General features: G+C 38.8%; 1 protein-coding gene across 4 annotated transcripts; it reads right to left on the bottom strand.

Annotated features, from left to right (window-relative positions):
- Nucleotides 1-36,311: 36,311 nt before the first annotated feature.
- Nucleotides 36,312-118,175, bottom strand: BICD2 (BICD cargo adaptor 2). 4 transcript variants are annotated; one of them, XM_087709056.1, is made up of 8 exons: nucleotides 117,660-118,175; nucleotides 62,070-62,282; nucleotides 50,669-50,821; nucleotides 48,038-48,490; nucleotides 45,069-46,091; nucleotides 43,708-43,859; nucleotides 41,933-42,143; nucleotides 36,312-41,606 (listed from the first exon to the last, which is right to left on the bottom strand). In XM_087709056.1, exons 1-8 carry the CDS (start codon nucleotides 117,897-117,899, stop codon nucleotides 41,604-41,606), a joined length of 2,448 nt encoding a protein of 815 aa, XP_087565182.1. In that variant the 5' UTR covers nucleotides 117,900-118,175; the 3' UTR covers nucleotides 36,312-41,603. The 4 variants fall into 4 exon arrangements, with proteins under 4 accessions (XP_087565182.1, XP_087565181.1, XP_087565183.1 ...); XM_087709055.1 differs by having other exon boundaries at nucleotides 36,312-38,528; nucleotides 117,660-118,174; XM_087709057.1 differs by adding an exon at nucleotides 111,410-111,649 and having other exon boundaries at nucleotides 36,312-42,143; nucleotides 117,660-117,765.
- Between the last annotated feature and the right edge of the window lie 26,004 nt (nucleotides 118,176-144,179).

Genomic DNA, 144,179 nt, shown 5'->3' with positions numbered 1-144,179 from the left:
ATGTACAGGGAATTCAGCAACTCGCCCTGCTTGACAGCTATTTATACGAGAGCTGTCAAGCAGGGCGACCAATAGGAATGCTTCGGGCAGCCCGCGTTCAGCCAGCCACGTCTTAGCCAATCATGCACGGCTGGGCTGTTGCCAGCTGTCAATCGTAAGTCGAGGACTTGTGGCCGGTCGCAAGTCGAGGACTTAGCACAGTGTATAATACACACCCAGATTTTCACCCTCTTTTTTGAGGGAAAAAGATGCATCTTATAATCCGAAAAATACAGTAACATGTCACATCTCTCCACCAACAAAAGAGAACCAGTCTTTGTATATTCATTTATTTTTAAAAAATATAATCCAATGATATGTGTGATCCTCAGATTCTGTCATATGCCACTCACGTTCCCACAGTATTTTCTTTCTTTTGGCAGGCCCCTGCAGCCTCCTCGAGACAGCTCTGGTGACACATGGCCTTCATTCTTGAACCGGTTTCAGAGAATGCTCTTTCGTGGCCTCAGCATGTCGTCACAGGGCATGAAGGCTTGAAGAAATGTTATGAATTAAATCTTGAGTTAAGACTCGAGGGTCCGTGGCCATGATCCGTGGCCACAAAAGGTATTTAAAGGGGCTCCGTGGTGAAATAAGGTTGAGAACCACTGACCTAGAAAGTATTCTGGTTTCCATTAAAAAATGGAAAAAAAGACTGATAATATGAAAAATAATATATCCTAAACATAGTCCATTATAAAAACAGCCATTTTAATTGCAGAACTAGCATAAATGCATGAAAATTATGGAAGTATTACTTGACTAAACTGACCTATTTATAAGTTTACAATTCTCTTTATTCTCTATTGGTCACATCCTGTTGTGCCAGCTCAGCCTAAAAGTTACGGCTGCAATCTTAGATATTACTATCCTAGAAACAGAATTCTACTATTACATGGAAATGAGAATTTACCATCTATTTCTCCATTGATTGCTGATAGTTTCTTTAAAAAAAGAAAGATAGTTGATAGTTTCTGAGTTCAACTTAATTGGGGCTTTTTACATTAAAGCCTTTAATGATAAATCAAAACTACCATTATGCTTTCATATATTTGGAGGTTTCCACTCTGGTAATATTAGCATCTGCGTTTCTGCTAATAATCATATCTTCATATGAAGACTAAGTAAGTGGGATTATCTCGTCTCTCGGTCTGCCACCAGAGAGGACTTCTCTTCTTCTGACTTTTTTGTTTTCATATTTTGATCTTTAATGAAATTTGCTAATTTCAATAGTGTGTTTCAATAAACCTTGTTCTGAGACTGCATTATCTTGTGTGCAAGAGTTAACACAGCAAGTAAGCAGCTTGAAAGCTCCTGATTTTAATGTTCAAAGTACAAAAGGCCATTTAGTGAAGAATTTGGCACAATACAACCAATACAATAAGATATTTCTCAATTGTTGACTACAGAGAAGATGGCATGACCTGATTCTTTTTTCAGAATGAGTACATTCTGTCTCGGAGGTCTCCATCTTCTATTGAACATTGAACAAAGAAAGAAACCTGCATGCTTTCATTTAAACTAAATAGAAGCTATTGTTGTATGAGAAACTTCAGAAATAATGCTAAAGATTTATATACACATAACAGCCGTATAAACCTTTAGACATTTGTCAATGCACCTTTTCCGCCACAGACATGTATAATCATCTAGATTTTTTTTATAAAAAAAAGATTAATATAAAATGAAATCTTTGTGGAATCTTTTAAAGTGAAACTGGCTTTTGTCCAGTATGTTTGGTTTTTTTATTGCTTGTTTGCTTATATGCAGCGATGTCCTTTGTTATAGGATTTCTTGGGTGTTACAGTGTTTTAAGGCAATGCTTGCTTGCCCTAAGTCAAATTGTCAGTGTGAGGAAGGGGAAAAAAACCTAACAAAATTAGCCATTGGGAATTTCCTGCAGAGTACCAGCTGGCAAAAGATTATTAATTATCAAAAATGATATAGCGGGTTTTAATCTCACATACTGATCTATCCATTGCATGAGCCAAACCAAATTTCACAACCACCTCAACTTCCCGAAAGACTGCAGCAAGCAGGGCATGCAAATGCAGGAGTTTCTTCGGTTTCAAAATGAAACTGATTAATAGCAGCATTAGTAAATAAAATAAATGACAGAAATAACAATGAAACAGGAACATGCTTATTCCCTTGGCCAGAATCACTTTGCTCCCATTCTTTTTTTACATACTCTTACCAGTTCAAGATCAGCTGTCACAAGAGGAAACATGTTATCTGCAGCCCAGACTAAGAAAATACATGTTAGAATTGTAGTTCTCCATCCACAGACTCTTAGGAGCCAACGCTGATTTTTATTTCCATGGTGCTGAACTCAACATTGTTATTCATTAGCAAAACTACTTTCTCTTATTAACTTAGCTCTTAGAAATAACAAACTAATGATCTCCCCCTCAAATGTGGATTAAAGTTTAGTTTAATTTGAAGCTAATATCATTACCTTCAAATTAATAGCTGGCTGCAGAAAACTTTTGGAAGCTATATTTCTGCCAAAAGAGGTATTTCAAAGTACTGAATGAAAGAGAACTCAACTTTCACAATAGTCAAATTGATGGTAGTTTTAGTCTGAACCTGTAAATAACTGCACATAAGTACAGATTCAAATCTGTAGAATGATGTTATGTTTGTATTTATGCCATGCAGAAGTTTCTTCTATTTACTCAAGATTTCATTGAAACACAGAGTGGATTAGGCATGCCTAAACTTTTGCATACCACTGTAAATTGATCCCGAACCTGCTACCTGGGAAATATTCAGGCCCAATTTATGTAGCCATCATTTAGGTTTTGGTTCCAAAAGCGAACTGCACAATCATCTTTCCAAACAGAAAAAGAATTCTCTTGAATAGGAAAAGACTACAAAAAATTATGTAGGCCAAATTCTGATCCAAGTCACAAAAGGGTAGTGATGCTTCTTCTTCCCAATTCTGATATAGAATAGAATAGAATACAATAGAATAGCAGAGTTGGAAGGGACCTTGGAGGTCTTCTAGTCCAACCCCTTGCCCAGGCAGGAAACCCTATACCTTTTCAGACAAATGGCTATCCAATATCTTCTTAAAGACTTCCAGTGTTGGATCATTCACAACCCCTGGAGGCAAGTCATTCCACTGATTAATTGTTCTAACTGTCAGGAAATTTCTCCTCAGTTCTAAGTTGCTTCTCTCCTTGATTAGTTTCCACCCATTGCTTCTTGTTCTACCCTCAAGTGCTTTGGAGAATAGTTTGACTCGCTCTTCTTTGTGGCAACCACTGAGATATTGGAATACTGCTATCATGTCTCCCCTAGTCCTTCTTTTCATTAAACTAGATATACCCAGTTCCTACAACCGTTCTTCATATGTTTTAGCCTCCAGTCCCCTAATCATCTTTGTTGCTCTTCTCTGCACTCTTTCTAGAGTCTCATCTTTCTTACACTGTGGCGACAAAAATTGAATGCAGTATTTCAAGTGTGACCTTACCAAGATATTATAAATTACATGATCTTGATTCTATCCCTCTGTTTATGCAGCCTAGAATTGCGTTGGCTTTTTTGGCAGCTGCTGCTGGCTCATATTTAAATGGTTGCCCACTAGGATTCCAAGATCCCTCTCATAGTTACTACTATTGAGCAAGGTACAACCTATACCAGTGATGGCGAACCTATGGCAAGCGTGCCACAGGTGGCACGTGGAGCCATTTGTCAGGCCACGCGAGGCCCTGCTCTGTTAGCTGGCCAGCTGAGTTCACCCTTTTTTAAAGCCATTTTTTGCCCTCTCCAGGCTCCAGAGGTTTTATAGGAGCCTGGGGAGGGTGAAAATAGCCTCCCCCACCCCCCAGAGGCCCTCCGGAAGCTTCATGAGCTTCCCTGAAGCCTCCGGAGCACAAAAAAACTGGCCCTATGGGCAAACCGGAAGTTCAGGAACGGACTTCCGGTTTGCTCAGAGGGTCGTTCTGACTGCTCCGGAGGCTTCAGGGAAGCTTCCTGAAGGTCCCTGAAGCCTCCAGAGAGCTTCCGGGGGGTGGGGGAGGCTCTTTTCGCCCTTCCCAGGCTCCTATAAAGCCTCTGAAGCCTGGGGAGGGCAAAAAAAGCATGCAAAAAATGGGGGGAGCACCTGTAGTGGGTTGCGCATTGCATTATGAGTGTGGTACGCCTGCACATGACCCCCCCTGCGCTCCCCCCACTTATGGCACATTAGCCAAAAAAGGTTCGCCATCGCTGACCTATAGTGTACCTGTGCATTTTGTTTTCCTTGCCTAAATGTAGAACCTTACTTGTAAGATTAGTTTCAAGTAAAGTGTAGTTTCTCTTTCACTTCTGCTTATCCTGTCTTGCCATGGCATGCCCGTGTTTTGCTCTCATTAACGAATAACATTCTTTTCTTTTCACAAAGTTATCAATGATGTTGAATTTTAACTTTAAGTTTTATTTGTTGCTGTAACTGATAAGAGTGGCTTGACGAGGGCAGCTCAGTTAATCTCCAAACCAGACCAGGTGGCTTCCTTCCACAGACTAGACTGGTCGCCATCAGCATCTTTCCAGCTTTCTTCTGCAATCTGTATGCCAGGTATAGAAAAAGCTATATTTCACTATGGCTATACTGATGATATCAGGAAAAATGTCTTTTTTTGCTTTTATAAACTATTTATTAACTGATATTCTACCAATTTGAAGATAATAATATAGTAACATTCTTAAAAAGTCAGCAAAACAACATTCCCAGAGACTACATTTAAGATTCCTTCAAACAACAAAAACCTGAAAATTAACAAATTGCCAATCTTCTTGAATCAAAGCTTCAATTTGGCCTTTTAGCAATGGGCCAGGTGAAACATTCTGAAAGTTGGCAGGTTCAGAACAAAGAAATGGGTAGGACAAAAACTAAATTTAATGAAATGAACGTAAGTGCAATAATTTTCCCATGATGCAATTTGCAAAACGCTTTGAAGAGGTTCTAAGGGTCACATGTGAGTCTGAATATTTAATACTAAAATGTTAGTTCCTTTACACAGCTAGTTCAGAAGTGATATTCAGCGGATTCTGATCAGTTCTGGAGAACTGATAGTGGAAATTTTGAGTAGTTCGGAGAACCAGTAAATACCACCTCTGACTGCCCCCGCCCCCATTTATTTTCTGCCTCCCGAGTCCCAGCTGATCGGGAGGAAATGGGGATTTTGCAGTATCCTTTCCCTGCCATGCCCACCAAGCCATGCCACATCCACCAAGCCACACCCACAGAATCGGTAGTAAAAAAAATTAAATCCCACCTTTGAGCTAGTTTAATGTACTGGTTAAGATGCTGTACAAGCGCAGGAAGATTTGTGTTCTATTCCTCCTTTTGGCACAGGAGTGGCTGGGTGACTTGGGGTCAGTTACTTAGCCCTGGAGTGGGAAATTTAAAAATATATGTCCATTAATCTGCACTGGACCAATGTGGTAGGCATCGAACTGATCTACGACCTTCAGTCATCCTGCACCAGGTGGCTTCTCACTGATATATTTATATTCAGATTTATAATAAAGATACCTTACGGATCTTACCTGGGAAAGAGTTATTCTTACAACAGTCTTTTTCCACAACTGCTAGATGCCCTCCCTTGTCATACAGGATTCCCCCAAATGGGCCTCTTAAAAAGATGCTAATCAATTGGCAGGTTAACAGAAAGCACAGTCCAAAACCATGTATGGCTTTACTGTTTAAGAAAGCCTGCCAACATTCAACTTCGTATTCCTTTTATAAAGTACAGTATGCTTTTTTCCTAGTTGGCTAAAAATTGGATAAACTTACTAAAATCAGGAATATTTCTTCAACAAGTACAATTTATATTCTAGCTAATCTGCTTTAACAACTAGTGTTGAATTACTATAATAGAAAGATTTTAAAAAAGGATTTATGCTACCATATTGTGCATCCTTCAACAATATCTCAATACTTTTAACAGCTTCTGAGCAAGCCGCTTCATGGAAACTACTGTTTATCCCAATAGTTCAAAATAGGATTTATCTCTCTCTGTTCTCTGCTTATCTAGTTAAGTGCAACCTCTCCTCCCTGTCTGGCACCATCAGATCAGGCTGAGCTAGATTTTGAATGGCTGGGAGGAAGGGAGGATTGAATGCATCATAGTAATACTCCAGGAAACAGTAATACACCAGGAAAGCTGCTTTGACATCGTGTAATAGGACTAAGGAGAAACAGAACCCATTTAACATTTTCCCTCATCTATCAGTGAAAGAAATGGGAGTGCAAATTGCTTTCCTGAAAATGATTAGTAAAATATAAACCACACTGGAAATATCAAGCTTTACACGTCAACGTGGAAGAAAAATATCTTCAGTATGAACGCCTGCGCATGTGCGGGTTTGGAATGGCGACCGGGCTTTTTCGCTCCACATTAACCTAGCGAAAAAGCACCGGGGAGCCTCCAAACGGACCGCAAAAACTATTGGAAACAGCTCCTGGGAGAGCCCAAGAGCTGCGGAACCTACAGGACCTGCTGAAATCCAGAGGCTCGCATTTTCGTTATACCGGCAGCCCGGGTTATCTAGCTGTGCGAGGACGGCGGCGACGGCGGCGCGCGGCGGTGAGAGCGGCGCGCGGGCGTTCGGAGCCTCCCCTACCACTTTACCATCTGTGGTTTTCTGGAAGCCCCTGGTGCTGCTAGTGAGCCCCCTGGCCAATTACCTGCTGGCCCCTGGTCCTATTAGTCGTCCCAGAGTCGTCCCAGAGCAGCGGAACAGCAGCTGCTGAAGTTGGAAGGGAAGCGTGGAGGAAAGCATGGAGGAAATGGCGGCGCCAAACAGCTGACTCACAGCGTTACATTTTTACATCCTCCTTTCCGGACTTTGCTGGAGCTGAGTGATTGTGCCTGTGTCTGTGAGTCTTGGTGGCTAGTGAGCTGAGAGGGGCTAAATTTCTAACTCAGTTTACTTTAAAGTAGGGGGCTGTCGGAGGCTATATTGATTAGCTGTGCTTGCTGCTGTCCTAGACGCCCCCCCCCCTCGGATCTATCTCTGCTCACTTTATTATCAGTTACCTGCCTTATTATCTATCATCTGCTGTTTTACTATTTACCATCATTGTAGCCCCTCCGGACCTTGCTCCCTGCTCACTTAATCATTAGGAGGAGTAAGACTGTGGCCAACTGGCAGGGAGCGATAGAGGATGGCGGCTGCAGGGACAAGGACTGAGCCCCGAAAATATCAGCATTTTTCCTTCCATTTGCAAGAGCGGTGCAAGTCAGTCTTGATCTCTGGTCTCCTACATTGGGGCCTTTATACATCGTTGGGAAAGAGACTTTGGAATATACAGCCCGCTAACCTCCACCAGTGGGGTAGGACTACATGGTTACCGTTCACGAACTTTGGAACTTTACATTTAATCTTGTTCATATATAGCCACCTTATACACTACGTACTTCTAACTTGGTGGCTAAGGACATTTTCCCAGGACATAAGAAGAAGGGAGAGGAGCAGACCATCGCTTCCTCCACTGTTTCCATATTATTATATATTATAGCTGCGCAATTTTAAATAGTATGCTGAGTGTATGGGAGTTGGCTGGATTTGAATGAATGGCCCACTTTTAGTAATTGTTACCCTTGTATTTTATATGTTTTAAATTTCTACGTGGGAATTGTTAGTGTGGATAAATGAGAATGTTTGACTCGGAGGACCTGCTGGGGAAGGCGGGGGGTACTGGGGTGGTTGGGGGGACCATGGACATGGGAGTGGGTCGGAGCATAGCGGTCGTGACAGGGAGAGGCAGATATGGCGGGGACCTTAGGGCTGGCCATTACCGGGGAAGGAGGGTTCGCTACATTACAGAGATCCCTCCTTCCGGCCCTAGGAGTCCCACTCCAAGACCAGATGGCGCGAGTAGTCAGGACCCTGGTCTCAGGCTGTTGTCGCTAAATGCCAGGTCTGTTGTTCATAAAGCTCCCCTCGTCCGGGACTTAATTACTGACGAGAGGGCAGACCTGGCATGTATTACTGAAACCTGGCTGGGCACAGAAGGAGGAGTCCCCCTTGTAGAGATGTGCCCAGAGGGATTTCAGGTGCTTCATCAGCCGAGAGCCCAGGGAAGGGGTGGCGGTGTGGCTATTGTAATCCGGGAGTCTCTGTTACCTCGTAGGGTCCCTGCTCCGGAGCTTGTCGGGTGTGAGTCTCTGCTGATAAAGTTGGACCTCAAGGGTCAAGTGGGTTTGCTGCTAACGTACCTGCCTCCCAACTGCGTTGCAGCATCCCTCCCCTCGCTCCTCGAGTCAGTAGCCGAGCTGGCGGTTGAGTTCCCCAGGCTTATAGTTCTGGGGGATTTCAACTTGCCATCGCTCGGTGAACGCTCTGACGGGGCGCAGGAGTTCATGGCTTCCATGACAGCCATGGGCTTGACCCAAGTAATTCGGGGCCCAACCCACGCAGCGGGTCACATGCTCGACCTCGTATTCCTCTCGGAGCAGTGGATGTGTGATCTTGGTCTGAAGGGTAATGAGATCATACCCCTGTCGTGGTCGGACCATTGCCTACTGAGGCTTGACTTCCGGAGGCCATACCCCCACCGTAGGGAGGAGGAACCGACCAGGTGGTTCCGCCCCAGGCGACTTATGGACCCTTTGAGGTTCCAGACGGAGCTTGGGGTTATTCCTGATACTCTCGCCCACAGTTCGGCGGAGACTCTGGCTGCCGCCTGGTACTCGGCGGCGTCGGAGTCTCTCGACCGGATTGCGCCGCTACGGCCCCTCCGGGTCAGTGGATCCCGGAGAGTTCCCTGGTTCACCGAGGAACTCCGGGAGAAGAAACGCCGGAGGAGATGCCTAGAGCACCAGTGGAGGTCCGATAGGTCCGAGGCGAACCGAGCACTTTTAACTACCTGCACCAAGGACTATGTCCGAGCATTAAGAACCGCAAAAAGATCTTATATTTCTGCCTTGGTTGCGTCCGCCGAGTCGCGCCCAGCCGCCCTGTTTAGGATAACCCGCTCCCTCCTTAATAGGAGGGATGCGGGAGACCCCTTGCAGGGTAGGGCTGAGGATTATGCTCAATTCTTGGCGGACAAAGTAGCTCGGTTTCGATCGGACTTGGACTCCACCGCAGTAGGTCCAGCTGAGTCACAGGAGGATTACTTGTTACATCAGCTCTGGGTTGAGTTCCAGGAAGTTGCCTCTGGGGATGTGGACAAGGCCATTCGAGCTGTAAGTGCCTCCACTTGTATTTTGGACCCGTGTCCCTCCTGGCTGGTGGCTAACAGCAGGGAGGTGACACATGGCTGGATCCAGGCGGTTGTCACCGCCTCCCTTCGGGAGGGGCACTTCCCCGCCGTACTTAAAACGGCGGTGGTGAGACCCCTCCTGAAGAAACCATCGTTAGATCCAGCCATCTTAAACAACTTTCGTCCTGTCTCCAACCTTCCCTTTATCGGGAAGGTTGTTGAGAAGGTGGTGGCCTTTCAGCTTCAACGGGCCTTGGAGGAAGCTAGCTATCTTGACCCCTTCCAGTCCGGCTTCAGACCTGGTTACAGCACAGAAACCGCTTTGGTCGCATTGACCGATGATCTCTGGAGGGCCAGAGATGGAGGCTATGCGTCCATCCTGGTTCTCCTTGACCTCTCAGCGGCTTTCGATACCATCGACCATGGTATCCTTCTGCGACGACTGCGGGAGGTGGGAGTGGGAGGCACTGTTCTGCGGTGGTTCTCCTCCTACCTCTCGGACAGGTCGCAGTCGGTGTTGGTCGGGGGGCAGAGATCGTCCCTGAGGCCCCTAACATGTGGGGTACCTCAGGGTTCGGTCCTATCCCCCCTACTATTTAACATATACATGAAACCGCTGGGCGAGATCATTCGGAGGCACGGGATAAAATACCATCAATATGCGGACGATACGCAATTGTATCTGTCCGCCCCGTGCCAACTCAATGAAGCGGTGGACGTGATGAACCGGGGTTTGGAGGCCGTTAGGAACTGGATGAGTGCTAACAAACTGGTACTCAACCCGGATAAGACCGAGTGGCTGTTGTGTTTCCCCCCCAATAATTTGGCTAATATACCAACGCTTAGGCTGGGGGGTCAAATTTTATACCCCTCAGATAGGGTCCGCAACTTAGGAGTCCTCCTGGACCCACAGCTGACTTTCGATCACCAGCTGTCAGCTGTGACCAGGGGGGCATTTGCCCAGGTTCGCCTGGTCCGCCAGTTGCGGCCCTACCTAGACCGGGGGGCTCTCACAACAGTCACTCGAGCCCTTGTGATCTCTAGACTGGAATACTGCAATGGGCTCTACATGGGGTTGCCCCTGAAGTGCATCCGGCGACTGCAGCTAGTCCAAAATGCAGCCGCGCGAGTGATAGTGGGCGCACCGCGGTTCGCCCACGTTACACCTGTCCTCCGCGAGCTGCATTGGCTGCCTGTTGGTCTCCGGGTGCGCTTCAGGATACTGATGACCATCTTTAAAGCACTCCATGGTAGCGGGTCTGGGTACTTGAGAGACCGCCTTCTGCCGATTACCTCCCTAAATCGACCAATTAGATCGCACAGACTGGGCCTCCTCCGAATTCCATCTGCCAGTCAATGTCGACTGGCGACCACACGGAGGAGAGCCTTTTCTGTTGCCGCCCCGACCCTGTGGAACGAGCTCCCCATGGAGATCCGTACCCTCACCACTATCCAGACCTTCCGCGCAGCCCTCAAGATCTGGCTCTCCCAGCAGGCCTGGGGATAGGTTTCCAATTACCCGCCCGAGTGTTTGATCGCTGAATGAAAGTTGTGTTTTATTATTTTTTCTTTGTGCACATATTGTTTTGTTTTTGACCTTGCACCCCCCTCCCCTGTGGTTGTAAGCCGCCCTGAGTCCCCTCAGGGAAAAGGGCGGCATATAAATCCCAATAAAACCTTAAACCTTAAACCTTAAACCTTATGTTTAAGAGGAAATGCTAGACTTCTATAGATTTGTGACAGAAGAAATTTGTTACTTTTGTAAGACGCTACGAGGCTCTGTTATATTGCAATAGCAACTAGTACTACGGAATATTTAATCTGGAAATGATTTAATTTCAGATATCTCTTAAACTGTAAAGGCTATTTTTAGACTGGGCTCTAAACTTTTGTTAGTCCTCGTAAATGGTGGTTAATCTATAAAAGAAGAAATCTAAGAACAAAACTGTGATCTCTTGAAAAAAAAATATAATAAAAGTATATGACTCTGTAAAATCTTTGTTAGCTTAATGATAGAGTGTTACATAATTACCTGGAATCATAACACTTACTGAGCTATAAAGCAAGGTTTACAAAACCGATGGATAGCTTGCTTCACTATACTACCCTTCAAATTCTTATATTCCTTTTTGTTCCTTAAAATGCTTGCCTTGCTCTTTTTGAGCATCTTATTACCTCTTCCCAAACATGATTTTCTCAGCTTTCATCTTCCTCTTGATCCACTCACCATTCTGTCTGTTAAATGGACTCCTAGGAATTAGGCAAGGACTCCTATTGGCTTTTGTGTGGAGCGGTGTGTGTGTTAAAATAAATCTTTTTACCAGAATGGCCAAATAGTTTTGTTCAAGATGCCCAATTGCAGCCATCTGATAGATATTGATCAAAACAAATGGAAGGGCCTTAGGTACTTACTCAGAGAGAAAGTCAGAAAGGGGAGTGATTGTAAGTAAGAGGAACTTATAAAACACAGGCCAGTTAGATTTTGGAAGAAAACTTTGTTAACAGTCACTGTCATCTCAGGTGTTGGCATCTATGACGTTCTAGAGGAGGGGAGCCCCAACGAAGAATGTCTACCTCTTCAAATATTACCTCTGGATGGTGGCAACCTTCAGCACACATTATTTGTTCAAGTGGATTGGGCAGAGAAAATTAACCTGGGAAGCTTTTATAGTTCATAACCAGCTCCTTGAATTACATTCAGAAATAAATCAATAACCAATGTAGCTCCCACAGCAGTAATGTTACATGCAATATCAAGACTGTGTAATAAGCACACAGGTAGCCATATTTTATACCAGTTGGCATTCCCAAGTAGTTTCAAGAAAAATCTCCAGTAAATCAAATTACAGGATTCTAACTGAATAGAGTCTGATCAGGGCATCTTTGACTATCCCTTCTGTATCCTATCTTAGTTAAGGCCACAACTGTTATGTTAGGTGAAGTTGGGCTTAAGGCCTCCTGGCTGTGGATTTTGGTCTTGCAGAGGAGTTATGAGTCCAGGAGGCTACTTAAATTAGCCCTGGGATTTCAGGGGAATATTAACTGCATCAAGAGCCAAAGTTAGTACTATACCAGAACTAGGTTTCTGGATGAATAGACCTTGATTGGATTAAGTACTTTCCATTCATGCCCTGACAGGTCCAATGTGCTAGGTCATAACTGCTACCACATCCCACAGCTTAGGGGAAAATGTGGAACCAGATATCACTATATTGAAGATTCCTCACTCCAGTGCAAAATGTTCATTTAAATGTCATGATGTAAAAAAGATGTTGAGACTCCAGAAAGAGTGCAGAGAAGACCAACAAAGATGATTAGGGGACTCGAGGATAAAACATATGAAGAACGGTTGCTGGAACTGAATATGTCTAGTCTTATGAAAAGAAGGACTAGGGGTAACATGATAGCACTGTTCCAATATCTCAGGGGTTGCCACAGAGAAGAGGGAGTCAAATTATTCTCCAAAACACCTGAGGGTAGAACAAGAAGCAATGGGTGGAAACTAATCAAGGAGAGAAGCAACTTAGAACTAAGGAGAAATTTCCTCACAGTTAGAACAATTAATCAGCGGAACAACTTGCCTCCAGAATTTGTAAATGCTCCAACACTGGAAGTTTTTAAGAAGAGGTTAGATAATCATTTGTCTGAAGTGATGTAGGATTTCTTGCTAAGGCAGGACGTTGGACTAGAAGACCTCCAAGGTCCCTTCCAACTCTGTTGTTCTATTCTAAATGATGTGCCACATGTTTATTAAGAAGAATTAGGCCACTTATCCAGCATAAATCCCTTATAAGTTAAATAATTTAACTAGTCACATTGCATAAAGCTGAGTCCTTCCTACTCACATATTCTGGATAACAGATGAAACAGGTGGCTTGGTCCATCATAATCAAACTGCATTATCATCATCATCAAAGCCTTATTGGTATACCAGTTAGGTATTTTTTTGGTTTTAGTTTGGTTTTGTTGTTTCCTATTATACTTGTTTTTATCATTTCTAATTTATGATGAGCCACCTAGAGTCATTTGGAATCAGAAGCATAAAATCAAATAAACAATAAATATTAGTTAGACACTGTGACTGATTCAAGAAACCCCAAATAAGGGGATTAGGGTACGAGACATCTGTGTTCTGTTGATGCTGCTTATATATGATGAATTTCATCATTCATTTTTCATGGTATATGGCCACCACATGTAGAAATCCAGTATTCTCAACTGTGAACATGGCTAAGCACAAATAGTAAAGGCTTGATTTCCAAAGCAGCACCGTTGTCTTAAAATACAAATGCTTCTTCACTGAATTGTGCTAACATAATTCAAATCTTTTAGATTGTAGTACATGGCCGGGTAAAGGTTAAACTGTAGAACAGGAAAGGATTATTTAGCTATCTGAACACATCACTTATTTCATTCAGTTCATTCATTCAATTTAATCAGTCTCTCCCAGCCTGAATGAGGCAAAGGCCACTTCTGAAAAATCTTGTGAAGAAAACTGCAGGGATGAATAAAATTTCATAATAAAATGCTTATTTGCAATGTTCCATGCACAACTTAATTTAGTCCATCAGGTCCATCAGAGAAATCTGGCACAAGTCAATCTTCAGACTCTATTTTTCCCGGATCCCTTAAGAAACACATGCATTTCTAATAGTCTGTAGAATTAGATTTTTCTAAAATTTGAATAAAAAATGCTAGCATCAATTCCTCTGACAACTGAACAAACAAAAAAAAAAGCCCAGAAAGATAAAAATATACAAATCTTCAAGGAGAAAGGACACAATGTCAAGGCCCACTCTATACATTAATACCATCAAGTGTAGTTAAGTGCCTCCATTTCTAGGACCTTCCACTTTGCTTTGGCATCTGATAGAATTGCTGACTTTTTCCAGTAAATATATGAATGATAAATAAACAATTAACAAAACATTGCACAAGTGTAACTGTTTTTCCTGCATCAGACACCACCAATTTACCAAATGAGATTCAAAAGGAGGTCATGAAACCTCAATTGCATCGTGTCCAAGGGGTCACTGAAACACAGGGATGATTTAGCTCTGCCCTATTTAACAAACCCTCTGAGATACCAACATTACAAGGGATTTATTCAGTCAGTCAGATATACTTTTCTGTAACTGAATGGGAATTGGTATAAGAGACAGCTATCAAAGCAGTATTCAGTACTGTGCAATGAAGTCTTTTAAACATGTAGTCTGAAAGTTTCTCATTTTTTACATTACATACCCAATAATTAGCTTGCCCAAATCCACTTTTTCCTGGATATCTTTAGTTCTAGCTTTCTAGAATCTTGAAGATTATGCCTTTATTATTTTTTTATACATCTAACTAAATGCAAGTTAGACAAAGTGGTTTTTCCCCATCTACCTCTTCATCTATAGATACAAATCCATAGCAAGAGACGGGAAAAACTAGGCTCTCCAAACATAGCAGAAAACCTCATAAAAATTGAACGGACTTTCTTCTAAGTAAATTTGCAGAGATTGTAATGTTATACTCCAAAATATTAAACAGTACCTCCAAATACACAAATAATATTGTAGGTTCTGTTGTTTTTCCCCATGCATATCCTCCAGTCTAATATTTACAATAAATCAATTCCTGTTTATCTTTTGTCCCCAAATCAGTAGTCTGTATTCCACAGAATCACAAAATACTCTTTGTTATTAATAGTAGTTCACTAGAATTATTTAAAGATTCTGCAATAATTTATGAATTAACTCCCTTTCAATGCTAGCTGACATGTGGAAAACATGCAATTTGTATCGGGTGGCAAGGATGAAAAGAGAATGAAGCTGATTTGGGGGGGGGAGTTGGGGAGAGGGGTTGTTGTGCTTTGGTTTTACATTATATTAAATCCCTTATAGAGCTTACATTATAGTTTCCATGCATTCCTAACTTAAAATGATTAGAAATTATGCCATAAAATATTTCAGGGAAGGAGTTGGCGACATTGTCGGTCTAGGGGCAGCATGTTGTCAATCTCTGCTTTAGAAAATAACACATTCACTGGGACTTCCAGGGAAGAAATGGTGAACTGAAGATAGTTCAGCTGAAAGAAGAGCTGACAACCATGGCAGAATGAAAAGATAGCAAGTAAACCAGCTCTTTGAAATTCCCCTCCGGACAAGGAGAGGAGTTGAAATTGCCCATAAGTGCTCCAGACAGTTGTTCCTTGTGAGAAGATTGCAAGACAGCAGTCTCAAGTGAGGTTATTGCTCCGGCAGATGAAGAAATCATGGTTGGTGCTTTTAAAAGGACACTGATTCAAATACTTCCTTTTCTAATCACTGTCAGATAGTGCTTAACTGCGTTCAACTATTAGAACAGGGGTGGGATTCTACCGATTCAGGAGAACTGGTAGCTCCGACTATTAGCTGAGAGCGAACCGGTTCACTCCAACTTTGAAATGGGCCTGGCCACCTACCCCTGTGCTATACTCACCTATATTTCCTTTTCTGAAGCCCAGCTGATTTGCCCGGCAGAGTGGATTGCCATGCCTCAGCTATTTTCCTTGCCAGCAGTAATGCTGAAGGTGAGATTTTGGTAAACTGCGTACACACACACGCAGAGCATGTCAGGCATGTCAAGTCTACTTGCAAAGCACACGCTCAGCGAACCAGTTGTTAAACCAGGTAGGATCCCACCCCTGTATTAGAACCCTTGGGATCAATACATTTTATGTCACTCATCACTTAAGTTTAAGCAACATGCCATAATTGGAATTTAGTTACCAAATAAGTACTTCCAACTGAAATTCACCCCAAATGAGTTTGTTTGTGGGGATGACTTTTTTTGACATAACTCCTGTTCATTGCTAGGCCAAAATATCTTAAGGTAATGAACTGAGAGAGCTGATTTGTATGATCAAGAATGAACTGTATGACTTGTGACAGCAACCAACAAGCTGCACATAAGAAAATGTGATGAATTGATTTAAAATAATTGAGGAATCACTCAAAGGAAAATTGCTGCAAGGCTTGGCATTACACAGGAATATGGGATAACATTATTGATGTTCTCTCATATTAGAAGATGGGTTCCTGGCATGCTGACAGCAGAGATGAAAACATCAGGAATTGAAGAGGTGTTATCCACATAGCTTTCCTTGAACTTGGTACCAAGATCAGTTCTGCACATTATAATTCAACTCTCAAAACTTTGAAACAGAAGCACAAGAAGGAAACATCATGCTGAGTTTTATATTTCACAAGCTCTCCAGGAGGCAATTTCAAAGTTAGATCTCATGGTTTTAATCCATTTTCCTATAGCCTTGATTTGGTACTAGGAAATTTGCACCTTTTCCCAAAACTGAAGGATTACCTCTGTGGGCATCTGTTTGATTCATATGAAGAGGAAAGGAATCTCTTGATCCATCAGAAAACACAAAGTGTAGGTTCTTTTGTGATGGCTTTAAACACTGTCCATTATTGAAATGTGCAGTGAATGGGGATAACCATGTAAAAAAAGGTAAGTACATATAACAAAAGGCCTCAATTCAAGAATGATTTTGTTTCAAGTACTAAAACATCCATATTTAAACTAAAGTTACAGAGGCAAAGACACTACTTTTCATTCAACCGTAAATATATATACACACTGTATATAGTTATAAATACATATATGTACAATTTCTGTGGAAAGAAGTGTTCAGATTATGAATGGTAATGGTGCAGAAATAAAACATTTTGGAATTAGTGTTTTTTTTAAAAAAAAAATCATCTAAAATAATATCCAACGGTGTATTTTTATGCATATCTTCAACCATTATCCTAAAAATGAACAATGCTTATTTCATCTTTATTTATTCATGAAGTGTAGAAAGGAGGATTTCAAATTTCCCTTCTGTGTGACATTTTCTTAAAAATATTTAAGTACTTTCATAATGGAAATACTTTGAGCAGAGCATAGTTTAATAATAAGGTTAAAAAAATACAATTCCCTCAAAATAAACATTGATTAATATGGTTTTTCTGTGGAAAGTAATCAAAACACAAGTTCAATAAATAAGAAGAGGTTTATTAAAAGTTTAGTTAATGTAACATTATGGAAATCATGTTACAAACTTTTATAAGATTGTTAATTCTACTTTTATTTTGCAGCACTATTCATTGTATTGCAATTTGGGTGTAGCACATTATAGATATTGTATGTGTATTTAAGACATAACATGCACACTCAAACATACACTTCTTATGTTTGTATTTAAAAACTCAAGAGACTTTAAGCATCTTCCAACTTGCCTACATTTTTCACTGGGGAACCTTAAAACAATTCCAATCTAGTCATGTGAACCCTAAAGGTAAGTGTTCAAAAGATGATGATGTGATCTCATCAGTACTACAAGATGGATGGACTAGATGTCAGGTAAGAATGCGGATCATATTAAAGGATGTACATCAACCTGTAAACTGTACATGCAGTTTCCAATTTATCATGAAAAAGCATTTGAAGAAACCAGTTTCTGCATGTTGTATCCCACCACGGAATTAGTGCCATTAGATACACAAGCAGAAATTACCTGCCCATTTCCATCCTTCAGCAGTTATAAAAATAATTTGAAACCTGACTCAAATCAATTTAGTTTGACCCACCAAATTTCACTTCTATATAAGTGTTATTACTTATCAAGGATTTACAAAATTGTGTTCCAGTTTCATACCATAGGGCCAGATTGATCTGCTTAATCAATCTCCATTGATTAAAGATGGGATTCAACATTCTTGGTGCTTCTCTCGGAAACTCTATGAGAGGTTCTTTCTGAGATTAAAAAAAAAACACATCAGAAAACTCCCAAAGAGATGTGCCAGCAGCTGAGTGGCATAAGGAAGGTGTTGAGGATACAGAACGTTCTAAAAATTCTTAACCCTCGTTAATACACCCCAATATTTACTGTAGCTCAATGGGGAAAATATCTAGCCTGTCTTAATAGGACATTAAAAACAGCTGAAGTTCCTTTCCATCCTCTTATTCTGCAGCTAAGACAGCTTGCTGGAATTATTTTGCCCAAATGGATTTATTGTCCCTTTTTTCTTAAAGCCTATCAATGGAAAAGAAGTACAATTTGTGACCTGTAGTCAAACTATCAGGTCAGGAATGGATCATAAGTCAGTTAAGCTTATTTTAACATTTAACTCATTTGCACAAATAGGACCAGTCAGGTTAATGAAAATTTATATTCGGTATTTTATTAATATATCACAAGGATGCATTTCCAAGCATATTTAGTATTTTTTAGAAATGGTACATGAGAAGTAATAATAGTTATTCCAACCAGCTGTACAAAACATATAAACCACAAATATACCGCTATATCTGGAGTCAGCATAAGTATACAATTGTGGTTTAAAATGTAAGCTCCATGCTCATGGTCTTTCAAAACCATAGTTTCATCAGTTTCAAAAGAAAGCTTTTCATATTTTTGGTGAGGAACTTGTCAGATACAAAGATGTATCAAAGCATCCAGAAAAAAACAGGACATTGTAGATCATATAATGGGCTTATAATTGTTTCTCAGAATATTGTTCTTCAGTTCCTGATATAACACAAATTGTACAATTACTGCTTTAATGGGAAGATCATCGAAGTGACAGCCTTCAATACTGACCACTATCGCTCTGAAAATATTACTAATACTTTATTGTCCAGAAAACACAGATATGAGGCAAAAGGGCTCCTGCTCTCTAGAACATCTTATCTCTGAGATGAGACTGGCTCTTATCTTCCTGACGTTTCATAACACCCTGAAGACCTCGCTCTGCCAGATGGCTTGGGGATCCAATGGGGAGATTCATACTGGAGGTGGTTGACTAACTAAAATTTAATTCCACCTCCCCACCCCCCACTCACCCCCCATCATGTGTCTGGCTCCTTCCTTTCCCATCTGGTGTTAATAGTTTGTATTTGTTCATGATTCTATCCAGTGTTCAGATTGTTGATTTTAAAGATTTTTTAAATAAAGTTTTAATGCTATAAGACACCCAGAGTCATTGGATACAAGATGGGCAATGAACAAACAAACAAACAAATAAACACAACATTATAAAAAGGCTGAACAACCCAAGAACTCTGAGTATCCAGCTTAAAGCCTCTCAATTTCATACTGCCAAAATCCAGGATTGTGATTTTCCAGTATATCGCAAATAAAAAATAAGAAGCAAAATCAATATATTAAGTTTCTGCTTCAGATAATAATCTATTTTACATATTCTACAATATTCATATTGTTTTCTTTATTTTTTGTTAACAGTTATTTTGAAGATAATACAGTGGTGCTTAAAAGCTTATGAACCCTTCTGAATTTTCAATATTTCTACATAAATATGACCTAAAATATGATCTGTTCTCCATATAAACCTGAAAAGTAGATAGAGACTCATTAAACGACCTAAAAACATTATATTTTCCTGTATACAGCACAGAAGTAGCTTAAGTATGGGTTTTTCCCCCCAGATGTATTACTACATACACTGGGAGTACAAATAGTTTCACCTTGTATCTTTTGCTTTTATTGGTTTTGCTTGTTTACACTAGTATTAAGTATTGCAGAAAGTGCAGGAGGATGATATAGGTGACAAATGAGGAATGGACAATGGAACAGGAAACTTTCCAGATAACCACTGAACATCTTCCAAGTCACAAAAGTGTCAGCAAAAGCCTTTTCACATACCATCTAGGAGGTGAAGGTAAATTTTCTACTGAGTGTGTATGTGTATATACCCATATCTATCTCCCAGTCTAGACTATAATTCTGGAATTTCCTGGCCACAGCAGAAATACCCTGGAGGATCTCAAAAAAGCTAGGCAAAGTTGTATCTAAGATATACTCAGATGGAAGACTACAAAAATCTCAGAGCTGTAGTTAGGAAATTCTGGAAGAAAACAATGGCAAATTACTACTACCAATAAAATTATAAGTGATGTGTAAGAATCTGTGTTCAACTTGAGGGAGCCATTACCTGATCTTTAAGGCAGAAAGCATTGCCAACTAGAATAAAATATTGGAATTCACGTCTTCAACTTTCTTTTCCAAATAATGTTAACTGTAGAACTTCAATAAAACTACTGACTGTATTTTGAAGTTAGAACTCCCAAGTACAAAGTCACTCTCTTCCTCTCACATCCTAGAAGTTTCTTTATAGGAACAGCTTTGGAAGAAATGCACCCAATGTTGTAGGTATGCTGCATATAGTAAGTCTCTTGCACATGATCATTTCAAAATTACAGAAAACCTGATTGGATGCCGAGACCTAACAAGGTATTTAAATGAGCATAAGACAGATGTTGTGCACATGTTTATATCAGCCATATCTCTGAGAATGCCTTCCTACTTCTTGACTCATGTTCACCTGCATACAATTACAACTCTCCACTGAGATCAAGCAGAGTCCTCCAGATCACACAGAGAGTTCTGCTAATATTCAACAAAATATCAACAGAATCCTCCTTGGGACCTTAGCATTCAACAAAGACATGTTGAAAATCAAGAGGATAAGATCAACATCTGTTAGCCCATCCATTTCATGAGTTACTAAACAGTCCATTCAGAGTGCACATCTAACAATTAAATTCTGGTTCAGCATGTGTTAAGCATATTAAAGTATTTTCCACCATTTTGATTTAAATGGAAAAACTGCCAAAAAAAGCAACACTGAGGTAGAGTGTCCTATTCTTAGCAATATTATGTGCTTTTTTTCTGCACAGAACAAAAAAAAAACATGTATAGCTTCATCATCTATTTTTATGTGGATAGTTATTTGGGTCACATGAAGACAATTTTCTCTTACGTACATGGAAACTGTAAAACTGTAAGTCCAGTATGAACTTGAATATCTACCTTGGATAATTAAAAGCAGCCTTTAAAGTTCAAGTTTAAGTTCATTGGCTGATGTGATCTTTAGAATCTGGTTCTAGTTTCAAAGATGGAAATTAGTATATACTGAATATATTTGGTATACATTCCCAATGTCCAATAATTGAATAACTGCTCCAGTTAGCCAAATCCACCACTTAATGAATCTATTAGGCTATCAGCAATGTTTAGAACTCTATGATCTGCTCAGATTTGCAAGATTGATATTGGCCTCACTAGGTAAACCAGATAGGAATCAGGACCCAATGAACTCATCCCATTTTATTATAAACCCATATTATATAAAACCTGAAATATAGGCCTCCCTTACAGCCCAAGACAGGTGGTGTCTTCTGAACCTCATGCCCTCTCCATCTCTGGACCATGCTGTCTCTTATCTGACCATTCCCTTGGCAGTGGCTCTTCATCCATTCTCTTAAGGTTTTTTTTTATTAGAGTCTGTGCTATACGGTTCCACCACAAATGCGCGTATGACAAAAGCGCGCCTGACAAAACCGCAGTGACAAAACCGTGGTGACAAAACCGCGCCGACGAATGAGCGCTGAAGTGCGCCGACAACAGCGCGCCGACAGAAACGCGCTGTAACCCTAACCCTAAACCTAACCCTAAACCTAACCCTAAACCTAACCCTAAACCTAACCCTAAACCTTACCTTAACTTAAATCGCGCTTCTGTCGGCACGGTTTTGTCGGCGCGCAGTTGTCGGCGCGCTTTTGACATCGCGGTTTTAGCACCGCGGTTTTGTCGGCGCGCTTTTGACGTTCACGCATTTTTCGGGTAACGGTGTTATACTTCTTTCTCTTCTTATATTACTGTGAATCAGGGAGGTATTGTATCTGCCTAAGCGTCTTCCAAATGTTATTTCTTTGCTCTGGATCTTAAAAACATCTCAGCCTAACCCCAACACTTTTGTCTAGTTCCTGCATATTCTCAATAAGGTCATCTTCCTTACTTTCCACAACTACCACATTAAGATTGGAGTTTCAGTGATACTGCATTACCAGAGGCTACCAGAGTCTTGAATGCAGACCCAACAGATTCACAACTTCCAGAGGGTTCCACCACAAAACCGCGATGTCCTTATCCGCGCCGACATAAGTGCGGAGGCAAATCAGCGGCGTCCGAAGCGCTAAGAAAAAAACGACCCTACCGCCGCGACAACAGCGCGGTGACAGAAGGGCGTTCTACATGCTTCGTTCTTTGCCTCCAAAGGTAGCCCTCCTCCTCCAGCTGACAGCAGCAGCGGGCACGGGGCAAAGCGGGCTGCCCAGCAGCAGCAGCCCGTGGGAAGGGTCCAGCTCAGCCACGGGGGGGGGCAGCAGGAAGCGGAGGAGGACGCAGCGGCGGCGGCTGAGGCTCTCCCGGGCCGGCGAAGCAGGCTTGCCCGGCGAAGGCAGGCTGCCCTCTTCTTCCTCAACAACATCTTCTTGGACGGGCGGCCTCCACCGCCGGCGCCTCCCCCGGAGGAAGAGGCAGGGCGGGCGGGCGGCGGCGGCTGAGGCTCTCCCGGGGCCGGCGAAGCGGGTTGCCTGGTGGCAGCGGCCGCCCATCGCCTCAGCCGCCGCCGCTGCTGTGTCCTCCTCCGCCGCCAGCATCGGCGGCCCTGCTCGGGCCCCCCCGCGGGCTTCCTGCTGTCCCCCGTGGCTGTGCTGGACCCTTCCCGCAGGCTGCTGCCGCCGCTGTCAGCTGGAAGAGGAGGGCTACCTTTGGAGGCAAAGAACGAAGCATGTAGAACGCTCTTCTGTCACCGCGCTGTTGTCCCCGCGGTGATGACGCGCGGTGATGACGTCGCGACTTTAGTGACGCGATTTAATCTCCGCTATTTTGCGTAGCGCGGTTTTGTCGTGCCACGCTTCCAGAGATAGTTGTATCAATTTATGAGAGGGCTTCAGTAGCAGCCCTCAGATTAATGAACAATTATGGACTACTTGGACGTTTTAAGTTTGAGATCCCCACCTTACTGTAGTAAATGCTGAAAATCACTGAAGAATGGACAGCAGATTTGGGTCAGAGAATAGGAAACTGTCAATCATACAGTGCCTACATATGAATATACAAGTTAACAAGCTAATTGAAAACTCCTCTTAATGGAGCCTTCACGCTTGAAGAATCAATACAAAACAAATGGTACAAAACCATCAAACACAACCATGAGAATCCCTAACCTTAATATATACACTACGTGACTGTTAGAAACTGAAATACAAGCTAGGATATTTTTGCTCAGGTTAAGAAAGTCAGTTCTTAACTATAGAAGTCAGAATTTTTAGTTCCACTAACATTCTTCTCTGGCAAATACTTTACACTCTAACCGCTACTAAATTCATGGTAGGCATTTAAGCCTTATTCACACCAAGAATTCAGCATCGGGAAGTAACAAGATTCCGAATATATTCCTTTTCTTGGAAACTTCAGCATTTGTATGCAAGGTATTTCCTTCAAGGCAGAGCCAGAATCAATCCTTTCGCATCACTAAGCAGGAATCACAACTGAATTTATTAACCGCCACACCAGGTTGCTTTCAAGGCTTAGAATGAGAAAACTGGATTAGAGGTTTACTTTTACATCTCCCGTCAACTTTGTACGCCGCAGTTTTAAAAGGAAACCAATCACATTGGCACTTTCCTTCCCGGAGCGATTCCAACAATTCCAGCAATTGCTAGCGAAAAGGTAGACCGCCTTTCCCACTGATACGTTGCGGCGGCTCCAAGTTCATTGGGGGCAGAAGGAAATGCGAAACTCACGCGAAGGAGCATCGAAACAGATAAGCGAAGCTCATTCTGCCGTCGGGAGGGAGGTTTTGCTACGCTGGGCACTTCCCCCTCGCCTCTCTCCGCAGAGCAGCAAGCGATGGTGTCCCCGCCCCCGTCCCCGCCACTCACCCGCCGAATCCATCGCTGGCCGCCGGAGTCTCGCTGCCCTTGAATTGGATGTTATGGCGCCGAGCCTTGCTAAGGCAAAAGCGTCCCTCCTAGGAGATGGAGGAGACGGAGCCTCTCCTCCGCGCTCTTGCTTTCCAGCAGTGCATCTCGCGTCTGGAGGCGCCGGCCGTGAGGCGGCCAGCGCCGCGCCTCCGCAAAGCGCTGCTAGCGGGAGCTGAGGCAGTGAGCACCCCACTTCCCCCCTGCCACACACACACCCAATGCCCTCGACCCCCCACCACCTCGCAGCAAGCGACGGGGACGCGCTTTTCAGCCTAGAACCTGTCGAAGAGTGCGCGCGCGCGACGCCGCGAGGGGAAACGTGCCAGGCCTGCCCAAGGGACCAGATGCAGCCCCGGCGGCAGACCTGGGGCCGGGAGGGAGGCAGGCAGCCTTAGGGTTTGCTCAGTTTCGTAATGCACGGTCAGGAACCAGCAACTTTCCCGGCCTCGCTAATAACCGAGCGTTGTGGGTTCAAAAAAAAAAGGGGGGGTGAACTCCGAAGGAAGGAGAAATGAGCCCCCACCCGCCTGAAAGCTCTCTAAAAACAGAGCCTTTCCCAACCAAGAAACTACGTAGTTATATATTTATGTCTTCACTAGACTGGGAAAACAATTTTGTTGTGGTAAATGTTTAGTCTTTAAGTTACCACAAAGCCCTGGGTTATCTTTCTGAAGAACAAAGGGAAGAAATGTCTAGCCTGCCCAATTTCATATATTTGACTTCAGGAAAAGAAACAAAATCAGGAACTTCCCCACGTTTCTTGATAGGGCAATTAACTGAATCATGCAATTGGGGTTTAGCTAGTATTTTCATTGAGTTTTAATCAGCCAGGTGTGATGGATTAGCTGGCTTGAATGTCAGCTTTATTGGGGAGGATATAATAAATACATTGTCTTAATGTTTCTACTTGTGTCTTAGCCAGACACAGAATATGTCCCTAGGAGCTGTGCTGATGGAAGAAAATGTTTCTAAACTGATGTGCAACCTTTCAGACTAATAACCCTTGCTTAACGAGGGTAATTGGAACTGGAATTTTCATCACTAAGCCATGCAATCATACAGCAGTTGCTTAGCAACAGCAGTTCCGTTGCCATCATTAAGGGAACTACAACTTCATTAAGCACAGTGTCACATCAGTGCCATTTGTGATCTCTTGCTGGCTTTCCTACTGATTGTCCGAAGCCAGCAATGAAGGTTGCAAACGTGCAGCATGTCGGATGCTGCAATGATTACCCGAATCGTGTTTGTGCGAGAAAGGGGGGATCTGTGACAGCTGCAAGTACAAGAACCGATCATAAGTACCACTTGTTCAGCACCTTCGTAAATTTGAAAGATTGCTGAACAACTGGTTGTTAAGCCAAGTTCTTAACTTGTGTGGATCTACTTTTGTAAGAGAGACTTACCTTCATTGATAGAATCTGCTAGTATTGTAATTTCATGGAGGGATTACCGCCATACGCACTTTATATGCAGCCCTCAAAAAACTACATGGAGTTGGTCTGGAATACAATGGCATGTGCAACAAATAACGTTTTATTTCCGATTGAAATTCAGTTGGATGCCAATGGCTTTCCAAACCCAAACCAGTTATATAACACTTGTGGTAATCATTGGTGGGATGAAAGAAATTCAGGAACATGTATTGCAACATTTTGCAAGGTGATTGTAACTACACAAAATGATAGGATTTTAACTGTCAGAATTCTGATTCAGCAACTAGAAGATACTATGTTAAGAAAATACAATTGTAGTTTCTTTGGCTGACCTCAAGAAAGAACCTTTAGTTCAGATAAAAAAGTTAATTCGTAGGAGGAATTAATAAATAGTAAACTATGTCAGCATATTCTATTTTTATATCCCATTTTTGCTACTAGTGAATATATATTTGTATTATGAATCTTCCCTCACTTAATCACCCAGGTAGTGATAACCAAAACAATGACTTCAACCAATAGTTTTTTCCCCCAAACTTTCCTTTATTACTTAAAGCTGTTTATCAGAAAGTTGTTTTCACCCAATTCACACTTGAAGTCAATTTAAATGTTCCTTTTGTGATTGCATAATGGATTCATTCACCCAATTTTAGATAATTTACCCAGATTTCAAAAGCACGGATTTAGTCCTTTGCTATGCAATTCTTGGTGGGATTGAGAACTTGTTTTTATTCATCTCATCATTTTATCGATTGCGCGTATAGGATTCTCCTAATAACCTTTTACAGCTAGTTGTCAACTTACGACCATAATTGATCCCAAAATTTCTGCTGCTAAGTAAGAGTTAAGAGTGCTTTGTCCCATTGTAGGCCCTCCTTGCCCAATTGTTAAATGAATCACTGTAGTTAAGTTAGCAACACAGCTGTAAAAGTGAATCTGGCTTCCTTCGCTTCAGATGGCAAAATGTGATCACATGATCCTGGGAACCTGCAATCATTATAAATATGAGCCAGTTGTCAAGCATCCAAATTTTTATGATGTGACTACGGGGATGCTGCAATGAACTTAAGTGTGAAAAATGGCCATGTTACTTTTTTTGAGTGCTGCTGTAACTTCAAACAGTCCCTAAGCAAATGGTTGCAAGTCAAAGCTTACCTATATTGTTCTTTGGATTCACTAAACTGAGGAAGACTTTCTTCTGAATGAACATATTTTGGACTATTTTTATTTTTAAAAAACATTTATATAACTGCCTATTTTACAACCAACTTCAGGCATTCTCCAATCAAAAGTTAAAATAACTGTAAAAGGTATATTAAAGAAACTAAATACATTTTTTTAAAAAACCAGAAACCTGGTACCCACCATCAAACTTATGATTTGCAGTCAAATATATTTAAGATCAAAGCAAGCCACAAGTCAAACTCAACATATGTTGAGTTTGTGGATATGTTCATTAGTTTTTTTTGCAAGAGTATAAAGATTATCTTGCCACTCTAAAATATATTTTATTTCTAAGTCTACCCTATAGCTTAGAATTTCCTATCAGTCCTAAATTTTTCCTAGTTTTTATACTGCTTAGTTTTTTAAAGATCAACTAGGATGGGTTTGGCACTGCCATCCCGCTGAGTTATAGGAACTAATTACATACTGTTCCTTAAACATACAGGTAGTATGTTTAAAAATTTAAAAATTCTAAATTCTAAATTCTAGTCCTTAATGTATGGCCACAATTGAGCCCAAAACTTCCATTGCCAACAACACAGTTATTAAGTTTGTTATGCACCATTTTATGACCTTTCTTTCATGGCTCCCCTCAATTCTGTAATCTAGAAGGTTCCAAACAAGGGTCTGTGTATTTGAATAAATTTGTACATTCATTATGACCATTTAAACAATCGTAGTTACATGTAAATAACTCTTTCCTGCCTAAGCAGGGGGTTGGACTAGAAGACCTTCAACTCTGTTATTCTGTTTTCTGTTTACTTTGTGTGTTCTACAAATTTATTTATTTATAAAATTGAATGGCTATCCATCTTATCACAAGGTAACTCTGGGCTCTTTACAATCATAAAAAATTCTTTTATGTGGCTTAGTATTAATAAAAGTGAGATGTTTTATTTTAAATGGATTTAAAATAAACAATTTAGCTTTTAATTCAGTACAACAGCCTCTGTAAATTATTTGTTAAAACTGCTACACACTTCTCAGTGATAACAGAAGAGGCTTAGGATATAAATATGCAACTCAAAGCCTGAGCTGCTGCGGTGGAAAGTGCTAAAGATAATGAGACCCCATCTGGATTTCTTTCCTCTTGATCTCACTAGTTCAGCTGGAAAGCACCACCAGCTATTACTCATCTTGGCCATCTCTCTGCACCAAATTATATTTGTTAGACCACCTGCCTTTGACCCTGGGAAACACGTTGGAACACCAGGAGCAACAGAGGGAGCTGTAGCAGATGGCCAAATATTTGCTTTGTTGGGGGAGGGAAGCAGAGAAGATAAGAAAAGTTCCACGTGCACAACATGATTAGTTTTTCCTCTCCACACATACACATAGAGCAGTGTAAAAAATGGACAGGCTAATTCCATAAATAAATGAAATACAATGAACAATAGAACAAATGCAAAGCCCAACAGAGACAAATGGGAACTTCAAGGAGGTAAAAGTAGAAAAATTCAAACAGGCGTCATTGCCTAAGGCAAACTGGTGCCAAACTAATTCAGATAGAACTTAGATAAAAATCTGGTTCCAGTTTAGAAACTATAGAGATGCTGCTTCCAGAACCTTGGGATACTGCAAAACTTGGACCTTGAACCTCCTAGTGGGGAGGAGAAGGAAAGAATAACAATGTTAAGTTTTGCAGAACATAGAGCAATACTTACATGACATTAGGATGTGGTACTTAGCCTAAAGCATTGCTGAATTTAGAGCTCAGAAACCCATATTCAAGACTCCACCATCACTTTTAGCTTGCTACTATTCTTGCAAAGAGTCACTTTATATGTGATGGGATACTCATGGAATTGTTATGAAACTTAAATATTACTATGACCCTTTATCACAGAGAAGTCTAGATAAAAGTCTGTGTGCATTTATCTATTCGATTAGCTGCATTCAAAAAAGGGTGGTTTCCTTGATCATCATTAGAATAATTTGTGACAAAAGACTAATTTTTAACAAAAGGTAGTATTAAAACTAAAACCTAACTAAATTATTAAAAGGGAAAATGTAAAAAAATAAAAGGAAAGGCAAAATGAAACCAGTTTCATAAAACACAAAATGAAAATGCCTTGATATTTGAATGTTGCAAATCAGGATGCTTACCTAATTTTGAAATATTGTTACAATGTTTCAAATAAAACTTTATTTTTATATTCATAAAAATAAAAACTCACCTCCTTTTTCTTTATTATTATTGTTTGCTACTTCATTCTTCTATTTGTCAAACCAACACAGGACCGTTATTGTAGTTCTGTGTAAGTATAAATACACACACACACACACACACACACACACACACACACAAATCAGGTAGGTAAAAAAAGGACCAGTAGCAGCTGTGACCATTCCATAGTAGTGTCTGTCAAGAAATGGTTGGTTACCCATAAAGGTCAAGACATAAAGTTTTATTATATGCTCATGCCAAATAAGGTGTTCATAAATATTAATACCCCAAGGTCAACATGTGACTTTAATCAAATACATATCATAAGCATGATAAAGAGACTAAAGACGCAGCATGGCCTTCTCCAATTCGAAGAGACACTTGTTTGGCAGGCTGAGGCAAAGAGGCAGTCCCGGAACCAGCAAAATCTGGGGGCTGGGCAGGGGACAGAATGTATCTGCCCTCAGCGCAGAAGGGATTGCCACTCCCGAATTGGACTTTTTAGCCACACCAGATGCTGCATTGGGACCTCTTTCCAGAGCACGATACCATAGTCTTTTGAGACTGAAGGATGCCAATGATCATAAGCATATTAAGTAGATATGCAAAGCAAATTCAAAATGGGTAATTCAGTTGCTCTGATACCAAAGTTGTTTTACTCCATAATTCACTATGAACTGGTTTAGTGATATGTTCCACATATAATTGCAAATTAAATTCAATCAGTTACTGATGTTCACACATATCTACAAATTCAGTTAATATTCCGAGCCGAAAGAAAGAGCCGAGGTGGCGCAGTGGTTAGGGTGCAGTACTGCAGGCCACTTCAGCTGACTGCTATCTGCAGTTCGGCGGTTCAAATCTCACCGGCTCAAGATTGACTCAGCCTTCCATCCTTCCGAGGTGGGTGAAATGAGGACCCGGACTGTGGGGGCAATATGCTGACTCTGTAAACCGCTTAGAGAGGGCTGAAAACCCTATGAAGCGGTATATAAGTCTAACTGCTATTTAATATTCATATAATCAGATCATAATATGTTGATAATTTACCCATGAAATATTTCTAGGTAACTTCATGGCTGCCTCTTCTATGAAAAGTTAAAATGGCAAAATACTCAAGACTTTTGCCCTATAAGTAGCATATCCATGCACATAGGCACTGCCTTTGTCCTCCTACAGGACTCTCCTGTCATGCATTTTTCTACTTCTGATCCTATGCAGCATTTCCACATTACACGAGAAGCTGCTTGATAGTGCTTTCGTGCTATGTTTGAAATACAATGCATATATTCAGAGGCAGCCAGGTATCCCAGATATAATTACTTCCCAGGTAAGCTTGCAGTTCTTACAGAAGTACTGTAATCCCAAAACAAGCATTTGCTATGTGGGATGAAAGTGGGTGAGTCAATATATAAATAGCTTAAAACGATAAAAAAGCATTTGCGGTATGTGGGTGCACATGTCTCTGAATTGCTTAATTCAGATGGTTGGTAATTTATTTTCTTCTGAAATAGGAAGAGAGTAAGCCACTATCTGTAGTACAAGCAGTGACCACAAGTGGGACTGGTTGTCAGGTGAAGCAGTCACTAAATGAAACATCATGATTTTAATTCAGCTTTCTTTTGCTTTCCAGACCTGTGAAGGTCAAAAATGCAAGGATTGGTCACAAAGTTAGTTTTTCATCACTCTCATAATTGTAAATGAGGCAGTCACTAAAAGGAGGGTAGTGTTTTCTGAAATACATTTTGCAATTTTCACTGAAATGTATTGCTCAATGTTAGTAGTTGGTAAACTGGATTTCTCCATTCATGGGAAATAATAATGTTTTATTTCCTATAGATTTTCTGAATTTATATATAATAACAACTCTGCCTAAAATAATACTTTGGCAAAGTAAATTTTCAGGGGGGAAATTGAATTCTTCAAGTTAGAGTTTAGAAAATTTGTGTAGGAGTCCTTGACTTAAAATCACAATTTGGATCAGGATTTCCATTGTACATTAGTGATGTTGCAACGTGACATGTAACATGAGTGCAATGACTTATAGTGGTAATTCTGGAATTCCCTATTGACATTAGCTAAAGATAGTGGGGAGAGTAACCACCCCAATCCAGGCCATTTTGTGCTTGTCCCTCCCAGCCCTGAGACACCCTCAGTAAGTAAGGGACTGCCTCCATTTCCCCCCATCTGCCTATATTTGCAGCCCACCTGCATTTATGAAAAAGGAGCAATTTATAAGACCTACAGCTCTAATCCTAGAGCCACAAAGCTGATGTAATATTTGTTGCTATTAAACATTCTCTTAAATTTCATGAATAAGATTTCTCATCTTGAGAAAAGTTATTACCAGATTACTAAATAAGTGCTAAAGAAGTGCTCAATTAAATGCCCTATTAAAAAAAAAGAATGAGCTAATTTGTTTAAAGAAAACTTTTTAAAAATTGAAAAACACATTAAAAAAATCTATAGGTGAAAATCCAAATCCTCTTAGAAGTTGACCTTTATAGCATCAAAAAGCTTCTATGTACTGCTAATTTGATTGTGCTTTAGTGTTATTACAACATTACTGTACATGCTGCACTGCCATCTAGTGGTCACTTTAAAGTATTTCAAAATCTCATGTATTTCTTTACATTTATATCTGAGTTAATTGCTTGAATCAGTTTTTTTCTTTTACAATTTTATGTTGGGGAGGGGAGGCCATAATGTGTTTGCCATGTTTTCTGTCAGCTTCCTATACTACATGTAGTAGATTTTCTAACTACCAAAAGGGATAGAACAATGTGGAATAGTACTACTACCAGGTGGATTCAAAGTTGGCTGACCAACCACACCCAGCATGTAGTCTTCAATAAAGCTATATCTGCATGGAAGGATGCATGTAATGGGGTACCCCAAGGTTCTGTCTTAGGCCTGGTGCTCTTCAACATCTTCCTAAATGATCTAGATGAGGAAGTGGAACTCATCAAATTTCAGACAAGAAACTTGGAGGGAATTGCCAACACTTTGGAAGATAAACTCAAGATCCAGATCTTTATAGAGACTTGAACATTGGGCTTTATCCAATAAAATGCAGTTCAGTGGTGATAAAAGTGCTGAATTTGGGCAGGAAAAATCAAAGGCATAGAAACAGAATAGGAAGTACCTGCTCACCAGTAGTAACAGTAAGGGAATTAGGTGTTCTGGGGGATCACTGCTTAAGTACGAGTCAGCTGTGTACTGCAGTTGCCAAAATATCCAATGCAGTTCTAAGCTGCATCAACAAAGGGATAGCATCAAGATCATAAGAAATGATAATATCTCTCTAAACTGCACTAATGAGGCCACATTTGGAACACTCCAATTCTGATCACAATACTAAAAAGATGATGAGGGCCTAGAAAGAATATAGGGAAGAGCAACAGAGATGATTTTTAAATTTTTGTTATTTATTTATTAAATATATTAAATTATGTCATCCATCTCCCCTAAAGGCGACTCTGGGGAGCATAAGGGGTATGGAGGCTAAATCATATGATGAACAGCTAAGGGAACTAGCTATGTTGAACCTAATGAAGAGAAGGCTCAGGGGAGACATGATACCACTCTTCCAACACTTGAATTGTTGTCTCAGGGAAGAGGGTGTCCATTTATTCTGCATAGCAGCTAAAGGCAGGACAAGAGGGATATTCAATCTGGAAATCTCACTTCCTGACAGTGAGAATGTTTAATCAATGGAACAGATTGCCTCCCAGAGTTGTGGGTGTTCCATTGCTAGAAGTTTTCAAGAAAATATTGAACAACCATTTGTCTTTCTAGACCAGTGGTGGGTTTCAAAAAATTTTGGAACCGATTCTGTGGGTGTGGCCTCCTTTGTGGGAGTGGCTTGCCAGCCATGTGACCTGGTGGGAGTGGCTTGCTGGCCATGTGTTTTTTTTCTCTCTCTCTCTCTCTTTCCTTCCTTTTGTCTGTCCCTTTTTTCTTTCATCTCTCACTCTTTTTCTTTCTTCTTTTTTATGTATTTATTTCTTCCTTTTTTTCTCTTTCTCTCTCTCGTGTCAGTCTGTCTCTGTGTGTGTGTGTGTGTGCGTGGCAATGGTGGGTTTCAAAAAATTTTGGAACCTCTTCTGTAGGTGTGGCCTGCTTTCCGGGTCCACTGGTGGAACCTCTTCTAACCAGTTCAGTAGATTTGACAAACCGGTTCTACCGAATAGGTGCGAACTGATAGGAACCCACCTCTGTTCTAGACCTATGATGCTATGAGATAAATCTGTTCTGCATTCAGATCTTAAATGTGGATTATCCTTTTCTTGCAACAGTAACACTTTTCCTTCTGAACACTATCTTCTACTAGAATCATGCTAGAGTTCTGGTTCCTGCATAGTTGATTTCCATCTTATTTCCTTGGGCGTTCAAGCAATAGCTCAGATTTTAGAGATAATTGCAGATTCTCCTACAAAAACCAAACTAAGCTATCCCAGTGTCATCATAAAATATAGCAGTAGGTTGCTCTCTATGATCAACTCTGTTTTCATGTGTGTGGTGTTTCTGAAGTATCCATATATAATTACTATTTCGTATCCTACAGTTTATTTAGCATATAGCTATATCAACAAGGAAACAACAAATGGACCATTGACTAAACCAGCCCAAGATTCTCACCCGAGGCACAAAAAACCAAGCTCAAACTATTTAACTTTGGACACATTATACAAAAACCTAGCTCTCTAGAGAAGTCTCCAATGCTGGGAAAAACAGAAGAAAAGATAAGAGGATGATCAGCACCAAGATGGATAAACCCAGTTACAGTATGATGGGTGCACTGTTGGAAGAGCTGAAAGAGAAAGTTAGAGACAGATTCATGCCTGAGTCATGGAGAAAATCTTATCTATGGAAACAATAGAGTAGAGTAGAGTAGAGTAGAGTAGAGTAGAGTAGAGTAGAGTAGAGTAGAGTAGAGTAGAGTAGAGTAGAGTAGAGTAGAGTAGGAATAGAATAACAGAGTTGGAAGGGACCTTGGAGGTCTTCAATCCAACCCCCTGCTCAGACAGGAAACCTTGTACCATTTCAGACAAATAATGGTTCAATCTCTTCCTAAAAACTTCCAATGTTGGAGCATTTACAATGTCTGGAGGCAATTTGTTCCACTAATTAATTGTTCTATCAGGAAATTTCTTAGTTCTACGTTGCTTTTCTCCTTGATTAGTTTCCATCCTTTGCTTCTTGTCCTGCCTTCAGGCCTCCCAGAGAATAGATTGACACCCTCACCTGAGTCCTTCTTTTCATTAAACTAGATATACCCAATTCCAGCAACCGTTCTTTATGTTTTAGCTTCCACACTGTAAGGCCATGTTTGGAATACTGCATCAGTTTTGGTCGCCATGATGTAAAAAAGATGTGGAGACTCTAAAACAGTGTTTCTCAACCTTGTCAACCTTGTCAAGCATTCGCTGGCTGGGGAATTCTGGGAGTTGAAGTCCAGACATCTTCAAGTTGACAAAGTTGAGAAACAATGCTCTAGAAAGAGTGCAGAGAAGAGCAACAAAGATAATTAGGGGACTGGAGACTAAAACATAGAAAGAACGGTTGCTGGAATTGGGTATATCTCTTTTAATGAAAAGAAGGACTTGGGTTAGGGGATCAATCTATTGTCCGGGGCACCTGAAGGCGAGAAGCAATGGATGGAAACTAATCAAAGGACAGACGTAGCCTAGTGTCAGGCCTGCAGTCACATTCCTTTTAGGATCTTTGGCCTGCCACATTCTCTATTGTTTTACTATGCTGTTTCATTAGTGGGGTAATTGGGAGGGGGAATAGTAAGGAGTAGAATGTGTTGTTATCAAAAGAAAACATTCCTTTCTAGAAGCCCAAGGTCATTCTTTGTCTCTGCACCTGACCGGAAGTGGATGAGTGGAGATGCCAGTGTTGCAATGGAAGATTGGACCATGTGATGGACTTATGGGTGTGGGGGCAAGATGATGAACTTTCAACTGGATGGAAACCCCAGGAAGTTTTCAGATTCGGGTTTCCACAGATGTGCCAACATGTCTCTCTTAATAAATTGGACGTTTGAGGAAAGTTCTACCTTGGACTCTGATTTAATTTTGGATGATATTTGGAATGCTGACACCTAGAAACAATAAAAACTGACAATAACTTGATGGCACATATCATGTCAATGGCTATATGCAATATCCATTATCAGGAGCAGCATGATTGTGACTGCCAGGTCCTAAGAACTGCAACAGAGAAAATGTTGTTCTCAGGTCTTGTTTATGAAGATCCCATGAACCTGTGGCTAATCTTTATAGAATACGTGTGTTCCTCACTATGTATTTCTATACACATCCACTATAGTGTAGTTCTGGTTTTGGTATAAAGAACCCAACAACTGTGACTTGAAAACCATACTTCAAAGCTTAGGGTTGTGCAGCAAACTGAATCATAGCTTAGTGTGATATGCAGGCCTGACAGAAACAAGATTTAGTCAGACTTTCAGTAGACTCATTTACATTTCATTGATTTTATTTAATTTACACTAAACACAATTAAATATGGATCCACACCAAGATTCTTATTAAGATAAACTCTCATTAGCATTTCAGCCATGTTTAGAAACAGTAAGGTCGGAATCCGTTTTTAGAACTTACCTGTTTTGTAAGAACCAAATCTAATATACAATATCTACTTTAAAAATGGGGACACCAAGAAAACAAGTTCTGCTGTATTATCCATCCATCCATCATCCATCCATCTTTACAGAAGATATTTGAGAGGGTGGAGCCTCTGTGATGCAGCCTGTTTTCTGTTTGTGTTGAATGTATGAAGTTTTTAGATCTTTTCCCCTTGGATGTCATACCTTATATGATACTCAATTTGTGATTTTATTAATTTAAATTTTGTTAATTTCCCTGAATTGTGCATTTGATATGTCCATATAAAATATTGTCATAGTTGTTCAAAGAGCAAACAAACATACATAGAAATGTTATAATTGCTTTATATGTTAGTCTTATTTCTCTTATTTAAAAACATAGTAAACATAGTAGTATTTGTTACTTTTTTTTTTTTTTTTGCAGCTGTCAAAATTCACTTCAAATTTCTATTTCAGCCAATAAACTGTAGTGGTTAAAATATCAGACAGCATTGGGACACAGTTTCAAGAGCCCTTATGACTAAAGACTTTGTACCAGTTATTATTAGATTATAACATCTTCCCTATTTTTCTCTTCTTTAGGCTCTATTTAAAAAACACAGAATACAAATTCATCCAAAGATAAACAAACTTGCAATTTTTCTTGATTTCAGTAAAATATTTCTTTTCAGATCTGTCCATCTGCATCTTTCTCGTAACATATGAAGATTCTTGTAATATATAAAGAATGGAACATACTTTATAAATTAGCATATTCTTCAACAAAGTGATATAATTAAAAAAAGAAAATAGCCAGAATTTCTTCCTTCTCCTTTATTGATATTGCCAATGCGACTACCTTTACACAGATAGATTGCTTTCCTATCCAACATGCACTCTTTTTGGGAATTAACATTGCCCTCTAGACCTCCTAAAATTATCAAAATGACACCAGAGTTGTTCCTTAATTTCCACATTTTTCTTTTAAGAATTTCCATTAAGTTCTTTGCTGCAGGTCTGTGTAAAGGTTACTTGGCAAGAGTTCATGCACATGACAATAAAATGGAGACCAATCCACCACTAAGGAAATGCACATAAAAACATAATACAGTACTTTGACATTCAAATAAATACCCACACAGAGATGTAATTTTAAATGTAATCATACCACTTATAAGTCAATACTGTAACCAAAAGGATGAAAACTTAAGTCCCCACCTTCTAGAACATTTTTTCAGCAAACAGAAAGCTTTTTCCCATGACATGATTATAATTTCAATTCTTTTAAAAATTATTTTATATAAAAAGAAAAACAGATTTCTGCTCCTTGCAAGGTTACCCAATTTAATTATTCAAAGTTAGCCTCAACAAATAGCACTGCAGGGACAACTTGTTGATGCACATCTCAGTTTCTGTTTCCTGAAATCACAAATGAATTAGATAAAACATGCAAGAGAAAAATATTAAATATCTTGCTTTTCTTCTTCACATTTGCAAATAATACTATGGTTAACTGGATCCATCACCACACAAAGCTACCAGAACTCCCAAAACATCCTCTGTACTGCAACCACAAATGGATTAATATACCTTGCTTCTTTTTGTTCAATAATATTACTTTTGGTTTGCAAAGTATATTTGTGTTTTGTTTACTTTTTTTTCTTCTATACCCCTGAATTTGCATGATGAAGTATCATTGACTAACAGAATTTTTTACAATTTGAGCATATGTAGTAGATCTACTCTACAGTAGGTCTACTCATTAATAAATGTGCGAAGGGGAGGTTATGTTGCCCTTATTGCTCCACTTGATAACTAGCTTTCAAAACCATGGTTCTTTATTTCTTGGACGGACTAAGCTAGCTTAGGGGTCTCCCTTGAAAATTATGAAAGGCACTACTGGCAATAATTAAATGGGAAAAAAAGGCGCTGAAGTTGAAAACCCTAGCAGTCACAACTTCAGACATTATCTTTCTAAAATGTAACACAATTTGGCACAATAAAACAAAGTAGTAACAAAAACAATTCCAATTTGGAATTTAAGTGATATTGTTGTATAAAATTCTGTTAACCAATCATACACCATAAGGTTTTCCTAAAACCCAGACAGTCTGGAATTTATAGGTAACACTAATATTTATTTTCAAGTGCCTATAACTGTTTTCACCAGAGCAAAGTCAAGTTTTCTTCTTGTTACATTGAACTATTCCTAAGAATAATAATACAATATGAAAAAACCCCAGAATTTGAATACCCTGGATTTCTCAATTAACATGGCAGTTAAAAATCAGTAATTGAAAAACATATAAAGCTTAATATTTTATATTAAAAAAGAAAAAAAAAGATGCTGATATACAGCAAGTAGATCGTTTAGCAGAAGTCCTAGTTTGTATTGAAGCTCCTTTCTAAATACAGGATAGAACAATACAATATAGTATAAAACTCTGCCACAAATGGATGAGGAAAGATCAAGCAGAAGCTCCAAATAGACAAGACTATTAGCGTAAGTCACTAGATTTTTTTTCCCATTAATATAAACTCTTCTACAAAAAAAGAATAAAAAGATATTAAAGTAAATATCAAAATAGTAAAAGTGCACATGTTTAAACAATCAACTGCTTTTTTTTTTTAAAAAAAAGTTCTATAATGAAATTAAAAAAAACAACACCGTTTGAATATTTCTTATGAGCATAGTAAGCTACCATGGCAATTATTACATCATGAAGTATTTTTCTTCAGCATTTGTAAGTTTTCTTCCTGCAACAGCACTTCAAAGATAAAGCTTTATTTTTGTTTGTTTCCAGACATAACATGCCAAAATAAAATAAAAGTAAAAAGGCTAAATGAGAACACAGGTTGCATATTGAAAAGAACATATTTTGCATGGGAGATGGGGAGGGTGGGTGGGTAGAGAATTCATTAAGAGTAGTTTCCATTCTTTGTGCAACAGGCAACCATCACTTCTAAGCATAACGACACAGGCTAAGATATGAAGTTGTATTGTTGAAATGGCCTTTTCCAGGAACTACTCTATAGCTGGATGGTGGAAAGTAAAAAAAAAAAAAAGAAAGAAAAAAGCAAAAACATTAGAATTTTTTTATTTCATAGTCTAGTTTAAAAAAGGAAACATATGAAAGATATAGACAAGAATGTGCTGCAGGACATCTATAACACATTAATTAGTTGAGATGCATGTGTTAGTCTTTTAAAAGCCAATATAGCTTATGGGTGCTTTTTCAAACACCGAAGTTAATAGTTTAATGTGTCACCTGTTAGCCAAAGCTGTGCAGGAAGAAAAGTTCCTTACAACTCCTGAAGCCAAGTTGCTCAAGCGTAAATAAACAATGGCAAATTCACAAGAGAATTGATCAGTGAAGCTGCTGATTCTTCACAAAACATGCAGGTCAGTATATCATGCCAGCCAATACAGTGAGCAGTAAAATCACTCAGAAGAGAAGTCCCACTTCCAGAGGTAGGTGATGGCTTAGTAAGTTTTCCACGTTGTATTCCAACCCAATAGAAGCAAAAGGAAACATTGGATGCATCAAGTTAATTTTGAAAAATTTAAACCAAGTAAGTACAAGCCCCTCTCAAAGCTTAGACATAAGAGCAAATCAGTGTCGTCCCCCCCCCCCAAAGTCTGTTTTTTAAATTGAATATAAAACTAAACAAATATGCAGCTGGGCTGCCATTCTCTAAACAGTGCTTCCCAAACTTGGATAAATTACCCAAAGTTGGCTAAGAATATTTTTTCTTTGGGTAGTGACACAAACCCATTATCCAATCATAACAGGGATATTCAAATTAAACTGTATTACCTACACTAGGTCCAAAGGACTTTTGATAAGCCCTTTTGAGTAATGAAGCTTGGGAAGCACTGCTCTAAGCAGTTACTGTGAGTTATGAAGATGTAGAATGGTTCAAGGGCTCAGAAGATTGAAGATTTAAAAAAATAGCAGTGACAACAATGTAAACAATTAGCAATCCTATTGAAAATTATAAATATGATACACTAAACAATGCAACCAGATGCACAGTTGCAATTCCAGAACCCTTAAATCTTCCAATTTAATGTCAATTTACCTGAATTTTTATCAATGCAATCAATTACTTAAAATTCCCTCATCCTAAACCCAAGAAAAGGAGATGCTTGAAAACTGTATTTCATAGCTCCCTCTTAACCTGGAAGCAAAAAGTTGCTGCTTCTAATGGAGCAAAATAGCTTAGTATTTATTATCAATGCAGGGGTTTTGCAGGAAGAGGAACAGAGCTTTAAAAGGCCTTCTGGATTATTGAGCATTAAAGGAGAAAAGCAGGGTGGACCACTGTTAAAGGCATTCTAAAAATATCAAAACCTGGCAATAGCTACATTAAAGCTCAAATTCAGGAGGATAGAGTGTTTCCTGCAAAAGCAATAATAAAGTGAGGCATGTAGGGCCTACCATTCTAACGCTGTATATTTGCCAATTGGTCAATAATTCACAATTAGTTTGAATTCAGCAGAACTAATTTCACCTTCTAATTTATATATTCTTCACTAAAGAATTTTTCTTTACAACCCATGTTGCAAATATGTTCAGTTTTCTTCCCAATTTCAAGAAAGATGTAAGCAATTTTTGTCTTCCTTTTACTAGGAAAGCCCTCTCTTTATTATTTTACAGTAACATTGCTATATCTCCCAACTACTTCATAGGCAGAGCAGTGCTACATAGAAAGGAAGCTGCAGATCATCTAAAAAGAGATAGTAATGTAAGATGAGGCAATACAACACCAAGATTATTATTAGCATGGCTCGAAGGGGGAAGAGGAAGGAAGGAAAGAGATATTTCTACATTAGCAGACACAGCTGCACAGCCCTGCATTACGTCTTTGTAATATTCTAAGCACACAAAGTTATTTGAAAAGAGTATAATATGAACAGGGCTTTACATTAAAATAATGTTTGAGGCTAGGCACTTCTGAATTATTTTGTTTTTATTTTAAGTGTGCCTTTTTGTGCTCCTTGAATTTACCATTTTTTTAAAAACATAATTTTCCCCACTTGTGTCATTCCCCCTTCTTTAGGCACCATTTATGAAGTACACTTTTTTAAAAAAAATCTAGTGTATTGAAATTAAGTGGCTGAAAAGGCCCCTTAAAAGTTTGACAAAGTATTTTTATTCAATGAATACATCTATGCTAATCTACCTCACAATTAGGCATAACCAAGAATAAACTAATCATTTAGTTTCCAGTGCCTAGAATGTAGAGCCCTGTGAAGTGTGTGGTTGCATAAGAAACACAATTTTGTTTTATTTAAACAAAACTTAGAGCTTATTAATACTATTCTATAAAGCTCTAATACTGACAGTTAAGGAGAAACTGCATTGCAATTTGACAATACTAGAACATACTCCTATTCATTCTATACACATGGATAGTAATAATAATGGACATCCTCTAAGCATTATGTAATCTCTTTGATTGCAGCAGAAAACAATTCTGCAATTGTCCCACTAAAATCAAGGAAAATTAAATAAGCTTAATACTAGATAATGTCCAATGTGTAATTCACCATTCCTCCTGGCATATTAATTGCCAGAAACCGTATTTTATCGCTGTAATACAGTATACTCTTCGTACATCACACCTGCTGTGATGTAGCATTCTAGTTTTGCTTTCCTTAACCATTAAATTCTCCTCCCAAACAGGCAATATTACATTGCATATTTTTTTAATGTGCAATTTTTTAATAGCTTAAGCCCAAGAAGCCAAGCAGGGCTAGAAAATAAAGGGTTGAGAAGTTTGCCTTCTTTCCCATAGTTTGCATTCATATTTTAAATTTAGAGAAAAGATTTTGAATTTTTAGATAATGATAATGACAGCAATTAAGCGCTGCAGCAGATTTAATCATCTTCCCATTGTACTTCTGATTTTAGAAGCTGGATACCATCACTTCGCAAAACTACTAACCAAGGAGATAGTTTTGCTGTCTCCATCCCTGGAAACAAACTTACAATTCTGGGGAAAGCATCCCATTTGTGCTAGACAAGCTACAGTTAGTAACAGCGTGTAGACTGTACCTGATATGCTCCTTTAGCACTTACCCATAATCCACAAAACCAAAGCCATTCACTGTGGAAACAGTAAATACTCTTCCACCATAAACTTCTTCAGTCTTTCCCCCACCCATGCTTGTGACTCAGTTACAAGTTAAGACCATTATAATACACCTTGTATTACATGGTTTAACAACATACTAATATAAATCCACTCATCACTGCAATATTAATTTAGTGGGGATTAATGCTGACATTCAAAAGCACAAACATCAGACGTGTGTTTATGGCTTCCTAATTTCTTCTTTAATCACAATAGATCTTATACTTATCACTGCAAAAAACTTGGTTATTAAGCACAGAGCCTTCTGACTTGTCTCCACATGATCGGATGTGACTTACACTGGGGTTACTACTCTTGGCTTTGGATGCAGATTTTGTGCGCACCCTTTTGGACTGCTCATGATCCAACTCAAGATGTTCAAGGCGCTGGGTCAGGGCCAGCTTTTGCTGAATCGCCATGCGAAGCAAGGAGTTGAGGGTCTTCTTTTCATCTTCAGCTGCAGCAAGCTGGCGTTGCATTTCATCCAGCTGAGTGACATATTCATCACACCTGCAACGAAAGTGCACTTTTAAGAGTAAAGCCTTCAAGTGCTAGCCTACAAGAATTGATTCAGGTATGCCTTTTAAATGCATTTATAACTCGTAAGAATAGTCTATTCACACGTGCGGGCTGTAGAGTGTTATAGAGAGGTGCAATGTTGGTGCTCTCAAACTCCAGAGAAACTCTTGAAAACCAGATTCAGTGGCTATGCTGCTTAAAGGGGAATGAACACGCAAAGGGTTATTAACTAAATGGTGTTACTCTATTGCACTGTATTGTATTAGTGTGGCAACGACTTGCCATCTAGACAAGGAATCCTGATTTTCCATATAAAAATCAAACTATAGCTTTTAATTATTAAATAAGAAATAGATCTTATTTATTACCACACGAAGCCCTTATAAACAGAAGAACACTGATACTGATATCCTCTAAACTCCACTGAAGATGTTACCTAGCCTGATAATGAAATGTTCGGAAACCAACCCACAAGCTCTGAGAATGAACTTCACCCTGAAATAGGTCTTAGCTAAATTACAACTGTTTTATTTATATATGTATTTTTTTAAAGCTAGAAGCTAGGAAGAGCCCTTAGAAACGTTGTGAGATGGGCACCAGCCCTTGCAATGTTCCAAGGCTGTTTCCACCTTTGGAAACATCACATTGTCTAGCTTTCTATAGTAGCTGTCTCTCACATAGACTGGGTGTACTTGTCAGCAGCTGCATAGAAAGTACAAGTAGACCTCTGTGTTTGGGCAGGCAGAATGCCCAAACTTACTAGGAGTGGTAGGGTAGAGAGAAGGTGTATGCTAATGGGCACTGGGGTACCCAGGCCTCTCCCAACCCAAGATACTCCAGTGTGGTCACTTAACAATTGCAGTGGAAGAGCAGAGCTGGGATTGTAAACATTGAGTGAGGCAATCATGGGGATGACTTGCTTAATAACCACAAAAACTTATGTAGGCTCAATTGTGGTCATAAGTCAAGGACAACCTGTATTTACTGTAGTATGATGTACAAACACAGGTACTATGCCCGCATGAATTAGGTAAATTTGCTTAGCATAGGCGTGAATAACAATTCACATTTAAAAGGTTTTTGACAGTCTCCCTTTCATTCAAGGCTATGATTTTTAGTATTCTATTATTGTCCTTTCTTGAATAACTACTCAACCTTTTATTCAAATGCCACCCATTAATATCTTGATCCAGATGACAAGCTGTGAACTATCTCAAGAGAATGCCACTGTTTTACTGAAAAGGTTCCAATAATGGTGAGGAAAACCTAATTCACTCAGCAACTTTTCTCCCATGTGATTTTTTAAAAATTATGTGATTTAGACATATACGATATCAAATTTTATCTAATAACATTCAATATTATTCCACTCATCAGTGTTTGTCCAATCCTTCTTGGCAATAAGCTCCTTCATTATGTCTTCCATCCCAGTAACCATTCATTTCTCATAGCAGTTAGCAAATATTTTTCATAACGATGCTTGTCCACAGCAGATGACTGCTATAAATGTACAAAACAATTTTATTTGCTATAACCGTCTTTTGCTAAATTTTACCTGGTAGCAAACATGGCCCTCAGAGAAGAGAAAGTAGCAGCGTCTTCTTTTAAAGCTTTCAGTTCATTGCGCAGCTTCATCATTGTTTCTGTAACCATTGCCTTTTCATTTTCATATTTGCTTTTCAAGTTTGCAAGGGCAACTTCTGCTGTCTGGTTGTTTCCCAAAATAAACAAAAGAAAAGATTCACAATTATTATAAGCTTCTATAAGCCAGTCAAATAAAGAGGATGTTAATGTATTCACAAACCCAGACAAAGACTTGATAATACAGGCAATTAATCCAATGAACAATTAAAATACAATTTGTTATTTCTGAAGATACTTTTGATATGTAAATCTAAGAAGAAACAAATTGTTTCTGATAGGAGTTCATTGGGGAATAGCCTTTTAATAGTAACATTTTACCCAAGTCCTTCTTCCCAATGATGTCTGCAATGGAAGTGTCAAAAAAACACAGCACAAACAAAAAGATTTCTGTTGTAATGCTTCTTCCACCATCTTACCGCTTTGATTTTCACCAGCCTACTCCTTCCAACATTGCTGCTTCTACCACCTACACTGATGGGATTAAGGAACAAGGAAAGAGAAATGAATCCTGATACTGTGAAGCTTTCTTAATTTCCTACTTTATAAAACAATAATAACAAAATGTCTTCAAGAAGCACACAAACCAATATTCTTTATTTCTTTTCTGACAACTTCTATTCAGTGACATAATGTTCTTGTTGTTGCTCAGACTACTCACTGATAAATCTATCCTTTATGAAATGTCTAATTTTGCCTTAAAGCCATCTAAGCAATGATTAAGCTATGTAGGTTGCCAAAAAAAATGGGGGGATGTTTATTTATAACCACTTTACCCTCATTATACAGAAATTTATACATTTTGGTGTTGCCTTATCCTTAGTAACTTTTTCTTTAATTACTATTTGTCAAAAGAGATTTGCCCTTCTCCGCATCTTTTCTAGTTTGTTACTTTCAATTTAGATGGCTCAATTTAGGCATACATAATAATCCAAAAGTAGCTTTGTGATAGATTTGTTTATTTCATTCAGACTAGCAAAATACAATAAAAAATATGGCTATGCAGAGAGACTGACCCAAAAGTCGTAAGAATTAAGAAAAATTGATTATAGAAGAACCTTTCTTCCAACAGGGAGGATGATGGACCTTCTGGGAATATGTTTCTATGATACCATATTGAGCCACATTCTGTGTAATGTAATGTCAATTATATTAAGAGCTGGGGGATAAAATAGCAATTGATTCTTACAAAAAGAGCAATGAGTAAGCTACTGTAATTACATTTCTGGATTTTGTGTGTGTTTGAATCCTTTCTCTGTGTAGTTTAAATCTTACCTGTTTGTTGGCCTTTAGTACAGTCCTCAGTGTTGCAATCTGTTCTCTCTTGGTGCTTAGCAAAGACTTCAGCTTCAGAATTTCTTCCATAAGTGCCTCTTTATCTTTGTCCACTACTGGCCCAAGTTCCTGGGTAGTCACCCGCTGTCGTGACAGTTCAGTTGTTCTATCTACTGCTGCTTGCAAATGCTTGATCTGATCACGGATTATGGCAATCAGGTTGTAAACATTCATAGGTTCCTTCCGGGATACTTCAGATACTGGTGAAGGGAGGGATGAAACTGGTGAAGGACTGCTTTCACCACTCCCAGTTTCTGGTTTTCCTAAGTCTATCGACAATAAACCTTTAGAAAGCAGGATTGGTGATCTGTGGCCTTTGACCTCTGGACTGGTATGTCCTCCTTTGCCCTGTTTGTAGTAATCTAGCATCACTCTGTTGGGGGTTTCATTGTTGCACATACATACATGATGATACAAGTTGGCTAATTCCTCACTGAAGGTGACCAGTTCATCTTGGGCTACACTAAGGCTGCCCTGGGTTTCCCCAGCAACATCAGTGACTTTCCTGAGTTCCTTCTCCAGTCTGATAACCTGGTCCCTATCTTGTCTACTAGATTTGTCCAAAGAAGTGATCTTTTCCGTCAGGGCTTGATTTTCTGTCTCGTACCTGCTTTTATCCTCTTCGTATTTGGATTCACATTCCTCATATTTAGCCTTTAGAGCTTTAAGTTCCTCTTTCAAGTCACTGATTTCTGCCATAGCTACTTTATACTTGCATTCCAGGATCTCTGGGCCATTGATATCGACCTCATAATAATCTCCTTCTTCATGGCTATCTCGTTCTTTCTCATTGTCAAGAGCAGACTGACGTTCCTTGCTGACCTGGAGTTTTTTCATGGCATTGAGGTTTTCGGTGAGCCTGCCAACTTTCTCATGCTGTTCAGAAAGTGCACCCCGGGTGTTCTCTAGTTGTTTTTGTGATTCTTGGAGCGTAGATAACAGATTCATTTTTTCCCTCTCAACCTATAATGAAAAATAGCTATTATTCTCTGAACTCATATCTGTTCCTATAAAGGAGCCTCACATAAGTGAAAAATCTAAATTTGGCACCTGGACTTTACAGCTAAATGTCACAAGGAATATTATTAAAATATTATTGAATCTAAATTGTTTAAGCTATTATTTTCAGAATTTGGAATCGTTAACTTATAGTCTTACTTTGTACAATTCATTCTCTGTTCTTTGTGTTTTACAATGAAATATGTACCAAATTATAGGCATCTATAGTACTGGGACTAAAAATGCATTCAGATGTTAAGGATAAATATATTACACAACATAGTTTAATTCTCATAGGTAGACATACTGTATTTGTTATTCATGATGGATTGCTATAACTCTGCCTCAATAAAGAATACAGCTCAGTATAAGAATTTAGACTTGATCATTGATCACACAAATAAATTGCAACCTCAAGTTCTTTTGGTGGCTCTAATGATATAACAGTGAAGTTTAGATAACTATGCTAAATGGAAATAATATGTTGTAATACTGAAAATTATAATAATTTATAAAACACCCAATGCTCCTCTATGAGGAGATGGGCAGTTTAGAAACATGAAATATAAACAAATACATAAATATCAATATTTAACAACTTCTTAAATTTCTCTTTATTATACAGAAAATGTAACAGGTCATCCTTGCTTAATGATTTCCCTCTTTAGCAACTGTCTGAAGTTATGACAGCATTGAAAATATAACTTTGTAACTGGTAATTGTAAATTGCATTTATGACACTATAATATCCCTGTAGTCACGTGATCACCATTTGTGAGCTGTATAGCCAGTTTCCAAAAAGCAGATTTAATGAAGATAATAAAGTTGTAGTCATGTGATGTCTCTCTTAATGACCACAGGTGATTTGCTTAATAACAGCATCAAAAGTGAGGATGTAAGTCCATCATGGTTATATGATGCCTTGCTTACGACTGCAACAGTTATCAAAGGAGTTGCTAGTCCCAATTATGGCCATTAAGTGAGGACTACTTGAATATTATATAATCATTATATAAGTAAAGCTAATCCACATCAGTTTAATTGATGATCAAAAAAATTCTACTATCCATTATGGTAAAGATATATTTCTGTAATGTTCATTTGTATTTTTTCCTGGGACAAATATATATAAAATGAAATAGCTTTTTCTTCCAACAAAATAATCGCTTGGAATTTACATGAAATATTTTACTCTTTAAAATGATACTTTAACTAATCTAGAAAAGCTATCTATTGTGAATGGTCGTATTTAAATAGTAAACTATTTAAAATGCCCCAACACTGTACAGTATACAGCAATGTTTAAAAATGTAGTCAACATTATAAACTTTTATGTGGTCTCATGGGCATCCAGGTTTTGGATTTTTAATTAATATATTTCTACCTTTAACTATTAAAAAATTTCCCCCTTTGTTACAAAACTAAAATAAAACTTTAAAACTTGGGTAATTTCTATGAAAACAAATGGAATATTTACCCATCTCATGAGATTACAGCTAATACATATAAATTATTTAAATTAATCTTGATATCACCGTCAAAAATTACAAGTGTGATGCAAGAATTTTACAAAATTAAAAATCAGGGCTGTCCAAGTAAAATTTGTAATCAATGGGACTTCAAATGTCAATAGATTTCTACTTTATGGTAACTGAAAGCATTATTTTCCTAAACAGTGTATAAAGGAGTAAGACCTACAATGTTCCAAACTTTTTTGAACTCAGGCTATTCTATTTGCCATTTCAAATAGAGCCTATATCAAAGATATATCAAACTTAAACACTACAGTTCATTTCAGGAACCTCATGTAATGAAACAGAATCTCTAACCAGTACATATTTTTGGAAAAGCTTAATTTTAGGAAATTGATATACACATATTTAAGGAATATATATATAACACAGACTTACTTGCATTAGTTGTTGTTTCAATTTTTGGATTTCAGATATATTTAGCTCACTCAGAAGATCATTCACCAAACTAGGGGCTGGAGGGAAGCTGTCGGATTTTTTGGGTGTTGATGCTTTATTATTGCCATTGTTGATTTTACTCAGGCAATTTGGTTCAAAGCCATTCACAATCTCATCATTATTGGGCTCAGTGGTTTCATCGCTAAACTTCAGTCCGTCCAAAGAGATGTTCAAATGACTGGTATACATGGAGTCATTGATATTCATATAATGAGATAATTCTTTCCGAAGATTATTCTTCTGTTCACGTTCTGTCTTCAGGGTCTCTAAGGCTTCTTCAAGCTGGCGTTCAGATATCTCTTTTAATCTTATGGCATCTTCTAACTGACTGTTCAGGAATTCTGTAACCTCTTCTAGTCTTTTGATTTCATGCTTCAGCCCTTCAAATTCCACCTGTTACAGAAAAGGTGTCATTAAAATACCTGATAGCAAGCATGAAAGAAGGAATGTTAAAATGTTCCCCTTAAAGTAGTAAAAGCTCTACAAAAAATCAAGGAAGAAACAGAAGGATGGGGTAGAGCTTCAAACTCTTTTTGTAATGCTTTCCCTAATACCAACACCAGCAAGTTATTATAAATTTGTGCACTTAATTAAAATTTGTTCTCCCTTGCCTATGGATTTTTCTCTGAATTATTTTATATAATATAGTTTTATAGTATGGTATAAAACATGTCACTTTTGAAAATCAGATAATATAAAATCTCAGGTCAGTTTCTATTCATTTCAATAAATCCTGCAAATAAAGAACAAAACTTACACAAACCTAACACACAATACACATCCTAGAGACCCTTCTAATACATCATTGTGTTTAATGAATTTGATACTAGGTCATAAACACATGCCACAACAAAGTTGTAAGTTTTTAGGACACAAAACTGAGAACCCAGTGTGTCTAGTTTGATGAAAGCTCATTGTTAGTTTTACTGAAACAGATTGAAACAATGTCTTTTCCACCCTACAGTGTGTTCCTTTTTGTCTCCCTGACTAATTGTTTCTCTCCTCAAGTTTTTGTGTATGCATAGATGTGTGTGTGTGTGTGTGTGTGTGTACACACACTTTTTCCTGTTGGCTCTCTTCTGTATACAAGTGGGGAAATAGTCTGTTTTCTAACAATATCTTTAAGATTTGGATTTTCCAATCTCCATCTGCAAGCTATCCACCCCACCCCACCCCACTGCCGTCTCTAGAAGGTGTTGATCTAACCAATTGTGTCCTAAGCCTTTGGGAACAAGGCATTCCTTTTGTTGTGTACTTTCTATTGTGGACAACTATTTGTCTGAAATGATATAGGACCGTGATGGCAAACCTATGGCACGCATGTCGGAAGTGGTACGCAGAGCCATCTCTTCCGGGCATGCCAGCTGTAGCCCGTTGCTCTTTCTGGTTCTGGCACACTAGCCAGCTGGTCTTCGTGCGCACCGGAAACTGGAAGAGCAGCTCCCTGGCATGAATGTGCACACTGGGGAGCTGAGCTTCCAGTTTCTGGCATGTGCACCAGCCAGTTGGTCTTCGCACATGCATGTGCGTCAGAAACAGGAAGATTAAGTGACTGGCACACATGTGCATGCTGGAAACTCAAAGTTCAGCTTCCCGGCGCACACAAACACACCAGGGAACAGCTCTTCTGGTTTCCAGCATTCCCTCACGTGCCCGCTCCTGTTTTGGCACTTGGTGCCGAAAAGGTTCACCAGCACTGATATAGGGTCTCTTCCTGCTGGAGCAGGGGGTTGGATTCCAATTCTTTTATTCTATGTTCTATGTATTGCAAAAAAGCAATCAAAAGGCAGGTGAAAACATATAAAGCTTTATAGTGCGGGGCAACTTTATTTTAAAACTGTGACACTTTTGAAATTTTGAAAGCTTGTGATGGCCACACTGATACATGGTTGCCCATTTCCTAAATAATTACAACTGCAGAAAAATACGGCGAGATAGCCCCCTAGGATGCCTTCTACTACCCAGCCAGCTGCTGCTTTTCCAATTTCTTCTTCACTAAAAGGGCCTGGTGAATACCAAAGGAAATATCTGGCAATGCAATATCTGCTATTATTTACCATTTTCCTCCCAGCATCAAAGCTAGGAAATTTTGAGGATTAAAATCTGAGGTGCTGGATAATAGCTACATGCTTCCCTCATACACAACCATGCTGTCAACCCTGAAGCAAACCTGGCTGAGGCCATCTTTGTGGCATCAGGGTTGCCACAATCCTGAAGAGGAGACAGGGAGGAGAGAATATAGCTGGGGTTTTGCCGTCAAAGCAAAATGTTTTCCTGTGGGAACCAAGGTAATTCCAACAGGTGGCTGGAGAGGAGGAGTGGAGTAACCAAGCAACCGGCCAGCACCTCTATTGGACAATGTGACTAATGACTTGGAGAAAGGGGAAAGCTTTTACTTTTAATTAGGTGAAAACCACTGGAACTTTCAGAGTTGGTTTTCACCACTTGTGACAATATGATGAATCCAATAAAACTATTCTTTGAGGAATTGACTTTCTTTGGAGTTCTGTCTAAATAGGTGCATTACTTGGAACGCTGAAACAGCCCAGATAATAATTTGACAATACTCACTTGATTCTGTTTCAGAATAGACACTTGTTTCTGAAGGCAGATGTTTTCTTCCTCAAGTTCAGTGTAATCTTGCAGCAAGCGAGATTCCCGGAATTTATATTCTTTGATGTCATCTCGTAAGCGGCCTCTCTGGTTCTCAACGTTTTGATTTATCTGAAAAATATGCACCAGCATTAAAGACTTTTTGCCTTCTCTATGAGAGCACATAAAACAAAATAAAGTGGGGAATGGGAAATAAAAATTCAATAACAGTTATGTTCTAGGAACCGTATGGTATGATAGGAAAATCCAATTGGCTTTTGGTAACTGTTTCATTCCTCCCTTATTGTTCAGAGATACTTTCTGTAACTTCTGGGCAATATTATTTGCAATGTTAATTTTTTTCACATACATATTTACACAAAAATTTGGAAGTGCCTATATGTCAGTCTCCCCAGGTAGATTACACAGGAAATATGACTGGATGAGCTAGTTCTACTTTATTGTAAGGCTACATTAATAGAAACTTGCAAGTCTGAAAGTACAAATCTCTGTAGTCTCTTTTACAGCCTGAGAAGCTAGGGAGGGTCTCTTTTGAGCCTTTTACTCTGCCCACTCTCCAGCTGCAGGCTAGGCTCTAACCATGTCCTAGGCAGCATCTCTTCATCCGTCTCTCAAGGTCTTTCCCATCACACTGTGTACTATTTCATATTTCAGAGAGTTAATATAAAACTATAGATATCTGTCACTATTGTACAAGCCTCCCTTCTACAAAGCAGCTTTCCTACCCAATCAATGCTCTGCATTGACAGGGGATATTCCCAGACTGATCATACGGATATATTTTAATTGCTTCCTCTGAGCAGAAGGTGGCTCGGGAATTCATGGCTGCTCTGGCAATCCTGGGCCTGACCCAGTTATTTAACACACCAAAAGGGAGACCTTATTTTTATCTGAGGACAAGGATGATGTGAACTGGATACTATTAATCTGTTATTGCGGTCAGATAAGTCTTGTTAGCTTGGAGTTCCCTGTAGATTCTCAGCACCTCAGGGAGAAAGGACCTAATTGATCTAGTTGATTGATTTCAAAGGGAACCTCTGACACTCTGGTGCACAGTTAGATCAAGGCTACATTTGTGATGTGGAATTCAGAAGCAGTAATAACCCTGGAACAGTTTATACTACTTATTTTGCAATTTATTAGTAAAATAGTCACATAAATTGTATGAATAAGATAGACAGAGAAGAAAGGAAGTGAGATATCAGGAAAAACCCTTGATTCCCAATTTGAGTCTTGGGAATGTTGGCAAGGACACTGAGCAATAGATTATTCAAGTTTCTCAACCTTAAGCAACTTCAAACTGTGTGCATACTAGGCATGCTGGCTGGGAATTCTGAACAGAAGTCCACACAGCTTAAAGTTGCTGAGGTTGAGAAACAATGAAGTAGATAATTTAGATCCATCACTCTGATGAGTCTTCACAATACAAGTAAGGGAGGAGTCATAAAAAAAACATGATTGACTACAATAACAATTTTCCCTGCCTTTTCAAGGTTGCTTAATCACTTGTATTGTCTCTTTTATTTCAAATAAGAAGCAGAAGCAGCTTCATAACTGTAATTAGTTTTGTTTATTCTAAATTAAGCAACCAGATCAGACCTGAAAGTTGAAATTAACCTTTCCACAGGTGATAAACACACCCATTTTTCCAAGCTGAAAAGATTTGTAGACATATATAAAATAAAATAAAAATTTCAGTACAAAGGTATTACTCTCACAATTTCATTGTAGAAAAAATACGAGCCCCATTTATAATGCCATAAAAACACAATTCTATTTATGTCCATTTAAATATTCATTACAATGAAACCTCCCAAATTTCTCACACATGAGATACAAATAATTCAAGCTGATGTATAATTTAGAAATACAAATGTGGAGACAGGATAACCTTGGTGGTTGTCAGTCCCTTGATATATTTTCTTCAAGAGATTTCCTTTCTTTCTCAATTAATTTGCATATATGTTCTAATAAAATTTGCCTCTGAAGGAATAAAGATCATGTGGTGTAATCGTGTGAAAATTAGATTCATGAATGCACAGGAAAGCCTCCTTCCACCCTCTCCAAATTACAAATATAAAATCATAATTATGGTGATATCTTTCAGCTACTTCACTCATTCTTTTTTAATAGAGCATGCATAGGCTATTTCGCCTTGATTCAGAATAAAATCCAAAATGGTAACAGCCATGACTCGAAGATGTATTATGGATGACTTGTGCAATTGGTCCTTTTTACTGTATATTAGCATACCAGACTAAAAGATAGAGTAATTTCAGAATAAGAGTTAAGTTCTTGCTTTAAAGTTAGTACCTCCTATCTAACTTACAATGTATATATTGTAAGATAGATAGGATGCATTAATTTTAAAATAAGAACTTAACTCTTATTCTGAAATTATTCTTTTCCATCCATATATGACAAAGTATGGAGACTTCTACTGATGAACTGTTAATCAGAGTAAGATCCCTCCACCTGGCCTCAGGAGCCACTTAACTACTATACATACCTTACACAATGGCACTGAACGGATAAATTCTTTCATTGCATTTGTGCTTGTATGGACAGTATTTAGGGATTCTTGAAAACAGAAAAGCCTTGCCCCATCTTTTTTTAATTACTTGATTTTTTTTCCCTACTGAAAGCAGAATTTTCAGAGTTCTTACATTTCAATGGCCAGAAACTTGAGAAATGTATTATAATCCTAACATAAACTGAGAGTCACTCTGGTATGTGTTGTTTTCCAATTTCCTATTAACAAGAAAAATCTGTTGTAGTAAGAAGCCTGTTTTCAATTAGCAGCTCTCTCATTTAAAAATAGCCGCCCACTCAAGCTTTTGAAAAAATCAAAGTGCTTTGTAGACAATATGTCAAAAGCTAATGGCTAATGATTTATTCATCACTCCAGAGCATTGCTAAGTGCAAAACACTAATTAAAAATTAATCATATAATAATAAAAACATTAATTAGGACAAATATTAATGCAATAAACATTAATATAATAATTTTATACAAAAAACAACCACATTTAGTGTACACTCCAGGCTCCAATGACCTTCTGAAACCAGCCATTCAATTGGGGGTCTGCTCTTGATTCAGGGGCCAAGAAATAAATAGTTCCAATGGATAACACTTGCTTCCATGACTCTTCCTCTTGATACAGTAGATGTTCTATCAAAATGTTCTTGATAGATGAGAACATTTAGCAGACATTTTCCATAGTTAATGAATCGGGACCATTTTCTTTTACTTTTTTGTAGATTTCTTGCACTAGTTCTAATATGCACAGCAATTAGGCTAAGTATTTTGACTGTTTCCTTTTCACTCAGACAGAAGAGAGCAAGATACTAAATTTCTTTCTTTTTCCTTTCTTTCTCTTTCTTTTTCTCTCTCTTTTCTTTTTCTTTCTTTTGTCCTCTCTGTCTTTTTCTCTTTCTTTTTCTTTTTCTTTCCTTTCTTCCTTCTTTCCTCCCTCCCTCCTTTATGAACAAAAGCTGATAATTATGCCAGTAATTTTTTTAAATTCCCTTTTGAGAATGCCAGATTGGGTGGATATTGTTTTTACTTCAGGTTAATCTCCTTGCCCCAAAGAGAGCCTTTGACCTTCTGTCTTGACATTTGTCTGCAGCCATTATTTTGATATATCTCTCCTTTTCCAGGCAGTGCAGTAGGATGTATCCATGGTTACAGTTACTGGGAAGCACACCCAGTTGCAATAATGCTGGCATGCAATCTTTTCCAGCAAGGGGATATTGTATTTATTTCTATCTCATTATTATTTATGAGCTCAAGGTATATGGAAGGATTTTCCTCCTATTTGAACTCCATCACAACCATCTTATATGGATGTTGCACCGAAGTGCAATATAGGAATAGTGTACCTATACTGCTTCCAGGACCTGCAATAACCAGGGGTGAGCCACTGCTTAGAGTCACTTGTTTCCATTCTCCTTTTAATCAGCTAGAGAGAGAGTTCTTGGGATTCCCTAATTGTTCATTTCAGTTCACGATGACTTTAAGCAAATATGATCATAGGCATCCACCAAACTGGACTGTGACAAATTGGGAGGTGAAAAAAACAAAACAAATGGATAGAGGTTGGATCTTGTAGACCAAACAGTCCCTCCCAATGTTATGCATTGAAAAGGAGCTTAAAATTAGGAATAATAGAATACAACTCCTTAAACCAGCAGCCCCCAATCTTTTGCGCACCAGGGTCTGGTTTCATGGAAAGAGAATTTTCTGTGGACCGAGGAGGCATGGTTTAGTGTGACACCTGCATCCTATGGATGGGGCTTTGCATCTTTGCATGGCCTGGTTTCTGGCATGTCGTGGCTCTGTGCCAGCCCATGGACCAAGGGCTGGGGAATCCTCCCTTAAACTCTGGATTTAGTGGGCATGGTTAGAGGGATTTTCCCAGGCCCCCGCTCCCAGCAGGAGACAGAATGTCTGCAGCTAGCATTATTGCTGGAAGTAGCCCCACAGCCACATTATTTGACATTCAAGAGCTGGGATGTGGCTGGATTCACCTACACAGTATAATTTAAAATCCAATGCAAAAGCTCTACTGATTCTTATCACCACCGATGGATAAGACATCAGAAGCATTACTGGTACAAATTGGAGGGCTGGAAGTGAGGAATCACTTGATGAAGGCAATGAAAAGGAGTAGAAATGTCAGTCTGATACATCTAGGTTAAAGAAGAGCTTTTAGGTTATGCTAACAGGCAATGGCAACCTTATGCCAACAGGTGGAGAACAAATATAGCAATTTGTTACTAGGCAGAAAGACTACAAGTTTACACAAAAGGTTAAGAATGCAGAAGTACCAAAGGAACATATTCTGAAGGTCATTGTTTTCAATTTTATCATATAGCTGCAAAATCTAGATCATCAAAAAGGCTGAAAATAAAGATAAAAACAGATGTTATTAGATTGGTAGTGGAATAAATTATTGAGAATGCCTTGAACCTAAAGTACAAAAAATTATTTGACACTAAAGAAAACACATGCTACACATTGCAAACACTAATACTGAGGCTAAGCTGAAATATTTTGAATGCATTATAAGAAAAGAATCACTGAAAATAAATTAAATTGTAAAAAGCCCTCAAATAACAATTAAATACACTTTTAAAAAATATAGACAATCCTGGGAAAATAATGGCCACTGAGTTACAAAAATTTGGAAGAAATTAAATAACAAATGAAGTACAGTAATTTGTGGTACTTATGTTGTTAGGAGCAACTGATCTTCCACAAGCTAATATCCCTAATTGGATCACATCATAGGATGACTCACTTAATAACTGCAATAACTTATGACTGTAATTTCAGGCTCAATTATAAAAGTTAAGAGCGATCTACAGTATATAAAATAAACTCTTGATGCCTAGATAATTATCCTGTTCATATTTAGCTACCTCTTATTCTTTTCCTTCCAAGACTATTTTTTTGGTAAATTCTTCAAAAATCTTTGGTTTTTTAACTTACTGAAGTCTAGCTGCTTGTGTTCAGAGTTATTTGTATCTGGCACAGCCTTTTCCTTATCATGAAGAAGTAGATCTATGATTTCTAAGTGTGTTCCCTAGGTATATGATTCATGAGCATCATATAATTCAATTATATATCATATACTTCATGTGTTACAATTAAGGCAAGCCTGGACTTTTATTCTGAATTGTCAAAGGAAATGAGTCATCTTCTTCATATCCCTTTGGTCACATTTTCCAGATGGGCAATGTTCTATTAATATTGGAGACAAAATCCTGTCTATAAAAAAACCTTAGAAAATGTTACAAATTACTAGAGTTATTAATAAATCCTCCATTCCACAATACAGTTTCTTTTTCATTCAGAGCACAAAAATTAATTCATCTAAATTATTGCCTGCCACATTCTCAGTATTAGCGACATTGAAAGAAGCTTGTTGCTTCGTCTCATCTTTTACAATAACAATTATTTAATTATCCTTAAATAACTGTAATGGTATACTCTCCGAACATGCTGCTTTTAGTGTAGGTTTTCCAATTGCAAATTAAGATTCACATTTTCTCCCTCTCCCTCCCTCTCTCTCTCTGTAGTACAGTGTATGTATGTTTGGTTTTTTGTTCTCTGTTGGCTGAACACTTTCTGAGAGAGCACAAACAAGAAATTAATGAAACGTTAAAGGACTCAAGCATTTTAGTTACACATCCTATTGGAACCCTAAGTGACACTGCAACTTTAGGAATTTTATCTCCTTAGCAATGAAGCTCAGGCAGGTGCTTATGAGAACTTTGGAGACCTGGAACAATCAGGCTACTGTGTATATAGAGAAAAGCCCCAGACAGCCAATGTAGGCAGATGAGGGTCTAACAAGAAGCTTAGCTGGCTACTATGGTGACAGCACTGGAACCTAAAAATAAACAATTGCTGGAAATAATATTGGTTGAATTGGGAGGGCGGGGAATAGAAGCTGTATACAGTCCATCACCATCTTCCTAAACAGAATCCACATTTCTCCCATCACCTTTCTTCCTTTCCTAGCTGTAGATTTCTTTTGGAATTATTTTTATGTATAAACCAAATAAATGCAGAAAGATTAATTGAGAAGAAATCACAGCCTAGAGCCGTGATGGTGAATCTATGGCACGCAGAACCTCTTCACATGAAGACCAGCTGGCCTGCTTGCCGGCACATGCCAGAACCCAGAAAAGAGCAGCAGTCCGGTGTGCATGCACGCCAGGCCAGTTGTCTGGCACAATACGTGCGAAGGAACCCGGAATAGCAGGTGGCTGCTGCGTGCATGCTTTCTTCTGGGTTCCAGTGTGCACATGCATGCTCCAGTTTTGGCACTCGGTGCTGAAAAGGTTAACCATCACTGGCTTAAAACATTGGTGTCCAACCTTTTGGCTTAGCTGAGTGAAGAAGAATTGTCTTGGACTATATATAAACTATATATAATTTTTATAATATAGAACCACATAATGTGACATAATAATAGAACCCATAATCTTATGGGACCACATTACTAGCTGTACAGGGCCAAATGAGACTCATGGGCTGAGGGCTGGACACCCTTGGACTATAGTCTTACAGGACTTTGTGGGACAGGGGCAAAAATCTTTAATTCATTTTATACAAAAGCAGAATTTCTTTTTATCTATTTAGAGATTCTGATTATAAACTGAGGGAAGAATGGGCAGGGAACAAAACCTGAAAATTTAGTGCATGGCCATCTTAATACCTCACTCACTTGCAAAGGATGAAGAAAATCCAGATATGCTTCTGGAAATGGTGATGGCGAACTTACTGCATTTGTGTTATAATCTCTTGTTTCTGACATAATAAACACGTGAGAGGGAAGAACACAAACTTATGAAAGGAGGAACCAATGAAATAATTTACAAGTACTAGCTCAACTGTGCCAAGCTAGATTGCTGAAAACAAGAGTAATGCCCAAAACTTCCTATGTCTTCATCTGGCCATACCTTCCTCTAAAAGTCTGACAGCAAAAACCTTTACAATTATTTTGTGTTCCTAAATGATATAAAGTATAGAACTATCAAATTTTTCACGGTAATCTAAAATGAAAGAGCTATTCTTTCTGGAAACAATCCACATATCTGCTTTATGGAGCAGCAACCATATTAGCCTAAGTTTCTGCAATTCACTCTTACTTAAACGAAACACAGAAATATTTAAAAAAACCTTGTCTTAAATCAAATCAGATTATTGGTCCATTCTACCTCAGTCAACAGTGATCAGCTGCAATGCTTCAGGCTTTTACACACTTTTTACACAACTGGACCCAGAGATACTGGGAAATGCACCTGGAACTACTTACATGCAAATTATCTACTTTGCTCACTGAACTACAGCCTGCTCTGAATAATGAAACATAAAATGACATGCATTTTTTAGAATGATCACATGAGATAGAATTTGTTGAGCCAGCAAATATGAAGAGCTACATTCATATTTAGAAACCACCCTATCAGCATGTCTGAACAGGAACAAATGAAAATGAAACAGCTGTGATTTAAAAGTAATCTTTTGTATCATACCTATTTAAAAAATATATTATCCTTCTATGCACTCATACCTATACACAATACAAGAACAAACATCTTCAAAGGGGAGTTGCAGTTCTATATGTTAAGAAAACGTAGGTGTAGCAGAAAAGTAGATGCTCAATTAATTTAACCAGTTACAGTTTAAAATCTTCTTCATAGATGACAACAAATAAGGAGAAAGTTGCAGGTAGAGAGGTGATCCCAAACCCCCAGCTTTCTTTCCTTTTTTTAAAAAAAGAGTTCATTTCTAAAATAAAATAGAATTTTGGATTTTCCCAGGAAGGTAGTCAGGGGAATCCTGAGGCAGCCGCCAATAAACGGGAGGCCCTGGCCATGAAAATGTGGCTGGCAGCTCTAATAGCGGCAGGAAGAACAAGAACCAGTGCACCAAATGAGCTCTGAGCTCGCAGGGTGGCGAGCGGTAGATGCGCACAGGTACAGACCCTGAGTCCTTTGCAGATACCAGCTGAGTCTGAAAGATCTGGTTGATGGAGAGTCCAAGAATATTGAAAGTCCTCCAGCCAAAAATATATATGTCTCTCTCAGGCAAGACTGAGTCAAACTGGAGCCAGACAGAGAAGCCTGGAGGCATGGCTACAATTTGATGACCCAGTCTCTGGGCAGAAAGGAAAAGTTTACACATTCTTGGACTCTCCCACAACCACATTGGATAACATCTTATGCTGTAAAATCCATTTTAAAAAATCCTAAAACACGATGTTATTAAAAATATTGAAACCCTAAACACCCAAACAAAAAAATCCCAAACACGCCCATCTTAAATTTAAAAAACCCCACATAAACACACACACATATGCACACATAAACACAAAGAATGGTGCAGGTTTAAGGATTTTTAAAAGGCAAAATATTATCATTAACTTTTATTTTTAGCCCTCTTCCTGCTAAAGGCATCCAAAAATGTGTATAAGGGAATAAAAACAGTTTTAAGCAAATGAAACAATCAACCATGATTACCCATCAGACAAGACAATATATTTATAAAAGACCATCTAAAATGTAGGTTGGTTCTAAAACAGAAATGTCTTTAATTAAAATTTAAAAGAAGGAAGCAGCTATATTTCCCTCAGAGATTAGCTCATAATCGAGATGCTACTTCTGGTCATTGAATTGTGAGTCCAAGAGACCTGGAAGTCATCTATAGCTGATCTTAGTGCCTTGGGATCAAGTGGAATGGAAGTTTTAATACTCATTTTGCTCCTAACGTTCTCCCAAAATGGGAAAATCACAGCATCTATAATCTGAGGCTTTACTGAAGGCTTTATTCAATAAGAGGCAGCTCTTTTCAGCACTTCTGCAATACTTTTTTCTCCAATGGAGAGCTTCAAATAAATCAGCTAGGCCTATTCAGTAATTCTCCTTTCCAACTTCCGTTAACTAAGTGTTGAACTAAAAATGGGGTTGAAGTACAAACTCTTCTAGCAATAGCACTTAGACTTACCATGGTTCCCCCAAAATAAGACAGGGTCTTATTTTCTTTTTACCCACAAAATATGGCTTGGGCCTTATTATGAGGGAAGGGTTTATTGTTTTGGGGTTGCCGGGCGGCTGCTCTCTTCCGAGCGGGCTCCCAAAGAGCCGGGCACAGCCTCATGGGCGAATGGCTGTGTTGTGCTGTTGCAGCAGTGCAACACAGCAGCCATGAAGCGACCACGCTCATGAGCAGCCACACAGCAAACCCCCTTTCCAGCCGGGCACAGCACCATTCACTCACCTAGAGGCATCGCCAAGCCGCGTGAGTGCCTGTTCACCGCCGCCTGGCTCCCACGACTTGGCGCCTTCGAAATGCCAGTGAATGGCGCTCTGCATGGCTGGAGAGGGGTGGTTACGTCAGTGCCTGTTCCACTCTCGCTCATGTGCCTCCCAGCCTCACGATGCCCTGGCCCAGCTCTCCCCGCAGAGCCAGGGCACCTCTGCTGCTACCGCCGCATAGCTTTTTCTGCAGCTTCCATTCCGAGTCTTGCAGCAGTGGCCTCTCTGGGAGTACGTTCTATGGTTGTATGCTCTGCCGGCAGCTGGCCCACAACCATAAAGCGTACACCCAGAGTGGCCACTGCTAGAAGACTCTGTTTGGAAGTCACAGAAAAAGCCATGCGGCGGCAGTGAAGATGCCGCCGTTTCCTTATAAAGGAAGGCGGCCAAAAAGCCAAGGGAGTATTTTGGGGGATGGAGGAATAAAATAAAAGATAATTGAACACAGGACAGAGGGAAAAGGATAAGAATTGAGGATAGCTAGAAAACATAAGAGAGAAAGACTATTCTTGTGACAACCATGAGGCAATTAAGCACTCAACAGAAGCTTCACTAATGGAGCTATAAACAGAAACAATATCAATATTAATAATAATTTATTAAACTTACATGCCTCTTGGCTATCATTGACTGGGCGGCTCACAAACAAGCAAAGAAATTGTAATCAAATCAATAAAACATTAAAAATAAAAGCAAAAGATGGCAAGTGCAATGATGCAAGGACCTTATTCTCCCTCACTGAATTTTGGGGCATCTGCCTTGGGGGAAGGGTGACATTGTTGCGCGAAAACAACCAAACTCACAAAGTTTCAAGGACTTCAAGTTGAACCCTGACCTACAAACATTCTCATCTATTGGATAAACTCTGTTCATACACCATATACTTCTGAGTGTAGGTAATCCTTGTTTAGTGATCATTCAGTTATGATGGTGATGCAACCAATCCTGATATTAATGACCTTTGTCAAGTCTGTCAAGCAAAAGAAAGCTGAAATAAGATTTTAAGCACAGGTGCAGTTTCATTTAGTGACTACCTGGCTTAATTGCTATTGTGGTTGCTAAATGAGAACTATCTGTATAATTAAATAAGACTTAACATTTAACACACCCATAACATTTAGGATATGCACAAGTGTAAAATCTCAGTCCTGTATGTATACGGAATGAGGCAGGTGCACATTTGTCCTTCCATCCACTCACCTGACCCACCATCCCTTTCAATCTTACGTCTCAGACTCTTTTCTTTTCGTTTTTTTTTTCCTTTGCACAGAAAAGCAATGAAAAAAGTATGTTGTATTGGTCAGCCTTAAGCCCAGAAAGGATACCTATTAACACTTAGGCTTATATTTGTATAACAACTATCTTCAGTGCTGCTATATGACAGAACAGCAAATCATAAAACTGAGAAATGGTTCCAAATACTTCTAATTTCGGAATATCCTGCCACATAACTACCTCTTCCAAGGGAATGCAACTGTTCAGGTTCAAAGGCTTTTCCATTCAACCATTGCTGCTTAAAAATGCTCACCTCTCTCAGCTCCTGGGCAACTGAATTTAGGCGTTCATTTTCAGACTGGGTATTGGCAAGAACATTCCTCAGCTGCTTGAGTTCCGTCTGCAGTTCCATAACCTTTTTCATGTAGTATTCTTCTTTTGTGGCAGATTCCTGTATCAGAGTCTCCTCCCTGCTCTCTCCATCTGCTGCTACTTTCTTGTGGTTGGTATGAGCCTGACCAAAAGCCTGGAACAGAAATCAAAGCAGGTTGTCGTTGTTGTTGTCGTCCTCATCATCAAAAATTAAATAACATTTTGCAGAATGCATGTTTATTGTACCTTAGGAAAAGATTTAAGCAGGCCAATGTCTTTATCCATGAAACTGCAACAATATATTTTAGGAAGACAGACAGATACACAGATAAAAATGTCCTTTTCAAGAGAGATTAGCTAAGAGAAAATGGCATATATAAAAGCAATATCTGAGCTGATTTTTTAAAAAAAGCTTGCATTCTCAGATTTGTGGTATTTTAAAAAGAAGCAAATCTTATACATTTTATAGACTACTTTCAATAGTTCTATTATAAGATCACAATAGGCTCTTTAATTAAATCAGTTTGATTTTATGAATATAGTACTGAGATAAGAGTCAAACATTAACGGCAATAAATAGAATCCACAAGGTCCCATTTGAAGCATATATTCATCATATAAGCATATAAGTCACCTCAGAGGCAGTCAAGCCAAAATTTCTCTTTATATGTACCAAACAGATCGGTTTTGTTATTTTTTGATGACTAACTCAATTTTTTTGTCTTTTAAATAGCAATTATGGCTATATTGGCAAATTAATGTAACTCTTTTGATAAATATACCTGCCAATATGTACAATTAACGCAAGGAGAGTTATAAGGATAAAACAAATGAATTAAATCTTTCTCCATATAACTTAGAGCAGGAGTTTTAAAAAGTGGGGAAGACAGGCACAATTGAAGGAGGTTGCAAATTTTGGGCAAACACATTCCCACTTTCCCTGAAAAAAAAAGGAAATAAATGTACACCTTTGGTCAGAATATTAACAGTTGCTTCAGGCAGGTAGGGGACAAATCATCCTTGAGAAGGTCTGAGGGGTCCTTGTGCTCTCTGATTTTGGTTATTTTCTTGCAGACATTTAATTACGCAAACTAGGTAACATCAACAGTGCTATCCCAAAGATGCTTTTTTTCCAGAGGTAACTGGGCTTTCTTGGGTTTTTTTTTTGGTTTTTTTGGGGTTTTTTTTTGAAGACGTTTCGCTTCTCATCCAAGAAAATTCTTCAGCTTGACCTTCCATGACCTGGATTGCTGAGACTCTCCATCGACATCATCAGTTCTAGCACTAATCAATTTTTCCCAGTTTGCATAATCAAATGTCTGCAAAAAAAAAAAAAAAAAAACCCTCCAACCAAGCTCAGAGAGCACCAAGGACCCCTCATTTCAACCCCTGAGCTACAAATATTTTATTTCATTGAAGGTTTATTTCTGTGGTCACTAAGTCAACACCACTCGAATATAATTAAATATTCCATCAATCAAAATCCTGTTTTCCCAATCTTACACATATTATCACTTTGTTTTTGCTGACAAAGTATTCTCTTCCATACTATTTTAGTCTAGGACAGCCTCCCATTTCCTATATTTATCTACCATTATTATAGATGGCCTCCTTCATGGATCATTTCCTTCTACTGGCAGCTTGGGCAGCCAAATTATGCTATGAACTACTGTATATCACTGAGAGGTCACTCTCCCATGATCAGCTTCTCATAGATGAGAAGAAATATTAAATATGGTTCATGGGAGGAGAAAAAAGTCAGTAATAAAAATGTATGTTGCTTAAGGCTGTACTACTGAATTCCTGATGTCTCCGAGTTCGCTTTTCTTTTTGCAGACATTGTATTACCATGGCACATAATATTATCAATTCATCAGAACCCAATAAAGAAATGGCAACTAATTTTTATATTCTGCTCCAAAAATTAAATTCACCTTCACAAGCAGGACAGGGTCAACTGATATTGGAAGATGAGCTAATCTCATTCTCATCAGAACAATTCAACAATTAATTAATTAATCACCAGTTGGCCAGTAGATCTCTTATACCACAGGCATAATTTGAAGAATCAGAACAGTACAGAAAAAGAAACAAGTTCTCTTTTATTTATTTATTTTACGACTTTTATCTTGTTATTATTAAAAACAAATCTTAAGGGGAAATCCAATCCTTTTTTGATCCACTGATGCAGTCAGTTTCATGCTATACAAGCATTTTCCATGTATACTTTGTTGTTTATTTTGTGAGACACAATTGTGAATTGAAAAACTGAAAAATTACTCTCAACCCATTATTTTATATGGAGTCATATATGCATCTCTCATGCATATGTAAATGATTCTTGGTAATTGTGTTAAAAAGGAATGGGTGTTCCACCTTTCACAAGAACTGGAGTAAAACATTAATTAACTGAATATTTTTTTTTTGTTATTATAAGGAACAATGAGCAAATTCAATTATATTTTTTTTATTCTGGAAGATTTTAATAGCAAATGAATTTAAATTTCAAATCATTTATGATTTCTTAATAAGCAGGTATAAATATAAAATATATACAAATTGTATAGTTTTTTTGTCTTTTTAAAGGAATGAATGTCTTGTTATGTATTACTAAGGGCAAGTTATAACTGCCTCCAATAGGATCCTCACCAGATGCTTTTTATTACAATTTTGGCAAAATGTTTTTGAGAAAAAATCTCAATAACATGGTAATAAACTCTGCAATCATAATTTTTATTTTAGCCATCTAAATAGATACAGCATTATAAATTTATTCAACTACAAATGCTGAACATAAGGTTTGCTATCGCAAAATAGTTTTGAAGCCTAAAACATCTTTATCTAGAACAATTATATTTAATATTTTGGGAAATGTATTTAGCTAAAAATTAACAGAACAAAATATTTTGAAAAGCCCTGTAATTTATTCAAATCAGCTTACCATTTTCCTTTTTTTAAATTGTGTTCATATACCATGCGAAACATGGATGCCTGATATGTCTGCATATATACTACATAGTAATATGTTATTAATCTTTTAATTCTTGTGATGTTTTGTTCATTCCGTCAAAAATGTAATGCAGTTTTAAAATATTTTAAATGCTACAGGAAGTTTTCAGCAAGTTAATTGATATAAAAGAAAATACAACTCTAAGGTTACTTCTCAACCTCCTATTATTAACCAAATAATCAATCAGTTATATACTTATAATAAGCTTAACAACAGATCAATGAAACATCATTTTAAATATTTTAATAGGTTTGTGTTGAATGACTGAGCTATTAAAAACTGGTTGTTAGCTTATAAAAACTTGAAAGAACTGGTTGTTCTTACTAGCTTATTTTAATGAGATTGCAAGTGAATCAATTAACTACTGATTAGAATTACTTTAGGCATTCTGCTATGAACTTGTAGAACTCAGGTGCAACTCTCAATATGTAAATATATTTCTCCTTTATGTTATGTGTCATGGAAACAACTCATTTGAGTTTACATTCAGTCTTAGCACACTAAGTTGCTGATAAATATTAATATTAAATAATTGAAATATTAAATACATTTCTTTCCATTCTCAATCCTTCGATCTTTTCCCGCCCTAGTGGTATACAAGCATTAAGCATGAATAGAAACTGCATTTATACATTAAAAAAAGAGAAATATGCATTCTATCACAAGATACTAAGAGAGCAAATTATACAAGCATTGTACAAGACCCACATAAAAAACGAACACATAAACAAAAAGTGGAAACAGATCAGCAAATAGAAACAAATGTGGCTAGGTTCAGAACAGTACTCAGTTTTGATGTATCTGTATCATCTCTAGTTTGTTTGCCCCCATTAATTAATATTAATATTCATTAATTTAATATTAATCATAGTTTATTTTGCATTGGTTGATGTTGCCAAGTTGTGGTTAATTAGGATAGAAATATTTGCAGCCTGCTTCTTGCCCAAGGAGGATATATACAAACATAGGGAGAGTCAAAGGTTATTCTCACTGAGCTAAATTGTGATAACAATCTGAATTCAGCCGTGGGCTTTAATGTAATTTTTTAAGGACGCTACAAAAGAGGCAGCATAATATGAGAAATATAATTCCCATTGTAGCAGAAACTTTATTACATTGTTCTCATCTCCTGAGGTTCAGATATTAAATTATTCAGTTAGCTTAGCATTGTAATGTCAGTGAAACTCAGCTTTCCATTAACCCAACCCTCTCCAAATGGTTGGGACTGACAATCAAGTAGTTGGCTGGGAATTTTGAAAGCTACAGAACAACAAATCTAAAGCACACTACTGAGGAAGTGAAATATCTTTACAGAAAGACATGGACGAGGAATAACAACAATAACTGTGATGTGATATCAGCTCAGCATTCTTTAGAGAAAAAACATTCCCAAAGATAAAATCTAGCCTCGCATTTAGAGAGTAGCCTTTTGGTTCAGATATACTAGGCACTGTAGTTCAAACTGTAGACTATAATTCTTCTCTAGCTTAGAGTTTGTAATCCTTGGGTTGCTCATCATTCTGTTAATCATAGTGCTTCCCAGAGTTACTCTTTCTGAGATGGGGTCTATACAAATTTGATAAATACATAAAAAGCTTAATACAAATAAAAGGCTTAATGGGATTAAGTTAACTAAAACCGGAATAACCTAGAACAGGATTTTTTCTGTTGCTATTCATATTTCTGCATAGCTATAGAACATAATTATAGCTGTTCGCACACAATAGCATCTAGGATGGGTCCAAATTACCCGAGGAACTGTCTCACCCCAATGGGACTGCCCTGCCCCACCCATGCCAGCAGAGGAGGCATACTGTGGACCACATCAATCAAGGAATTTCAGCTGGCAGAGTCCAGGAGAAGAGCCATCTCTGCCATGGTTCCTGCCCTTTGGGACATTTTCCCTTGGGGTAAGATATCTTCCCACCCTCCTGGTCTTCTGCAAGAGCCTGAAGACCTGGTTCTGCCAGTTGGTGTGGGGCGGGAGTATCACACTGGAGGTGGCTGATGAACCAACAGAAGATCCCACCTCCCACCCTGCACATCCTACTCCCTCCCTCCCAATCTTTAATTTTTATTTTTAATATTATTAGAAATATCTATTTTATGGTTTTATTGCTTTTAATGCTGCCAGCCACCCAGAGTCACCTGTGATGAGATGGCTGGCAAATACATTTAATAAATAAAATAAATTTTGCATGTGGATCCAGGTTCAAATCAGTACTGCTGCATTTCTTTTTTAAGTACCTTTTTAAACATTTCAAAAGGAAAAGCCGTGGCTCTAAGCAACAAAGCCACATTAAGAGGGAAACGGAACTATACTATTAATTTGGTTTCAAAAAATGTATTTTGCAGTTAACTTGTTTAAATACCAGGTTAAAATAGTCTTAAAGTCCATCATCTTAGCTAGTGTATCACTTAATATGTGTAGAGTGAATTAAATGGAAATATTAAAGTTTGAACCTGGATTCTTCTGCATGAAGAATATGTGCTCCAAATACAACATTTATAGGAGGAAATCAGAGATGAATATAATTTTAAAGCATAATTATAATCACTTTCTCATAGCAAACATGGGATAAGATTGGGATAGAGCTGATCTGAAGTGATGAAAGGCAAACATGATCATGACATGCTTCTAAGGGATTGAAGATTTAAAGAAGAAATCCAGACCCTCTAATTGTACAACTTGGAAGAAGCAATATCATTTAGTCACTTGGGCTTCCTGTATTTTTTTGGCTGTGATCCCCAGACCCCAGATGGTCAAAGTGCTGTTAAATTTAATCCCTTGAGTTGTGTCTGGACATCTGTCCATAAGTAACTTCCCTCAAGCCATTTATTTCACTCGTATAAGCCACAAGCCATCCATCAACTTATAATTGCTTTGGGTCTCTGCTGGCCAAAATCAAACTGGTCTGAATAGAATTTACCAATCCATCTTCCGACTGTGTCCTGTCCTGCTTACTAGTGCAATAATTAAATACTTTTGTATTGCACAAAGATCACAAGCTTAGGTGTTTCTGTTTTTAAAAATAGAGGTATATACTTGTCATGCTTAGCTATGTTTATTGATTAAACCTTAATGACTGAACTTACGTATCAGACTAAGCTGCAAACAGTCTACAACAATCTGTGTGAGACCCAGCTTTGCAGAGTAATATCGCTGTATTTTGTTATAAGTAGCAAAAAGTACTTCAACGTCTCAATGAAGACAGTGAGCCAATTAATATAGGATACACATATTCAACTAACTGAAGCAAGAGCTATAGCAATTCTTTCTTATTCTGTAATTCTGAGATATGGGCAGCCAGGGAGAAACAGACATTGCCTGTATTATTCCCCATCTCCATGTAAGTAAAATTACATCAATCATAGTTTTAACATGATTTTGTATGGTTTTTTTTTTAGTATTTGATAGGGAGCCACCCAGAGTTGGTCAGAAGATAGGTGGGCTACATAAATATTTTAAATAAATAAATAATATGCTGGACTATAGCATGAGACTTTACATTTGTGAGTGTTATCTTACAGAATATAACAAGAATCTACTTTAATATACAAGACACTTTTCTTTTCATTGACCTGCATGGTCTTGAGCAATAAGATACTAGTCTTTCCTAAAGTGTGTAAAACAGAAATATAAAATCAATATAAGCCTATAATACCACACCCACCCTCACACAAACACACACCTCTGCCTTTCACACCCATACCAGAATTAGGGAATCATTTGGCTTCAGCTTCAAATGGAACTTGAAATTTAAGAATTCACTTTTTTATTTAAAAATTACCACAGTGCATTTCCTCTCTGTATTGTTTTTAGATCACTATTTTTATATTTAAAGGGCATTTTGGTCCATTGTGGGCCTAGAAACCAGGAGACTGAGAGTTCTAGTTAGCCTCAGATATGAAATCAAGCTGGGTGACTTTAGGTTGGCCATTCTCTCTCAGCCCAATACTTTTCACAGAACTCTTGTTATGGAGAAAGGAATATTAGCTATGTTCACTGCCTTGAATTACTTATAATAGATAATATCAGCAGGATATAAATTAAACCTCAGCATTTGGCAGTAGCCTGGGTTTTATTGTGTCTCTGAAAAATGATAAGTAGCTATTAACTAAGTAGTTTCCTTTGTTTGGTAATAAAGCTGAAAAAAAGAGGAAAAGTTTGGTTGTTATTATGTCAGATAATCATAATACAATATGAAAGCTTTCTAAATTTCTTGCTATAAATACTTCCAATATTTTCTTGTTTCCCTTTGCCCTATGGCAACAATGATTTCTTAATTACTAAACAATAGTCACGAACAAAAGTCAAGCAGTGCTCTGAGCACCTCTGAAGCTAGAGGCTTGATTTGTCATCACAGACCAAGAGAGAGCATGTGATGTGTCCTGCCCTCCAAACAAATCTGCCAACACAGGGCTGGGCTATCATGCATAATGCATTACAGCAATCACCACATGATTGGTGAAGGTGAAACCAGACATTGCGGTGCTTCACAGCTTCCAAATGGTTCAAGTTTAGTAGCTGCAGTAAAAAAAAAACAAGGCTTTATCTATATCAGTGACGGGGAACCTTTTTCTTACAGCATGCCAAAATTGCACGGATGTGCGCTATTACGAGCGCATGTCCACTCAATCTCCCCCAGCCACATGCGCATGCGTGCACATCCCCCACGGATCTGTGCACCACTGCTCCCCAGGCTCCGGATGCTTCCCTGAAGCCTGGGAAGGGCAAAAATGGCCTCCCCCCGGAGGCCCTCCAGATGTCAGAAACTGGAAACGGGCCCCTTGGACCCATTTTTCACCCTCTTCAAGCTTCAGGAAAGCCTCTGGACCCTGGGGAGGATGAAAAACGACCTAACTATAAGTTTGGAAATGATCCTAAACTTCCAGTTGGGCCGTTGTGGCCATTTTTCACTCTTCCCAGCCTCCAGAGGCTTTCCTGAAGCCTGGCCCTCCGGAAGGGTTAGGGTTAAGGTATAGGAAGTTATTATTTTGTAATATTTATATTGCTGTCCATCTTATGTTCCATAACTCAGAACAGCCCCCAAAACAATCAAAATTAATACTTGATGTATAAACAATTGTAAATCTTAATTTTTATTTTCAAGAAGTATGTACTGTGCATTCTTACTTATCATCTTTTGCAAAAGCAGATAAAATTACCCATGTTTCCCTGAAAGTAAATCCTACCTAAACAAGCCCTAATCTGATTTTTTGGGGTGGGCTAAATATAAGCCCTACCACAAAAATAAGGCCGGGGGATGGGTGTGGCCCGCTGGGCCCTTGGCACAGCACAGATACTTGTAAGTCCGAGCACGGAAGCAGAGGCAGGAGGGGAGGAAGGCGAACACGACACCCCACATGGGTGCCTGCCCGGTGTGGCCATGGACAAGCCAAGAGACAGTGGGCAGCATGTTGGAATCGCCTGCCTCCCCCCCCCCACTTTGCCTCCACCTGGCTCTAACACGCACTTTTCATCCAGAGGGAGAAAAAGCTTTGTTTGCTTGCAAATGGGATGCTCCATTTCAAAGTGTCCCATTTGCAAGCAGATAAAGCTTCGAATCTCCCTCATTTCTCCGTCCGGGTGAAAAGTATTTGGGAACAGAGTGTTTTGCCTGGCTGTGTCGCTCAGCCTCCTGCTCTGATACCAGAAACAGTGAGCCAGCAGCTACGTGGGCTTCTGCTACACATGGCTGCCAGTACTGCCAGCGCCAGACAGTTGTCTGGGCATGGAGCCACATGGGGCCTGAGCTAAACCGATGTGTGAATCGGGCAGCTTACCCCCTCAACCTTTAGTGGTGGCACTAAAAAAAATTAAAACACCCCAAAAATAAGCCCCAGTTCTTATTTCGGGGCCCAAAAGAAAAAAGAATGGGTCTTATTTTCAGAGAAACACAGTATATTAAATCAAATCAACCCTTTGGGAAAATCTAATAGAGATTTTATTTTGTTTTACTCAAAGCCAAGATCTTATTGTCTACCACACAAGTAGGTTATTTCCTGAAACCTGGCTCAACAAATTTCAATCACATGGAGTTTTTCTTTCCCTGCAGGTTTATTTTATTTTTACTTGGTGTACATTATGGTATGGATTACAGCTTTGGGAATGTTCAAGATGGTTATCTGTACAGAGCTTATGAGTGATCAATCTTTTAGCATGCTCTCCCACAGAATTATCTAGGCATTCCAGAAAATTATTAAAATAATTTTCCGTACTCAAAGAACTTATTTAAAAAGCCAGTTCAATGTTCATTAGCACAATCAGTAAACTGAACTGTAACACATAAAAATTCCCATGACTGCATGTGGTAGCATTTTGCAGCATGTGAATTTTTTTTTTTAATGATCTGCCCCCTCCCCCAGTTATGGCCTCTCATGAAACCCCAGAAAGGGAGGATGCTCCAGATCCTTGGAACAATTTCCAAGAAGGAAGGTACATTAGTTTATTGTATTTTAATAAATTTCAAAATCTAATATGGCATAAACCAAAAATAGGAACCTGTGGCACTCTAGGTTAGGATTTTTCTTCATGGAAACCTTGGCTTTGTTAAGAACTTGATGGGACTTCTTAAGACATTAAAAGCAAACAAAAAAAACCCCACTTTGAAGAGCCTTGCTCAAGGTTGCAAAACTGCAACTGCCAGCAGCCCCATCTAGCACATGCAATGATAAATAATGTTACAATTGTTGTTCACCTGAATGCAATATCTACAGTGCCACACTTTCCTTTATAATTCAGATCTAATATTATTCCGGGATGTATACCTTTGATTAAGTATGGAAGGAATCAGAACAGTATATTCAGAGGTAGTAAAATACAAAAAGATATAATTACGCTTCTTTGATGGTGGCCACTCTTAGCGGACTGTTAAAAGAGAAGCAGCTGACTAAAAATTTATATCTGCAGTTAATGGAGGGTAAATGACCAACTGGCTCCAATATCATTACATGAACAAATAGTAACATTGCATTTCCTTGTTCTCTTCTTCCAAGTGCTTCTCAGAAGTTAAACTACTTAGAGGTTTATCTTATGAATATAGGCTAGGCTGCAAGCCATCTCTTTTCCCTACATGTGTAGAAAAATAAAATATTCAAACCCTGTCACTCACACATGCATGTACAATGGCAAACAAAAGATCATTTAGGTCAGTGGTCACCAACCAGTGGGTCCATGGTGGTCCATGAGAAAATGTTGGTGGTCCGCAGAAAAATTATTTGCATTTTTTATATTGCCCTAAATACTATTTATCTTTTTTAAAAATTCACATGAGTGGTCTGCGGGATTTAAAATTATGAATTTAGTGGTCCCCGAGGTCTGAAAGGTTGATGATCTCTCTTTTTTTTTTTAATTGAACAAAAACACAAAAAAAGAATCATCCTTCATTACATCTTGTAGAAAGCGTGTTGATTGGTTACAGATAACTTTCGTGCATTTCTTCCATAGTCAAAAGTTGATGATCTCTGGTTTAAGTTATGACTTATCAAAAGTCTGCAAAAGAAGCCATGCAAACTACTATAAATGTTCAATACGTGAGTCTTACAAGGATGTGTAAAGAAAAAAACAGGCAAGGATTCAGGATCAACTAATGTAAAAAGCAATAGGATACCTGCTGTGGTGTTACCTGCAGCAAACCAGAATATTTTGTAAAATCACCTTAAGTGAGAATTTAAAATCTCTTGAGGAAGACATGCCTATCCTGCAAAAGTAATAGATAATCTCACATGGTCTTTAGGAGAAGCCAATTTATCAAGAGAGAAGCTTTAGTTAGAGTCAATGATTACCAACTGATATTGGGCTAGGTAATCTGATGTAGGTTTTTTAAGTTCTTTCATTATTAGTTAATAGTCAACATTTTGATCTGCTCATAAGAAAAAAACACAGTAGATGTGCTGACTTGACAAGGTCAGGATATCTGTATCTGCAGAATCACAGCAAACAACTGAACATCCAGATACAAATTTTATTTTCTTTCCCCATAATCCAGATCCAAAATTACTTTTGAGTTTTGTTTCAGATTCTCAATGTGTCATTATATATGCTAAAGTTACAGACTTATTATATACATCACCCATAAAAGAAGCATGGTAAGGATCTTCCATCTCTTTCCCTGGCAGGATGAAGCAATTATGGAATGGTCATCAGTAAAATGACATGCATCTATATAAAGTAGAGACTATTTTAATTAATATCTCTATTAATTTCAAAATATATTTTTAGATTTAGACTGTCTTTAGAAATACTGTCAGACTGCATTAAAATTGTAGGGCTATTTAAAATTTCATCTGTTGTATGAAAATTCATTAATGTCTAAAGCAGTTAATGATGGAATCCCATAGACAGCCCTGCTGTGTCCAGTAAGATTTTTTCTTTTCAAACAAATATATGATTTCACAAAATTGGCATGAAAAAAAAAATGAAATGATGAAAACAAACTTTGCCTAACTGCTGTTACAGGTCTTATAAAAAGTAAAAAAAAAAAGTTTGAGTAAATAATACCTGTTTCCCCGAAAATAAGACAGGGTCTTATTTTCTTTTGCCCCACAAAATATGGCCTTGGGCTTATTATAGGGGGAGGGCTTATTGTTTTGGGGTTGCCGGGCAGCTGCTCCCTTGCGAACTGGCTCCCAACTGGCACAGCCTCAGGGGCAAAGCAGCCATGAGATGACCACGCTCACGAGCAACAGCCTAGCAAACCCACTCTCCAGCTGGGCAGAGCGCCATTCACAGACCTAGGGGGTATCCCTAAGGCGCCAAGGCACGTGGCGCTCTGCCCGCTCCTCAGCTCCCACAGCTTGGCACATTCGGGATACCCCCTAAGTCAGTGCATGGAGCTCTGCCCAGCTGGAGAGGGGGGTTGCACGAGTACCTGTTCCGTCCCCACTGAGCCCCAAGCATAACTTCTTCTCCAACTTGCAAACTCCAAATCTCGGCTGCTGAATCTTCCAGCAGCGGCCGCCCTAGCAGTGCGCTCTATGGTTGTGGGCTGGCTGCTGGACAGAGAGTTTTCTGGATGGAGAGTCTTCCAGCAGCCAGCCCACAACCATAAAGCACATTCCTAGAGTGGCCGCTGCTGGAAGACTCGGCAGCCAAGTTTTGGAGTTTGGAAGCTGGAGAAGTTATGCTTGAAGTGCGGCAGGGGTGGAATAGGCACTCACGCAACCCCACTCTCCAGCCAGGCAGAGCTCCATGCACTAACCTAGGAGGTATCCTGAATGTGCCAAGCCGAGGGAGCTGGGGAGCTGGCAGAGCGCCATGTGCCTTAGGATACTCCCTAGGTCAGTGAATGGCGCTCTGCCCGGCTAGAGAGGGGGTTTGCCAGGCGGCTGCTCGTGAGCATGGTCACCTCATGGCTGCTTCACCTCTGAGGCTGTGCCCGGCTGTTGGCAAAGGAGCAGCCACCCGGCAACTCCCCCCTCCAGCCAGGCAGAACACCACTCTCCAACCTAGCAGTTTCCTGAAGGCACCAAGCAACGTGAGTGCCTTCCTCCTGGCTCCCGCGGCTTGGTGCCTTTGGGATACCACTAGGTTGGTGAGCAGTGCTCTGCCTGGCCAGAGGGGAGGTTGTCAAGGGAACTTATTTTCAGGGGTGGGCTTATATTTTTGCCCACGCAAAAAAATGTAGCAAGGCGTTAATTTCAGGACAGGTTGTATTTTCAGGAAAACACGGTATATTCAAAAGTTTTATATACTACTTTTCCTCTAAGAGCTCAGGGCGGCACACACAGCACTCTCTTATCTGATGTTATCTGGAACAAAACAACTTTGCTGGACTGAAGACATTCAGTGATCTTCCACCAACAAAGGTGAGTGTGTACCCCATTTGGATCCCGTTAACTACAGTACTGAGTGTTACACCCAGGTTACTACTCTGCTATGAAATCTTGGTCCATCTGGCTAGTTGCTTATTGTTCATGTTTCCTGTCTTTGGCAGAAATAAGAATGATAGGAAAAAGCCTGGGGGGAGAAAAAATATTAAAAAATAAATTGCATGTGCATCTAAGGAAACTGTCTATCCCAAAGCATTCCCTAGAACCTCTACAGATTATAAAATCATTACTATTTGAAGAAGAAAAATAATTATCTAGATACTTTTCTTTCATCCTTATTTCATTCACAGAATTCAACAGCAATTGTTCATTAAATTGTGTTTATCTTTTTCAAGAACTCTAAATGGTCTTTTGTTCTATCCCTAAAACAAGAATAACAAAGTAATTAGAAAAAATCAAGTACAACACAAGTGCAGAAAACTCCAAATGTAGATCAGAATACATGACTTAAAGCCTACTGTCTTCTGGCGTGGAGAGTAAAGAGGGCTTGCTTTTTGTTTTGTGTTCCTCAGGGCTGTTCCAGTGGTAAAGGAAATGCAATAATGCTCAATCAGTTCCTACTAGCTTATTATGTCAAATACAAAATATATATCCTTTAAGTTTAAAATTTCTTTTAAAGAGCCTCTTAAAAAGGAGGCATGATCAAGCTGCTTTTGAAGAAAATTAACTGTAACTCTGGAATAGGAATTAAGTACACTTTGATGGTTAGCATCACCTCCTGGACAAAGTATTCAAACAAATGAAGAACTCTATGCATTCCTACATTAAACTGATTCTCCATTTAGCATAGAAGAACACAAACTTACAGGTAGTCCTAGACTTACAAACACAGTTGAGCCCAAAATTTCTGTTGCTAAATGAGACATTTGTTAAATGAGTTTTGCTACATTTTATGATTTTTGCCGCTACAGTTGTTAAGTGAATCACTGAAGGTGTTAAGTTAGCAACATAGTTGTTAAGTGAACCTGGGTCCTCCATTGACTTTGCTTATCCGAAGCTCGCAAAAGGTGACCACATGACTGTCAAAAATATGAATCAGTTGTCAAGTGTCTGAATTTTGATCACCGGACCATGGGGATACTGAAACTGTCATGTGTGAAAAATGGTCATAAGTCACTTTTTTCAGTGCTGTTGTAACTTTGAATGGTCGCTAAATGAACTGCTGTAAGAGGAGGGCTACCTGTACATCCCTGACATTCAGCCATTTTGCTGTTAAATTTTAATGGTGCAATCTCAGATGCTGTAAGCCACAAATTCCATTAGTCGACTACACTATTATTTGCAAGAAATTGCTAGTTTATTTAGAAATTCTAAAGCTCCTTGACTTAATATTGTTATTGTACACATAATCAGGAACAAGCAAGAGCACAATTAGCTGATTTGGGATCAGCTATATAAACCAAGATGAATCTATCTGTGATTGGTATAGCAAACATTCCTTGCTTATTTCCTCTAACAAGTCAGAATCATAAACTAAACCCTAATCATTATGATTTGACATAAGATAACAAAGGTGGGATTCTAATTCAGCTGCATTTTAGCACAAAAAATGAACCGAATTGCCTAGATTGTATATCTACTTCCAGTACCAGAAGGAATCAAATGATAGCAGCAGAATAGTGGCATCAGCACACTTGCTAATTCTAGCTACTGTATCCAAATATAGCCAAATTAGAAGATTGTTGACAGGAAAGGCTAGCAAACCCCAGCATCACTTAGGCTGTTATTACACGGAAAAGCCACACAACCAATTATAGTACATCCTCCTTCCTTGTGTGCTTAGGGAGAGGGCTTCACTGACCATTATAAGCATGGTAGTTTTTTTAAGGGATATGCACTATGCACGTTTTTCAAAAATTGTTATAAAAACATTAAGAGCTCCCCATGTGAACAGAGACTATAAGAGAAGTGATGCAATCCTGACACTCTCTGTGTGTCTTGGACTCAGAGCTCCCCTCCCAGCAGGCACCAATTAAACTGTTCTGATGGCGGTATGAGACGAGGAGACCTCAATGAATGCTGGCACTCAGCCCAGAGGCCAAGAAGGAGGGGAGGAGAATCTTCCTGGCAAATTATTCCTAGAAAGAGCTCTGTGTGTGACAAATGATGGACTGGGGAACAGAAAAATTCATGTTTGCTGTATTCGCTCCTCCCATCTTCTATTAACCATCTTCTCTAAACCAAAACTACATTTGTTTCTATGTCTCCGCAACACCGTCAGCGTTAATGCAGCCCACAAGTGCCATAGCCTCACGCCATCCTACTGACCAAGGGACCCAGTGACAAGGGCTTCTGAAATGTCAGGCAAAACAAGGCAGCCTTTAATAAACGCCACACTGTCTTTTTCTCTGAACTGAAAGGCTGATAGATGGAAGCTAATTGTACTCAACAGATGAGCCAACTTGAGGCATTAACTGTTGCTTTCACTCATTCAGAGATGGGGGAGAAGCCAGCTCCTTCAACTGTCCCATTTACATTACCATGTATAGCATCTCAGTTCACAATAAGTCTTTGGAAGCTAACAGATGTGTACACGTGATTCTTTCCTCTCGCCCACCTGCACCAGAATGAAAAGTTTTGTCATTCGGTTCAAATCACTGCTCCAGCCAGTATGGGGAGGTTGATCAGAAAATAAGAAAAATAAAATATATTCCTAATGACTCATTAAAATAATTTATTCTATAAAGCAAAAAGAAAATGCTGTCTGGCTAAATTGCATTTTTTTTTAATTATGTTTGGTGTTTTGTTATCAGGAATACTTGCACAATGATAGAAACAACAACAATAACAACAACAACAAACCCAGGCCTTTAATTTTCTCTCTTCTCATGACATGTTCATAAGCACAGCATTTTTACCACTGTTTGTACGTACATTCTATCTGACCACAAAATAAAAACAAAACACGAAGAAGTTACAGAAAGCATTAAGAAATCAGCCATCAATGTTATAACAGTCAATTTTTCTTAAGTTTGAAAATAAACAAACATACATTTGATGCTTCTGGAGAAAAGATTAATAGCTGATTTAAATGTTAACAGCCTGAAAGAAGCATTAAATTATTCCATATGGGCATTGATGCCATCTAACTGATTCATGTACAAAGCCTCAGTGCACGGCTATACAATTTCCTCTTCCTCAAAGCAGAAATCAACCAAGCTGCAAAGATGTAAAGCAGGTGTAGTAATACAATATCCACAGGCATTGCAGGCTGCTATCACACTGGCATCTACTCAGGCTCCCTGTCACACCAGATTTTAATTCATTAAGAAACTTTAAATTTGAGCAACTCGACGGAAAACTGGCATGCTGGAAAACAAGATGCCAGGCTTTAGACTAATCTTGATTTACAAGAAGATCTCTAGGTTCAAAACAGTAATTCTTTTAAGGGCAAAAATAGAGGATAATTGCAGACTAGAGCCTTATTTTAAATGTGCCCAGAAAGAAGTCTAGGCTAAGGTGGTAGAGAACATTTTAAGGGACACGAGAAGGAGAAACTCAATCCATTTTAATTTTGGTAAACATAATTTGTGATTGCTCATGCTAGCTCTGGTAATCAGTTTCCAAACCTCTCTTCCAAACCCACAAATTGCTCTCTCAAAATTCCAAATCCTTGGCACAAAAAAGCCCACCTCAATCCCACGAGCTTTGCAGACAACAAATGGCACGTTAGTTGTAACTGCCATCATATGAAATCATTTAGAGTAGTTTCCATATGGTCAAGTCTGTAATTCGGAGGCCAGTTTTGAGTTCCATCATGAAATCATTTAGAACGCAAATCCCATCCTCTTTCTTCTACAACTGGATTTGTTAAATACATTTCTGTATTCTGTATTTGAATAAAATAAATAAATGTCAAGAGCATCCAAATATGCTCTGTGGAAAGCTCCTCCACTACTACCACATCATAGACAACCAAAGATAAATAATATTTCTTAGTTACAGCATCTCTCTCAGTGGTGAACTCCAGGACAGCAAAGTTTTCCAGCCATCCTTTGTGCTTCCTGTTTTCTAGCAGGCATTTTAAAATAATTTCTCTTTCTTTTTTGCTATTTAATTTCCAATTTATGAAAATTTAAAATTAAACATTATGTTCTGGGGAAAAAAATCCTGTAAAAATATCCATCAAACTATGATTTAAAAAATACAACTAAACATTCTAACATTTTTATTCAGAAAAATGAATAGAAGGAATCCAAGTTAAGTTTAAATAATTCCAATGTACTATATATTTTAGGAAACAAGTATTCTAGTTATATTTACAACTTTAGGAATAATGAATTTTTAATAGTTATGTAAGTTATTACCACACTTGCATCCCAGCATTGGCATATATTCCAAAAAGGCCCATTGAGTTGAGAAATTTCCTCCTTTATAAATCGGCACACATACACACACATATATAGTTATATATAACTGATCTGGCACAGAAAAACATTTTTACTTAAACATTCTTTAGATAAAATTAGTGGAATTTTATACCAGTATCGTTTACTTTTACCCTGTAAATGCTTTTGGATACTGATATAATTCAAGTGCCTTTGCTGCTATCATGAACAAGTCCTAGGACTGTGTCTGAAGAAGCCATATAAAAATATATATCAGGAAATTGTGATTGGAAGAAAGGATTCCCCCCACTGAAGATATGCATGAATGGATTTCTTCGTGAATGGGTATCTTACATTCATTGATAAGAATAGAGAAACTATTGAAAACAAAGCAAAAAGCAATAAATGTTAGATGTAAATCAGAGTTTCACCATTGTAACAACTTTAAGATGCGTGGACTGATTCAGACATACAAATCTAACTGGGTTATTATGAAGATAAAAATGAGGGTACAGCCCATATATGTCACATATGCTCCTCAGTGAATGCAAACATAATCAAATGACCATGTTTGCAAAAATCAGGCCAAATGATATAGAGGAAAAGAGATAGCATTTGTGAAAACTAAATTAATTTGCTTTGATTTAACAACTGAATTGAAGAAACAAAAACCCGATCCATGTAAGGGCTTGCAAAAATCTTGATATGCTCAGACTTGTTGCACAGAATTGGAAACAAAGTCCCTGGAAGTCAGTGAAAAGGTAGAAGCTGGCATACCTCCTATGTTCAACATTTTGGATAACTGCAGTATTAATCACATTCTGTAAGGAAACAGATGATTGTATGATTAGTTACAAAGCATCAACAGCCAACAGTCACTGAGGGGCCCCTCACTGTCAACCTTGTCTTTTCTTCCAACTTTAAATAAATGTGAATTCTTGGCCACAAAGCAGAAAATTAAGACACCTTGGCCCAATTCATAGGTGCTGTGGCTTTGCTTTAAACAGTAAAAATGCTGCAATTGTTATTCATGGCTTTGGAAACAAAAAAGCTCTTGACATGATTGCCAGGTGAATTCTTCATGCCCAATCCATTTGAAAATTAAACAAGAAATATCGACTCCTCTTTTTTAGGTGGAAAAGATGCCATGCTCCATATTTTGGGAAAGGAAACAGAGCTGAATAAGAAGGGGGAGCAATCTAATTGAAGGTCCTATGGCAAATGTGACTACCATCCCACAATCACATTCATCATGGAGGAAAAAAAGCTATACTGCTGAGCAGAAAGATTGCCTGGGAGCAAACTGGGAGACAACAGCTGGTTGAGATGTATTTAAGTGGCTTAAACCTGGCAGCCATCCAGAGATCTTCAGAGAAAATAGGAAATGAGATGCAGAAGAAGAAAAAAATTAGAGGCTCCTCAAATAATTTTGCTGAGTATAATTACAGTATTTGTATGCATATAAAAGAGAATGAAAAAGCAGAGAAAGAGGGGAAAACCCACTAAGTAGTAATTCTGAAGGCTTCTGAATTGTGTGTCAAGGTTAAAAAAAAGAAAAAAAACTTCCCTCCCATAACCCAATGTTTTGAATCATCATATGTTGGGCAGGACTACCAGATTTGGGCTGCAAAAATATTGATGACACTAGATGGCAACAACACTTACATCTTTTGGATATATTGTTTTGCTGCTATCTAGGGTTGTCTGAAGTTTTGCATTCCAAATTTAACAACCGCAGCCAGTTTATTCATACTTGCAGCCTGCCAAAAGCAGGCATTTCTTATTAGGCCCTTCATGGTTCAAGGGAAATAATCAGGAAGCTCTAGTAATAAAAGTCAGGGGAACACAGGAAAAATAAGACTAACATTAAACATAAAGAAAACCAAACTAATGACAACAGATACAATAAGCCTTAAAACAGACAGTGAAGATACTGAAGAAGTAGACAGCCTTTTAGAATAAACAGTAAAGCAATTGTACTATGCCATAGAGTAGCACTTTGAAGGATAGCTAGAGAGAGCTTGGAAAAGATTCTTAAATGCTTTGTTATATTTACCATGATTAGACTCATGCAAACAAAATTGGGGTTTGAAGCGGTAGAATACAGAAAGAACATGGATGTTTTTGAATTCTGACATTGGAGAAGACTTCCAGGAATATCACGTATAGCCAAGAGTGGCCATATTTTTTAATAAGGAAATCCACATGTTGAAACTGATAAGCAAATAGTGGGAGCTATAAGTTCTCCAGCCCTGTCTTAAAATTGTGGTAAAAAGCTCTACTCCAAGTGTTTACACCTGACAAAATAAATAGTCATCTAAAAGTCTTTTATGTACTGGTTTCTCTGTTATAGAACATTCTTTTCATTCTACTTTTTGTTTTTTTCTCTCCAAACTGCAGATACTTAGTGCCTTCCCATCCCCTTCTTTACTTTTTTTCTGGATTTGTCATTTCTCTTTACTTTCTGCTTCTGTTATGGAAAACCCAGACTATCCATCTCTTTTGGAGAGCCTTCAAAGCAACCCAGCAGCCACTGCTGATCTCAGATATAGTCTCTAAAATCCATTGATATTTGATCCTTGTATTGACATAATTAGAAAAATTATAATATTAAACAATTCAAATGAATACTACTGTGATCTAACTGCACGAGACAACATGTAGCTTGTTCTACACATGGCTTGTTGGTGATGTCATTGGTCAGCTCTGACTCAAGCCAATTCTGAACAAAGAAGCCAACTATGCTAAATGGAAAGTTCTCTCTACAGATATATTTGGACAAAGGTCTCGAAGGAATAAACAGTGCCAACAATTACTTACAGTGAAAAACAAGAAGGAATTGCTTTCTTTATGTCATACTTATTTTATCAAATAGCAACTTAGAAATAAAAGGAAATGGCAACTAAAGGAAATGGCAGGGTTATAAGACTTTACTTAATATGATACTGCTATTTTTGAACTTGAAAGTCAGAAATGGTTATGTGGTGAGGAAGAAAAAAAAGAATCATCAATAAAAACAGAGTGCTAATCTCTATTCTCTGTTTATTAAAGTAATGTGAGCATCCTCAGTTTTTACACAGTATTTATTCTCCTCATGCTCATTTTCATAGATGGCTTCACTATAAACAGAAGGAAGCTCCTACCTAAAGTAATAATTAAGATTTAATTGGACATTTTTACCAGTTTTGTTTCTATTCTACAACTACAACAAATTCACTTTCCCAAATACATCCCTTTCAGAGGTATGGAAATAAACATTTGAGGGTGATAAATATGGGGAAACTGAAGCATAATATAAACTAAGATAAGAAAAAAGAAGAAATTTGCAACCAGCTAACAAGGTATTGTAGTCCAACAATCCTAATTCATGTTTGGGAAGACACCTCTATCTTAACACCCTTTACTTTAGCATAACATCATGCATATAATACTTCCATATCATTGGAAACATCAGCCGTCTCAGTCTACCAGTGTTATCATTTGAGAACCTACTGTGTACTGATATCTGTCCAAAACCAGAATTTAGCCTGTACGATGATCATAGCAGATCCTGATTTGCAGCAAAATGCCACCACACCCCATGACTTAAATAGAAGGAAGATTTTGAATAAGGATCAAATTAAAGTTTGAAAACAAAGAAGCACATAATTATTAAAGTCAATGCTAATTATATTTGAATCAACATACACTGTCCAAAAGATTTCTCATTATTCAACTAGTAATTCAGGTCAGAAGTCTGGCATGCAATTTTAAAATGATCACAGTTCCTCATTGTGTTTACCAGCTTGGGAAACACACAGAATTCTGATTGTTTGAGCACTGGAGTCTTAGCACAAGATTTTTTACATACTATAGCATAATGTAAAATATGCTACAATATTTTACCTTTACAAAATCCAATGTTTATATCAAATGATTTCTTTATGAAGAAGGGCACTTTATTCTAAAATCAGTGTTTTGAGTTCTTACTTATGTCATTTATTTATTCATCTAATTTACAGAACTGCCCAACACACAAGCAAGTGATACCAGGCAACATACAACAAAATACAAAGAATAAATATTTAAAATCATTATCATTTTCTAATATTAAAAAAATATAAAGAAGGTTTAACAGGAATAATCCAATAATGTTCCTTCAGATTTATTTTATGATACTAGTTTCAATGTAATGCCTTTAAAGCAGGAATCCCCAACCCCTGGCATCATGGACCAGCACCAGTTCACAGCGTCCCAGCAACCGGGCCACACAAACAAGCAAAACCCATCTGCAGGATGCAGGCAGGACACAAAACCACACCCCTTCCGGTCCACAGCAAAACCTTTTCCCATGGAACTGGTCCAAAAGGTTGGGGGCCACTGATTTAGAGGACATCAGACTGGAGAAGGCTATGCTATATGAATACTGAAACCACTGATAGGGGGGAAGGCATGTAAAATCATCAATTTATTTTCAAACTAGTGTTTCCTATTAAAATGATATCTTGGTGTAACTTAAAAAAAACAGTTACAAAGACCACATGTGTAAACTATCCAATGCTACATAATTCTTTAGCTATATTGAAATGCTATTCATGCTTGGTGATCCAATACTATCCTTGTCAACCAATATAATTAAAGTACAATTTTGTAAGTGTTTACACAATAAACACTTCCTCTAACCAAGATAATATAAAAATGATAAACATGAAACTCAACCATGGTCATTCTGTCAGATATTTTCCCCAAGAAAGATTTACAGTAACTGGTAGTCCTCAACTTATGACCAGAAGGGAGTCCAAAATTTCCATTGCTAAGCAAGGCAGTTGTTGAGTGAGTTTTGCTCTGTTTTATGAACTTTTTGGCTTAGTTGCTAAGTAAATCACTGCGGTCATTAAGCAAATCTGGCTGCACCATAGACTTTGCTTGTCAGAAGTCAGAAGAAGTCGGTGGAAAGGTTACAAATAATGATCATATGACCCCCTGGGACAGTGCAACTGTCATAGATAGATGCCTGTTGCCAAGTGCCCAAATTTTGATCACATGACTATGAGGATTCTACAACGGTCGTAAGTGTGAAAAGCAATCACGTTGCTTTTTTCAATGCTGTTGTAACTTTAAACGGTCACTAAACGAATGGTTAAGTCAAGGACTGTATTTATGTATTATGTTGTCTTATTATTGGTACATTTTAAATTGCTGATTGGGACCTGGCCAGAGGTTGATATAAGATGGGCAGCCAAATAAATATTTGAAATATTTAAATATTTTAAATAAATAAATCACTGCTGTGCCATGCCTTTTCTGGCTGCAAACCAAACTAGCTGATTGCCAGGTTCACCTGAGCATTCATCGTTTAAGACCTGCAAAATACCATCTTGCAGTTGTTTATCATCAAAAGCCTCCTGATCAAATCATTCAACGGGTGTGGAAAAATACCTATTTTTTTTTCATCCAAGCCTCCCTTTTACATATGGTTTTTCAGTTTTGCTTCTGTTAACTATCTTTCATTTTTTTAAAAAATTGAATATGTAACCATTTCTATTGTACTGTTCATTCTACAGAACTGGTATGGTGACTGACAGCAAAAATGCTTTAAGATTGATGAGAAAGGAAAAGACCCCATAACTACATTAAATAAATGATAAAAAGCATGCTGCTCTATTACCACTGAAAGCTCCATTTGATGTATAGCTTCCCGTTGCTCTTCTGAAAGATTGTTGATGTATACAAGTTCCACCAATTCCTTGTTTTTTCCATGGGCAGCAGATACCAATTAAAAACTGCCGATAATTAAATTTAACCAAGACCCCCAACACTCAGCTCAAGACCTCATTGCTTGATAGAGTGCACAACTAATAAAAAGTCCAGAACAATTGTATTTTAATTAGCCATGGGCATTCTGAAGAGATTAAAATGGCACAGACAGCCTGAGGTTTATTAGTTCAAGCCTTCCTGACAGTATGCCAGAACAAAATAATACTATTTTCCAAGTGGAACAGTAACTCTTAATTGTTTGCGGCAAAGACTAGACTGTTATTTTATCATATCTGACGGCTCCATTTTTATTCACAATCTGGATTTTAAAAAATGAGTCATAATTAAATTTAGTACTGTCATTTTATTTATAAATGGATCAGTCATTCCATAACAAATGCATTCACACACAATGTGCAATTAGAAAAGCAAATCCCTAACTCATATAAAAGCATCAGAAAACTGAAGACAAAACAAACAATACCGTGAATCTAAAAATTGCACAGAAATAAAAATGCAATTGATGTGGTGACTCAGTGGCTAAGATGCTGAGCTTGTCAATCAGAAAGGGCAGCAGTTTGGCGGTTTGAATTCCTAGCATTGCATAACGGAGTGGGCTCCCATTACTTGTCCCAGCTTCTGCCAACCTAGCAGTTCGAAAGCATGTAAAAATGCAAATAGAAAAATAGGAACAGCGCCTTCGGTGTTTAATCATGCTGGCCACATGACCACAGAGACAGCGCTGGCTTTGGACAGCACTGGCTCTTCAGCTTTGAAACAGAGATGACCATTGCCCCCTAGAGTCAGGAATGACTATCACATATGTTCGAGAGGAACTTTTACCTTTATCTTAAAAATGCAATTATAGGTTTATGGGTTTATAGGTTTATTTCATTTATATGCTGCCCTATTCCCGGAGGGACTCAGGGCGGCTAACAAACCCAGGGGAGAGAGTAATACAAACAAGGCAAAAACAACAAACAGGATACAGAGAAAATTTGAAAACAATCAACAGTCACACAATTCGAGCGGGGAAGGGATTAAGTTTCAGGAATGAAAAGATCTAAGAAAATAACATGGGCATTACTTTATACCAAGAAAAAATAATTCTCAAAAATACCTCTCTGCAAACTATATTCCATAACTGGGTGTTCAACATACACGGGTACTCCAATTAAATTTAGTTACTTGGGTACAACTATATAAAAAGAATGTGCCTTTGTATACTTCAAAACATCTGGAAGAAATGATTCAAATCTCTCCGAAGTGGAGCTCTTCAGTACATTTCATTAAGTAGCTGCCACTCCCCTGACTTAGAAAATCCACATATTAATAACAAATCTTGCTCTCAAACTAATAGTGCCCCTTTTTAAAGGTTTTTTTTTAAAGTTAGGCTACTTTAACGACTAACAGAGATTTGCTAAGTTTGTTTGAGCTCCAAAGCTCTCCTTCCAAATCATTTCTGAAGGTTGCACACAGGGTTATTCAAAGGCTCCTGCCTGCTTTCATCATTTGGATGAAATTTATATTGTCCAGTTACCCTACAAGCTCCGTTCCTTTTGGACAGATGGCTAATGTTACGATCCAGATACAAAAGGGGAGGAGCTTTCAGCACAACAGCGCAATACTGCTTTTGTACAACCGACCCATCTGATCCACAGCACTTAAAACAAAAGAAGTAAGGTATCTTTTCAATATAGCTCTTTAAAGCACCAATCACTAAAAAATAAAAGCATCCTTCAAGTTAAGTTTGACTGCTGGTGAAATTTTGACATATTCGTGCTTGTTTTTGGCAACCATATGAACACTGATATCCAATGCCTCCTTCTGGATGACTTTTCAACTTCTCAGTCTAAGTAACTAACACTACTGTAACTGATATCCTTATAGCTAAAGCAATGTAAGACTAACTCCTTTTAAAGCTTGATTTGCAACTCATCCAAGAGTCTACCTTGGCCATGTGTCTTCTTGCCATTTTTCTAGATAGCTTCAAAAAAACTGCTCTCTGCCCTCCCCACCATCAACCAGGCTGTCCCTTTGCATTGGGAACCATCTTCACACACTTCAATATGTTTCACACAAAAGAAATCCTGGAGGGAAGTACCACAATTTGTTCTCTGGCAGAGAGTCACAAAATCAAGAGGGGCTTGGCATGCAATCGCATCTCATTTGCTGCAAATTCACAAGTTGTTCTTGACAAAAAAATTGCAATTTCTTCAATAATCATGCAGTATCAAAATAACAGTACCACAATCAGATTGTTTGCATGGCCATGCCACATAGCAAATCTGGAGGAAAAGCTGTTTCCTTGATCAGCAAAACTGCTGACATTTTTATTACTATTATATTGTGCTCCTCCTTTTCTTATGCATTTTTTTTCTCAACTGTTAGAAAGTTTCTTGAAAAGTATGCTTCTATCCCATTATCACAGTAATTTCATTTGAACATTCTTATCACACTTAATAAATGATCAATTTAATTGGATTAATTTTCTTATTCAGTAACACAATTTTAGAGACTTGTTAAGTGTTTAATAGGAATATTCTGTTGAAATATGGTGTCCTTTTCTTAATCTGAAATTATATTTTATTGTTTAACCATTCTGATTGTATGACATCACTGCATGCAAACATTTAAAAATACTATCAACAGTACAAATAATACAATCAAACCTTTCATAATTACTGAATTCTTATTTGCCCAGTTATTAATGGAATAAGTGCAGCAATAACATGGTGTAATCACGTAGCAGAAAAGAATATTCAGATCAGTAAAATGTCCAGGAGGGGTCATGGGTAGTATTCAGTAGATCTGTTAAAAATTTCATAATAACTGAGAGCTTTGGATCATCCTCAAGAAAATAGAATGTTTAAAATTAAATCATTTTTTTCTCCAGAATAGTGCTGTGCTCACACAAGACCTAAAACATTTCTTCCAAATGGTTGTTACATTGTGCAAAAGCCATATTATCTAATCCCATCCACCAGTGTCCTTTGAAGAATGTGTACCATGATGGCCAAGAATTCTGGACTCTAAGTGGAACAAACATGTCATTCAAAAGCAAAAGGCTGCTTTCACTTGCGTGGGTTTTTCAGGAAGTTTGAAGTATTTGACTTGCACAGCACATGTAGGAGATGACCAGGCTGAACCTGAGGGAAGGATCAAGCACGTCATCAGTTTGGAGTCCCTTTGCACCCACAATAGTTCTAAATCCAGCCCTCCTTGAATTCCGTTGATTCTAATCTATTGCCAATTTGCTTTGACCTTTAGTACTTCAGATTCTTGTAGAGAGTTAGAATGGAATAAACTTTTACTCATTTGTTCCTGGCTTTTAGTGCCTGACAGCAATAGCAACAGTACTTAGACTTATATACCGCTTCACAGTGCTTTACAGCCTTCTCTAAGTGGTTTAAAGAGTCAGCATGTTGTCCCCAGCAATCTGGGTCCTCATTTTATCAACCTCAGAAGGCTGGATCAACCTTGAACCAGTGAGACTCGAATTGGCAAACTGCAGGCAGCCAGCAGTCAGCAAAAGTAGCCTGCAGTACTGCATTCTAACTATTGCGCCACTACAGTTCCAGCAGTTTATGTGAAGTAATGTTTAGTTGTATTGAAACTGCAGCATCAGTTTTGATCAGTTTGCATCAGGAAAAATTGCATAATCAGCAATGTGAGGTAAAAATGACATATCGCACATCACAACCCTCAGTGCCCAGTGTTGATCACCCTGCTCTAGCATAAATAAAAGCCCAGCTACCACCTTTCACAAAAATTAAACCAGATAAGCAAAACCTGAGTGATTAAATATAAAATACTAAAATATCATCACATAAAAATTTACATTTATTTGAAGCACTAAAACCAAAATGAATGACCACAACATTTTGGTTGTTCAAGAATGAAGCTGAAAGCATTTCCAAAAATATGTCATAAAACAAGGAGAACAAATCCTCCTTTTCAACATGGGTGCCAGCCTACCAGCCAACCTTCCTAGTCCTGTATTTCCTAGCCACAATCCTGAATTCAGGTTTAGTGGCAGTGTTGTTAAAAGAAGAGGGGGGAAGGGGATTATAAAGTTCTGAAAAAGATGGCCAGGCCAGCTATATGTATGAAAGGTAATAGTGGACTGCCCTTCCTCCCCTAATTTTCCCAATACCCACTTATTTGTACTTCCCTTTAGTTACAGCTGCCCTGGAATTCAAATGCAGCATATTCAATTGCCCTGCCCACCCACCCTTCAAATATTCTCAGCGCCTTTCCTTCCCAGTTTCCTCTTAGTAACCACTGCCGTTTTTCCTGCTCTCTTTCTCTCTCCTCCAAAACACTTCTGCATGGATCAAACTCATATTTTGGCTCCATGCCTAGACACAGCATGCATTCTGAGCCCATACCCAAGCAAGGCATGCATGTTTTGATGGCGACGTAGACCATCTAATATTGCTTGTTCCAGACAGACAGCAGTTCATGCACAGAGGTCTGCACTTCTCTAGTTAAAATAACCCGCCCAGAGTCACCTTGTAGGAGAGATGGGCAGCATACAAATTTAATAAATAAACAAACAAACAATAAACTCTTGTTGTGCAAATCTTCCTTCCTCTAAGCTGGCAAAAACACAAGTTTGTCAACAATCCCAGTGAAAAATCTAGTTAGGACATAGAGCTATTGTGCAGAGTATATTTCTCAGTTATCAAATATTACAGTTGAAAGACAAATCAAATGAACTACTTAAAAAAAACGGCTACAGTATCAGCATGAGACCCTTCTCCCTCTCCCATCCTCTGCAATGCAAAGAACACACATCACAAGGAGAAAAATAAACTTGCATTCTTTAGGAACAACTGCTGGCTGTTTTGCATATACATCACCATCTCTCTTCAGGCACAAACTCTTCATTCACCAGCATGCAAATCAAGTGAAGCCAAGACAAGAGAAGTTGTCAGACCCCATTGGGAACAATTCTGGATTCCTGAAGCCATGAGATGTTGCTTTTTTAACAGGAGAGTAGGTAAAAACAAATGAAGTGCTTCATTGCAACTAAAAACTGAAAGGTTTTGTTCTTCCCCAAAACAAGCAACAGATAGCAAGAGTTTTCCATAGGCTTCACAGAAAAGGATGTCATGCTACCTAACTAACAGTATATAAATACTTGCTTTAAACCCAATCAATTAATAAATCCTCAATAGTAGCTGTTTTTGTGTTGTACAGAGGAAGGCATTATTTCTGGGATGTTTGGGACAATGTTTTGGTCTCAGAAGCAAAAGACCACTTCCCAAAAGAGCAAAATGTTCACCGCAAAATAAGTGAAAAGCATTCTTAAGATGAACTTCATGAATTGCTAAAGACCGAAAGATTGAATCCAGAAACTAAGACTGTCAGTAGAAACTAGAAAATGCACTCAAACCACATTCCCAAAGCAAAAGCCTTCTGGCAATTCCTTGAAATAAGAAAGCTGATATACTCTCATTCGCTTATTTTATTTCTTAAATTAATATGTCGCACATCTCATTCGGCAAGTGACTCTGGGCAACTATGGTATAAAAGAAGAAAAAGAATGGTATAAAGAAGAGAAGATGTAAAAAACACAAATGGATTATAACTTATAGTACATTAAAGCACAGAAAGTCTAGAATTTCCAATCAAGCCATTCTTGCAGCAAGGCTGACAAAGATATTTTGCCTGTGGAAACACAGAAAGTTACAACTCTTGCCATGGCCAGGTTGGCTGACACAATGCAAGTTGTAGTTGAATAAATGCAGTGTGCAATATGGTGAGGTAGGTCAGCACCGACCTTTTCTAGAAGAGGCAATACAGGTAATCCTCAATTTACAGCAGTGCATTTAATGGCTGTTCAAAGTTACAACGGCACTGAAAAAAGTGACTTATAATCATTTTTAACACTTATGACCACTGCAGCATCCCCAGGATCATCTGATCAAAACTTGGACCCATGGCAACCAGTTGATATTTATGAAGGTTGTGGTGTTCCGGGGTTATATGATCATCTTTTGCAACCTTCTGACAAGTGAACTCAATGGGAAAACCAGATTCCCTTAACATTGGTGGTACTAATTTAACAATTGCAATGATTTGCTTTAAAGCGTGGCAAGAAAAGTCCTAAAATGAGGTAAAACTCATTTAACAAATGTTTCACTTAGCAACATAAATTTTGGGTTCAATTGTGATCGTATGTTGAGGACTACCTGTATTAACAAAGTTTAGGGTGGTTGGTACATAATATGTACTCATCAGAATGAGCAATTTTAAAAAAACCCTCAAAATAATCATTATAAAATTCTGTTTGAAATTCATTTCATTTTTTTTTTCATTTTGCTTTATTTGTATGCCGCCCTTTTCCCTGAAAGGGACTCAGGGTGGCTCACAACTCAAAGGAGGGGAAAAACAGACAAGTTACAAAACATAAAAACCATATACAATTAAAAAGCACAACAATCATGCCATTCGAAGTGGGGCTGCAAGTCTTTAGCCCCAGGCCTGTCGGAACAGCCAGGTTTTAAGGGCTATGCGGAAGACCTGGAGGGCGGTGAGGGTCCGAATCTCCACCGGGAGTTCGTTCCAGAGGGTCGGAGCAGCCACAGAGAAGGCCCTCCTCCGGGTAGTCGCCAGTCGACACTGGCCGGCTGATGGAATTCGGAGGCCTAGTCTGTGGGATCTTATTGGTCTAGTGGAGGTAATTGGCAGTAGGCGGTCTCTCAAGTAAATTGTTTTGCAAAGCCAACAAATACATATTAGCACATTTCATTTCAAGATCAACACACCTTTCTTAGTCAGTGTGCCATCTGGGTGAAACAAGTGAGGGTAAATCTTCAAAACTATTCCAAGGTTTTTGAAGATCAACATAAAGATTCTAACTCACATATTTTTCTCAGGTATCAGGAGGAGCAAATCACGTGTTCAAATGCAGTTTTGTAAACAAATGTATACTAATCCACTCTGCTAAGGTTGAAGATACTAAGGCACAAAAAAGAACAGAACACAGCTGATAGAAATACAAGAGCAGGATTGGAAAAAGAATCTGTTATGTGGAAAGACTGGTCTGTGCACATGCATTGGGAGATGAAATCTGATAAAGCCCTGAAAGTCTTTCAAGAAGTTATCGCTACAATCACAGAAAGAATGAGAGCCGTGCTTTCTGCACACCACACAAGATAAGACACCTCATTAAAGGAAGGTGGCAGGAAAAGAGAAACTTCCCATTCACTACACTCAAGAATCTACTTCACTTCGCAGGCAAAACTATTTTCCTCTGTAGGTTTTGCCACAGGCCTTCCAAATAGTTCACCACCATGAAGAATACAGAAGCACATTGATGGTGCATTTCTATTTATTTGATTGATTTAAAGCATCCATACAGCCTCCCATCTTCCAAGCGAGTGCTCCCAATTAAAAGTAAAAAAATAAAATAAAATCACATTAAAATGATAAAATTAAACAGATTAAAACATTGCACAGGTACAATCTACAGCGTGCAGGCAGTCCTCAACTCATGACCACAATTGGGAGCAGAATTTCTGTTGCTAAGCAAGGCAGTTGTTAACTACATCATGGCTGATTTTAGGACTTTTTCTACCATGGCTGTTCAGCAAATCACAAGCTTAACAAGCAAATAGATGTTAAATGAATTGGTTGTTAAGCAAATCTAGGTTCCCCCATTGACTTTGCTTGTCAGAAGCCAGCAGGGAAAGTTGCAAATGGTGAACACCAGACCCTAGAACACTGCAACCATTGTAAATATATGCTTCCACGTCCTTGAATTGCGATCACTGTGGGGATGTTGCAACGGTCATAAGTAGAAGGATTGATTTTAAGACACTTTTTTCAGTGCTGTTATTCAAACAGTAGCTAAATGAATGGTTGTAAGTTGAGAGCTACCTGTATTCCCTCAGTTGACAATAACAAACCACATACAATTAATTAGCTGACTATTACTATCTCAAATATTTTTCAAGGCATCTCATGCTGATACAAATGGACAAAACGAAAACACCGAGGAAACTTCGAAATTTTGACTAACACACACTCCTTATTTTCAGCAGTGAAGAAGAGCTGTCAGAGATGCTAGTCCAGGCAAGCATCAACAGCTAAGAATTCTTTTTCAACTGTCCAATAATGGGGGGGGGGGGGGGAGAACAGGCATACATGCTAGATGCTTCCAGGAGTTCTAAAGAATGGATCATTTCAACGTTTATTGAAGTGCGAGGCACATACTTAGGAAACAAAAGCTGACATTATGTACTGAGCCACAAAACTATGACAAAATGAAGACAGCATGGCTCCACTCAGTGAGTTCTGAAGCCTTAAGGCAAAAAGGATGAGAAAAGAGCCCCACCATGGGCTGTCTGCAATAGAAAACAAAAGGTAACCGAAAAAGAAGGACATTGTTTGAGTGGGTGCTCTTAAAATGCAATGTGAATTTTAACTGTAACTCACTCTTTCCTGGGAAAGAAAATTAGTATGACCGGGATAATGAGACACAAGAGCCCTGTGCAAAATAAGCAGACTGGATTATATGGTTTAGTAAATGCCCTCTGTCCCCCCACACTGTCAGTAAGTCTGAGTTCAATTAAAGTACAGCGATGAAATTGCTTTGTGAGAGACGCATTGGGACCATGAGACTGCAAGATGCAAACACCAAGTGCAGCTCAGCCAGAGGTGGGTTGCTAATTTTTTTACTACCAGTTTGGACCTGCGCAACGCTTCTACACATGCACAGAAGAGTCCGGATGGGTGGGCGGAGCCTCCCACCGCCGCTACTACTGGTTCAGTTGATCCGGGCCCAACTGGCAAAACCCAACTCTGAGCTCAGCAAGCTGATAGAAGGGGAAAAAATGAAAGCCTTATGATGCTCCTTGCAAATTACAACAAAAGGAAAATCAGAAGGAATATCTAACCATTTTTTTATACTGACTCATCAGAAGGAACAAGGGGAAAAACCCCACACTGACTCAGATCCACCTTAATCCACTGATATTCATACAATATACATCATTCATCAATAGAAGAAAGTATTTGTAGAGTTGAACTGTGAAGCCCTTGGTGCTCTCTGAGCTTGGTTGTTTTCTTGCAAACATTTTGGTACCCAAGTAGGTAGCATCATCAATGCTACAAGGGAGTGGGATTTGCTTTCATTTATATATAATGAGTTGTCCTGTCAGTGTTGGTGAGAGTGTATGATTTTTCTTGACAGGCTGTTGTTTCTTTGCTTGATTGTTTGTCTGGTGTTACTCCTGGTGTTAATCCCTACTTATTTGGGTGTTGATTGTGGGCAAATAGGATTTCTTATCTTTGTTTCCTTTACAGTTTTTTATTATCTGTTTTGAATGGACAAAGTGTGTATACAAAGTACAGTGTGTGCAAACATAGTTTATCTCTATCTGCCTGCTTCTAGGAATTCCCTAATGTTTTTTTATTTAGTTTGGTCTAGAATGCTCAATTTCCTATTTGAAATTATAATTTAGTTTGTCTATGTGTTGTGCAACTAACGAGCTTTGCTTGTGTCTTTTAAAAACTAGTTGCTATTCATGGATATGTTCTGTTAGTCTTCTGACTCTGTCTATTCTACATAATAATTGTTTCAGTCTTACACTATATGTTGTAAAACAGGGGTCGCCAACCCCTGGCCTGTGGACAGGCACCTGGTGAAAGCCCCATCCATGGGATGCAGGCAGCATGCAAAACCACATGCCCTCCACAAAAAACCTCTCTCTCCTTAAAACTGGTCCCTGGTGCCCAAAAGGTTGTGTGCCGCTGTTGTAGAAAACTCTTGTTTTTCTTCTTGGGCTACTGGGTCTTTTGTTTACTTAAGATATTTGGGGAAGCTTTAGTTGGTTTGTGGGTTAAAGTGATGACATGTGGATTAAAGTGATGACATATGATTGAAATAGCCTATTGGCTGTTTCTCAGATGTTGTTGATGTATGGTAATGTTACCTTTTCATAACGTGGTTTGGTTGTGTTATCATGGGGTTGACTGGTCAGGCACTTATTAATAACTTTTTGTTGGGAGATACTATATAGGTCGTCTGTTTCCTTTTTCTGGTGTTCTGGATTGCTACCATGCATTTGTGCTCATCTGATACAACACCTCCAATGGAGGTTGTTATTGGTAGGGACTTGGTTAGTGTGTTTCTAATTTGCTGCCATTTCTTTTGTTCATTACTATGTCCTTATAAGGATGTCCAGGAAAGGTTGTATATTGTTTTCTTCTTCCCTTGTGAATTTTATTCCTTTGAAGATTGTTTTTGATTGTTTCACATGTCTTCTCTAGTTGTTCCTTTTTTATTATGACAAAGATGATTCTACATACTGGATCCCTACTTTTAGCACTGTATTTTTTTCTAGATGCTGCATTACAATCTCTGCTAAGAGTCTTGGGAATGATGATCATCTCCTTATTGGTATGTTTGCTCATCAAACAGTGAGTCAGAGATTGGTCCTGATTCTGGATATTTCATTAACTTGTTGCTTTTGTGAGGAAATTGGACATATAAATGCACTTTATGCCTTATAACTTTTTACTATTGTATATTTGTAGTCTTGACATACATTTTGTATACTTCATATGTTATATGACAGCAATATCCGAGCCGAGGTGGCGCAGTGGTTAGAGTGCTGTACTGCAGCCACTTCAGCTGACTGTTATCTGCAGTTCAGCGGTTCAAATCTCACCGGCTCAGGGTTGACTCAGCTTTCCATCCTTCCGAGGTGGGTAAAATGAGGAGCCAGACTGTGAAGGCGATATGCTGACTCTGTAAATCCCTTAGAGAGGGCTGAAAGCCCTATGAAGCGATATATAAGTCTAACTGCTATTGCTATTGCTAATATTGTCAGATTATTTACTTGCATTTTTATGTTTCCCCCCAGCAATTTGGATAAAACAGTTATTGCCTATATACTGTTTTATACCTTCCCAAAAGAAAGTTTATCCATTCATGTGCCACCAAAAATGAATTTATAGACTTATTAAAAATTATCTTTTGTCTGGGTGCAAATGAGATTAATTTTAAAAAGAAAAATCTTAAATACAAATGTATGTTTTGCATTATAACTCCCATTTAAATACACATTATATAAAAAGACAAAAGAAAATTCAATCCGAATCTGTATCTAAAATGAAATTTCACAGCAGGAACATTGCCAAAACATGAAAAACAAACTCCACAGAAATAAATTAAATCCTTAGTTGCAACATTTCCAGCAGTTTAAATAATCCGACATCCAACAGATTTTAAAATGACACTTTTTTCCATTTGTGTGTCACAAGGATGGATGCTTTTAAAGTGATTAGTTTTCATATTATGTTCAAAGAGAATGCTTAATATAGTTCACTTCAAGGTCATATTAAATTAGCTAAGTTTACTCATCCAGAGTTTAATTGCCTTCACTCTGTAGCAGATGTTGGGGGTGGGGACTCCCCACATATATAAAACAGAGCTGATTTAATAGAATTTGGTTTAGGGAATCACTTCACAGAAGTTTTGTTCTAAAATGTTGGATTTTATAACTGCCAATGCAGTTGCATATCTCCTAAATTCAAGCAATTTAAATATTATAATCCCTCAACCCTGGCATAAGAATGAACAGAGGTTTAGCTTCATACACCAGTTCTGCACCCAGAAGCATCAACTACATTCCACAATTTACACAATTACAAATGTAATATGAAGGGTTTTTTGCAGACACTGAAATATGTATACAGTATTCAACTCTAATATAAAGAACTTTGTTTGTTCATGTGGAAAATAAGAATCTAGTCCTCTGTGGTCAGTACTCAGGCCACATGTTTTTCTTCACTTAAAAGTCAATTTGCTAGTACAATAATCTTAAGGAAGGCACCGTATTAATCCAATTTGGTGACACAGTTTTGACTAGACATGTTCTGGAATAAAGGATACTCACCCATACCGAATTAAGATTATAATTCAGTTTGAGCCATTGATAGAATTGAATACAGTGACTGAGAATGTGAGATCTGAAATAGGCAGGTAACTATTCACATTTAATTCTAGTTGGGAACATCACCAGTAAATGCACATTAACATTCTAACAAAATACATGGCTATTTGAATATAATGACCCTATTTTTTGGACTATAAGACACACCGGTGTATAAGACGCACCAAGATTTTGAAGAGGTAAGTAAGAAAAAAAAGTTTTTGTCCTCCCTGGCTTTCGGATGGAAGGCAGAAACACTTCCGTTTTGGTGAAAAACGCCCCGTTTTTCACCAAAACGGGGGCATTTTTCCCTTCCCCCAGCCCTGCTGAAGCTTGCAGGGTGCTTCTGGAGAATGGGGGAAGGCAATAACGCCCCTATTTTTCACAAAAATGGGGTGCTGTATTCAGGGTATAAGACGCACCATTTCCACACTCTTTTAGAGGGGGGAAAGGTGCATCTTATACTCTGAAAAATACGATACATGATATAAATCCAAGAACAACAATTGTAAACTGCTGTGGTGCCAATTCATATCGTTGAATTGGAAGAGATCTTAAAAAAAAATATAGTCCAGCATTGTAATCTCTTATAAATGACCATCCAACCATTGTGAGAAGCAAAAAGAAAAATCAACTAGTCACATGGCAATTTGTTCCACTTCATGCCCAATCAAGAAGTTTCTCTTGACATCTAGCTTGAACCTGCTTGTTCATAGTTTTACACACTATTCTTTTGTGGCAATGAAAATTAAATCTATTCGCTCTGTCTGATAGCCCTTTGGATATCTGAAGACAGCTATCATATTGTCTTTTATGTCAATCAACTTTTTAATAGGTTAAATGTATAAACATTCCTTGTAGGGGCTTGTTACCTAGTCTCTTCACCATCTTGGTAGCCCTCTTCTGAACTTGCTCCAATTTGTCACTGTCAGTTTTGAATAGTGCTATCCAGAACTGACTATTCAAAAAGCTACCCTCTGCTTAAGCCTGTCTCTCTATTTTTGAATCCTCTCTAAATTATTAGCCACCTTTCCCAGATGTGTGTCGTCTGCAAAATTTTAAGTTTCCCCTCTACTCCCTCATCCAAGTCATTTATAAAAATGTTGAACAGGTCAGGGCCTAGGATAAAACTATTCATCTTCAGAGCATTAAAAAACGTATTTTTAATGCAGTCATTCAGCCAACATTATGAACCAATTAAGCAATGGTATCATCAATAGCAGTAGACTTATATACCGCTTCATAGGGCTTTCAGCCCTCTCTAAGCGGTTTACAGAGAATCAGCATATTGCCCCCAACAATCTGGGTCCTCATTTTACCCACCTCGGAAGGATGGAAGGCTGAGTCAACCCTGAGCCGGTGAGATTTGAACCGCTGAACTGCTGATCTAGCAGTAGCCTGCAGTGCTGCATTTAACCACTGCGCCACCTTGGCTCATCAGTCCTACATTTTACCATTTTACAGAGAGGCAATCAGGCTCAAGTCTTACTAATATAAGTAAAATACCCCATTTCCAGTATCCAAAGAATAAATGGCCAGTTCTGTTTCAAGATCTCACTTAGATTCCACAGCAGATACATCAGGGAGGCAGTAGATTCATTTGTGTTGGAAATGAACAATTGAGTCCATTTTTTGGTTTAATAGTCCTAATAAGAACGCTTCTGGTTTCAGTTCTATTTTTTGCTCAGTAATTTCTTTCAACAATTTCTGAATTTTGCACCAGTACAATTTGAAACAATTTCAATAATACTACTACACATACTCACTGCAGGTAGGATTGCTTTCGCACAAAACTGGAAAAATAATCAATACACCCACAGACGAAACAATAATTAGAAAAGTACTTGAATGTGCAGAGATGGACAAAATGACCATAGGACTAAAAGAAAGAGAAGAATCGGATTTCTATAAAATATAGAATAGAATTTATAAGTGGCTAGAAAACAGAAGCCAAAACAGAAAATAGAGAATGTAAATATAATGGTGATATGAATGATTAATATTATTATAAGTGTTAGTACTACTGTTATTATATTATTGGACAAAGTAAAATCAATAGGAAGGCAATGCAGAAGGGAGAACTAAAAAGGCTAAACATGAAAGCGGATACAGAAGTCTGTATAATTACTTTATATTGTTATGTATGTTTTGTTTTTTTGCTTTTTCTTGTTGTGTTTTTCTTTCTGTTTTAAAGATTAAAATGTTTAATAAAAAGTATTTTTTTAAAAAGAATAATTGAGTCCAAAGTTTCCAGTGCTCAGCAAGGCAGTTGTTAAGTGAGTTTTGCTATATTTACAACCTTTTTAACACAGTCATTAAGCAAATCACTGCAGTTGTTAAATGAATCGTGTGGTCATTAAACGAACCTAGCTTTCCCCCTTTGACTTGCTTGTCAGAAGCTGGCTGGGATGGCTGCAAATGGTGATCACATGACCTATAAATACATGCCAGTTGCCAAGTACCTAAATTTTGATCATGTGACTGTAGGGATGCTGCAACACTCATAAATGTGAAAACCAGAAATAGGTCACTTTTTTAAATGCCATTGTAACTTCAAACGGTCACTAAATGGATGGTTGTAAGTCAAGGACTACCTGTATCTGTTCAGGGAACTGGTGTAGTGGATCCCTGTACTGAGTAGTATATTGGGCAAGAGGGCCTCTAAGGTCCCTTTCAACACTGGGATTCTATGATGAAAGTAATGCATTGGCGTAAAAAATCTGGAAAACTCTTAAGTTTCACCAACCTATAATATCAAATTACAGCTCCTTGTAGGAATTTCTCTTCTATATAGATGAACATAAGGTAGTATTTATCAACATGTATTATTTATTTGTTTGCTTGTTTGTTTGTTTGTTTGTTTCCTGCCTGCCTTTTTCATTTTACAAATTGCTCAAGGCAGTGAACATATCCAACACACCTTCCTATTCCTATTTTCCTCACAAGTTGTTGTGTGGGTTGGGCTGAGAGAGAGTGACTGGGCCAAGATTGCTTTCATGGTTAAGGTGGACTAGAACTCATGGTCTCCCACTTTCTAACCTGGTACATTAACTACTAGATCTCTCCCCCCCCCTCTCCCTCACTCCCACTCTCTTTCCCTCTCTCCCTCCCCCCATTCTTTGTCTCTCTTCCCCCCCCTATCTCTCTTTCCCTCTCTTTCCCCCTCTCTCCCTCCCACCCTCCTTCCTTCCCTCTCCCTCCTCTTTTTGCAATTTAGAGTTGCAAATAAAAACAAAAACCCTCTCTTCAGAACTCTTTTTCCTAAATAAGTAAATGAAGTACTGAGAACAAAATCCCCTGAATTTTTCTTTGACATATTGCCTTTTACCAACTTCTTAGGTTCAAAGACAATGCCCTAGTCTTTCTGTGCCTATAACCTATCCATTGAATCATTCCCTTGATTTTTTTCCACTAGAACCCCTTAAACTAGTGATAGCAAATGATCCAATAATAATTTTAAAAGGTGTGCATCTGCTAGAAACAAGATCCTCGTGCACATTTAGCATGAGAAAAACAAGAAAATGTACTTTTCTACTTTCCCCAAACCTACAGTATATCCTGGAGTGAACTTATATTGTTATATTTTCTCAAGAGTCCAATTCTCTTGAATAGGACTTTGGGCTAAATCTTTGGTGTGGATGGGAGTTACAATACATACAGTGTGGTTTCACCTCCTGCTGAATTCAAACTGCCTTTGTTTCTTAGGTTTTTCTAAAAGGAATAAAAAAGCATTGTGCTCCAATTACGCACAAAATTAGAAACTTAATGGGAGACCAAGTCTGAAACCTAATGACTTGGAAGGCAGAAGGATCCATTTATCTTAAATTTTGGCAAACAGCACTGATCCTCCCCCCCACCCCCGTATGTTGGAACACATCTCTGTATGCAAAAGACAAGATGAAAAAGTCTCTGTGCCTCGGTTGTTCTCAGCAAATCAATATTTTACTTTGCTTTTCAAATAATTTAGCAATATTTTGTGGTCCTAAAATAGGATCTCCTGGTCCATACTCAAACCTAATGTAAATTCATTTCCTATCCAGATTATATCTACAAGATTTTGTCCTGCAGAAAATCATTGCACAGTTCCACTGCATCGCTTATTTTAAAAAACTGAGATTTGTGCAATAGGTAAAATAACCTTGCTTTCAATTCTTAAAAAATTGCAGTTGTTTCCAAATTAAAAACCAAGGTTTAAGGGGGTTAAAATGTATAATATAAAGGAGATTTGGACAGCATGTGGAACATGTCTTTTTGAATAATTTCCGGCCTCTTAATAATCCTCCTGCCTGGAGTCACATGGCTTAAGCAGCAATGTTTTTTTTCTAGATTTCTGTCCCCAGCCCTAAGCCAAGTCTGGCAGTCTGGCACGTTTTCAACCTTGATCTTTCTGGCTCCTCCCTAACATTAAATTTGGTCCTCTTCCATTCTGTTTTCCAAGAGGTCTTGAAGTTCCCATGCACAAAATCTCAACCCCTTTAATCTGGAAATAAAAAACAGTCCTTCAATAAAACCAAAGGGGTGTATTAAAAGGTTGAGCATAGTAGGGAGGATTTTATTAAGCACAGTCTGGAGAGAATACTGAGAAACCCAAGGCGCTTGTGAATTCTGATATTCTGTGTATTCAACTATTGTGAAAATGTTAACTGTATTATGGAACGAGATCCGAGAAACAAAAGCAACTGTAGTGGCCAGGGACAAAATAACTTGCTCTATAATATAGTCTAAAACTAGAAATTCATCAGATTGTATTACTGATTGAAAATATTCATTATCCTTAAAGCTATTGCCAAAAATAATTTTATTTATTTACTTCATCGTTACACCATCACATTTCTAATGAATTCTGGGTGGTGTTTGGCATTGAAATACATAGTAAAACCCAAGAAAAAAAACATACAGCAGTATCTGACATTATGGAATTATATCAGTACAAGTATCATTAGATTAGATCTTATCTCCCAATGATAAGATCTTACATTAAAAATACTTGAAAACTTGATTTTCAACATTTTCAAAAATAGCAGGAGAACACTGTAAATTCAAGAACGTAGGAGCTACCATGTTAAAGCATTACACAACAGCAACTTCTGATCAAATCAGCTGCTCTCTAAAATGAAGTCCTATAGTACAGTAATACTTCCTCAGCCTGACGCAGAGCACCGATGCATGCTTTGGTATGATGGTTCGGCCAATATTATGGTAGATTAGTCCAACCTGCTTTATCTTAACTTCTGTACTAGAACCTTATGGGACACTTCTTTGAATGAAATCAAATCCACCACATTCTCCTGCTCAAATAAACTGATTAGATTGGTTAACATGACTTATGTTTGGTAACCATGCAGGTGCAATTCATTATTTTTTTAATTGCTTATAAAGTAACTGCTTAATAATCTGTTGACTTCAAGCTGACTGGTCTATAGTTAAACATGTAGTCTTCCCCTATTTTTTTTAAAATGGGTATTTATATATTTAAATATATGCCCTTGAAAAAAATATAACACACCTCTCTTTAGTCTCCATTGTTTCCAAGATCACAGGAAAAATATTGTTAAATGTTAAAAGCATTATTTAAAAAACACAATAGCACCACTTTGGGAAATTGTTCTGCTTCTGTCCCTATGAACCTATTTCCCCTTTGGGAGATGACCAAAATAAAGTTGGAGTTGAGGAGCTCTGTCCTCCCCATACTGTCTATTATTATCCTACCATCTTCCCTTAGTGATTCCGCCTCCACTCCTCCTGGTCTTCTTTTTCTTCATTATACTACTGACACAGTTGGGGGGGTGTCTTTTTGGCTATTTTTAGATTACTTTGCAAGTCAAAGTTACTTTTGTGCTTTAATTTAACTCAAACTCTTTCAAACTTTCTTGAAACTAAAATCAACTGACCTTTCCACTTCCTAGACATGATTTTTTCTACATTAAGTCCAATTTCTATAGCATCCAATAATGGTTTCCTAAATGCTCCCTATTTTTCTCCTCGTTCAAAGGGTCCATAATTGTATTACTTAGTTGTTAACTCTTCTTTGGTCTCTTTAATCTGAAAATATCTTCCCACTTCTCTTCCCTAATATTTCTTAGTTTATTGAAACTAGTTCCCTTGAAACCCATTCTGTAATATTGTGCTCTTATTCATCTTTCAGAAGTATCTTGATCCCTAAGATAAGATTGACCCTTCTTCTCATGGTTTTCACTTAGTGGTGGGTTTCCAATTTTTTTTACTACCGGTTTGCTCGTGTGTGTGCACATGCGCCGCTTCTGCGCAGAAGCGTCCGGGTGAGTGGGCGGAGCCTTCTGCCGCCGCTACTACCGGTTCACCCAATCCAGGCCGAACTGGGAGCACCCCACCTCTGTTCCACTACTTCCATTTCTTCAGCCAGCGTTTCCGTTTTGGTGCTTGATCTCCTTGACTCTTCTTCAACCTTCTAGAAAATGATTAATAAGACCACTGAGGAATTTTGGACACCCTGCAGTTTAGTTGATTTAATTTTCCAACAGATGCTCAAGCATTTAAGAGTCTTGCACTGTTACTACATCTCACTCCCTTTAGTAAGCCTCTTACTTTTCTACATCCCAAGTCTATAATCTTATTTACACATCATGCCAAGCTATGGTTTACTGAATAAATTACAGCTGGATGGGTTTACTGAGCCAAACCAAACTAATTTATTTTACTGTAATGCAAAGTATGATTTCAGCTAATGTCTAATACTGGAATCAATAATACTAATGACATTCTGTAGATAGGCAGGCAGAGAGACAGATAATATACAGTAATTCTAGAAAGTGATTCATTTATTATTTTTCAACACCCATTTGTTGCTTTGCTTATGTACAGGGCTTTTAACCTAATCCAAACCCAAAGGACTCCAGGCAGCACAACGCACAACACCAACAAAAAAGAAAGCAAAACCCACAATAATAAGTAAATCAGAACCATGTCAAAAACAAAAAGTAAGAAAAAGTGAAGTTGTATCTCACAAGATTAATTTTATTACAGCCTATTGCTAGCATATTAAAAAAAATGATCTGCTGTGATTCATTTGAAACCCAATTATGGAACCCCTGACAGAGTCTTGGTGCTGGATAACAAAGTTTGCCATACTATTGGTTGTACCAAAACCTTATTTGTGAACAGAAAAAATTAAAAAGTGGTAGGGGGAGACAATCCACAAATGCAGAAATGTCACACAGTGTTTGAAAAATCTGTTTAGATACTAAATGTTAAGAATTGTATGTATCACTACTTTGATTGTCAAGGTTTCCATAAATTATATTTCAGAACCAATTACATTTGTCTATACTTCAGCTGCCAACACTGGAAAAAAAGCATCTCTAGATTCCACCAAAAGTAGAGAGAGAAAACAGAGATGAATACTTGGAGAATGACTCATTCCTTGGAAGTAGCCTTCTGCCCCCTCACTGTCACTGATTAGTCATTGCCTCACATATGGTAGAATGGAAAAGAACTACTCACTTGAGGCCACCCACTTTATTTTTCTTCACCCCAATTGTTAGAAGACCATTTTCAAATCACACTGTATTAGCAAATGTGATTCTTTAAAGACAATGTATCAGACTATATTATGGCAAAATTATGTTATCATGATTCAGAACCCCTTCCTAAAGCTTTAGGCATATTGTATTTTTTCTGCTGTCCATCTTTAGCTATCTGTGGGCTATTTAAAAATAAAAATGATGAGGACAAGTTATATAAATATCACTAGGAAGATATAAATACAGATTGTCCTTGACTTACCACAGTTTGTTTAGTGACCATTACAGCGGCACTGAAAAAATGACTTATGACCATTTTTCACATGGTTGTTGCAGTATCCCCACGGTCATGTGATCAAAATGTAGACGCTTAGCAACTGATTTACATTTATGATGGTTGCAGTGTCCTGGGGTCAGGTGATCACTTTTTATGACCTTCTGACAAGCAAAGTCAATGGGGAAGCCAGATTCACTTAACAAATGTTAACTTAACAAATACTAACTGTTATCTTAACATCTGCAGTGATTCACTTAACGACTGTGGCAAGCAAGATCGTAAAATGGGGCAAAACTCACTTAACAATGGCTCACTTAGCAACATAAATTTTGGGCACAATTGTGGTCGTAAGTCCAAGACTACCAGTATAGAGGGTTGGCTAAGGTGTTTTAAAATAAAAGAAACTGCAGTCTTAAGCCTCAGTCTCAGTTAAATGGGTGCATTCTAAGATACAGTTATCCACGCACAAACAAACTAATAATAATTTTATAATATATAGCAAAAACTATTTCAATGTTTATTTGCCAATAATGAGGACACTGTGGCTTCATATTAATCATTGATTTGTTTGATAAAGTGTATTGTATTTCAAGAACTTTTAATGTGGCTTCCATTTAACAATAGATAGCAATCAACAGAGTTAAAACACACAATTTAAACTAAAATCCCAGGAAATAAAATGCTTTTTAAAAAAACCAAAAAAAAAAAACCAATAGCTGTCGCATCATATAAGATCAAAGTTCACAGCATCAATGCAACAGCCTATTGCATTGGATTGCATTTTTTTTTCTCCTAGCTGTAACACCCCAAAAGCAGAATGCTTCCACCGCTGGCCTTGGAAAAGGTTTAACCAATGCTTCCACCAGCCAATCCAAAATATTCTGTGGGAAACAAAGTTCTCTATCCAAGTGATCAAAAACACATGGAACAAAACATTGTCCTAACACCTAAAACTCAAAGATAATTGTAGGCAAATGAAGCTTTTGGACAGTAACCCAAGACTGGTATTACTATTTTCTCCAGATCCCATCTCCCTCATATTTGACAGTGGAGGTAACCCAAACTAGAATTTCAATTAAAGTAGAATTTTCATCTTTTGGGGGATGGAAAGAGCTGCCATTTAAAGGTTTGTTTGTTTCTATTTATTTATTTATTTATTTATTTTTTAAAAGCATATTCAAAGAAAGTCCAGTCTAAGAAAGATTCCTGCTACATGAACTTAAAGTTTTGAATCAATTAAATAGTTAATTTAAATGATTAATAGCAAGCAAGGACATTTTTCCTAAAAGTCAATATAATTCATATGGGTAGAAAACATCAATAATAAACATGATTTAAATAGATAGAGTTTACAATACTTGAAACATTAAACATTAACAGTTTCTGAAACTGCACATTTAAAAAAAAATCAATCCAGAGTATCACCAACTCTGTATGATCTAAAGAATTTAATCTTAAAAATTGCACCCATTTGCCTTTGAGCTAATCCAAAAGGAATTCAAGGTAGCAGATTCATTTCAAGCTTGCGGGGAGCTGTACTGACATCACAATATACATCAAAGAACCATGCAAAACACATAACCTCTTTTGAAGTAGAGATTTTAAGGCCTGATTTTTCCCCCTATGACAGAAAGTTATTAGCTTCTGCAAACCACTACTGTCTTCAAATTAAAGTTGACTTTGCAAAATCTCAACTATCCCTGATTTACAATAGTACTGCTATCTTAAAAACGGCACTATTTATGGCAGCACTATTAAAAGTGGGGTTATGCATATCTTTCCAAAGACTGCTTTCCTGAACATCCATATTTCCTCCTCAGATCAAAAATAAAAAGCAGCACAAAATTAAGAGAGGGGAAGATGAAATAAGAAAATAATGGCTAGAGTCATTTAGATTGGTTGCATATTCCTTTGCCACTGCTGACTACAATTCCCTCCCACAGAAACATCCTCCTTTTCTTCTTGATATCTACACTTTCTTTGTCCTGACCAAATAAGAACACAAAGATAAAGGATAATACTATATCGTTATTCTTGCCAATGGTGAACTTGTACAGCCGGTTTGCCTATTCCTGACAGCCAAAATTCTTCTGTTTAAAGTGTTTCAAATATCTGGAAGATTTTTTAGGTACTTGGATAGAATAAAAAGGGGGGAAAAAACAACCCTGGTTGCCCAATCAAGGTCTTCTGTACGTTCATTGGCTTCTAGGGTGACAGAATGTTAAAGATGGAAGCCGGGAGGAGAGAAGAGGAGAAAGAGTACCAGATACAACACTCTAGAGCAGTGGCTCCCAACCTTTTCAGCACAAGGGACCATGGAGTGAGTATTTTTTGCGGAACGGGGAGGGAGGGAGAGACACACACATACGGTTTCACATGCTGCCTGCATCCTGTGGAAGGGGCTTCACTTGTTTGCACAGCCCACTTTCTGGCATGCCGAGGACCTATGCTAGTCCACGGACCAGGGGTTGGGGACCCCTGCTCTAGAGATAAGATGATCACTACCATAATAGTAAGAATGCTCCTTTTCCAGTGATATTTATACAACAGCCTTTCTGCTAGAATCATCCACATCTTCTGAGCTGTATCATACTATCAGCTGTACCAAAAGCAGAGTCAGGGGTCAGGAGCAAAAGGAGATATTGACCAAATATATAAAGAATATAATGCCATCAGGGTTGCAGAAAATTTGCTTCACAAAATTTCAGGGGGAAAAAAGCCCTATCCCCAATGCTGAGCAGAAAAGTACAGTAAATGATGCAAAAGAATTGCTTTATCTTTTCAGGAAACACATCTCTCACTTCAGTATCAGAAACCGAGATTGGTGCTGTTCTGTGACAGGCACGTTCTGAAAGATTTTGTTACAGATCTTCAGTGGACATAACATTTCACAACTTATCCAAACCACAAGATATGGCACAGAAGTTGATAATCTTCTAAGATTATCAAGCTTTAAGTGATCACACATTTCTCCATAGAAACAAATTTATCATTTTCAAGCCCACTCTAAAATACTTTCTATGTCATCCAAATTTTTCATTTTCACTATGACTGATTAGGATAAGCAAAAGATTCCAGAAACTATGGAGGACAGCTTTGAAGCTATCTAAACCAGATAGCACCTCAAATATTGAGTCATGCTTCATGGCCCTTCCTAAAATGTGGAAGGACAGACATGGATAGACTAGAACAGGCCCAAAGGAAAGCAATCAAGATAATAAAAGATCTAAAAGGAAAAATTTGGGACAAGCACTGAAGATTCATGATGTGTTCAGCCTGGAGGGAAAAAATATCACAGGGAAACTTAATAGTTGTTTCCTTGTATCTTAAAGACTCTATAATTAAGAAGATAGGTTTAAATTGCTGGAGTTGTTTCAATCAGTTTAAATTACAAGGAAGTAGGTTTTGGTCAGACATTAAAATACACTTCTGAATAGTAAGAGCTATTCAACAATAACATAGATTTTCTTGGGAACCAGGGAATTCTTATTTGCTAAAGGTGTCAGGCAGAAGGAATTAGAATGGCAGACTTGGGTGAACAGAGTTACTTCTTTATTATTGCTAGCCTATTTACAAGAATCTCTTCAGACTGACTGCATTCTCTTGGGAACAGCTAGATAAGGCCTTAAGGAGTTAGGGGAGGGAGATATCAGATCCTCATTGCTTCCTGCCCCACAAGGGCTCTAAGCTTGCTTTTTCTCTTCACTCCTCCCCCAGCTGTATAGATTCCTCAACCGGATGCTACAGTAGATTACTATTTGGGCAAGTAATTGAACTAGGTGATCTCTAAGGGACCTTTGAACCCTTACAAGGAAGAAAACAGTATACTATACTACATAAGTTGCAGGGAACTTTGCACATATGAGAGGGAAATTAAATATATTTTTTTTCTAATGTAAAGACTAAGGCTTCCTGAAATTACAGAGATCTATAAAATGCCAACAAACTCTCAGATGCCTTCAGAAGAATTATCTTTAGAGTTTCTCTATAAAAATAATTACCTGAATCCTGAGATTGTCTGTCATTGTAGGAGGCACCAAATATGTTCTTACAAACCAGAGTCCGGAAAGAAAATTAGGCTGTCCAAAGGATAGAAAAGGAAATAGGGCACAAGGGTATTAGGGAACCATAACTGCAGTGATAAGAGATCCACACATGGTTCTGAACAAAATACTAGGGGCTGAGATGTTTATACTAGAATATTCTGGTTGTTGTGTTGTTGTTCTTGTTGCACATTCAGCAAGATATATCAAATGCTCATTCCCTGAAGAGGAGACATTGGCAGAGCTGGATATCATTCAGTTATCATTGTTTCAGTAGCTAACCGGCTCAAGGTCGACTCAGCCTTCCATCCTTCCGAGGTGGGTGAAATGAGGACCCGGACTGTGGGGGCAAGTTGCTGACTCTATTTGCTAAAAAATTTGTAAACCGCTTAGAGAGGGCTGATAGCCCTATGAAGTGGTATATAAGTCTAATAAATAAATAAATAAATAAACAAATAAATAAATAACTGATATACTGACATGAAGATAAAACAGACATGGAATATTGTCTGTCTGCTTCAGCTAAGAATGTTAACAAGGACCAACAATGTTAAAAGAAGGCAAATCTGATAACTATGTAAGCTGCAGCGATATTGTTATTAGAGGAAATAAATTACATATTTTCTCAGTGTTGTCTGATAAGCCATAGAAACGAATTTTGTTTTACAGATTCAATTTCCACTAACTGAGCAAATAATCCCAAAATTAAAGCAAATAGAAAGCATAAGGAAACCTAAGAGAAAGTCATAAGTGTTGCTAATTTCAAAGCCTAGTAATGCAAATATATCAGTAGAAAAAAATGATAAGAACTCTTTTACTTTTAATCTGCTTGCCTAGACCTGAGCAACAGAACAAAGAGCATGCTTACACAATCAAGACACTGCTCTCCTTTGTCAATCCAGCCTCCCAACATATCATGCTCTCTAGTCAATCTGGACTTCTATTCCAACTCTCCCCAGCCATGGGCCACCAGCTGTGGAAACCTGCTCTAAAAAGAACGGCTGAGATATTAGCACCATGTTAATAGCTGGGTTCCTACAGTTCTTTCTCATTCATTCTGTTGGAAGCAATCTTTCACCAACTGAAACAAGGAAAAAGTTATTTAAGAAAATAGCATAACGTCAGTCATTAAAAGTGAGCTGGAGCAGTAAGGTCAGTAACAAGTCACATTGCCTCTGCTTTACTTCCTGCACTGGAAAACCTCTGATTTGGGAACATGGTGACGACTTTTGGGAAGAGAGTAATCTCTTCACTTTGGGGAATGTTTCAAATGTAATCAGGCCTTGATCAGGCCTTCATTTTCTGATCAGCATGACTAAATTCATTTCTTCTCTCAACTTTGGCTTCTTTTTAAAATACATCCACCCAATCTTCTGGTGACCATGTTGCGAATCAAATTGCAATTCTGTGAGGCTGCTTGGGCTATGGTTCTCAGTTCAATTTAATATCTACTGTCTAAGTTAACGGCCACAGTTCCCCTTTTTTTCAATATTATCAGTTTCTTCTCTGCTTTTTATGTTTATGGATTTACTTATGGAGATATGTTGCATCTGCAGTTTTTCACAGGGTTATAGGTTATTGTAAGGAAGGCTTAGATCCAGAGTTGCTTTCGTTGGGCTAGCGGCTAATCTTGACATGTTATTTTTTCCCCAAAACTCATTCCATTCTACTTGAATTTTATTAATTATGGCCATGAGGCTATATTCTATAGTTCAAAGGGTATTGGTATATTGTTTCCAACAGCACTTTTTCCTCTCGGTTAATTTTGCTAACTTCTAGAATTTACTTTATATATATTTTTAAAATACTCTTGTGCATCTGTTTTTTTTATTCTTCCAGTAAAATCCATAATTACCCAAGTGGGAAGTATAAGCTTCCAATAGCCTCTTTGGTCCACAACTCTGGTTCATTTGAAACAAGAATCACTTTTCTTGTGGATGTACAATACTAAGCACACTTATTATCACATCTAAAATGGATCATAGCTACTGTCATAGAAAGGAATTAGATTAGGTATTGAAACTAGAAAACTAGAAACCTTCACCATGGAAGCTAACACTGGGCCAGTCAGTCTCTCTTAGTCCAGGCCAGTGATGGGCTTCCAAATTTTTACCAGTGGTTCGCTCTTGCGCATGTGACGCTTCTGCGCATGCGCAGAAGCGTTTGCACAAGTGGGTGGAGCCTTCCGTCACCGCTACTCCTGGTTCGCCCAATCTGGGCAGAACCAGGAGCAACCCACCTCTGGTCCAGGCTAACACATTTTGGATAGGCTAATGTTTGAGTCCCTGTTAGGGTTCATCTCACTTAATTAAGGGACCCTGACTGGATGTGTCATGCCAATTTATGGTTATTTTTTGTCTGTTACTATTTATAATAAGGAAACATAAATATAATCCTGCGGAGGACACAAAACCTTGACATAAGTTTTGCTATAGTTTTAACCAGTATAGTATTAATAATGTGACATGTTCATTTGTGTTTATGTATATCTTTTTGGGTGCATTCATGTTCAACATTTATATGCAGCATTTAACATGTGATATTTAATTCCTAATGTGACATTTCTAGCCAAAAACATCAGATAAACAACTGGGGAAACTTACTTAGATTAGTTCATGCAGAAGTTGGTACATCCAAGGAACATCAAACTGGGGAAACCTTATTGTAGAATAGGATACGGATAAAAGCAAATTGGAACTGTTGTTGTCTGCTTTTCATTGAAATGTAATGAGCTATCAAGAAAATGTTGTCAGTTATGTCCAGGTTTTGAAGGATTTGTTTTAATTCCCTCATTTCAATGTTAAAATAAGTTGAAATCTTCACTTCTTCAAGATTAGCTGTGTCTGCAGAAGATGCAAATTTGTTATTCGACCATCCTGTTCAAATTTCAATTTCAATGTGGACAGATCCCACAAAAATATCCAATTCCATAGGTACCCATTTTCAATTAAATTCACTCCTGTACACAGAGCTCAACTCTTACCATATAACCTCATGAGACCTAGCGAATTATTATTTGCTCTTTGTATTATATAACAGTATATGCCATGTTATGAAAAATCTAAACACCAATTCCAAGACAACTCAAACAATAAAACTGAAAATAAAACATTTTTACACCATGACCTAAATAACTCTAGTTGTAGAATATCTGTTTATAATGTTCATATTCTTCTAGTACAAACTGAAAATACAGCACAAAAGTTACAAGCCACAGATCACATGGTTTCAAGATGTCTTTTACATTACTGTATAAGCATATACTATATAAATGAAATCAGATGAACTACTTCTAACTAAACATGCAGAGGAGGACTGAAAATGTTCCCAGAAAGTTTACAAAACAAAGTCTGTTTTTTTTAAAAGCTACCACATCATAAATCCAATTTTTTTCTGCTGATTGCTCAGCATACATCTGTTAAAGATTAGGCCAAGACTCCACAATTTCATAAAAATCCAAGAACCGTAATTTTCCATAGCCTAGCCTTTATCCACTCCTTTCAATGAATATCAACTTAAAATTCCACACAAACAGAATTTTGTTACTTATACAAACTATAGATTTTATTTAGGCTTTATATGTCACACCTAGAGATTTATAAGAGGACAACACTTATAAAATCGCCAGCAAACTTATCTTAAATCGCCAGCAAAATGTGTACACATTACACACAAAATTTAAAATGTTTATTTAAAAAGGAATAGAAAAGCAAAGTAATTGGCAATCTAAAATACAGGTTGACCCTACTATCATGCAAATTGCTGGTGAGCACCCATATACCCTTTATAACTGTTGTCTCCAAGAAGCAAGCAAGGGGATCAGCCAAGAAAGTTTTCTAACTGGGAAGTTGCCATTAAGATGCTTTGCCAAGCCGTACTGCACTATGAGTTGAATCTTCCCAGCTGATCTTAAAGAGAAGGCTAGATGGTATTGAGAGAAACACCATTTTAAGCAAAGAATGTATCCTAAGCTGCTTAGGGTTCTATAAACTAAATACCTTAAACTGGTTCTGGCAGCTCACAAGCAAACCGTGTTACATGGTTCTTTTTAGTCAACCTACTTAAAGATCAAAAAGCTGAGTCTTATGCTACAGTGGTTGCTGCTTCTAAAGTCTTCAAGGTATAACCCCACATAAAGAATGTGACCAAGAGATTATTAGGAAGTGGATCCATTCAGCTGAAATCCTAGCCACACTAGCCAAAGTTTCTTGCTGCTGGAATAACCTATTCTTCTGGGAACTAATTAGAATCCCAAACTACTGTACACAGCTGTTATTTCAGAGGAAATGCTCCTTATTCAATATATGCCTGTTTCCTAAATCCCAGCCTTCAGAAACATTTATCCAACTTTTATGGAGTCCATATCAATTTCTTGGTCTTCAGTCCATCATTACATTCTGGGAAGTGGACTAATGATATCAGTCTTGCAGGTATGAATGAAACAATTTCATTGATCTTTCAATACTCAATTTAAGAAGCTGTCTAGCAACATGCTATGATCAGCAGTATCAACGCTTGATGATAAATTCCAGAAAATCTAAAACACCTGAGATCTCAATTGGGGCAAACAAGGGTGATTCTATGCTACATTCAGGTATGACATCCCAGTGAAATGAAGCTAGGTAACTGATTTATCCCAAATGTGCTGGATGGCTGTCATCCTCTCCAGTACAGGTAGTCCTTGACCTACCACCATAATTGAGCCCAAAATTTCTGGCGTTATGTGAGACATTTGTTAAGTGAGTTATGCCCCATTTTTCAACCCTTCTTACCTCAGCTGTTAAGTGAACCACTGCAGTTGATAAGTTAGTAACTTGGTTGTTAAGTGAATCTGTGAATTCCCCATTGACTTTGCTTGTCAGAAGGTCCCAAAAAGGAATCCCAATGATCTTGGGACATAGAAACGGTCATAAATATGAACCAGTTGCCAAGCATCTGAATTTTGATCATGTGATCAAAGGGATGCTGCAAAGAGCATAACTGTGAAAAACAGTCAAGTCACTTTTTCAGTGCTATTGCAACTGAACAGTCAGTAAATGAACTGGTGTAAGTTGAGGACTATTTGTGCCCAGTTTAAAAAAAAAAATTACCATTGGAAAGCAGTTGTCCAGAACCTCAGGGACTAAGAAAGAGTTATTCAAAGTAGACCAAACCTTCTTTAAGGCAGTGAGCGTCTAAAGATTTATTAACTATCTAAATCCAACTAATAAGACCTTCCTTTCTAAGTTCAACAATTACAATGAACAAATATCTAGAAGTCTAAGTAGGTAGGATCAATGAGAAAGCCTGGCAGTGAAGATGTCCTCTTTCCCGTGGCACGACAAAACCGTGTTTGACTAAGCTGCGCCCGATTAAACCGTGTCGCTGACGTCATCAACAGGGCGACAACAGCGAGCGCGGAGAAAGAAGGGCGCTTTAAATAGTGCTTTGAAAGCAAGCCGATTCAACTTAAGATAAGGGTTAGGTTTAGGGTTAGGTTTAGATTAGGTTTAGGATTAGGTTTAGGGGGGTTAGGTTTAGGTTTAGGGGTTAATTTTAGGTTTAGCGTTTACAGCGTGCTTCTGTCTCCACGCTGTTGTCGCACTGTTGATGACGTCAGCTACGCGGTTTCGTTGAGCGTGGTTTAGTCGAATGCGGTTTTGTGGTGGAACCCCTCTTTCCTTGCCATGTGCTCCTTTGTTACTCCCTTTATAGGAATTTATTCTTGAATGACCTTCACCTTCCCCACCCTGAGGAAATGCCCAGGCAAAGAGCACAACTTCTATTTGTTGCTCCTCTTGTCTGATAAGAACCCAAATAATCCTCTCTTTGTGCCTCTCTTTAATCTATTCACTTTACTGATAGCTAAAGGCTATTATACACCTTATCTATTTACTTGTATTTTATGTTATTAGGGCACTCTTTCTCTTGTATTATTATATTTTTGTTCTTTGCTATTTGTTTCATTTCTTGGGAAACATTATTTACTTGAGTACATAGTTTCATTTTGTGGGTGTTGTTACCTTGCTATTCTCTTTGTCTTCTGGCTGTGATAAATGATTTGAAGTGATGCTCCATTGATAACCTGCAATATACCAGGCACAATTGGGCCCTTTGACCTATGCTCACCCATAGGGGTTGTGAGATTTGCACTACTTGCACTTTAGCAGTTTACAATTTGGCTTCCTTGTTTAGAGCAGCTCAGAAAAGCAAGGGGACTTCTGGGCCCATCCTAAATGGAGATGGGTCTCTGTAGCAAATAGCTGCAACAATATTTGTTAATTCCCTGGTCCCTCATGATATTACCACCTCAAAAAGAAATGACCAGCAATTATATCTTGAGGCCCCTTACCAAGCATTTAGGAATTTATTAGCATCTGTTCTCTGAGGAAGCTCTCTCTGGTTTTCCACCTGGGCTCACTCATACCCAGCTCAAATCCTACTACATTTCTGCTTACACTGTTCCACACACCCCACCCATAACTTATTTCAATTCTGATAGATGTTACAGGAAGGAGCCACAAGTTCTGGGAGGGAAATTAAATCCTCACCCTCTCCACTGATGGTGATAATCCTACCTCCTTCTCAGAAAGGCCACATGTTTGCACTTCTGCTGACAGTGCAGATGTTTAACATTAAAACATGGCGTAAACATGAGGGGAAGTAAGAGAAAGCCATTAGTGATACTGTAGTGGCACCATATGCCCTCCAGGAATTTTTTCCATTATCTTACAACAGTATTTCTGGACATACCAATGCGCACATACATTTAATAAGAACTGGGAGTGGGGGAGGAACCACTTTGCTTTAGTTAATGGTGCCGTGCTGAAAAAAATGTTTAAAAATAAGTAATATTAAATACTTTATTCTAAAAAAAGAAGTCATTATTAAACTGTGCCAGTACAGAGCCTTTTGCAATTTAATTACATTAAATTAACTTTTACTGTTCTCTTTTAATTTGGGCCTATGCTAATGCCCCTGTTGCTGGCAAATTATTAGTTGTTCTGCAACAATAGAGGTAGGATTCACCTCCCTCCAATGTTCCCTCTAAGCATTTGTGGTAATTACCATTTTTCACACCACAACAAAGCTCTCATTTCTAATCCATAATTCACTACAACTGATATATAAAAGGAAGGAGCCAGCATTTATGCATCCTGCTATGTTACGCTCTCACTGCCTTCTGCTACAGCTCTTTTCTTTCTCCTACCTACCTGGGCTGGATAAGGCAGAACCACACAAAGAATTTTTTATTATTTTCCCCCATTTAACTATACTGTCCCCAAAAGGCATGAGAGGAAAACTACATGTCAGGGTTCCAAAGTCAAAACAGATGCTGTAGTATAGAAAATCCAAAAAAACTCCAAAAAAACCCAGAATTAAATCAATATACAATACTGTATATATACAATATACAGAAAATTACCTAAATAAAGAATGACAAATGTGAATTTCTGGTCTATCATTTCTGTAGGGTTATGAAAATATAGAAGAATTCAAGAAAACTGAAAAAGGATTTTCACCATTCAACAAATGGTGAAACCAAAGAATCTTTTGCACATGTGAATTCAAACCTTTGTTAAGGTTTTAACAAAAAATGAATTCTTTGAAAATACCCTTGTACAATGCTGAATATTCCAATTGTACATATTAAAGACAAGGTTTGAACTACCAAGACAGTAAAGTTTCTAAAAGGTGAATAATTTTCAGATCAATGAGTTTTGTTTTTTCGTTGTCCAAACAATTATCAATTCCGAACAAGAGAACATTTCTCTTATGAACCCTTAAAACTAATCAGTTTCAAAATTGAGATTTGTGTATGTGTATGCACGCGCATGCACTTAAAAAGCAGGAAATGTGGGCCAGAAAAATCGAAGTTCCCCAAATTGTCCAGTGAAGAACATGTCAAACACCAAAACAAACAGAAGGCCCATAAATCTCTGGCAATTCTAGAGAAGCCAGATTGAGAAAAAATCCTGTGGGGCTTGTGCTCCTTAAATAGCAACGGAAATGCCAACAGGCCTGAGCACTCTGCGGCAGAGGGAAGAAAGAGAAGGACCTTTGCTGGTGGGCAGATGGATCACTCAAGCTTTAAGGATCCTTCAAGGATCCTTTAACAGCCCATTTCCCAGTTCTGGAAGGAGATCTGGCAGATGTCACAGAAGAGGGACATTAAGGGACGCTCAGCTGCCCCTTTAAGGGGACTACATGGCATGACGCCAGAGCAAAGGAGCTGGAGGGGGATCAAGAATCCAGCACCTGGTGGCTCCTGTGACACTGCATGGAGGGTGGGTGTGGTGGGGAGGAGGTAATATGCCTGGGATCTGCCTGATATACCAAAGGACAATGAAGCCAGAAGCTGCTTTCTGGTGAGGACTATCTAACAGGGGTCTCCAACCTTGGCAACTTAAAGCCTGGAGGACTTCAACTCCCAGAATTCCCCAGCCCACTTTGCTGCGGCAACCCTCCAGGCTTAAAGTTGCCAAGATTGGAGACCCCTGATCCAAGGGGCATCTTAAGCAGGGGAGGGGTTGGATTTGCAAACCTCACTATATACCCACCCCGCTAGCCAGACACTTAGCTCATCTGACCGCAGTCCCTACCCTCACGGCTCTTCCTCTGCCAAAGGGTCAAAAAAAACCTCAAGAAATCTCTGCGCGAAGCCAAAGCCTGGCCGCCCCCAAAAAAAGCGTGCGCTCGGCCAAAAGCTTGGCTGGGCAAATTCTCCAAGCGCTTCCTGCCTGTGTCCACCCACCCATCCCGCTCCCCAATCGGCCTTCCTATGCCTGCCGCCCCTGCTGCAGAAGGAGCCGCTTCTGCCGCCAGACAGACAGACAGCCCAGCTGCCGCCTGCGCAAACCGTGCCCCCCTCACCTCCTTCAGCTGCTCCATCTCGGTGCGGATGGTTTCGTACTCCAGCTCCAGCTCCTCGTACTGCTGCTTAAGCTGCTGCTTCTCTTCCAAAACGACCAGCCCGTACTCGGCAGCCTGGATCTTCTCCCGGGTGGTTTCGCCCAGCTCCTGGGAGAGCCGCTTGATCTCGGCGCGCAGCCACTCGGGCTCCGACTCCATCACCAGCTTGGTGTATTCTTCCTCTTCCACGGCGAGAGACATCTTCGCAGCAGGCGGAGGCGGCCCAGAGGGTGGGGTGGGGGGGTTTCCAGACCGGCAAAAAGGAAGGAAATGCGGCAGGGAAAGCAAAGCAGGAGGAGGACGGACCCCGCAGCACCCTCCGCCCCTTCAGCACCTTCGGCACCCCGCCAGCCCCTCGGCCACCACCATGGTCCTCTCCTCTCCAGCGCCGCTTGCCCGGCGTGCCATGAACCGGGGACGATCGCCCGGCGCTTACACCATGATTCCTGCCTCTACCCCCCACCCGAGTCTCTGACTGCGGCTGCGAAACTCCCTGGGAATGTAAACCGCAGTGAAATCATTCAAAAGGAACGGCCAACCGATGCACCCGTGGCATTGTAGGACTTGTAGTCTCGGCTCCTTTGCAGCCTAGCCCAGATGGGGCCTGTGTAGACTACGATTCCCATAATGCACAGGGAGGCAAGCCCAGATGGATGGCAAGCTCCGGCCTCTTTAAGGAATTTTCTTGCACAGGAAGAATCAATCTGGCAGCCCGGCGCTGTTGTTATCCTCGGTGCAAGTGCGGTTGTGTCAAAGCGCCGTCTGTTTGAATACTGACCCCTAGCGGCCCTTCCTAGTTGAGTCCGCATGTAGAGACGTGGGGACGAGAAATCGGAATCGGATGTACTGCAGGATACCTTTTGAATTGTTCATTCTTGCACTGGTAGCTGGCACAGCCTGTGATAAGATTTAAGCTAAAATTCTGCAGATGCTTAAATGGCTGCACCAGTGGTGGGATTCAATTTTTTTTACTACCAGTTCTGTGGGCATGCTTGGTGGGCACGGTAGGGGAAGGATACTGCAAAATCCCCATTTCCTCCTGATCAGCTGGGGCTCAGGAGGCAGGGAATAGATGGGGGCGGGGCCAGTCAGAGGTGGTATTTACCGCTTTTCCAAACTACTCAAAATTTCCGCTACCGGTTCTTTAGAACTGGTCAGAACCTGCTGAATACCACCTCTGGGCTGCACATTTGTTTTTAGCCGCTGTTGATATGGCAGGAGAGGGAAGGAGGGGAACTCTAAAAATCAAGGAAGTCTTCGTTTATATCTAATTGAAAAGAAGTTGTTAGTAAAACCAGTTTTAGATTGCTTTTAAACATTCAGATGCAATACAACATGCTAGCAGCACTGAGCTCTCCACTATTAAGTAAAAGCACCAGGGTGACTGCATCTGCCAATCTCAAAATGCTTGTGAAATTACCAATGGCTTTGCTTAACTGAATCATTATTTACTGAATCCAATTTTCTAGGTTCACATGACATATCGGATCATAAAGTAATCACACAACATACTAAACCATATCAGCCATATGTTAGCCAAGCTGGAAAAAAAATTGATGGTGCCGCCCTTGTGAAAAATCAACATCTGGCATGTTTTAGTTAGAAAAAGGAAATTATCAATCAATCAGAATAGAGCTGGAAGGGACCTTGGAGGTCTTCTAGTCCATCCCCCCTGATCAAGCAGGAGATCCTATACCATTTTAGACAAGTGACTGTCCAGTCTCTTCTTAAAAACCTCCAGTGATGAAGAACCCACAACTTCTGAAGGAAAGCTATTTCACTGGTTGCATCAAATTATGCATGGCATGGGGAAAAAATTAAGAAGTTTTTGTCTTATTTCATGAAAACAGTAAAATCTAGAAACACCCAACAAAAGTAAACAGTGGGAGATGTCAATACAAATAAAAGGAATGTCTTCCTCACCTGGTACAAAGTTAAGCAAAGAGCTTGCTTCAGCAGAAGTTTGTAAATATGGCAGTTTCAAAGGAATAAAATACTTTGCCAAAGATAACACTATAAATTCAGCAAACCTGTTGATTGCTTAAAGTAGGATATCAACTCCATTTCATATGGGGAGAAAAAAAAAGGCTAAGCATCATATTGCATTGATGTGAACTTCCTTGTGGACTTGGACATACCTGTGGACTTCCCAGGAAAGCTTCCTCAAAGGTATTCTTAGGAGGGCAGAAATCTGAATATTGCCTTATGTACATTTCCTGATAAAATATATGGGAAAATCCCATTGGGAGGAAATTCCACTTGGAGCTAAGATTAGGTCTCCATGTATTCATGGAGCAAAATGAATATTGCCAATATATTTGTAGATGAGAGAAATGCTTAGGAGGACAATGGCCTCTTGAAGCTTCCTTATCTACATTTACTGATAAAATACATAGGTAAACCCCATCGGGGGGGAACCCACTTAGGGTTAGGCCGCCACAAATTCGAAGAGCAAAATGGACATCGCCAATGGATTCGTAGCTCAGAAAATGCTTAGGAGGGTGATGACCTTTCGAGCCTGCCTTATCTCTGTTTCCTGGTAAAATGCATGGGAAAATCCCATTAGAGAAAAAATCCACTTAGACTTACGGTTAGGTCTCCAGGAATTCATAGAGCTAAAAAGACATTGTGAACAGATTCATAAGGCAATAGTATGTGCAGAGGGCAGTGACCTTTCAAGTCTGCTTTTCCTGATAAAATACATGGGAAAATCCCATTGGAAGGAAAACCTACTTAAGTATAGGATTGGGTCTTCATTAATTTGGAGAATAAAATAGATTCATAGCTCAGAAAATGCTTAGGCAGGTGATAACCTTTCGAGCCTGCCTTTATATGTTTCCTGGTAAATACATAGGAAAATTCCACAGGAGTGGGTGGATTTAGGATTAGGTCTCCGTGAATTCAGAGAGCAAAATGGATATTGCCATCAAATTCATAGCCAATAGGCATGTTTAGTAGGGCTTTGTTTTTCAAGACTGTCTTAGCTACCTTTCCTGATAAATATATGGGATAATCTCATTGTGGGGAAATTCACTTAGGGTTAGGTTTCCATGAATTTGTAGAGTAAAATGGACATTGCCAATTATTTTTAAGAAGAGATTGGATAACAATTTGTCTGAAGGGTTTCCTGCAGTGGGTTGGACTAGAAGACTTCCAAGGTCCCTTCCAACTCTCCTTTTCTATTTCTATTTCTATTTCTATTTTATTCTATTTCTATTTTATTCTATTTCTATTTTATTCTATTCTACTCTATTCTATTCTAATTGATTCAAGCACATTGGTAGGAGCGTGGTGAGTTTTCAAACCTGCTTAAATTGCATTTCCTGATGAAATACAAAGTAAAATCCCATTGGGGGCAAATCCATTTAGGATTAGAGTTAGGTCTTCATGACTCTGTGAGTAAAATGGACAGTAACAACGGATTCATAGGACATCGGTATGCTTAGCAGGTTGCTGACTTTTCAACCCTGCCTTCATTTCCTTGTAAAATATATGGGAAAATCCAATTTGGGGTCAAATCTACTGAAGGTTTAGACTTTGGTCCCAATGAAGTCTGAGGACAAGATGGATATTGCCATGAAGAGGCAGAATGTGGACCTGGAATCCGTCTTTTTATCTGATAATCTTTTATACTCAGAAGTGGCAGGAAACTGAGAAGATGGGTGCCTATTAAATCAAAACAAGCACACCTGAAGATTACCTCAGGTGACATTTGTTGTGCCCTGCCCGGGGCCTTTGCAAAACACTTTAATCTTCTTCCTTTCAATCATTTTGATCCAAACTGATTTAAATATTTAAAACATTCCTTTTAATAATGTGGTCTACAAGTTGTAGCTTCAGAGCCAGGAGCTGTTCTGGTTTACTAATTCCTGGATTTTTTTAGCCTATGATTACATTTATCATGTGAATGTGTAACACTCTCATTGTTTGTTATTAAACGCACCTGAAACCAAAATATTAAGAAGTTTGATTTAATCCACCCCTGTGTATTTAATTAACAATGTTTTCTGATCTTTTCTGATTATACCCGTGGAGTTTGTTCACATGTCCTTTAACATCTTAACAGGTATTTAGTTAATTTCTCATTTATGCATTCAGGCCCATCTGCATAGATTTAATTCAAGATTTGGGGATGCTTCAATAACTTATATAAACTTTCTATGGGACCTCCATTAATGGGAATTGAAAATAAGCAGGTGGAAGGTAAATCTCATAGATAAAAGTTGAGAGCCCAACAAAAGCCATTCAGAACTTTCCTAAGGTAAATTTTAGCATCTGCTTTTGAGTCCAGATTTCATTAGTTCTTTTTTAAATACATATTTAAATATGATTGAAATACAAAACTGGGGAGGGGGGGGACCCCTTACATCCAAAAAAGAAAAAATGACCCAATTATCAAATAAAGTTTAATTTTAAACATATGGAATCTACCCAGATTGGATGTTTGGGGGGGAAAACAGATAAATTCTCCTCCCCTTTACATAAGAGGTCTACAAATAGCTGTATACTTTCCCATCCCTATTTTACAAGAATACTATATTAAATCAATATTTGTCTACATTATGATGGGTCAATTTCATTATCAAATAGAAACTCCTTCACCTGGAATATTTGTTTATTTAATTCAGTATTTAACCAACTATTTCTACCTTTTCTAAGAGTCCAGAAATGTATTAGCAAGCAAAGGATTTCCATTTCAACCAAAAGGCTGTATTTGCAAGTTAGCATCTTGTTTTCCACCTCCTAAGCTTGAATTCACATGGTGTGCTGAATCCCCAAAGTGTGACCAGAAAATTCAGGAAATTCTAGAGTTCAAGGGCAAGTGTATTGTGCAAACACAGCTTCTTTGTGATGCTATTCTTTGAAGAAAGATTAATTAATCTGAACTGGACAAGGTCTTGCCAACAACCTGTTCCTTTTGTTATAATCTCTCTCGTCAACAGTCTACACCAGTCTAGTTTTGGTTATTTCAGGGACAAAGTCCTACCATTTTCATAGAAACATCTTTAGAAGTAGCTTGCTAGTATCTTCTTCCTCAATGAAGGAACCTATTAGTATATTTTATCACTTTTAAATATATTATATGATTGACTACTGAGACTCTCCCAGCATTTTACTGGAATACGGCTTCCAGTTAAAGGCTGGTCTTTGTTGGTTTAGCATTACCTTAATGCAGCATGAAGACAAGATACCTCAGATTTCATTGTTCTAGTTTAAATTCCAGGGAGAGAAATAAAGATAAACTTTTTTTTTGTCAGGCCCTAAAATAACATAACTGTTTGTGTTTTCTGCATTCCTTGCGTGATGGAAGGAGATGGCAGGTTTGCTGCTTTAACTCCAGCAGTAAAATTCTTTTGGCTGTACTGAAAAGCAACATATCAGTATATAAAAGCTTTACCTAGGGTATTTTTGGGGATGATTGTTCCAGAACAACAACAATTGTTCCAGAACTTTTTAAAATATGAACATTGTTTTAATGTTAATCATTTTATTGTCTTTTAGCACTGGTTATTTGTTGATGATTTTCATTGTTCTGTACACTGGCACCCATTAGGGGGGAAAGTAGCATAAAAATCAAATTGTGATCAGTGCTGTTTTTTATAGGCCTCCAATCATGTTTGCCAAGTAGAAGCAATATCAGGCATTTGGGGGAGGGGGTATACTGACTAGAAGGTAGGTAGATTGACATGTCTTGTTAAATCACAAGATTGTTCTGTTTTGGTGTTGCACAACATCTGAGATGGGCTAAACCTGCCACATATATAAGCACCCTAACTGAAAGCCTTTGTAAGGGAGCTACAATGCCACAGCCACAGGATTGGAAGAAATCTTGGTCATGCTCTAATTTTCTAAGCAAGTTCCCGATCTTTCCCTTTTGTGACTCATTTCATTTTTATTCCATTTTGAAATTGTTGTTTGTTCCCTCAAACTCACAATGCAGTAAATAGGGCAAGCTGAGTAACTTAAGGGGAGAAGGCATGAAGCAAACCCTACAGGCATCTCTACTGACTGGATCTTTTTTCCCCATACAAAAAGCATACTGCATTTCAAACCATTAGGGAAATTAGAGGGGAAAGGCTTAGTATTCAGCAGGCACAATGTCTTTAGAACTATGGAAAAATGCAGTAAGCTTGCTCATTCCTGGCAAAGGTGATTTATAACTCAGAAGCAAATACTCTGTGATTAACCCCTGCAGTTGATTAAAAATCTGCATTCTCACAACATGTATCTCTGTCTAATTGAAAAGCAGTTTATTTGACTGACCTGAACTATAAACTAAATACATGCTATGCTAGACTACAATGAAACTAACTCATTTTGATCCGCTGTTCCATAGAAATGCAGCAAACATTTGCGTTATTTTATAACTCAGACAGCTGCTATTTATCCCATTGTTAGTACAAGTCTGATCCCTTCTCCAAAAGCTATATGTATCGAGTAAACCTCACAGTATTAACTTTTAAAGAGCATCTGTTTTAACAAATACCCTTAATGTTAAGAAGTTTCCTTTACCTTGTTCCTTATCTTTGCATCTTCAGCATCCAGCTTCCCTATAGAGCAGTTCAATGATTTCGCAGTTTCCCCTTATCAGCTACTGTACATGAAACTTAGCAGGTGCATGAATTTATAAGGCTTCCCCGTACAGGTCGCCATGACAATGCTGTCATAGTGCAAGTCCTTCTCGCTTTTCTGTGAATATGATGTCACAATATATGCACAAAGAGGTGGAGCTTTGCTGCTTTTATCATTGTCCACTTTCATCATCCCCACTCTCCAGACACCAAAGCTTCCCCATAAGGTACAAGATATTTCATATCGTCCAGAGAAACTGTATGATCATTGTACCGTTATTTTGGCTTAGTGTCCAATGCAGTGTGGAAAGACAGCCTCTAGAAGTTGAGCTTGTAGAGTTGATAGCAAGTTTCTTAATTTATCTGAAGTTTGATTCTCAGGAAGAGGCTGTCTTGGGATGTATTTTTTTATAGTCAGGCAACAAAAATCACTGGCCATGCTATGCACCATAAAGGCTGGTTCTGCCTTAGGCACAGTCACATTGGGCTAATCCTGTGCGGTGCAGAGAAGAGTTTCTACTATGGTTCCCTGGCTACACAGTAGTTAAAAAAGTAGAACAGGAAGAATAACTTGCAAAGGCTCTTTCTCCCTAAGATTTCTTTCCCTGGACTCATGCTTGAAATAAAGCCAAATTACGTGTTTCCTGCCAGGGCTGTCATTTCAAAACCATCTCATTGATTCATTCCTGCTTTGTTCTCTTGCACGATCAGAAAGAGGTCATTTCAGCCTATTATAAGGCCTGTTCCATGTCTTGTCTTCCTTTCCCAATATAAATTACCTAGTTGTAATTTGGTAAGCCAAACTCACCAAGAACATTGCTTCCCATATAGCACTGACTATACTAAAAGTCCAAGAATGCAAAATTACCAAGAATTGATACTTTCAGGTATGATAAATCATCTGAATGATTTTTTTTTCATTAGTAAGTGGGGTATAGAAAAGACAGCTGCAATATTATACCCTAAAGTTACTTTTATTATGGTAGATGTTTATATATCAATGCAATGCTTTTGTACCCAGAGGTGGTTACTTCTGCATGGTTTGCTTAGTGGATATGATTCTTAATTTAGTCCCTCAAATCACAATAGATTAACTATATATATAAAAAATTGTAGAAAGCTCGTGTATTGTGGAACATCTAAGGCAGAGTTTAAAATTTCAACATTTTTGTATTATAGCCTTTTGTAAAATAATAATAATAATAATAAATATACCATCAAAGATCCTATTAAAACAGAAAAAATATGATTCTAGAAAGAATAATCCAGATTCTCATATAGAATTTTCAAATTATATTAAATATGAAAAGCACTTCTGTTGCATGATCTGAAGTCAATGCTTAATTTTAAAGAGAGGTTAAGATTCAAGGTAATTAAAAGCCACATTGCTGTTTTCAGTGCTTTCCACATGGACTCTTTACCAATAACTAGAAAAATAGCCATACTGTTTTGATCATGTGTAAGAGAAAAGAGCGGGTGAGGTACCACTTAGTTCTGTGTTTGCATATTATGATACGTCTTGCCATGATGGGATCATCATGAAAATATAATCAGGCTTCTCACCTCCCATTATCTACATATTCTGCTTTAATTTTTTTTTCTTTAGGGGTTAAAAGAAATGTGTCCTAAATATTTGGGAAGTGCATTGTATAGCTTGGGAGACAGATGAGGAAGTCATTTCCTCCATACCAAATGGCTAAAATTCTGATAGCAAAAGCATCTTCAAAAATAAATAAATCGAGTGGTCTAAGTAATGAGGCAGTTCATACTGGGAGAAGAGATCCCTCAGATAAACATGTTCTAAGGCAGGGTTGTCAAACCCAAGGCCCAGGGGGGCAGATCTGGCCCATGTGGTGCTTAGATCTGGCCCTTGGGGCTCCCTGGAAATAATGATTTTTTTTTAAATGATTTTATTAATATTTGTAGGCCGCCCTTTTCCCTGAGGGGACTCAGGGCGGCTCACATAAAATCAGGGAGGGGGAATACAGACATTGACATAGAACATATAATAAAATAGTAAACAACATACATTCATCATTCGGGAGGGGCGGCTATCCTTGTCCCCAGGCCTGACGGGCTAGCCAGTTCTTAAGGGCTGTGCGGAAGGCCTGGACGGTGGAGAGGGTACGAATCTTCACGGGGAGCTCGTTCCAAAGGGTCGGGGCTACTACTGAGAAGGCCCTCCTCCTTGTAGTTGCCAGCCGGCATTGGCTGGCCGATGGAATACGGAGGAGGCCTAATCTATGTGATCTTATTGGTCGCAGGGAGGTAATTGGCAGAAGGCGGTCTCTCAAGTATCCAGATCCACTACCATGTAGGGCTTTATGGGTGACTAGTAACACCTTGAAGCGCATCCGGAGCTCGACAGGTAGCCAGCGCAGCTCGCGGAGGATAGGTGTTATGTGGGTGAACCGAGGTGCACCCACAATCACTCGCGCGGCCGCGTTCTGTACTAGCTGAAGTCGCCGGATGCTCTTCAAGGGCAGCCCCATGTAGAGCACATTGCAGTAGCGAAAGACTGGTCCACGGTGCCTCTGCAAGCAAAAACAGAGGGCCATAAGGTCCATTTTCACTGGCAGAGGGTTGCAGGAGGCCATCACAGCCAAAAACTGCAATCCTCCTGAGCTCTGTTTTAACTGGCAGAGGGTTACAGGATGCTGCTTGGAGCCCATTTTCTGTGGCAGAGCGCTCGTGCTATCACAGCTGCCCCAACACGAGTGATGTCAAACTGGCCATGCCCACCCTGGGCCCTTGAGGTCAAACACAACCCTAATGCAGCCCCCAATTAAATTGAGTTTGACATCCCTGTTCTAAGGTATATCTGGATTTTAAAGTGCCCAGAAGACAATTGGTAGGTTTGGTGATTTTTCAGTACAGGCATTGTGTGATTCCCCTTTCCCTTGTTCTGGTTAGTAACTTGGTCAGTGTGTTTTGTGTCAGCTTGAAGTCTTAACCTGTTTTGAGTTTAGTTCCTTGGTGACAGAATCTGAGACCTGTTTTGTTACTTATATATGTATATTGGCACTCAAAGTATAGTAGTTCCAATAAGACACAAAATAGAGCTGGATGGTATTAAAATATTTGTGGTAGCTATTCTTGCAAGACTTACTATACACAAATGTTTCCGTGTTGCATTGGCACAGCAGCACATATCCTATTCTGAATTCTTACCTATCCATTCATGAAGCAGCATGTTGTATCACAAGTCTCTACTTGGGCTTCATCCAAACAAAAGTTCTGAAAGAGTTACCACCTTTTGAAGTTTAAACTTCCAGCAAAGATCTAAATATTAACAGTTCTACGATAGATGCAATGGGCAGTATTAAAGTTGGGGTTTTTGTTGCCCCTCCCATCTCTCTTATTTTAGCTGAGACTAATTTATCCAATTAAGCCTAAATGAGAAAGTGCAAGAAGCTGTTTAACCTGAAAACATCACAGAGAAAATGTTGCATAGGCAACATAAAAGCACACAAGTAATCTAAAATGTTATCGGAAGTTGAAAACCAGATAATGAAGAAGCTCTCCAGTTCTACAGTTGATTTATGTTTATTGCCAAAGAAGCAGATATAAATATCCTGGCAATGTTATTCTAAAGAAAACCTTTTGAAAGAAGTTAGTGGTTTTAGCAATGGGTTGGGAAGAATCACTCAATTCTTATTCTATTTGTTATTAAAATAGAAGATCAAAAACCTCCAGGAAGTATACAGCTTTTTGTGTAGATACATAATAATGAGATAAAACAGAAAAAAAAAATCTTAATCAAATCTTTAAAATTAGCTTCAATGAGCCAAAATATAACTCAGCCTTAATCCTGGGCCTCCAATCGTGCAGATATTTGCCCTTCCATCAAATAGCATTTATTCCAATCTATAAAACAATTTCATGAGTGCAACTTTATTCTTATTCACTATATTCCACATTATGCAAACCGTCTCATTAATCAAGATTTTCAGTTGATTTCCTGTGCATGAAGATGTATGTCAGGATACAAAACATTCAGCTACTTCACACATTGCTCTGTGCAAGGTGAGCCGAATGCTGAGATCTTTGTTTAGTTGTTCTTAAATTTAGGAACTTGCAATGCATAATATAATCTACATTTTTAAAATATATTTCAAGAAGCAAAATTCTTTTTAAATGCAGTAAACTCAGGCTTTAAAATTCTGCAGGCAGCAGCCTGAAAACTAAATTCCCATCATAGATGTATATTAGCATGTAAATATATGTATGCACTTTTAAAAAGCAGTAGAAGAATCCAAAGTGACCAAGAACCACCACTTCCATAGCTAAGCAAGCTGAAGGTTGGCATGTATTGTTATGATATTGCATTTTCACATGTGCCTCTTTACTTTCCTAATCTATTTTTATAGCACACTTGCCAAAAATATGAAGGCTAGTCATCAGCAGGCAGCAACTGCTATTCTACAGGAACATCTGGTGGGGTTAAAAAATTGTCAAATTGCCAAGGACAGAATTCTTGTGAGAGGAAAAGGACTGTGATTAGCATAATAAAAGCTTGTAATTACTTATGTCCAGCCTGGCAGGAGTCCAAAATTACCACACCTGCATCAAGCCATAATTATCCAACATTTCTCTTGGGATTTCTATCTCAGCAAGGCAGGAAGTGGTGAGTCTGTTCAATCCTCCCTCTTTTGCCTTTTAACCTTCTGTTAGCAGCATGTTAATGATAACATGAGCCATCATAATGCTGAGCATTTAGAACATGCCTTCTGAATACTCGGAGGCAGCACACGTGATTTCAGCAGTTCTTACAAGCTTTTATATGGGCATTTTAATGCTTTTAATGCTTGCTTTTAATTCAAATATTTATGTTTGCAATTGCATTGCACACTTTTAAGTTCATCATCCGGAGATCACCTTTAATGAAGGGGTGGAATTAAAAAAGTTAAAAACAAATGAATAGAATAGGACCGTGATGGCAAACTTATGGCATGTGTGGCACGTGGAGCCCTCTGTGTGGCCACGCAAGCCATCGCCCAGCGCAGCTCCACCAAGCATGCATATGAGTCTCCTGCAGGAAAGCTGATTTTCGAGTTTGCTGTGCACACGGGAGACATGCATGCATATGCAGGTGGATAGGAAGGAGCGCAGGGGGCAGCGTGCCCCACCCACGCTCCATTTTTGGTACCAGGAAGTTTCAGGGAGGGCCTCCAGAGCCTGGGGGAGGCCATTTTTGCCTTCCCAGAGGCTCAAAGAAAGCCTCCAGAGTCTGGGGAGGGTGAAAAACAGGACTTCTGGAAAATCAGAAGTTCAGGTGTGTTTCTGGCTTCCGGAGAGCCTCGGAGCTCGGGGGAGGATGTTTTCAACAGGAAAGCCTCTAGAGGCTGGGGAGGGTGAAAAATGGAACTTCCGGAAGTCCATTTTTTTTTGTTCTCCCCAGGCTCTGGAGGCTTTCCTCAAAACTTAGGAGAGCAAAAACATTCTTCCCGTGTGCTCTGGAGGCCCTCCAGAGGCTGAAAACAGTCTGTTTCAGAACTTTTGGAAGTCCCATTTTTTGCCCTCCCCAGGCTCCAGAAGCTTTCCTTGAGCCCCTGGGAGGGCAAAAATGGCCTTCTCCTGGCTCGGGAGCCCTCTCTGAAGTCTCCTGGTGCCAAAAATTGAGCATGTTTCTGGCCTCCAGAGGGCCTCCAGAGCCCAGGGAAAGACCATTTTCACCCTCTCAGAGGCTCCCCGAGGCTCCAGGAAAGTCTCTGGAGTCTGGGGAGGGTGAAAACTCCCCTCTGTGCACAGGAAGGGTTCCATGCACATGCGAAGGTGGATGGCATATTGCACTGTGGGTGTGGGGCATGCACAGGTATACCAGCACTGGTATAAGACTATTTTTGATTCAGAGAGCAAGTGTTAGGAGCAATTGAAAACAAATAAATGTGAGTTGAATGATTGTATTTGGTTGATTGATAAGTTAGATTTAAAGGACTATTGCAGTCTTCTAGGATGTGTTCAGCCCAAAAAAATCACTTGTAGGATCTCATCCCCATTTTCTAAGAGGCTCAACATTGCTTAGCTTCTAAGGTCAGACAGGATTAGCCAAGTGCTAACAAATTTCAACTATTGATCAAAGCATATTTAATGCCTGCTCATATTTGTATATTTATTGTTAGTTCAAATTTTTTTATTGCTTTAAGAATTGTTGTTATTCATCTTAGAATATAGAACATAGAGAAATAGAATTGGAAGGGACCTCAGAGGTCTTCTAGTTCAACCCCTTGTTGAACTCCATAGTTTGAGGTTGCATCTCACCTTGGTTGGTTTCCAACCATTGCTACTTGTCAAGCACCTATTGGTGCTTTGGAAAATAGTTTGATCCCTATTGCATTTGAAGGAGCCCCTCAAATATTGGGACAGTGCTATCATGTCCCCATATTTAAGTGATTGACCACTAGGACTCCACGATCCCTTTCACAGTTACTGGCATTAAGCCAAGTTTCACCTGTGCAGTTGGTTTTTCTTAACAGTATAACCTTATTTTTTATCTATGTTAACTTTCATTTTGTTAGACAGGGCTCAGTGTTCAAGTCTGTTACGATCTTTCTGGATTGTGAGCTTGTCTTCTGGGATGTTGGCTCTTCTTGCCAGCTTAGGGTCATCTGCAAAGTTGATGAGTTCTCTTTCAATTCCCTCATCAAAATCATTTATGAAGATATTGAAGAGTACTGGGCCTAAAACAGAAGGTTGGGTACCCCACTGATTACTTCCCTCCACATGGATTGTCTTTATTTAATTGTCTTTAATTCATTAACTGCTTAAAATAATAATGTTAGCAGCTAAAAAATAGAAAATGCATAAATAAAGTTACAGTTGAAGACTCTTTCTTTTTTTTCATTGTCCTTCCTTTGCTCTGATTTCCTGCCTGCATAGTCATCCATTTTTACCTCTTGGGTTCAGCTTGCTATTGTCCACCATTTCTTCACCCGTTAATCATTCTAATCTTTTTCATTAAATTTTGTAGTTCGTTGCAACCTACAGCAGAGCTGGATCTGATAATAGCATTAAGGTAGCCAGACAGAGAATGAACGATAAGTTACTCCTGTGTTCCAGACCTGTTAATTACATGGATACTGTCATTAAATGGTTTAGTCATTAGATGGCTAGGCACTTAGTTAATTTAGACTGAATGATGAGTTCCTTGTTACTGTTCTTTACTTTTATTTAATAGATATAGTGATGCAGTCCAGTTTCCATTATGTTTTCTGCACCATGAGCCACTGCTATTTAGACATAGCAAAGAGAGAAGCTAGACTCGCTTTTGCAGGTGTAACTGTCTGACACAGCAAGACAATAATCATAGCTTTCTAGAAATGCACAGAAGTGCCCACTTGTCCATATCAAGAAGTTCCATGGCTTCTATCCTTTAGTTGTTCAGACCTGGAGCTGCATTTGGAAAATACACTATGCACTCACAATGCACAATCTCACCTATTAACTCTTTTCTGTCTTTGCGGCATTCACAAAGCATCAAAGTGAAGACACGATCTAGCTCAGAATGAAGTCTGGTCCATTCTCTCTCTACATTCTAATAATGAGGTTGTGTTTGTAACTAGAAACTGAGAGAGCGTCATGCTCAAATCTATTATTTTAGCCCCAGATCTGGGCAGGCTGGTTTTATTGAATTTCAGGAAAGTAGAACGAAACAGGGAGTAGAAAAGGGCCTGCCTCTCTCTTCTGTCACAGCAGGATCTTGGCTCAATGCCTGGAGGGAATGATTGGGGAGCCCATATTCCAGTATGTCTGGCATGCCATCTGTTAGTGCATATTGCAAAGTGGATTTGGTGTGCATGCTCAACACGAACTACAGGGCCCTGCCAGGGCTAGGGTGGAATGGTTGCCTAGAGGAGATAGGGAGGACAATTAATCTTCAGCTGTTCACCTTGTGTTGCAAACAGCCTTTCTGCATAAGCCAGCTAAATAAGGTACCACTCAAGAACTGGTAACTATATCCCCTTTCAACCCCCATGCTGAATCTCTAACCATATATTTGCTTGCCGTGTATTTATTCTCATTGTCTCTAAGCATGCTGAGATGATAAATTAGATGACAATACTTTTTTGGCAAGTTCCAGCTATTTAAGAAGAATCCAAATTCAAATGATGTGAATATTCCACATCATAAACAACTTTCTGGTTAGCTAGTATTTGAAGTATGTGAAATTCTGATGGTTCTTCTGGGTATCCAGGATTTCTCAGATCCTGTAACATCCCTGGTGGGATTTTGTGTGTGTGTGTGTGAAGGTGAAACTGTCGCAGCTGTTCTAGTAAATATGTACCTCATCATCTGGTTGCTTTTTGAAATGACTCAGAAACCTGACATAGATTAAATATATATCAATAGTTTAGCCAAGCTCTTGTAACAAGCATTTGTTCTGAGGCAGAAGCTTTGCACCGTAAATTAACTCCCTGTTTGAACCTGGTAGCTGCTTTGAAGAGTTGTGAAATGGATCCTTCTTGCAATTTGTATTTTGCATATTTAAAGGTAAATATTATCTCACAGCTAGCTTTCTTGATCATATTAAGAAAAAACATTAGGAATTTATGAACATGTGACAGAATATAAAATATTTTATTAATTAAACCAGCAGTCCTTCTTACCTAGGATTAGCAGCTATAGCATACACAGGATTATATGGGATTATCTATACAGCCCCTTATAAAATATAATTTCCCCACTCTAGCGAACAAAGAGCTGGGAAGGCTGATTTCTAGTCCTGCTTTAGACCCAAATTAAGCTCTGTGACTTTGGGCCAATTGCTTTCTCTCAGCCTTAGAAATAAGACAATTGCAAGCCATTTACAAAGAAATGGGAGGTCCTTTGATCACCTGGTTGTGGCCACCATTATAGTTTGACCCCAGAGATGGGTTCCTACCGGTTCAGCCTGGTTCGGCTGAACCAGTAGTAGCTTGGGGGCCTGGGTCGCTGGAACCGGCAGCAACCCAGGCCTGCCACGCCCCTGAACTGGTTTTCACAGTGGCACCATAGTTGCTGCCATCTTGTTTTTTGCTGCTGTGCATGTGCAGAGCAATTTTAGTTGTAATGCACTTGCGCGCACAGCACGCATCAAGCAAGTATGTGCAAAGCGCACAGACATCCCCAGCGCATCCCTTAGTAAACCAGTAGTAGTGGCTGCCGGAACCCACCTCTGTTTCACCCTTGGAAATCCCTGACAAAATCTGTTTTTTTTTATCCAGAGATTCCCAATAAAAAAATTGATTAAAACTAGAGAGCACAAGAGAAGAAGGAAAGGCTCAGTAAGGGGGCAAAGTAACATGTTGGTTTTTAAAAATAAATAATAGATGAAGTTATTTCTTAGAAGCCCTGATCTGGAAGTATTATTTGCAGCTAAAATCTCATAGCTTTAAGATATCTGACAGGAGAAGTTAACAAAAGAAGGATGCATTTTCAATTTGAAAATTGTACTCCTGACAGCTGATTGATACCTTTGCCGTAGTAATTTTTATGGCATTACTAGCTCAAAGCACAACAGCTTAGTTCATTTTGTAGCTTTCAGGAGCTCCATTTTAGTAAAAAAAAAAAAAAAGGCTATTGAAAACGCTTTGATTGGAAGTACATAAAATTAGAGAAGAGAAATGAAAGGGGAGAGAATGTTAACAGTGGAGTTAAATCTAATTTTTCACCTTATCTCAGTGTGCATATATAATGAATACACACTTTCATCTTACTTGATGACTTCTTTTGCCCACAGTATCACACTCTTTCTAGTGATGAACTTCAAAATGGCTGTTTCAAAGTTTTCTGTGGATATCCTCTCCAATCTCAGTAAAAAAGATGTCATATGGACAGTCGCTGTCTCAATTCTAGTGGGTAGAGTACATGAGTAGGAAGAACTATAACAGTCATGTCCTCCTGCGGTTTTCTTAGAGATATCTGATGGCCCACTATGGAAATAAGATGGCGAGCCATCTGGCTTTAGATCTGATGAAGCAGAAGGGTGATTCTTATTTTAGTCATAAGAACTGACTCCCTTTAGTCACCTGATGTAGCAAGCTTTGCTATCTTCTTTGTGAGCTCATGGCATCCCTGGAACAGATGGGGCTGCGCTTTTGGCCAAGGGGGTGGGGGAAACTTAGCCACTCAGCACCTATTTTCCCGTGTTGTTTTGCTAATGGATTAATATGGCTCTCATCCTAAGACAACACATGAAGTTCACAACAATGGATGCCTTTTTGGTAAAATGTCTTAGTTGGAAAAGGTGCTACTAGACTTCTCCTGATTTTTTTGCTTACTTTGTAACAATTGTATTGCTGGAGGGAGAATAGAATAGAATAGAATAGAATAGAATAGAATAGAATAGAGAGATAAATTGTTCCTCTTTTTCCAACTACCAGATCTGGATTGCAAAAATGGATTACCACTTTTTTTTTCCTTTTTACAATTTTTAGCATTTGGACCACCAGATCTGGATTTTAAAAAACTGGAGATTTGGATTGCAAAAATCCATATCTTCAGTGGAGACAACAAGAATTCTCTATCTTTGCTGTTGTCTTGTTACCATCTGGATTTAGCAGCCCCAATCGCCTCCCCCTTCTCCATTCCTCTTGTCGCCCCCCACCCTCAAGCATGCTGCTTCCTCAATAAACCTTATTCACCCTTTCAGACCTTAAGCATCTGTCTCTACATACTCTTAATGGATTTGATCTACTCCCTTATACGCATGGCTGAATTTGAACCCCAGTGTTTGAAAGATGCCAACCGGGTTGTCTCACTTCTGTCCTCCTTTCAAATACAAAATAAAGCAGTTTTTTTATGGGTACCAGGCAAGACAAGATTTCCGACAAAGGAAGAGTTTCAATGGAAAAACTATGATAGGAACCCAACATTTCCAAAAAGAAAATGATGAGTTGCAAATCTATTGTGGAGATATAAATGCATGCATGTATGTATGTATGTATGTATGTATGTATGTATGTATGTATGTGTATGTGTATATATATATATATATATATATATATATATATATATATATATATATATATATATATATATATACACAGAAGCAGACAGCAAATGTTTATAGATAGGCCTCATACTATATATATATATATATATATATATATATATATATATATATATATATATATATATATATATATATATATATATATATATATATATATATATATATATATATATATATATATATATATATATATACAGAAGCAGACAGCAAATGTTTATAGATAGGCCTCATACCCAATACAACTGATTTTTCCCCTCACAGAAGGTAAGTAGAACTTATCAAAAGCACCGAGAACAGAGTTAAGAGATGTGTTTCAACAAAGTCATAAATAAATAAATGAAATTATTCTGCAGCTTATTCCGTCTGTGTGTGATATCATCAGAATGTTCTTCAAATATATGACATTCCAGGAAAGGAATATTAAAAGCTTTTTTGACTGAAGGGGCTCAGATGCACTTGTGCTATTGATTGAAAACTGTATGGAAATTTTAACCCATTATTGTTGCAGAAAAAAAGCTTGAAGTGATACTAAGTATAAATACTGAATTGATGGAAACAGGATTGTGATACCAGCATGTATCTTCTTTGTTTTGAGACACAAAACAAAAACATCTTTGTGTGCCTGAATTTATACTGGTGCAGGACAGTTTTAAGTTAAATTTTCACAATTGAAATCCAAGTTTACATATATGCAACATGATCACACAGAGTCACAGATGGACTAAACACTGCTTCTATTGATTTATTATTGCAGTGCAATTATGCTACTAGAACTGGCTCAAGATTCATCCCTGGGCAATCTAAACAAAAGACAGCTATTTTAGGCACTGGATTGTCACAACCCCCACCCACAAATATAAATGGCTTCTGCAATATTTTGTGGGATCTACAATATTGTGCTTGTGGGATCTACAACCTCTGATGCCAAAATAATTTAGTTAATCTGTTTAATAGCTTTATCTCAGCTAATTTTCATAAGACACTTTTCAAATTTAGGTAGCCTCACCTTCCAATTTCTAAGTGATGAGAACATTTTCCTGAATGTTAACATTAACATTAATAGAAGTTCATCATATATTATGATCAAATGCTTTAAAAATCAATCTGAATTTCAACTCCTCTTGGGGTATTCAATATTAGCAGCACTATGCTTGAAGCCAGTAAGCAATATGGTTGGGCTGCATAGAACTAAGGCCTGTTCTTGCATTGCCTAAACACAAAATTTACCTTTATGCATGATGGCTGTAAATACAGAGATAAAGGTAAAGGTTCCCCTCACACATATGTGTTTGTAGTTCCCAACACTAGGGGGTAGTGCTCATCTCTGTTTCAAAGCCGAAGAGCCAGCGATGTCCGAAGATGTCTCCATGGTCATGTGGCCAGCATGATTAAACGCTGAAGGCACATAGAAAACTATAACCTTCTTACTGTTCCTATTTTTCTACTTGCATTTTTACATTCTTTCGAACTGCTAGGTTGGCATAAGCTGGGACAAGTAACAGGAGCTCACTCCATTATGCGGCACTAGTGATTCAAACCGCCAAAGTGCTGACCTTTCTGATCGACAAGCTCAGCATTTAGCCACTGAGCCACCGTGTCCCTAAATACAGAGATACACTGAGTATATTTGAAACCAAGGAGAAGCCTTATATGAAGTTAAATCATTGACCCACCTGATTCATAATAATAGTGAAAATTAATCTCCAGAGTCACTATGGAAAACATGGCTCCCAATATAAGAAAAAGAGAGTGTGTCGCTTCGTAACGCAGATGGCATTTCCACATGACACTGTTTCTACTGCTCAATCTCTTCATTTCTTCAGACCCCAGAATACTGAGGGAATGCAGAGATTATGAGCTAATCAGGATTTCTTCCAGCTATAAAAGTGATCATTAAGTTATTAAACTAGAGTCCTTCCCCAATGTAAAAAATGCTGCTCTTCCTTTCTCTCCTGCATTCACATCACTGTGATAGGAGCGTATGCATTGGGTAGTGTTTAGTAAAATGGAAATACTCAACAGTTCATTTAGTGACCATTCAAAGTTACAACGGCATTGAAAAAATGACTTATGACTGTTTTTCACAGTTACAACCTTTGCAATATCCCCATGATCAGATGATCAAAATTCAGATGCTTGGCAACTAGTTCATATTTACGGCTGTTACTGTGTCCCAAGGTCATGTAATCACCTTTTGCAACCGTCTGACAAGCAAAGCCAATGGGGAAGCCAAATTTACTAACAACTAGGTTCCTACGTTATCAACTGCAATTATTCACTTCATATCCTAGGCAAGAAAAGTCGCAAAATAGGACAAAACTCAATTAACACATTCTTGCTTAACAACAAAAATCTTGGGCTCAATTGTGGTCGTAACTCGAGGACTACCTATATTTAAATTTGAGAGCAGAGCCTACTCACTTCAGAGCTGAGTACTTAGCCAAATACCTCTATCTACTTTATATTTGCAGGTAGTTGAAGTGAGAGAGAGGAATGCATACTATGGGGGTAAGGCAGACTTTTCTGCCAATGAGAACACAAACTGCCCACAAGCTCTTTTTATCCAAGGAGTACACGAAAGACTCCCTTTTAGCTCTGTTTTCAAAGAAGCAGGCATAGAGCCAAAGCCAATTTACTTCTCCAAACAAGCCAAAGTGGTACAAGCAGGTAGTGATACAGAACAGGCAGTTTCAAAGTGCCCCAAAGGCAGTTTGTGGGAAAGTTCAGATAAAAACAGAGAAGACACACCTACCAAGAAAAGTACAAGTACAATTTTTAAACTATCAATAAATATGTTGCTTTAGAAGGCTTCATCTGCCACCTAACAATTCAATATATTGAGAGCACCAGTGACTCTATGCAGTCACCCTATGCACCATTAGCTCATGGGAGCAGGGGGCTATTGGTATATTTATTGTGTTGCAAGAAACTCTAGTGGGAACACAGAAACACAAAAAAAACCCACTTGTATAAGTTTTAGCAGTAATGTGTAGCTCTTACTGGATATAACCAGTCCAGTAATATTTTTGCATGCATATTTTTTTAAGAAAGATGGCTGTGGTGGCATACTATAGGAGTCCTATTGGACAACCATTTAAATATGAACCAGAAGTGTGTTGCACCTGCAAAAAAGAAAGCCAACATAGTCATAAACTGCATCACTTCTGATCACCCTGATGCAGTTTAGGACTGTGTTGGCTTTTTGATTAAAAAAAAAGATGTTGAGACTCTAGAAAAAGTGCATCAGAAAGCAACAAAAATGATAAGGGTTCTGGAGGCTAAACCATGTAATGAATGGATGCAGGAACTGGATATATCTAGTCTAACAAAGAGAAGGACTAATGAGTGATATGACAGCAGTCTTCTAATATCTAAGAATAGGGGGGTCAACCTGTTGTCTAAAGTACCTTGAAGACAGCGCATGAAGGAATAGATGGAAACTTATCAAGGAGAGATCCAACCTGGAACTGATGAGAAATTTCCTGAGAGTGAGAAAATTGATCAGTGGCATGGCGTGTCTCCAGAAGTTATGGGTGGTTTTTTTTAAAAAAAAGAGATTGGACAACCATTTGTCCAAAATGATATAGGATCTCCTGCTTGAGCCAGGAGTTGGACTAGAACGGCCCCAATCTTTTAGGCACCAGGGACCAAGTCCATGGAGATAAGTTTTTCCGCAGACTGGAAGGAGCATGGTTTTGCATATTGCCTCATGCCACGGATGAAGCTTCTCTTGTTTGCATGGCCTGGTTGCTGGCATGCCGCAGACCGGGGGTTGGGGACCCCTGGACTAGAAGACTTCCACCTTTGTTACTCTGTTATTCTGTTGCTAACTGCCATACAATTAAGTCTACAATTCTGCCAGAGCTTTGAAGCAAGGGTTTTCTTCAAAGTAATGTCTTTTTTAAAAATTCATGATTCTTTAAAAAGTTCAATGGAAAATGAGTAATCTCTTCAGTTTCTTAATTCTACTATAAACATTATTTTTGCTTCATGTTAATCCAAATAATATGCCTTAAACAATATGTGTACATACTAATCATATGAGCTTTGATTTCACTGATTCATTAATGATAATGAAGGAATTTAGCAAAAGCAGGTAGGAACATGCTAGCCATGTGAAATAATCTTGGCAATATTACTGAAGTATAAAAACATGATTATAATATGGAATTCTACCATCCTCCACATCAGGATTTTCAGCAGCCAATTCTCTATCACTAGAGCTTTGCTTCTTGATCAAGGATTCTGGGATTTAAAAAACCAACAACTAGTAGGCTCTATATGATAGGAGTACTGTAAATCATTCACAAGAATAAATGACAAGGGGCTTAACACTGAGAAGAGAATAAAATTGGGTTATATTTTGTGTCTTTGGTTGTTTAAAGTATTATGGATAAATGTTTAAGGAATGCTCCTGGTGGCATTAGAAGTGTATTGGTTAGGGATGTAAACATATGTGAATTGTTATATACAGATGCTGTAGTGTTATTGACTAAGAACTGAATGATTGAGCAGAGGGTTGGACTAGAAGACCTCCAAGGTCCCTTCCAACCATATTGTTCTATGTTCTACATAGTGAATACTATTATTTATTTATTTAAAAATAAATAAAAATAACAATAAATAAAATACTACATAGATGGTATGACAGAACAAGAAATATAGCTCTAAAAAGGAAGACTAAATTTCTTACAAAAACAGTGGAGGAAGCTAAAATAATCAAATGGATAAACTATTCATTAAACATGGTGGAGAAATTTTAAGGCAACCAAATTAACAAGGTAGTCTACTATGTGGTCTATTTATTAGAATAAAAATACATGTGCTTAAGAGTGTGCTGTGCCCTCTTTGTTAACAGGTCAGTGAAAATTGGCTTTGTCAGGAGGAACTTCAAAGGAAATTGGGACAGCATTAAGAATGAATGGGTGCTGCATGAGTAACTTGCGTCAGACAGCTGACCATCATTCACGCTCCTCCTGTTTAGCTGGTGGGAGTTTGATTGAGTCATGTTATTCCTTGTGTGTCTTCAGTGTTTTAAGATCAATAAACCTTAAAGGCAATCATAAGTAGGCTTCACATGGTGTTGTGAAGGATGACAGTAAAACAATGCAACAGAGTGTCAGGGTTCCAAGTAATACCCCCCAAGAGAATCCAAACTCTGAGGCTGGCATTTTCCTCAAAGTATAAATTTATAAGGGATGTCATACTGGCACATCTGGGGAAAACCTGATTCTGAAAGCCCTGCGTTTTCCCCACCCAAATTAAAGTTAAAGTTCTTTCCCACCCAATCCACATGTCCATCACATGGTCCAATCTAGTCACTGTACCAATTCCAGTTGGTCTCTGTCCATGCCTCCCCAGGTGCTGGCGAGACATCCTTGGTTCCCAGGGGAAAGTATTTTATTATGGTTACAAAACCCTCATTATCTCTACCTCCCCCCCTCCCATTCCCACAGCTTGCCCAGCCATCACTGTGGCAGCCCTGGAGATGCCAAGGAAATATGGCTCCTGGGCTGACACAGAGAAGAGCCAAATTTTCTGTGGCAGCCAGGCCCCAATGTTTCCACCAGAATGAGCTGGAACAAAATGGTTCCTTTCACCTGTAAGTCACTCTAGATGCTAGATGCTCTTTTGCAGCCATCTTTAGTGGTGTTATGCTCAGCCATCAGGAGAAACAGTGCCCTGATCTCAGAGACAATGCTTCTGAATGCCACAGGCAAACATTCCCTGTTGTTTACTAAAAAAAAAAAAACCCATTATACACATTACTGTGCTTTTTTCTAAAGCTTCCCTTTTCTTCCAGTTCTCTCTGCTTCCAATCAGCCCACTGCATTCATCCCTTCCGTTTAATTCTGTACATTATACTGCAGAGTGCAATTTTCTTCCTTGGGGGGAAAACAGTCTCAAAAGCACAAGGAACGTTTGCAGCTGAATAAATAGGGAACTTTTGTTTTTTTCACTCTCTGACCCAAATCACAACACACTGGAAGAAGCAAAAGGCAGTATTCTCCTCCCTACCTAGCAACCTGTTAAACAGAATCCTCCCCCTGATGCAGAAGCCCAGCAGGAATTTAAAGTCTGCCCCATTTTTACTGAATTTAAAGGTGGAATCTCTTTCATGCTCGAGCGCCAAAACATATTCTTCTCATTAAATAAACTTGATTCCAAAATCGACAGAATAAGAGACTGGTGTTTTCCTGAGGGTGCAGAGGTGACAGGAACCAAGCCTGTAGGAGAATGGAAATTGAAGATATTGTGGCTTGTAGGGGGGGGGTGTAACACTGAATTAATTCCCAGGAGATTAGCTTGACCTGCAAGTGCTCTCATGCATAGAACATGGGTCATTGTTCTTATATTAAGGTTTCTATGCTATCTAAACAAACTGCAGAGGTTCAACCATTGCTTAGGCTAAGATGATTAGCACAAATTGAATGGTTTCATGTGAGTGATGTATGGGGAGGATTAAACTGATTAAACATATGTGTTCTTTCTACCCCTGACTAGCTGGGCTGTGTCAGTGAAGTCACTAAATAATAGACAAAGGAACCTTTTTTTGGACAAGAGGGTTTTTCTTTTTACACACACCCCCAAGATGTTTCTATAGTGAATAAGTTTTAAATCAGCTCTTATCGTCCTTGACCCTCGCTCAAATTCCCAGAGGTCGTCTCTTAAATTATTTTTGCTAATAGATAATCCAGGTTTTTGGCATCAGCTCATATAAATACTCTACTGTGATCTTTCAGGCTTAACATTTTTATTGAGTTATAAGATAAAATAAGATGCAAAATACAAAAGTAAATAGGAAAACAGTGGAAAGGAAAAGGGAGAAGAGAAGTGAGGAAAGATAAGGAAAAAATAAAAAAAAACCATTGACTTCCAACTCTCTCTGTTGCAGTAAAATAACGTATAACATCAAATCTTCCAGTCCGGCTTCAGACCTGGTTACAGCACAGAAACTGCTTTGGTCGCATTGACCGATGATCTCTGGAGGGCCAGAGATGGAGGCTATGCGTCCATCCTGGTTCTCCTTGACCTCTCAGCGGCTTTCGATACCATCGACCATGGTATCCTTCTGCGACGACTGCGGGAGGTGGGAGTGGGAGGCACTGTTTTACGGTGGTTCTCCTCCTACCTCTCGGACAGGTCGCAGTCGGTGTTGGTCGGGGGGCAGAGATCGTCCCTGAGGCCCCTAACATGTGGGGTGCCGCAGGGCTCGGTCTTATCCCCCCTACTATTTAACATATACATGAAACCGCAGGGCGAGATCATTCGGAGGCACGGGATAAAATACCACCAATACGCGGACGATACGCAGCTGTATCTGTCCGCCCCGTGCCAACTCAATGAAGCGGTGGACGTGATGAACCAGGGTCTAGAGGCCGTTAAGAACTGGATGAGCGCTAACAAACTGGTACTCAACCCGGACAAGACCGAGTGGCTGTTGTGCTTCCCTCCCAATAATTTGGCCAATGTACCAACGCTTAGGCTGGGGGGTCAAATTTTATACCCCTCAGATAGGGTCCGCAACTTAGGAGTCCTCCTGGACCCACAGCTGACTTTTGACCATCAGCTGTCAGCTGTGACCAGGGGGGCATTCGCCCAGGTTCGCCTGGTCCGCCAGTTGCGGCCCTACCTAGACCGGGAGGCTCTCACAACAGTCACTCGAGCCCTTGTGATCTCTAGGCTGGAATACTGCAATGGGCTCTACATGGGGTTGCCCTTGAAGTGCATCCGGCGGCTACAGCTAGTCCAGAATGCAGCCGCGCGAATGATAGTGGGCGCACCGCGGTTCGCCCACGTTACACCCGTCCTCCGCGAGCTGCACTGGCTACCTGTTGGTCTCCGGGTGCGCTTCAGGGTACTGATGACCACCTTTAAAGCACTCCATGGTAGTGGATCTGGGTACTTGAGAGACCGCCTTCTGCCGATTACCTCCCTAAATCGACCAATTAGATCGCACAGACTGGGCCTCCTCCAAATTCCATCTGCCAGTCAATGCCGACTGGCGACCACACGGAGGAGAGCCTTTTCTGTTGCAGCTCCGACCCTGTGGAACGACCTCCCCGTTGAGATCCGTACCCTCACCACCATCCAGACCTTCCGCGCAGCCCTCAAGATCTGGCTCTCCCAACAGGCCTGGGGATAGGTTCCTAATTTACCCGCCCGAGTGTTTGATTGCTGAACGAAAGTTGTGTTTTTACTATTTTTTCTTTGTTCACATTCTGTTTTGTTTTTTTGACGCTGCACCCCCTTCCCTTGTGGTTGTAAGCCACCCTGAGTCCCCTCAGGGAAAAGGGCGGCCTATAAATCCCAATAAAACTCTAAAACTCTAAAATCACAACATTTTGTTTTTTCATATTAATATGAACAAGCCATTTCTATAAAACTCTTTCAATCTAATGAGTAAAACCAGGGGTGGGCTGGTTCAAAAATTTCAGCAATTAGTTCTTTTGAGTTCTATGGCATCAATGACTGAGGAGGCAGCAATTCACTTAAACATTTATTAACGCGAACAAAGATAAACTGACAGAACCGACACAAACCCCGTCTGACAGCTATTTATACTTGTTGCTGTCAGACGGGGAACCAATGGGAGAACTGTATTTATCCTGCCGGCCGGCAGACGCATCTGGACCAATCAGGAGGTCTTTCCTAGATGCCACCTGCTGGCTGTGTCTGGTAGAACACAACAGGTTCTCTGCCCGGTTGCTGGGTGGGCGTGGCAATGGTGGGCATGGCCTAGTAAGCCTCCTGCAAACCACAGAAGAGGGGACTATTTTCTCCTTTCCCAGGCTCCAGAGGCTTTCCTCGAGGCTCTGGGAGAGCAAAAACTGCCTCTCTGGGCTTCGGAGGCCCTTCGGGCCTGTTTCCAGCCTTCTGTAACTTCTGGGAGACCCATTTTCCCCCCTCCCCAAG

This window comes from Thamnophis sirtalis, unplaced genomic scaffold (assembly GCF_051295495.1).
Source record: "Thamnophis sirtalis isolate CommonGarterSnake01/CBP01778 unplaced genomic scaffold, rThaSir2_p1.2 scaffold_3, whole genome shotgun sequence".
NCBI classification, from domain to species: Eukaryota; Metazoa; Chordata; class Lepidosauria; order Squamata; family Natricidae; genus Thamnophis; species Thamnophis sirtalis.
Note: the sequence above shows the minus strand (reverse complement) of the source record. Positions and strands in the feature narration are given on the sequence as shown.

Excerpts from the sequence above, each read along its gene's own strand:
- BICD2 (XM_087709054.1), bottom strand. The coding sequence starts at position 117,899 with ATGTCTCTCGCCGTGGAAGAGGAAGAATACACCAAGCTGGTGATGGAG. Across the intron at positions 50,822-62,069 it reads TTGCCCAGGAGCTGAGAGAG|ATAAATCAAAACGTTGAGAA; the intron begins GTGAGCATTTTT and ends CATATTTTTCAG. Across the intron at positions 46,092-48,037 it reads TGAAACAACAACTAATGCAA|GTTGAGAGGGAAAAAATGAA; the intron begins GTAAGTCTGTGT and ends TTTTCATTATAG.